The sequence below is a fragment of the Ranitomeya imitator genome, chromosome 7 (assembly GCF_032444005.1).
Source record: "Ranitomeya imitator isolate aRanImi1 chromosome 7, aRanImi1.pri, whole genome shotgun sequence".
Lineage (NCBI taxonomy): Eukaryota > Metazoa > Chordata > Amphibia > Anura > Dendrobatidae > Ranitomeya > Ranitomeya imitator.
This window is the reverse complement of record NC_091288.1, coordinates 30,692,510-30,836,688: the sequence shown is the minus strand read 5'-3', so window position 1 is coordinate 30,836,688 and position 144,179 is coordinate 30,692,510. Positions and strand designations below refer to the sequence as shown.

The following is a 144,179-nucleotide window of genomic DNA, read 5'->3' as shown; positions in this document are numbered from 1 at the left end:
ATGCTAGAATCAAAAATACTGAAAAAAATAACAATCATTCCTTACTAATAGGCAACATGATACAAGTGGAGGAGGCAGGGACAGAGTGATGGCGGCCCGGGGGCAATGGCCCCAATTTGTTCATGCTTTAATGCAAATTATCTGACAGTTATCATGCTCAAATCTGGGGATCATGAGTAGTCAGGTGCATATCTGTTTGGACAGCACGGCGGCTCAGTGGTTGACATCATAGCCTTGCAGTACTGGGATCCTGGATTCAAACCCCACCAAGAACAACTTCTGCAAGGAGTTTGTACGTCCTCCCCATTATTGTGTGGGTTCTCCGGTTTCCTCCCACACTCCAAAGACATTGGAATTTAGGTTGTGAGCCCCAAAGACACAGTGATGACACAGTCTGCAAAATGCAAAGGATCAGACAGGTTGAAATTCAAAGTGCGTGCACTCGTGAGAGGAGGAGGGCCACACGGGAAGTTGCAAAATTCTTAGGTGTGCAAGATTTCAAAAGAAAAAAATGAAAGTAGCAGTAGTATCGCTAGCACTGAAGATGCAGGGCAGTGCACATGCTCCGAACTTATCACTAGCACCGAAAATCCAGGACAGTGCACATGCTCCGAACTTCTCGCTAGGTGCCCTAGATATTTGGGGCACCTGCAGGACATGGATACTGCTGGACGTCAATGCAGTTGGATCTTGCGGTAGACAGAGAGAACCATACTCAAGCTGCCATAGGACATCAGCATCCTGGCACAGGCGGCACAATGACATCACCGCATTACGTCACGTGTGCCGACCCGTTCTGTATGGCGGGAAAAAAACTTGGTCACTTGGACTGAGTATAAACTTTACTTTTTTATGGTTGTTGGCATGAAGGGGGCATTATTAATTTTGTAGGGCACACTCTGGAAACATCACTATTTTAAGGGGGCATGAATACTTTTTAAAGGTTGGCCTTCAGAAGGCATTGTTTGTTTTAAGGAGGCACTTAGGGGTCTTTATTACTGGACTTGGAAGTGGAATACTTGCCTTCCTCCAGGCTCTGGCAACCCATGCGATACTACTGTATTCCGCTGCCCCTAAGCACATTGAATTGTTTGCCTTTTATCTAAATCAGCATCAATAATCGCATCAATTACTATCTATATAGATCTAACTTTTCGCTGCTCCATTTGGCATGTACTGGCATTGAGCCAGCCTCTGTGCCGTTTTACGTTTGCAAGTTCTTCTTCCACCAGGGTCTTTTTAGCAGCTCCCGAAGAGTTTAATCCCGTTTTACGAGTGTTTTCTTCCTCTATTAAATACATAAACTTTCAGGCTTGTCGGATGCATAATAAGTATTATTTCTGCACCATTTGAATTGTAATGGCTCACTCAGTTAGAAATTACCGTCACTCAGCGATGCGCAATATAATGAGTCATTTGGACTCCAAATTGTTGGTATGCATTTTCACAGCTCGGCTACGTGAATTTTCAAGACTCCTTCTTTTCTTCATCATCAGAAAAGACCAAACAAAGCATTACAAGGTAAATGAAAGATACTTGGGAGGCAGCCAGCATCCTTAATACAGGAGGGGAACATGAATTCAAAGTGTAGCCCAGAATGTGTACCCACCACCCATCCCATGTCGAAGACTGAATGAAGCAAGTCTATGCAAGTCAGCAACAAATCAAGAGCTAATGATATTCCAGCAGAAGGACAGGTACAATAACTAATAGCTACCAATCTGTCATTATATATTTAATTGTATATCTACCATAACATACATAAGCTGGGTGGTGGATGGGCTGAGCTTGTGCTTAGATCTGGCAGTAAAATTCTGTATTTTTATGAGATAGACAGAAGTGTAAAGACGTCAGCCTCTGTAGTTTCCATGAGACCAATGAAGAGGACAACGTTGGTCTCACACCTTCTTCAATATGGCTGGTATAAAATATTACATGGATTACCAGATCCATAGGCTTCTCCACATATCTATACATGGGGGGGGGGGGTAATTGGCCAGAGGGGTACACTTACTTTCTGCATGTTATTAGCAAAAAATAAATTCCTATAAATGTCGGGAACCCCATAGCTGGCAACTGTTCCAGATTTGCCAAAGGACAATCCTTGGAAAAAAAGTGGAGAGACTTGAATCATGCTGATGCTGCAGTGATCACAGGGCACTTCATCCAAAAAAGGAGGCAACACTCCACTGTAACATAAAATGCAAAAAATTAGAAGCTAAGATATGATGCTTCAGGTCGTCGAAACGTTCTCATGCTTGAGAAAAGCCTGTAAACACTAGAGTACATGATCACATTCTAAAGAACAAACAAAAGTCATAATTTTTTAATCTAAATCTAATGGAGCGCTGTCTCCTTTTGGGATGACGTGCCTTGTGATCACAGAAGCATCAGCATGATTCATATCTTGTAAACTTAACAACCGGTCAATTTGTTGTAGTTCCAATTAATTTTTTATATGGCAGACCATGAGGGGAGCTTCTTCGGCTGGTTTGAAGTTTGAACCCTGGGTGTAAAGCTAGCCATATACATGAGATGGCTGTCGGCCGACCGATGCTTTGCCTGAACTTTCGGATGGCAGCTATCTCAGCCAACTCTCACACACAAGAGTGCTTGGGCGGCTGAACACCCTGTGTTCTCTATAAGAAAGTATTTCCTGAAGAACAATGAAATCAGCAGCCCGAAATCCAATATGCATGATCGCCGATCAGTTGGCCAGCTCCCACATACAGATGAGACTGTCAGCTGAACCCACCGATATCGACAGGTTAGGCTGATATTAGTCTAACTAGATGGTGGCCCGATTCTAACACATCGGGTATTCTAGAATATGCATGTCCATGTAGTATACTGCCCAGCCACGTAGTATATTGCCCAGCCACGTAGTATATTGCCCAGCCACGTAGTATATTGCCCAGTCACATAGTATATTGCCCAGTGACGTGGTATATTGCCCAGCCACGTAGTATATTGCCCAGCCACGTAGTATATTGCCCAGCCACGTAGTATATTGCCCAGTCACATAGTATATTGCCCAGTGACGTAGTATATTGCCCAGCCACGTAGTATATTGCCCAGTCACGTAGTATATTGCCCAGTGATGTAGTATATTGCCCAGTGACGTAGTATACAGCACAGAGCCACGTAGTATATTGCACAGCGACGTAGTATACAGCACAGAGCCACGTAGTATATTGCCCAGCCACGTAGTATATTGGCCAGTCACGTTGTATATTGCCCAGCCACGTATGTCACGGGTTAAAAAATAAACATATACTCACCTTCCGAGGACCCCTTGTAGTTCGGTCACATGACCGTGACATCATGGCTGGTCCTTCTCGCGCAGGACATGTGATGACGTCGCGGTCACATGACCGTGACGTCATGGCAGGTCGTTCTCGCGCAGGCGCGCAGGACCTGTGATGACGTCGCGGTCACATGATCGTGACATCATGGCAGGTCCTTCTCGTGCAGGCGCGCAGGGCCTGTGATGACGTCGCGGTCACATGACCATGATGTCATGGCAGGTCCTTCTCCCATACCATCCTTGCCACCGGAACCTGGCGCTTGCATGGAGCGGTCACCGGAGCGTAGCCAGGAGCGGGAAAGGCGGGGGAAGATGAGTATATAATGATTTTTTATTTTTTTTATTATTTTTAACATTAGATGTTTTTACTATTGACGCTGCATAGGCAGCATCAATAGTAAAAACTTGGTCACACAGGGTTAATGCGGCGGTAACGGAGTGAGTTACCCGCGGCATAACGCGGGCCTTTACCGCTGGCATTAACCCTGTGTGAGCGGTGACTGCAGGGAGTATGGAGCGGGCGCCGGGCGCTGACTGCAGGGGAGTAGGGAGGGACTAATCGGACTGTGGCCGTCGCTGATTGGTCGCGGCAGCCATGACAGGCAGCTGGTGAGACCAATCAGCGACTTGGATTCCATGACAAACAGAGGCCGCGACCAAGGAATATCCGTGACAGAAAGAAGGCCAGACAGAAGGACAGAAAGACGGAAGTGACCCTTAGACAATTATATTAGATGTTCATGGTGGCCTTTAAACCAACTATTTGCTTGGACTTGTGCTGCTTTGTTAGTTTTTTATTTGTTTCTTTCATTCTATTCATCCAGCTATCTATTCCTCAGCAGCGAGGAAGTAAAAGGCGACAGTAATTCAAGTCTCCTCTTGCTGTGACCTAAATTTAAATGAAGTGTGCAGCCTGCAAGTTAGTAAAGCTAATAAATTACCACCATTATTTTTAAGTTAAAGGTTAGAAACTTGAATATGCACAGTGAGATGCATTTCATGAATAGTTGTAGAGGAGCATCTAAAAGTCTATTATAACTTACGTCACTTAATTTTTGCCTATAGATTTAATCAAACTTAAACTCCTATGCAAACAGATATATAACCCTAAAGGCCCCTTCACATTTAGCGACGCTGCAGCGATACCGACAACGATCCGAATCGCTGCAGCGTCGCTGTTTGGTCGCTGGAGAGCTGTCACACAGACCGCTCTCCAGCGACCAATGATGCCGGTAACCACGGTAAACATCTGGTTACTAAGCGCAGGACCGCGCTTAGTAACCCGATGTTTACCCTAGTTACCATGCTAACAGTAAAAAAAAAACAAACAGTACATACTTACCTACAGCCGTCTGTCCTCCAGCGCTGCGCTCTGCTTCTCTGCTCTCCTCCTGTACTGTCTGGGAGCCGGAAAGCAGAGCGGTGACGTCACCGCTCTGCTTTCCGGCTCACAGCCAGTACAGGAGGAGTGCAGAGCGCAGCGCTGGAGGACAGACGGCTGTAGGTAAGTATGTAGTGTTTGTTTTTTTTAACTTTTAGGATGGTAACCAGGGTAAACATCGGGTTACTAAGCGCGGCCCTGCGCTTAGTTACCCGATGTTTACCCTGGTTACCAGTGAAGACATCGCTGGATCGGTGTCACACACGCCGATCCAGCGATGTCTCCAGGGAGTCCAGCGACGAAATAAAGTTCTGGACTTTATTCAGCGACCAACGATCTCCCAGCAGGGGCCTGATCGTTGGTCGCTGTCACACATAACGATTTCATTAACGATATCGTTGCTACGTCACAAATAGCAACGATATCGTTAACAATATCGTTATGTGTGAAGGTACCTTAACCCTAAGTATCTAACCCTAACCATAATACAATAGGTCACAACTTCTTAGGCTAGGTTCACACTGCATTCTGTGCCTCCGTTAAACGGACTATGTTACACCGCGGCATAACACGGTGTAACATAGTCCGTTAATGCCGCCATTGAAAGCATTGTCAGACGCATCGCTAGCGCACGCCCACAATGGGCGTGCGCTAGCGATGTGCCGTCATTGAGTGACGGACCCTGAGACGCGGGCTGCAGCGTTTCCGGGTCCGTCACCACTAGCGCAGATAGAGCTAGCAGATGCTCTATCTGCGCTAGCGCGATGCAAACGGCGGCACTTGCGTTACAGCAGCCCGCTAGCGTATGTGCTGAATGGGCTTCTGCTAACGCAGTGTGAACTTAGCCTTACTCCATTCGTAAAATTGATTATATCTATTCTGCGATTTTGCATTCAGATTAAAGAAAAATAAATGGATTTTATTATTTCATAAAATGTATTTAACTGAAAAGTGCAATATCCAAAATAAAAGAGGAAAACGGAATTTAACGAATTGTCCTATTCTAAGCAAACACAAAGAGAAGAAAAGCACTACTGTATGATATGCACACTAGAAAATGAAGAACAGCGTAAGAAAAAACTTTATTGGCACACAAATACAAAAATTAAGACATACCGTAAGTAAAAACATGTGGGTCCAAGCTGTCAAGCCCTGTACTTCATGTATACGTTGAATACCGACACATAAATACACTGCTCAAAAAAATAAAGGGAACACTAAAATACCACATCATAGATAACTCTGAATGAAATATTCCAGTTGCAAATTTTTATTAATTGCATAGTGGAATGTGTTCAGAACTATAAAACATAATTATCAATGTAAATCAAAATGAATATCCCATGGAGGTCTGGATTTGGAATGATACTCAAAATCAAAGTGGAAAATCAAATTACAGGCTAATCCAACTTCAGTGGAATTGCCTCATGACAAGGAAAAGATGCTCAGTATTGTGTGTGACCTCCACGTGCCTGTATGACCTCCCTACTGTACAATGCCTGGGCATGCTCCTGATGAGGCAGCAGATGATCTCCTGAGGGATCTCCTCCCAGACCTGGACTAAAGCATCCACCAACTCCTGGACAGTCTGTGGTGCGACGTGATGTTGGTGGATGGAGCGAGACATGATGTCCCAGATGTGCTCAATCGGATTCAGGTCTGGGGAATGGGGGGGCCAGTCCATAGCTTCAATGCCTTCATCTTGCAGGAACTGCTGACACACTCCAGCCACATGAGGTCTGGCATTGTCCTGCATTAGGAGGAACTCAGGGCCAACCGCACCAGCATATGGTCTCACAAGGGGTCTGAGGATCTCATCCCGGTACCTAATAGCAGTCAAGCTACCTCTGACAAGCACATGGAGGACTGTGCGGCACTCCAAAGAAATGCCATCCCACACCATTACTGACCCACTGCCAAACTGGTCATGCTGAAGGATAGGATGACCTATCACTAACAACTGGTTTTCCCCTCAAGCTTTAAACATGCCTCCATCACACCTATCCTCAAAAAACCCTCTCTTGACCCATCCTCTCTATCTAGCTATCACCCTATATCACTTCTCCCCTATGTCTCCAAGCTACTGGAACAACACGTCTACCTTGAACTGTCCTCCCATCTCTCTTCTTGCTCCCTCTTCGACCGCTAACAATCTGGCTTCCGGTCACATCACTCCACTGAAACTGCCCTAACTAAGGTCACCAATGACCTCTAAACCGCCAAGAGCAAGCGAAACTATTCTGTCCTCCTCCTGCTGGACCTGTCGGCTGCCTTTGACACAGTGGACCATTCCCTATTATTACAGACCCTCTCATCCCTTGGCATCACAGACTTGGCCCTATCTTGGATCTCATCATACCTAACAGACCGGACATTCAGGGTCTCCCACTCACACACCACCTCCTCACCTCGCCCCCTATCTGTCGGAGTCCCACAAGGTTCAGTCCTAGGGCCCCTGCTCTTCTCCATTTACACCTTTGGCCTGGGACAGCTCATAGAATCTCATGGCTTTCAGTATCATCTCTATGCTGATGGCACACAGATCTACATATCTGGACCAGATATCACCTCCGTACTAACCAGAATCCCTCAATGTCTGTTGTCACGGATCCCTTCTCCGTGGTGTCACTTATTCGTCACGTGCCTGCTCTCACACATGACTTGGGGTTGTGCCTGCAAGGGTTAATCTATCTCCCCACTCTCAGTCCAGCATTCAACCTCTGTCCTATGCTGTAATGGGAGCATAAATCACACACCGACCCAGGCCACAGACTCGCTCATACACGCTGCCAGCACTCATCGAATACACGGGCGATGAGTCCCAAACTATTAATACTAGTAATGTCTATCACTCATAAGGCTCACACACCTTAGGCTATGGATTCTTTTAGAACATTCAAGGTTCAACTTGTTAAAGTTTTATACTTTAATAAAAAAAGGGTCAGTGCTTACAATAAGAAAAAGGTATAAAAATATGATAAAAATACATACAACTTATGCAAAGCAGTATAAAATAAAGAGAACTTACAGAAATTATCTAACTGGTAGTTGCTTTCTGATCCCTGAGGTTAGGACGAATGTAGATTGGATCACACCAGCTTCTCAGGCTGCTCCCATCATGTGAACACAATTCTCTGTCTGCAGCCTAAATTTATAACTTTGGTCTGAGGTCAGGTTTCTAGACCGGCCCCCCAGGTTATTATCATAATTGCTGTCTGTTTGATTGGGCACGTCCGCTCTACTAATAAATATATATTATTTTCCTCTGGAGACACTTGTGAGATGGTTCCCAGGAATAGCTAAGCCTCAGGCCGCAATTAGCACCTCCCCTCCAAGACCTAGGAGGTGCCAAATGTTAGCTTTCTTCTTGGCCCTAGCTAGACCTCCTGGTGAGATATGGAGACACAATTTCTACTAGTCCCAAGGAAGTACCTATTAACACCTAGGTGCGACTTGCCTTCAGGACAGATGTTACATTATCACTAGTCACACATATAACCCTAGACATATGTCACTACACACATATAGATATATATACACATATTTCACCACATCTGTCATCCTTCTCCGCTAGATTTCTGAAACTTAACATGGACAAAACAGAATTCATCATCTCACTTGACCCCCTCAACGAACCTATCCATTACAGTAAATGGCTGCCCACTCTCCCCAGTCCCACAAGCTCGCTGCCTCGGGGTAATCCTTGACGCTGATCTCTCTTTCAAACCACATATCCAAGCCTTTTCCACTTCCTGCCGACTTCAACTCAAAAATATTTCACGAATCCGTTCATTCCTCAACCAAGAATCTGCAAAAACCCTAGTCCATGCCCTCATCATCTCTCGCCTTGACTACTGCAACCTCCTGCTCTGTGGCCTCCCCTCGAACACTCTCGCACCCCTCCAATCTATTCTAAACTCTGCTGCCCGACTAATCCACCCATCCCCTCGCTATTTCCCAGCTTCTCCCCTCTGTCAATCCCTTCACTGGCTCCCCATTGCCCAGAGACTCCAGTACAAAACCCTAACCATGATATACAAAGCCATCCACAACCTGTCTCCTCCATACATCTGTGACCTCATCTCCCGGTACTTACCTACACGCAACCTCCGATCCTCACAAGATCTCCTTCTCTACTCCCCTCTTATCTCCTCTTCCAGAAAATCGTATACAAGATTTCTCTCGCATATCACCCCTACTCTGGAACCCTCTACCACAACACATCAGACTCTTGCCTACCATCGAAACCTTCAAAAAGAGTCTGAAGACCCACCTCTTCCGACAAGCCTATAACCTGCAGTAACCACCGATCGACCAAACCGCTGCATGACCAGCTCTACCCTCGCCTACTGTATTCTCACCCATCCCTTGTAGATTGTGAGCCTTCGCGGGCAGGGTCCTCACTCCTCCTGTACCAGTTATGATTTGTATTGTTCAAGATTATTGTACTCGTTTTTATTATGTATACCCCTCCTTACATGCAAAGCGCCATGGAATAAATGGCGCTATAACAATAAATAATAATAATAATAATGTTGCAGGCAGCAAATCTCTCTACACGGCATCTCCAGACTCTGTCACGTCTGTCACGTGTGCTCAGTGTGAACCTGCTTTCATCTCTGAAGAGCACAGGGTGCCAGTGGCGAATTTGCCAATCCTAGTGTTCTGTGGCAAATGCCAAGTGTCCTGCATGGTGTTGGGCTGTGAGCACAACCCCCATCTTTGGACGTTGGCACTCAGACCATCCTCATGAAGTTGGTTTCTAACTGTTTATGCAGACACATGCACATTTGTGGCCTGCTGGAGGTCATTTTTCAGGGCTCTGGCAGTGCTCCTCCTGTTCCTCCTTGCACAAAGGCTGAGGTAGTGATCCTGCTGCTAGGTTGTTGCACTCCTTTGGCCCCCTTCACATCTCCTGGTGTACTGGCCTGTGTCCTGGTAGCACTTCCAGCCTCTGGACACTACGCTGACAGAGACAGCAAACCTTCTTGCCACAGCTCGCATTGATGTGCCATCCTGGATGATCTTCACTACCTGAGCCACTTGTGTGGGTTGTAGAGTCTGTCTCATGCTACCACGAGTGTGAAAGCACAACCAACATTCAAAAGTAACCAAAACATCAGCCAGAAAGCATTGGTACGGAGATGTGGTCTGTGGTCCCCACCTGCAGAACCGCTCCTTTATTGAGGGTGTCTTGATAATTGCCAATAATTTCCATCTGTTGTCTATTCCATTTGCACACCAGCATGTAAAATTGATTGTCAATCAGTGTTGCTTCCTAAGTGGACAGTTTGATTTCACAGACGTTTGATTTACTTGGAATTACATTCTGTTGTTTAAGTGTTCCCTTTATTTTTTTGAGCAGTGTATATGGAGCTCTCTTCCTCCCAACAATCAATGCATTTATCTCTACAATAACTGAACAACTGACGCTCGCACAGGTCTATCAGACTTAAGACGCATGAGCAAATTAATGGACTAGCTCCCATATGAGGACCCTATAACCCAGAATGAGGGTCTAGAGCTACCTGAAATAAAATGCCGCAATCATAATGACAGGGCTCCGTGCTGATAAAACGGTGCAAGCAAAAATAGAGCAACCCAAGAAAAAAATGGCCCAAAATGGCCCAATAGAAAGGGGCTATTATATAGCCGGATTGCTTACATGGGTGAAGTGTAGCAAGAAAGACTTCAGTTTAATTGCTCAGGAAGAGGTTCCAAGTGGGTATTTGCCAGGAATTTGCGTACCCACATCCGCTTCCATCAGCTGATCACCGGCCGACACCGGAGTCGCATTTAGCATCGGCTCTTCAGGTATTTATACTGACTTGGCCACAGCTGCTTCACTTCCCCTGACAAAGACTTACTGGTTACGGTGATATGCGTGGGGCTACGGTTGGGTCCCCCAATGGTGTTCCTGCTCCCCTGGACGAGTTTTGTCTTTTCTCATGGAAGCATCATTTGCCAATAAAGTTGTGACATGACCCAAAGGGGGTCGATCAGCGGACAGCTAAACACACAAACACAACGGGATGGAAATGAGGAGAAGGCCCTACTGACAGGGTAATGGGGGTGTCATGGTCTGCCTGGAGTTTCTGTTACGTTCCTTCTAGGGTTAATTCTATGTGGCCTCTCTATGGTTTGGGGAGGGCTATACATAACCGAACTGGTGCTATGCTCGTTGTCAGTGATATGTCCGTTCCTGGCTGAGTAGCTGACCCTTGTATACCTGCTTTTTCACGATTGCTCTGTGTATGACCCGGTCTGTTTCCTGTTTGATATTCGTCTGCTGATTCTGTACTTTCTGTGTTACTCTTGGTTCTACCCCAGCTATGTCCCTGACTTCCCGTCTGCCTGTTCCCCTGGTACTGCGTTGCTTTCTCTGGCTTCTGAACTCAGCTCTATTGACTATTCTCCCAGCTCTGCTGGGTACCACTATCCCTGCTAGGAGTCCGGGACCTAGCTCTGCCTCAATCACTCCCCCAGTGCTCATGTGATTGCAGGTCATGTTCCTCCTGCAGCACACTTTCTGCTGTGTCCACATTCCACTGCAGGACTTCCCGGGTTCCCCAGCACGTCTTTGGACATGCGTACAGTCTCTGGTGGTGAGTCTGATACGGTGTCCATCACAGGGGAATGGTCACCACCTGAGCTCAAACCTGAGCCTGTCACTGCACTCCCCTAATGCCCTAAGTGGGTCCTTTCCCACACCGCTGTCAGGAACCTTGTCCCTCGCTGTCACCTAGCACTGCCATGGCTAGTACACTGGCTGGAAAGGGGCGCTAGCCTCACCACTGCAGATAGTACCACACAGGGGACAGTGACAAACATAAAAGGGACAAGGAATAAACACAACACTTAGCTTCCAGACACCGCTGCCAAGCTCCACACCGCAGATCATACAGAAACAGGACAGCACCAGAAGTAGCTGACACCAGAGAGCTGCAACTGCGTGGCTGGTCTTCATAGAGAAACTCTATCACCAACAGTCAGCTGATGCACCCAGTGACCATTTAAAGGATGGTGGGAGTGGTCTCCACCCACATCGCCTGACCCAGCAACTCTGCAGTTACAGCAGATTGCCAGTGGGGAAAAACTGACATTAACCCTCTCTGGTCCTGAAAGGAAAAAAAAGGTACATTTAAAACAGAGTGGATCCAGAGCTGTCACGAATCCCAAAATGGATCGTGACAAAAGTTTTTGGAACACTATTCTTGATTTTCTAGTGTGCATGTAATGCAGTAGTGCTTTTCTTCTCTTTGCATTCAATTTTGACTACTGGATATAGCAGCACATTATATTATTGTAGTGCGCCCTGGGTAAAAATTTGTGAATCGTCCTATTCTAAGATGCAAAATCATCAATCCAGCACCTGCAAATACCAATAAAATTGACAAAACTTCCAAGCACTTTCCAAAAACGACGGGTGCTGTTTAGCAAATTTCAGAAGCTACAGGGAAAATAAACTTTTTTTTGCATTACAGTAAATGAGCTCTAATATGCTTTTTTCCTGTTTTTCCTCTCCTGAAATGTTATATATAATTATTCCAATCAGAGAAACGAAAAGATTACACGAAAAGGACACAGGAAATAAAAGCTTTGTCTGAGCGATGTTCATAAAACCTCACGTCTATTTCTGTATTACTGAACAAAGCGAGGCAGCATCTAGAAATCACTCACTTTAAGATGTCGGCAATGGATGTTCTCCGCTATCACAGGCGCAGGATGGAGCCCGTAGCTATTTACATTCCCCAGCTACTAAGAAAGAACACCAGTAGAGAAAGTGCTGAGCGTCCACAGAGCAAAACGCCAGCATCTGCGCAATGATTACACTAGAGTGATCATTTTACCCATTGTCTGTCTGATTTTTCTTAGGTTCGCTACTTCCAACAGGTGGCGCTATAGAGTTTAAGTCCTCTTTTTCTCAGACGAGGCAATTTGCATATGATTTTTCTTAGTGTGACCTGTAAAGGAAATATGTGATTGGAAAAAAAAGCCGTCAATCAAATCAACAGTTTATGTTAAAACCTGCTTTAAAAAATATATATTTTTCTATTTTTCAGATCACTGCATTAAAAAAATTAAAAAATCTTACACTTTTCACACTAGACACAAGGCCTAATATTAGACTCCTACTTTCTGTTCTTCACATAGACATTAGCAGCAGTAGATAGTAGAAGTATAAACTGAACTTGATCTAATCTCTGCAAAGGTCAATGTGCATTATCTACTGTATACAGAGGTGTTATCAGTCATTGTACAGGAGGTGGTGAGCTGTGATATCACGTATTGTGAATGGTGGATCCTGTGTTATCTACTGTATATAGAGGTGTTATCAGTCATTGTACAGGAGGAGGAGGTGAGCTGTGACATCACATATTGTGTATGGTGGATCCTGTGTTATCTACTGTATATAGAGGTGTTATCAGTCATTGTACAGGAGGAGGTGAGCTGTGATATCACGTATTGTGAATTGTGGATCCTGTGTTATCTACTGTATATATAACAGTAGATAACAAAGGATCCACCATTGACAATAGGAGATGTCACAGCTCACCTTCTCCTCTCTTGTACAATGTCTGATAACACCTCTATATACAGTAGATAACACAGGATCCACCATTCACAATGGGTGATGTCACAGCTCACCTCCTCCTCCTGTACAATGACTAATACCTCTTTATACAGTAGATAACACAGGTTCCACCATTCACAATAGGTGATGTCACAGCTCACCTCCCCCTCCTGTACAATGACTAATACCTCTTTATACAGTAGATAACACAGGTTCCACCATTCACAATAGGTGATGTCACAGCTCACCTCCTCCTCCTGTACAATAACTGATAACACCTCTATATACAGTAGATAGCACAGGTTCCTCCATTCACAATAGGTGAGGTCACAGCTCTCCTCCTCCTCCTGTACAATGCCTGATAACACCTCTATATACAGTAGATAACACAGGATCAACTATTCACAATAGGTGATGTCACAGCTCACCTCCTCCTGTACAATGCCTGATAATACCTCTATATACAGTAGATAGCACAGGATCCACCATTCACAATAGGTGATGTCACAGCTCACCTCCCCCTCCTGTACAATGACTAATACCTCTTTATACAGTAGATAACACAGGTTCCACCACCCTCGACCCATCCTGCACAAACAACTACAGACCAGTCTCCAATCTCCCCTTCATCTCTAAACTCTTGGAGCGCCTGATATACTCCCGCCTTACCTGTTACCTCTCCACTCACTCCCCCCTAGACCCTTCACAGTCCGGTTTCCGCCCCCTACATTTGACAGAAACTGCACTCATCAAAGTGACTAATGACCTTCTGACAGCAAAACGTAATGGTGACCACTCTCTGCTCATTCTTCTCGATCTTTCTGCAGCTTTTGACACTGTTGACCACCCTCTCCTACTCTCTAGGCTCCAGTCACTAGGCATTAAGGACACTGCTCTCTCCTGGTTCTCCTCCTACCTATCTGATTGCTCCTTCAGTGTTCTGTTCTCTGGCTCCACTTCATCCCCTCTTCCTCTCACTGTTGGGGTACCTCAGGGCTCAGTCCTTGGCCCCCTTCTGTTCTCTCTCTACACGGCCCCAATTGGACAGACCATCAGCAGATTTGGCTTTCAGTACCATCTTTATGCCGACGACACACAACTATATACGTCATCCCCTGACCTTATCCCCGCTGTACTACAGAACGCCACTGACTGTCTGTCCGCAGTCTCCAACATCATGTCTGATCTCTATCTGAAACTCAACATCTCCAAAACTGAACTTATTCTGCTCCCTAAACCTGACATTTCCCTTTCCGTGGGTGGCACCATAATAACACCCCGGCAGCAGGCGCGCTGTCTGGGTGTTATGTTTGACTCCGATCTCTCCTTCACCTCCCACATACAATCTCTTGCCCGCTCGTGCCGCCTACACCTAAAGAACATCTCTAGAATCCGCCCTTTTCTCACCATGGAAACAACAAAATCCCTCACTGTCGCCTTGGTCCACTCCCACCTGGACTATTGCAACGCTCTATTAACCCTGCTGTTCTGTTGGTCAAAAATGACCGACTTTGAACTTCAGTATTCTTTAAAATATTCAAGATGCGGCTCTGAAACCCGTGGCCGACCGACCCATCCTCATTTAAGTGAATCAATCACAAGTTTCAGAACCGCATCTTGAACACCCCAAAAAATACCAAAGTTCAAAATAGGTCTCCCCAGACCGAACAGAACAGCAGGGTTAATTGGCCTCCCCCTCACTCGACTTTCCCCTCTCCAGTCCATCCTTAATGCAGCAGCCAGGGTCGTCCATCTGGCTAATCATTACTCAGATGCATCCGCTCTTCACCAGTCGTTACACTGGCTGCCCATTCATTACAGGATACAATTCAAAGTACTTGTTCTCACCCACAAAGCTCTCCACAGTGCGGCACCCCCTTACATATCCTCCCTCATTTCTGTCTATCGGCCTAACCGACCGCTGCGCTCTGCAAATGACTTTCGACTAACCTCTGCACTACTCCTTACCTCCCACTCCCGACTCCAAGACTTCTCCCGTGCTGCGCCAATCCTCTGGAATGCTCTACCCCAAGATATTAGGACCATCCATAATTTGCATAGTTTTAGGCGCTCGCTCAAAACACATTGGTTCAGAGCGGCCTATCACGTTCACTAATCAAAGTCATTTTATGTTTGTGTGTGTGTAGCCCATTCACTATCTCCATCTATCCCCCACCCCCTGAAGATGGCTGGACCATCATTGTAAATACATCATTGTAAATACACACCTGTACTTTGTACCTCCCGCACCTCATTGTAGATTGTAAGCTCTCACGAGCAGGGTCGTCTTATTTTGCTTTAATTATTGTATTGTTAACGTTGTTACTTATGACTGTTGTGTTTGAAACTGTTAAACTGTAAAGCACTGCGGAATATGTTGGCACTATATAAAGATTATTATTATTACTACATAAAACGTGATCCACCATTCACAATAAGTGATGTCACATCTCACCTCCTCCTCCTGTACAATGACTGATAATATCTCTATATACAGTAGATAACCCAAGATCCACTATTCAGAATAGGTGATGTCACAGCTCACCACCTCTTCCTCCTGTACAATGACTAATAACACCTCTATATACAGTAGATAACACAGGATCCACCATTCACAATAGGTGATGTCACAGCTCACCTCCTCCTCCTGTACAATGATTGATAACCCCTCTATATACAGTAGATAACAGAGGATCCACCATTCACAATAGTTAATGTCACAGCTCCCCTCCTCCTCCTGTACAATGACTGATAACACCTCTATATACAGTAGATAGCACAGGATCCACCATTCACAATAGGTGATGTCACAGCTCACCTCCTCTTCCTGTACAATGACTGATAATATCTCTATATACAGTAGATAACACAGGATCCACCATTCATAATAGGTGATGTCACAGCTCACTTCCCCCACTTGTACAATGACTGATAACACCTCTATATACAGTAGATAACACAGGATCCACCATTCACAATAGGTGATGTCACAGCTCACCTCCTCCTCCTGTACAATGACTGATAACACCTCTATATACAGTAGATAACACAGGATCCACCATTCACAATAGGTGATGTCACAGCTCACCTTGTCCTCCTGTAAAATGGCTGATAACACCTCTATATACGGTAGATAACACAGGATCCACCATTCAGAATAGGTAATGTTGATGTCACAGCTCACCTCTTCCTCCTTTCTTCACAATCACCTTTGCCATGATGAGATCACGCTCATTAAAAGCTTCAATACCGTTCTGTAGAGTCTAAATCAGTCTATTGCTGCTAATGTCCATGTGCCGAACAGGAAGTAGGAGTCTAATATTGGGTCTAGTAACCTGTGTGAAAATTGCTAAATTATAAAGCTAAACATAAAAAAAAGTTATAAAAAAAAAAAAAACCTGATTTAAACAATAGGTCATTTGATGACACAAAAAATTGTGTGCAATGCTAAGTAAAAAATATTAATGCACAATGCCAAATGATAAAACTAATGTGTAGTTGTAACCAGTCAAAATAGTACAAAAAAATAAAGAAAACTAGAAGAAACAGATTAACATTTACTGTAAACCACATGTATGGATGAAATACGTTACAGTGCCCCAGTATATGTAAAGTACACACAGTAATTATAATGATGAGAGGTTTCCTTTAAGGGTGTAAACTTGGTATTACCCTCAATCCTTTAAATATACAGTGTATAAAAAGAGACACAAGTGGTCCTGAGAGTAGACATGGTTTCCTAGTGAATAAATGGACCGAGCTCCAGAAATAACGTGTGTTTAGTGATTGGCCTGAAACGCGCCTGTCGACTGTAGTCCTGGTTAACGCTGTAAATCCCTATCTTCAGCACAGAGATGACTGACTGCATTATGAACACACCCAAATCTTCCATTATTTTTTACATGTGAATAGAACAACGCGCGTAGAGACAGAAGGGGCTCTGGCTTTGGAGTCTTAGGTGGGGCGCGTTTCCACCGACAAGATCATCTGCACAAATGGAACCCGAGTGATTGTGTCCCAGCAGCTTAGCGATAGCTGAATGATAGATGAAGTCAATGGCTTCAACATCAAAGCTTTCTGCTTATTATAAATACCCTCATGGAGGAATTCTGCTTTATGAAATTCTAGGTGATGGACTCCGTGTCCAAAGAAAGCATCCAATTAACTAACTTTGTGTGGGAATAATGATGAATGGGCCAAGATCTTTAACGAGGGGAACAAAGAGAATGTCCAAGAGAAGCGCGGCGCTCCTCAACATCACAGGAACGGGCAGACAAGACGATAAACATAAGTTTCCAGATATGATGAAGTTGGAAAAAGAACAATCCGGGTTTGCTTAATTTAAGATAACAATAAAAGCTCCTTAAAATATTCGTGCACTTATGAAAGTTCTTCTTAGTTGGGTTCTTCTCAACTTCTTAAATAAAGTAAAATTGCAAAATGCTCGAAAAAACAAACAACTTAACGATTTTTCTCTTGATTTTCAAGAACGGAGGGATATTTAATTTTATAGTTTATAGCTCATTGCCTAAATTATCGGCAAACTCTGCAGTTTATTGATTGTTCAATATGTCCAAAAAAGAATAGTTATTGTTTAGAGGCAGGGGAAAAGTGTCTGTCAGATATCTGCCTTTGTTTGTCATTGAGAAAACATTGGAACATGCAAACATTTCTGAGTTATTATTGGATTTCCAGTTGCCAGCCACTAATTATCATTATAGACTTCAAGGTGTTGTCAGGAACAAGTGATCACTATTGTAGTATTCATAAGAGTTCTATTTTAACCTCATCGGTCCCCAGGACTTGTTTCCAAAATGCATCAGACTTGTTTTGATGTTCTTTTGCATACTTCTTATGCTGAATTTTAGGGTGAGGACACAGGAGAGGTTTTCTTCTGATGAATCTTTCATGAAGGACATATTTGTGCAGGTGTCTCTGAACAGTAGAACAATGTACCACAACTTCAGAGTCTGCTAAATCTTTCTGAATGTCTTTGCATTCAAGCTGGGGTTCTGATTTCCCTCTCTAGCAATTCTACAAGCAGCTTTCATTGAAATTTTGCTTGGTCTTCCAGACCTTATCTTGACCTCCACTGTTCCTGTTTACTGCCATATCTTAATTACATTTAAAACTGAGGAATGGGCAGCTTGAAAACGCTTTTCTACCTTTTTATAGCCTTCTCCTGCTTCGTGGGACCCCACCATTTTCATTTTCAGAGTGCTAGGCAGCTGCTTAGAATAACCCATGGCTGCTGTTTTTAGGCACAAGGTTAGAGGAGGCTGGGTTTTTATGAAGCTGGGAAATTTGCATCACCTGGCCTTTCCTAACGACGATGGTGAACAAGCCATAACCCTAACAGGATAATTAAGGTCTGAAACCTTGGCCAAAGTTATCTGAGCACACAAATCTCCAAGGGTGTTCAATAACAGTAATTTTGACCAGGGGTACCCAAACTTTTACATGCCACTGTACTACTCCAAGGACTCAACCCAGGCTCCCTGTCTAAATCGACATCCTTTTACAAGGGTTAACAGGTAAAGGCCATGGCTTCCATGGGACTTGATAGTCAGAGTACCTAGCACAAAGCATGTCTGTGGAGGCCTTAATTAGAGCTGCCTGGAGATCATGGTCAAAGCCTCATCACATAATGCTTCATTTTCCTTATGGGGCGCTGCTGGAACTAAAACCTTGCTGCTAGGTTTCATCACAGATTTTACTTCTGGAGGTTGCTATAAATGAGCATTTTTTAACTATGTTTATTATTTCTAAATAGCACATATAATAATCATCAGTAAATGATGATACAATATTGGTTGGCCAACTTAGACTAGTTATTTAAGGACTTTAGTTCCACTATGAAGGACTGTATAATATAAAGGCATTTAAAATGTGCTGAGAGCCACAATTTTGGCCTTGGTTTTTACTTGGTTTTCTCACACTTTCACCGATGTTGTGCAATCCCATAACCTCTGGTATTTTATCTTAATGTTTTTATGAGCTCCTAATGTCTCCAAGTCATAGTTTTGGAGAACTTTGCTAGGACACGCACAAACGTGTTGTCGCTTTCATGTTAAGGCTTACAGTAGTTGGCTGCATAAAATGAAATTATTCTGATTACATGCCAGACATGTTTCCTTAAGGTGTAAATACGCCCAAAACAAGGAAGAAATGCTGATTCCATTATCATAAAGAAATGTAAAATAATTACATTGTGTTGTCTCATCATGAAGCTGGATCATCTGAGGTTTTGACCGCCCAAGCATTTCCCTCCTAGCGACCCCTATAGGGCAAAGGTAGTATTACACATAGAAGCTACTCCCTATATCATTCCAAGAGCCGCCATTTAGAATACTAATGTCTACCACGTGGCAGAGAGGCATCAGGGCCCCCCACAGTGACCAGGACCCATGATTGGCATGCTACTTATACAACCATATAGATTACATGGAGGTCTTTGAGATGAATGACCGTGTAACGAAAGGAAACGGAGGCACAGATGTAGAAGTTCACGTTCGTATTTATTGAGGTTAAATGTGGAACCACTAGGCCACGGTCCAGGGGGCTCTGAAGGGGGCATTACTGCGTGAGCCCCAGACACCCGTAGTAAGTCCCCTCGAACAGGGACAGAATGGAATGCCTGGGGGACACGGATGCTACCTTCAGTTAGACCCCGTACTTATGGCGGCTATCCCAGCGGAACAGACGGACCAGCAGGGTTAGCGGATGCTGCAAAGCTGACCGGAAGATACCGAGTGTTCGAGTAGAAGCTGGTACCGGAGTACTGGCGTAGTTCGAAAAAGTGGCAGGCAGACTGGTGGGACTAGACGGGTCCAGTGTAGATAGTGCGGATGCAGTCCAGAATAACCGGGTAACAGGTATCAAGAGTCTCTGTGGAGACAGTGTAAGCGGAGTACTTGGCAGATACTTCAGAAACAGAAGCGCATGTAAACAGGAACCGGAAGTTAGCAACAGTGGATGCTTGTTGCTCCGGCGCCCTCCCTATGGTGGAGGGGCTAGAAATAGTAGCCAACCACACGCTATTGGTTAGAGGCAACTTTTGGAAAATGCACAGTCTCTTTAAGAGACCGGGAGTGAGCACGTGTGCGACCTAAGAACCCTGCCTGGGAACCCGCTGGCCGCACGCCAGGAAGCAGGAGAGGAAGGAGGGGCAGAGGCTGCATCCAGACAGCGTGGAGCTGGCACAGAGCGGGAGTCCAGACGGAGACCCCTTGGAGGTACAGGAAACGGACCGGGTGTAACAGACTGTTCATGTATTTCAAGAGGTAATCAAGTATACACTCTTTAGGAGGTTTTCCTCATTGGAGGGTCCTGCGTTTGGGAACTTATGACATTCAAAAGGCATGCAGTGGCATAAAAATCTTATAAAGAGGACCTTTTGCTGAATATTTTAATTCAAACTGATTTTGGAATAGTTTTTCTTTTTTTCTTGCGCTCCATCATTCCAAAGTTATACCACATGGTTATATAAATTGAAACATTTTTCTTTAACAACTGGGCATAAACCACAGAAGTTCCCTGTGGGTGTGGCTGTCTTTTGATTGGCCAGTGTCTGGGATGACAAAGAAGACGCCCACAAGGAAATTCTGTGCTAAATGCTCATTGTGACTTTGCACCATAACTTTGGAACGAAGGGGCACATAAGAAAAATAAAAAATCTTCTACAATCAGTGGACCAGCAGCAAGTGGAAAAAGAACTCAATTTAAATCAAATTTATATAGGAAATTAAACTTGCTGATAGAGAAATCTGCCCTGGTCCCCGCCACCAACTTATATCAATCTGGCTTGTTTCATATTGTTGCCTCCTTTTTGCAATGCCATATCATTGGCCACGGCTGCTAAATAATGACAGTAACGATGATGCTTCCTCCATAGAATGTCAGGATCTAAAGAAAACATTTACAGGACATGTAATTTATTGGAAGTTGTTCTTTCCTTGCTGCTAATAGGGCTGGAGGTTGAAGTTCACAACCCTACACAATAGTCTGTACTGGACATCTAAACATTTTTTATTCAAATTAAAATTATTCACATATAGGTATAGATGAATTTGGCGCATGTTGCAAGAAGTCAGACACCTTCCTATTACTTTATTATCCAAAACTAATAACAAAAATCACTTTAAAGGGACTCTGTCACCTGAATTTGGAGGGAACAATCTTCAGCCATAGGGGCGGAGTTTTCGGGTGTTTGATTCACCCTTTCCTTACCTGCTGGCTGCATGCTGGCTGCAATATTGGATTGAAGTTCATTCTCTGTCCTCCATAGTACACGCCTGCGCAAGGCAATGAACTCTTTGGGTCTGATTCATTATTGCATTTGCAAGTTTGTCTAGTTTTGGGTGTTGTTCGTCTCTTTCATTTGCACCTTTTTTGTTAAAGATTTTAGTGTTTTCCATTTCTACCGTATTCTTCTTTTAATTTTTGCTCTTTTAAAGTCTATTTTATAGATGTTTGTTTTTTTATTTTTATGTTCTTCATTGAGGCCAGGATATGGGGTTTCATGATGTAATCAGGTGATTCATCAAATGTTTTTAAAAAGACACAAAATTCCTGCATACACACTGCTCAAAAAATAAAGGGAACACTTAAACAACAGAATGTAACTCCAAGTAAATCAAACTTCTGTGAAATCAAACTGTCCACTTAGAAAGCAACACTGTTTGTCAATCAATTTTACATGCTGTTGTGCAAATAGAATAGACAACAGATGGAAATTATTGGCAATTATCAAGACACCCTCAATAAAGGAGTGGTTCTGCAGGTGGGGACCACAGACCACATCTCAGTGCCAATGCTTTCTGGCTGATGTTTTGGTCACTTTTGAATGTTGGTTGTGCTTTCATACTCATGGTAGCATAAGACAGACTCTACAACCCACACAAGTGGCACAGGTAGTGCAGCTCATCCAGGATGACACATCAATGCGAGCTGTGGCAAAAAGGTTTGCGGTGTCTGTCAGCGTAGTGTCCAGAGGCGCTACCAGGAGACAGGCCAGTACACCAGGAGACATGGAGGGGGCCGTAGGAGGGCAACAACCCAGCAGCAGGACCGCTACCTCAGCCATTGAGCAAGGAGGAACAGGAGAAGCACTGCCAGAGCCCTGCAAAATGACCTCCAGCTGGCCAAAAATGTGCATGTGTCTGCACAAATGGTTAGAAACCAACTCCATGAGGATGGTTTTAGTGCCCGACATCCACAGATGGGGTTGTGCTCACAGCCCAACACCATGCAGTATGCTTGGCATTTGCCACAGAACACCAGGATTGGCAAATTCGCCTCTGGTGCCCTGTGCTCTTCACAGATGAAAGCAGGTTCACATTGAGCACAAGTGACAGAGTCTGGAGACGCCGTGGAGAGAGATCTGCTGCCTGCAACATCCTTCAGCATGATCGGATTGACAGTGGGTCAGTAATGGTGTGAGATGGCATTTCTTTGGAGGGCCGCACAGCCCTCCATGTGCTCGCTAGAGGTAGCCTGACTGCCATTAGGTACCGAGGTGAGATCCTCAGACCTCTTGTGAGACCATATGCTGGTGCGGTTGGCCCTGGGTTCCTCCTAATGCAGGACAATGCCAGACCTCATGTGGCTGAAGTGTGTCAGCAGTTCCTGCAAGCTGAAGGCATTGAAGCTATGGACTGGCCCGCCCATTCCCCAGACCTGAATCTGATTGAACACATCTGGGACATCATGTCTCGCACCATCCACCAACGTCACTTTGCACCACAGACTGTCCAGGAGATGGCGGATGCTTTAGTCCAGGTCTGGGAGGAGATCCCTCAGGAGACCATCTGCCGCCTCATCAGGAGCATGCCCAGGCCTTGTAGGGAGATCATACAAGCACGTGGAGGCCACGCACACTACTGAGCATCATTTCCTTGTATTGAGGCATTTCCACTGAAGTTGGATCAGCATGGAACTTCATTTTCCACTTTGATTTTAAGCATCATTCCAACTCCAGACCTCTTTGGGATATTAGTTGTGATTTACGTTGATCATTTTTAGGTTTTATTGTTCTCAACACATTCCACTATGTAATAAATAAAGATTTACAACTGGAATATTTCATTCAGAGATATCTAGGATGTGGGATTTTAGTGTTCCCTTTATTTTTTGAGCAGTGTATTTTCCAGCTCTATCTCTGAAATTCTGAAGATTTTGGAACATAAGATTGTTTTTGCTCTGAAAAGGTGGAAACAAAGATAAAAGAGAAAAATAAAAGATAATTATTTATTTTCGCAAAATTGATAAGTGTATTATTTTGAAAAAACGTCAACAAATACCACCAACACACACAAAAAAAATAGAAATGGGAAACCTGCAAATGATGAATCAGGCCCTAAGTTTGTTAACATTAGTCTATAAATTAGAGCCCCAAAAATTGGTACACATGTTTAATAAAATTGGTGCAAATTGCAAATTTGTTTAATAACACCACACTTCGCCGAGCTGGAAAAGAAAAATCCAAGAGTTCAACGTGTGCCATTATTTTTTTAGATTAATAAATCTATTAAAAAAAACTTTGTACAAAGATCTTAGTTAATGCTGATGATGATGGCCACCTGGAAGATGAGCTCCATTGTTTCCCCCTACTTTTTCCCATAGATATTACTATTTCTATTTCTGGTTCTGATAAAACGTGAGTAATATTTTCCATCTTGTCTTAGTTGTGCCTTTGTCTTTGGAAGGAGCTCATGTTGTGTCTGGCCCCAGTCATCTCATATTACACTTATCTACTTAAGGAAACATTGTGTAAATGTCTTTGTAACCTTACCTTCACACTAAACGACGCTGCAGCGATCCAGACAACGATCCGGATCGCTGCAGCGTCGCTGTTTGGTCGCTGGAGAGCTGTCACACAGACCGCTCTCCAGCGACCAACGATGCCGGTAACCAGGGTAAACATCGGGTTACTAAGCGCAGGGCCGCGCTTAGTAACCCGATGTTTTCCCTGGATACCATCCGAAAAGTAAAAAAAACAAACGCTTCATACTTACCTTCCCCTGTCTGTCCCTCGGCGCTGTGCTTCTCTGTACTGGCTGTGAGCACAGCGGCCGGAAAGCAGAGCGGTGACGTCACCGCTCTGCTTTCCGGCCGCTGTGCCCACAGTGAGTGCAGGAAAGCACAGCGCCGGGGACAGACAGCGGTAGGTAAGTATGAAGCGTTTGTTTTTTTAACTTTTAGGATGGTATCCAGGGTAAACATCGGGTTACTAAGCGCGGCCCTGCGCTTAGTAACCCAATGTTTACCCTGGTTACCAGCGAAGACATCGCTGAATCGGTGTCACACACGCCGATTCAGCGATGTCAGCGGGAGAGTCAGCGACCAAAGAAAGTGCTGGCCCTCTAGCCCCGACCAACGACATCACAGCAGGATTCTGATCGCTGCTGCGTGTCAAACTAAACGATATCGCTAGCGAGGACGCTGCAACGTCACGGATCGCTAGCGATATCGTTTAGTGTGAAGGTACCTTTAAGGTACCGTCACACATAACGATATCGTTGCTTTTTGTGACGTAGCAACGATATCGTTAAGGAAATCGTTATGTGTGACAGCGACCAACCATCAGGCCCCTGCTGGGAGATCGTTGGTCGCTGAGGAAAGTCCAGCACTTTATTTCGTCGCTGGATCTCCCGCTGACATCGCTGGATCGGCGTGTGTGACACCGATCCAGCGATGTCTTCACTGGTAACCAGGGTAAATATCGGGTTACTAAGCGCAGGGCCGCGCTTAGTAACCCGATGTTTACCCTGGTTACCAGCGTAAACGTTAAAAAAACAAACAGTACATACTTACCTTCCGCTGTCTGTCCCCGGCGCTCTGCTTCTCTGCACTCCTCCTGCATCCTGTGTCAGCGCCGGCCAGCCGGAAAGCACAGCGGTGACGTCACCGCTCTGCTTTCCGGCTGACCGGCGCTGACAGTGCAGAGGAAAGCACAGCGCCGGAGGATAGACAGCTGAAGGTAAGTATGTTGTGTTTGTTTTTTTAACGTTTACGCTGGTAACCAGGGTAAACATCGGGTTACTAAGCGCGGCCCTGCGCTTAGTAACCCGATGTTTACCCTGGTTACCGGGGACCTCGGGATCGTTGGTCGCTGGAGAGCTGTCTGTGTGACAGCTCTCCAGCGACCAAACAGCGACGCTGCAGCGATCGACATCGTTGTCGGTATCGCTGCAGCGTCGCTTAAGGTACCGTCACACTAAGCGACGCTGCAGCGTCGCTGTTTGGTCGCTGGAGAGCTGTCACACAGACAGCTCTCCAGCGACCAACGATCCCGAGGTCCCCGGTAACCAGGGTAAACATCGGGTTACTAAGCGCAGGGCCGCGCTTAGTAACCCGATGTTTACCCTGGTTACCAGCGTAAACGTTAAAAAAACAAACACTACATACTTACCTTCAGCTGTCTATCCTCCGGCGCTGTGCTTTCCTCTGCACTGTCAGCGCCGGTCAGCCGGAAAGCAGAGCGGTGACGTCACCGCTGTGCTTTCCGGCTGGCTGGCGCTGACACAGGATGCAGGACGAGTGCAGAGAAGCAGAGCGCCGGGGACAGACAGCGGAAGGTAAGTATGTACTGTTTGTTTTTTTAATGTTTACGCTGGTAACCAGGGTAAACATCGGGTTACTAAGCGCAGGGCCGCGCTTAGTAACTCGATGTTTACCCTGGTTACCAGCGTTAAAGTAAAAAAAAACCAAACACTACATACTTACCTTCTGCTGTCTGTCCCTCGGCGCTCTGCTTCTCTGCCCTGTGTAAGCCCAGCGGCCGGAAAGCAGAGCGGTGACGTCACCGCTGTGCTTTCCGGCTGGCCGGCGCTGACACAGGATGCAGGAGGAGTGCAGAGAAGCAGAGCGCCGGAGGACAGACAGCTGAAGGTAAGTATGTAGTGGGTTTTTTTTTTTAACGTTTACGCTGGTAACCAGGGTAAACATCGGGTTACTAAGCGCGGCCCTGCGCTTAGTAACCCGATGTTTACCCTGGTTACCAGTGAAGACATCGCTGGATCGGTGTCACACACGCTGATCCAGTGATGTCAGCGGGAAGTCCAGCGACTAAATAAAGTGCTGGACTTTCCTCGGCGACCAACGATCTCCCAGCATGGGCCTGATCATTGATCGCTGTCACACATAACGATTTCCTTAACGATATCGTTGCTAAGTCACAAAAAGCAACGATATCGTTAACGATATCGTTATGTGTGACGGTACCTTTAGGGTATGTGCACATGCTGCGGATTTCGCTGCGGATCCGCAGCTGCGGATCCGCAGCGGTTTCCCATGAGTTTACAGTATAATGTAAACCTATGGGAAATGAAATCCGCAGTGCCCATGCTGTGGAAAAAGCCGTGCGGAAACGCAGCGGTTTATTTTCCGCAGCATCTCAATTGTTTGTGCGGAATCCGCAGCGGATTTTCACCCGCAGCGGAAACCGCACTAAAAACCGCGATAAATCCGCAGTAAAAACCGCAGCGGTTTATCAAATCCACTGCGGAAAATTCCGCAATGGAATCCGCAGCGTGGGCACATACCCTTACACAGAAGTGAATGTTGCTGCTTACATACAGATACTATTTATGACCATTGCTAGCATTATTACCATCAGGTATATTATCATATTACCAGCATCATCTCAGTGGGTGCATGGAAGCAGATGCCCCGGGGCAATATAAAGTTGATTATTACTAGTGACTGTAGAAGGCAGGATTCAAACTACAGCTGAAAAGAATGAACTCAACTGAGGAAAAGGTGAATGGATTTGACAACAGTTGGTGCAAATCGTTAGTAATAGTTATTATTTATTTATATAGCACCATTAATTCCTTGTTGCTGTACATTAGTTATACCCACCTTACCAATCCCATTACCACCCAACCATTCTTTCAATCCCCCATTGGTCTCGGTTCTTCCTGCTCCAGCGAAGCGAAGACATGTCGGAACAACATTACCGCTGCAACCAATTACTACCTGCAACAGTGACTTCAATGGTGTAGACATGCCAGTACATGTCACATGTGTTGTGTTGGCACATCGTCATTGTTACAGCAGGAAGAATAGAGCCCTCTAAGGAATCAAAGAATTGTTGGTAATGGAATTGATGAGTGTTACTTTTTTTGTTTATCAAACAATGAAGTGTCCACACAAGATGTGACATGTAAGAGCCATTGAAGTCACCACTGCATCTGGACATGTCTTCCCTGGGGCAGGAATAACAGACATTTATGGGGGTTTGGAGAATCAATAATGTAGTGTAGGTGAGAAATTGGCGAGTATAAGGGCGCAGTCAGGCGCTGAGACCGACATTGGAACGCAGTGCACGGACTGATCAGCGACTCACCCTACCAGCTTCATGTATTTCTATGCAGCTGTCACTCTCGGGTCAGAAGAGCCGCCGTCACTGCGTTCCAGTCTTGGTCCAATTTATACGGCGTCTGACTTTGCCCTTATGTGACCCCACATTCATTAAAGTGGTTTTCCCAATCAAGGCATTTAGCATCTATCCACAGATTTCTTCGGGGACCTGCAAGATCACTAGAATTGAGATCCCAATCCTCATTCCTTCCGCATTTGAGACAGAATGGAGCGACATGTTTGTGCATGATCCATCTGCTGTTCCATCGATGTCTATGGGACGGACGATGATAACCGAGCGATGTACTTGGCTACCTCTGCTTGTCCCATAGACATGAAAGGAGTGGTAGTGCTCATGCAACATGCTCTATTCAATGACTGTAGTGAAGAAGATAAAGGAATTAGGATCCCATTTTCATGACTGGTAGGGAGTCAAAGTGGACAGATTGTTGTCACCTATCCCCAGGATAAATATCTTGCAATAGAAACCCCCTTTAATGGATTACTCCCATCTTCATAAGTGGGTATTGTTGGATACTGCTTGTAAATACATGCACTTTTCCAATATAATACTTATTAAAAATCTCAACTATTCTAAAGATAGTCACATTTTTCTTCTGTTTACAGCTTGTTGCCTTAGAGACCGACCACCGCTGCCAGACAGCATAATATGTGTAGTGTTTACAAGCTCTTTTATATTGAGCTTGTAAGCGCTGCTTTGAAGCTGGCAAGGATCGCTGTAGCACACTTTTACCTTGTAATCAGCGGCCATCTTCAGCAAAGTGCTTACAAGTTATACTGTAGCGGAGGTCGGTCTCCAAGACAACAAACAATAAACAAAGGATAAGCATTAGCATCCCAATAATGGCTGCACATTTTAATAAATGGCCTGCAGGAGGATTACAGGGGATTATCATAGACCACCAAGAAGGTGTTAAAAATATAGGTTTTTTTTATCATATATTAAAACATATAATTAAATAATATAGAAAGAGTGCGAATAATGAGGGAAATAATCACCACAATAGATCTCAAGTGAGAAGGGCACCGACATTAATGCATATACCGATCGTCACTCCGAAATTCACAATGTAAAGCGCAGATAGCAGTAAACATCAATATAAATGCTAAAATGTGATGTCAGCCATTGTGCTAATACTAAGTGCAGTGCAAACCACACTAAATTTTAACAAGCAGGATATTGCTAAAATGCTCGTTTTTACAAGCCCTATCCAACAATAACCATCTATGAGGGTGGGAATAACCTGTGAACCTCAATACACAGTAGATATAAAAAGTCTACACATCCCTGTTAAGATTCCAGGTTTTTGCCATTTATATCATACAAAGAAGAATCATTGCAGAACTTTTTCCACCTGTAATGTCAGAGATACAAATCCATTAAGAAACAAACTGGAATAATTTTAAGGGGGGAATAAATAAAACAAAAGTAAAATAATGCTGTTGCATAAGTGTGAACACCCTCTTATAATTGGGAATGTGGTTGTGTTCAGAATTAGCCAATCACATTTACACTCACATTACATGCCTGCAATCATTTACAGTGATTCTGATTAACCCCATATAAAGTTTTGCTGTTCTAAGAGGATCTTTCTGACATTTTCTTAGTTACAACAAAAGTCATGGTGTGTAAACAGTTTACAACACAGCAAAGGGATCTCATTGTTGAACGCTATCAGTCAGGAGAAGGATATCACATTTTTTCAAGGCACTAGATATATCTTGGAGCACTGTGAAGACGTCATCAAGACTTAAATCTGGCACAGCAGTGACACTATCTAAAACTATATGTCCTTCAACAATTATTAAAAAAAAGAAGAAAATAAGTCAGGGAGACTGCCAAAAAGCCTACAGCAACATTAAAGGAGCTGCAGGAATTTCTGTCAAGTACTGGTTGTGTACTGCATGAGACAACAATTTCCCTTATTCTTCATATGTCTGGCCTATCGGCTAGGGTGACAAGATAGAAGAATTTTTTCTACAAATACAACATCCAAACCCAGCTATGTTTTGCCAAAACTTACATCAAGTCTGCCAAAAGCATGTGGGAAAACATGTTATCATCTGATGACACTAAGGTTGAACTTTTTGGCCATAATTCCAAACGGTATGTTTGGTGAAAAAGTCAACACTGTGCAGCACTAAAAGAACACCATACCCACAGTGAAGCATGCTGGAGGCAGCATTATGCATTGGGGCTGTTCTTCAGCAGCTGGGATTAAGGCTTCAGTCAAACTGGAGTGAATTAGAACATCTCCAACAACAAGAGGAATTTAACTTTAGAACATGACAACGACCCTAAACACACTTCCAAATAAAGAAAAGAATGGCTTGGCCAGAAGATAATCAAAATGTTTGAATGGTGCAGCCAGAGGTTGGGCCTGAATCCATCCAGGGACTGTTTGGATGAAGTAGGGACACGTCATCCACACAAAGGGAGAAGGTGGTCGGCATCGCAAGAAGATGGGAGGCGCGTGACCAAGAACATCGACACCCCTTCCCGCAGGTGAGTATAATAAAAGGTCTTTTTCTTCTCTTTCAGGATGGGTTGGGGGCTTACATACAGCATTATACAGTAGGTTGCTCTATATCAGGCCTGAGAGGATGTGGCCGTATCTCATATAAGCCAAACCTGGTGACAGGTTCCTTTTTAACAAAATATGGGTTTAATGGTGTGTATATTTATGGAACCACATTATTTTATCTTCTGTATTTTTCTTTTTCCACCTGAAAAGATTTCAGTTTGCGTTTCGATTGAACTGTACAGATTACGGACAACATTAATGGTGAAAAAAGTTCTGAAAGGATTCTTCTTGGTATTATTTCTTTTACATGTAGTAGACTTTTCACATCCACTATTATATCATGTCTGCAGTAAAGCTCCCCCTAGTGGTAGGTGGAAACAGTCTGAATTTTTACATCCCTTGCATTCTCCCCAGCTGCTCCTGGCAGCCGTAGTATAGAAAACCAATCCTTACACGTGTGGATACTTAGTAGCGGAACGTGTTGTGCCGAGTTCTCTTGGTGCTTTTTACATTTATTCTTCTGCACACCAGACCTGTATATAAAGGATGTTATTTGTTTGCTCTGGCACGGGTTTGAGTTGTTGGCTTGGTTCAGCTGACTTTAGTCTGTTACTTTAACTTCCTGCCCCTGATTCCCTGCAGATACATTAAAGAAAACAGGACACAAAGAGAACTGAACGCAATTAACTCTTTCCTGGCAATAACAATGATTTGTGACCTATAAAGTAGAGTAAACACCATTGACTTATTACTTGATAGTTCTCCGGAAAGTTTAATCCATTAGACGTCACATAAATTCCGCTTTCACTGCGCTTCACTTCATGTCTGCTGCCGAAACATGAATCATTGCCAGTTATGCAAATGCAATTTATATATGCAGCTTTACGTGATGCGGTTGTATTTTATACATCTTCAAGAAAACGGGCTTTCAGGATTACCATCTCTTGCTGCCTCCGCTGATTGCATATCGGAACTAAAACATCCAAACACAGAGGGAGAAATTTACAAAGTGCAAACTGAAGGCAGTGCCAATATTTTGCTTATTTTAATTGGATTTTTTCAATCTGCAAGTTGCATTGAAAGAGGACCTGTCACTTGCCATAAATATATACGTTTTTACCTGGTGTTAATGCAGCAGTTCTCCTGAATCTGGCGATGTTTTCCTTTTCTTCCTGCACCTCTCCATTCCGGAGCTATGGCCCCATATTACATATACAGGTGCTTCTCACAAAGTTAGAATATTATCAAAATGTGAAACTTGTATATTACATAGAGTCATTACAAACAGAGTGATCCATTTCATGTGTTTATTTCTGTTAATGTTGATGATTGTGGCTTACAGCCAATGAAAACCCAAAAGTCATTATCTCAGTAAATCAGAATACTTTATAACACCAGCTTGAAAAAAATTATTTTAAAATCCGAAATGTTGTCCTACTGAAATGTATGTTCAGTAAATGCGCTCAATACTTGGTCGTGGCTACTTTTGCATCAATTACTGCATCAATGCGGTGTGGCATGGAGGCGATCAGCCTGTGGCACTGCTGAGGGGTTATGGAAGCCCAGGTTGCTTTGATAGCAGCCTTCAGCTCGTCTGCATTGTTGGGTCTGGTGTCTCTCATCTTCCTCTTGACAAAACTCCATAGATTCTCTATGGGGTTAAGGTCAGGAGAGTTTGCTGGCAATCAAGCCCAGTGATACTGTTGTTTTTACACCAGGTACTGGTGCTTTTGGCAGTGTGGACAGGGGACAAGTCCTGCTGGAGAATTACATTTCCATCTCCAAAAAGCTTGTCGGCAGAGGAAAGCATGAAGTGCTCTAAAATTTCATGGTAGACGGCTGCGCTGACTTTGGTCTTGATAAACCACAGTGGACCTACACCAGCAGATGACATGGCTCCCCAAACCATCACTGATTGTGGAAACTTCACACTAGACCTCCAGCAGCTTGGATTGTGGCCTCTCCACTCTTCCTCCAGACTCTGGGACCTTGATTTCCAAATGAAATGCAAAATTTACTTTCATCTGAAAACAACACCTTGGACCACTGACAACAGTCCAGCTCTTTTTCTCCTTGGCTCAGGTAAGACACTTCTGGAGGTGTCTATTGGTCATGAGTGGCTGACACAAGGAATGCGACACTTGTAGCCCATGTCCTGGATACATCTGTGTGTGGCGGCTCTTGAAGCAATGACTCCAGCAGAAGTCCACTCCTTGTAAATCTCTCCCAAATTTTTGAATGGCCTTATCTTAACAATCATTTCAAGGCTGTGGTTATACCGATTGCTTGTGCACCTTTTTCTACCACACTTTTTCTTTCCAATCAACTTTCCATTAATATGCTTGGATACAGCACTCTGTGAACAGCCGGCTTCTTCAGTAATGACCTTCTGTGGCTTCCCCTCCTTGTGGGGTGGTGTGTCAATGACTGCCTTCTGAACATCTAACAAACAGAAAAACACACCCAGCTAATGGAGTGCAGCATGATCAATCTAATATAAAAGATAATCAAAATATAGGGATGTAATCCATAGCCTTAGTATCGAACCAAATACGGACCCACTGAAGTCAATAAGAGAACCACCACAGGACAGCTCAGTGGAAAAAGTCCAGACTAATACATAACAATAATTGCAAGAATAAATTTATTGATACAAATAGGTCAATTGGCAGAAACATGGCTAAAAAGTGACAAACCGTGCCGCACATACAAAGGTGGTAAGAGGCAGCATGATATCCCCAAAAATATACAAAAAGTAAAGGCATATACATCCCCAAATTGTTAACAACACCAGTTAATACATAGACATTGCAATGGTAGCAACATACCTAATGGTATGTGACAGAGGTACATGCAATCTCCCGCCCTCCCTGACGCGCGTTTCGGAAGTTACCCTCCTTCCTCAAGGGGCGTGGACATCTGTCAAGTCAGCAGTCTTCCCCATGATTGTGGAGCTACTGAAACAGACTAAGGGACCTTTTTAAACGCTTAGGAAGCCTTTGCAGTTGTTTTTTGTTAATTATTCAAATTTACTGAGATAACGACTTTTGGACTTTCATTGGCTGTAAGCCATAATCATTAATAGTAACAGAAATAAACACTTGAAATAGATCACTCTGTCTCTTGAGGCATGGTCCTCAAGAAATCACTGGAAAGGAACAGTTAAGGAACACGTCCACTTGGTCAAAAGACTAGATTTCTTTGCAGGGGAGAAAGGCCACGTATCAGGATGGGAGAGGCCCAGGAACTAACAGATAAATAATGTTGTATTCATTAAAGCAGTGGCATTTAGAAATGTTAATTATATGCAAATGATCAAAAATGGAAACATAATGAAAAAAATTCACTATGGAATATGAGTGCCTCATACAGAAATCCCTGCACCTACAGCCTTAGCTACTATCAATGAAGCTTTTAATGGTTGATTGAGGAATGTTCTGCAGAATGCACTGAATGGACAAATAATAAAGTTCCACCGCTGGCAGCATCCCTTGCAATTGCCGACTAATAGTGTTCCCAAGTGTGCACTACGTAGACAAGTCCAGAGACGCTGCAGGCCATTGTAGCATCTTTAGGCCACGCATGCTGATCACAGCAGTACAAACGACATGTAGTCATGTATTATTGTGTTGAAAAATGTTTCTTGGGATCCTTTCGAGAAATGGCCGTACCACTGGTTCCTTGACCAACTCAATGCAATGCTGAGCTGTTAGTTTACTTTTAATGGAGACTAGAATGGTCTGGGTACTGTACATTTTGCCACCCCACACCATAATACTGGTAGTAGAATCATGTGATGTTTTCTCGTGAAGGCCACTTCATGGCGTTGCCCACATGGTTGCCAATCCAATCTCCAGCTATTATTGCTTCCAAGACAAAAGTGTGACTCATCCCTGAGAAGCCTCCAGTCTCCTACAGCCTAGGCCTACAGCCTCCAGTCTCCATCTAAAGACGAGGTGGACAATGACATGAAAAGGTCTCCATGAGGGAATGTCAAGCTTGTCCTACTTTCGAGATGATGGTGTTGGGTGCCATAATGTATGGTAGCTGGATTTCTCCAATCTTCATTCCAGGTATGCATGCTGCATGAGGGATCAGACCAAACTCATGCACTCATTGGTGGCTGTAGGAGATCATTGTTCTTGACTGCATGCTCCAGTGGCAGTGTGGGATGCCCGCCTACACATAAACCACTCTCACCTGTGATCAGATCTTGATGTGGATTTGTTGCAGACTTCGCTGACGATTTCGCTATATATGCAGATTTTGTCCCCATTCCTTCTCCAGGTCCAATATTTCAGCTACGGAGCTCCAAATTTTCCAACTTCATTCATATATTAGGTCATTGAGAACGGTAAAAAGCTGTATACAGTGAGCTGCCCCTAGCGGTAACTGCAGGGAATAGTCCTTAGTGTGTGATGGGGAGCAGGAGAATAAGAACCGCACGTATTCCACATTTACCAAAGGTCCCATAGCAGTTGCATGCCCTGCCCCTGTGTGGCATATGCCAGTGCGTGGGACTAAAGCGTGGACATTTCAGAGCTTTTACATCTAATGCACCATAATAATAGTATTATTTGGACGTTGGGACAGAAAGGGACCCTCGGTATTCTAATGCTCCTCAAAGGACCACCCAAAGCCTAAAATACAATTCTCCTATTCGACTGTATATAAAAACCATAGGATGGTGAAAATCGATTTTTGACCGAGAAACAGCTTCACAATTGCACAATTGTATGTAACCTCTTCTCATGGCAATGGTGCTATGTAAATAAATAATAATAATGAAATTACTGCGCAGGACCAGAGCTGCGGTTATTGAGCTTTATAAAATGAATGACCTATCATCAGGAGACGGGGGTCCGACTCTTCGCACCTTAGCCCATCAACAACTGTGTGAAGGAGACATGGCGCTCATTCGAGCTCTGAAGCGTCTTCGTTTTACAATGGCTTGCAGGATGGCTTTTACTAGCCTGTGCAGTTCGCATAGCAGCGGTGGCACAAGATATTCAATTAAAGGGACAAAGCTGCAATATCTTGCACCATCACTTTTCCCAAGTGTCTCTCTGCAGTCTTCCTCTCACACTGTACCTACCAGCTGCTTTTCATCCTGCCCGGAGAAGATCGAGTGGCATAATGCATATATGCACAGCCTGCAAATGGCTACTGAGATCACTGAAGCTTCTATGGTGGAATAAAAAGCAGCCAGGGGACCTCTTTTATCCAATTAGGGCTGATTAGCATGAAGAACTCTGAATGCAGAGCCCTGCAAAAGCGCAGACCTCAAGACCTCATGTGATCTGCTGGGTCAGAGCTGCTGTGCTAAGGACCGATCCAAAGCTCTGAGGACTTGCAGAGCTTTAATCGTGCTGAAGCATAGCACCCGAGATTGCTTTACTTCTCTGCCCGGTGCTTATGCCATGGTATCGATCTGACATTTGCGGGCAGGTGAGTGGGTATGCCCCAGAACGACCCGCACTCCTGACTATAATGCCCCTGCTTGGGGCCAAATGTCACCACTGCCCCCTACGCCTCTGAATCTTGAGGAATGGGCAGAGGTACAGTAAATATTTCAAAATCCTACAAACACATGGGAGTAAAAGCCTTATTATTAAACAATCACAACACAGATAAAAACATTACAAAGGAGAGTATCAGACATAGGCAAAGCACATACAGGGCCTGTAAACACAAATATCAATCGTCGCTTGAGCAATAATAGTAATCTTTATAGTCATATGCAGAAAGGAATTGTATATACACCTCAACAATGCAGGGTGGAACAAAAACAGCCCAGCCAAGCAGAAATACCTAAATGCACCAAATAATATACCACAAAGAGGCAAAGAGGATCCAAACTTATAAGGAAAAGTATCCCAGAAGCAGATGTCTGCTAAAAGTAGATGACATGTAGGCTATAAAATAACATAGGAAAAAATGTCAGACAAATCACATAGAACACCCCAAAAGAATAAGATCCACAAAATGGAAATAGGGAACCTTCCTGGACTGAACGACATATGAACCAAGAAGATCATGATTAAATTTCCATAATAAGGCATATGTGAAAATTAGCATAAACCTTTGTGGCAGCCAAAGTAGCACCCCGGCGCGCGTTTCGCATACAGCTTCCTCCGAGGGGTCTCTTATGTGCTACTGTGGGGAGGCTCCTGCTGCAGCCAGATGTCTTACAGCCACAAACAGGATATTGAGATGGACTGAGGAGACAGCTGAGATCTTCAGACACACGAGTAAGCTGTAAAGCCAATCTGTAACCAGGTTTTGGCTTTGTAATCTGAGAGCAGCATGATGTAGGGGCAGAGAGCCTGATTCCATCCATGTATCACTTACTGATCTGCATGCTGTCATTTTGAGAAAATTGCTGTTTTCTCTGCTGCTGATCTAGTAGTTCTCTGAATACTGAGCTCTATATTACTTCTCCCACGCTACTGATTGGCAGCTTTCTGCGTACACTGTGCATAGGCAGAAAGCGGACAATCATTGGTGGAGTGGGGTTACACAGAGCAATAGGACTACATGGCACGAGAAAACTAGTCATCTAGTGATAATGTCTTGCTGATAAAATACTGATTTTATAGAAACAACAACACACAGTCTAGTAATTAATACATGACTTGAATCGGGGTCTTTGCCCCTACATCATGCTGCTCTCAGATTACACAGCAAAAACCTACTGACAGATTCCTTTTACGGTAAGTGAAATATGAAACAAAATATTATCAAACAAAAAATGATTAAAGCATGAAGTACTGAGATTTTTTTTTTCTTCTGCATTTTGTTATTTTAGTTTAACTCCTAAAAGTCATCCAATGCATCTTATTTTAAAGGGACGAAGTAGCCCCATTGCCAAAAACACTAGGAGTTATGAGAAGATCTGACAATGGGCAAATAGCTCCTTGATCAAAATCTATGTGACCATATAGGGCTAAAAATACCAGATCTAGGTTGAGATCACAAAAGAAATAACCTCACGTTTTCAGTTTTCATACCTTTGCTGTCCTTGTCTGGTAACAGAGGAATTGACTTTTTGTAGGAGGTGAAGGAGTCTCCTGTGTAAACAGCTTTGTGTTATTTAATAGTTTATGAGCTTTTCACAGAACTTCTTGAGACTTTGTGAGATCCTGTCCGTGTGGCACCGGCACAGGAGAGCGAGCAGCATTCCGATCTAGAGGTAAAACACAAAAGATCATTATTCTTTATTAACAATGTATCTTTCTGGACTAAATCTCGTCTAAAATGGTCACTGTTTCAACAAACTTTGCATGAATAGCACAAGCGAAAATAAGAAACTTTGTAATATGTGTTATTAGAGTAATCTGCTTCTTTCTCCACTTATGAGCCACTTCTTTTCACCCCTGCAACCTGAACTCATCATCTCTATGAAACACAGCTGAAGCCCGGATTAGTCAAAAAAGACAGATTGCCAACACAGTAAAGTGTCAGATTATAGCTGCACATTGAAATTTATGAAGAGGGAAAAAGAGAGAAGAAAAGCACAGTGATAGGAAGAAGAAAAGAAGAACATTGCTTTCTAGCAAGGGTTTAATCTCAATCCAAAGCTGGATTCACAGCTGCTCTGCTCAATATTGCTGTATAATGCCATCCATGCTGAACACGTGCTACACAGACAGGAGAGCAGGAATCCTTCATGTCTCTCTGTACTGTGTAGATATCATAGCAGTGTGTCACCACCCACTAGCTTAGAGACAACTAAAAGTTTTAAAATGACCTTGTAGAGGTTGAAACAGGTGGAAACTGTAGGATGCAAGTCATGTAATGGCCATATATAGTGTTATTTCTCATGTACACACATTACAGCTTGTTCTGAAATGTCGGGTACACATTAATAAAACAAAGTGTGAACGGGAAAAAGGTACTAGACTTCACATTTGGTGGGAATGCAGTAGGATTGAACCTTTCTGGGAGAAGGTGTTCTCGGCCCATCATCTAATCACGGGAAGTAGGGTTGCAAACAGTCCTCAGATAGCTTTTCTCTCAATTTTACGCTATTCAATAAGCTACCAAAAGAAAGATATAGTTTGCTTTTGTTCAACGGTGGCCCGTTCTGTGATCCCACGACACTGGTGGTGGACTCAAGTACCCATCATGATCGAAAGGTACTCGGAAATTATCAATATTTACCGAAAAGAAGAGCTGTCTGCTGAATGTTTTGGGCATTCAGATACATTTAGGAAACTATGGAGTGTTTGGATTTTGTTCCGTGACTCTTAAGATTTCCATAGGATGCTTCAAGTAGGCTCTTTTTATCCCTTGGCCGGACCTGGGTTGGTGCTGAGTGATATAATCAGTGATACATTCTATGCTTCCTTCATATCTTACCTCCCTCTTTCCTTCTCCCTGCCTTACTTCCTTATTTTATTGTTTCTATGCACATTGAATAAAGTGAAAGTTCCTCTTATGGTTGATACCATCACAGCCTGAGATATTACCATTGCCTACTTTATCCTCTATAAGGCATCTACTTCTTTGTTGTATGTTGGTCCTGCGTGACCATTTTGTTTATTTTAATGCAATAAGTTCTCATTGTTAATTTCTTATTTGTAATATTTGTAAAAGTGGTCTGCCAGACTCTGTTGTCTGGTGTCCCATGACCGGGTGCTCCTCCCCTGTCTCTAATGATAGGGGCGTCCTAGCTCGCCCTGTTCCCCAGATTACTTCTGATGGTGAAGATGCCGGGGCCACGTATCTTGCCCTAGCTCCTGAATCCGCCCTCAGTCTGTACTCTTCTCCCACCCAGGGAAGAGGGGAGTAGTAGTGTATCATAATACACCAAGCAGAATAACAAGGTAATACGAACAGGGATAAAGGAAAATACCAATCATACAAATATACATTACTCACACAAACAACAGAGATAAACAGAGTGGTGGATGGGGTATTATCGCACACTCAAAACCTAGCAAAGGCAGTATCTTTATTTTCTTGTGTATTGGAGACTTCATAGCAGTTAGTTACCACCCACTAGCTCAGACACAACTAAAGTTTGAAAAGGATCTTGTAGAGGGGGAAATAGGTGGAAACTGCATGCTACATGTCAAATAATGGCCATAACTAATGTTATTTCTCATGTACTCATCATACAGCTTATTCTGCAATATCACCTGAAATGACAGGTACACATTCATAAAAAAATAAAGGCAGTAGCAGCATTAATTTATCTTTATCTTCTGAAATACATGCATAGGCTATGGGTTATTTATGGGATGATCAGAGAGATCGAGTGGAGAGCCACTGGTTTCTAGATCTTTGAGATATTCAGACATTTCAAATGTCAGATGAAATATGACAATATTCACATGATATTTAATTACCTTTGAAGAAGAGACAGAGGAATGTATCTATGATTTATGATGTACAATGGATCAACTTACAGGTTTTTTTTATCCTTCTGTAAATATATAAAGTCCTCACCCGCTATCATGACTTGATGAAAAAATATTACCATGATAGACCTCAAAGGTAAATATACGGTATATATATCCATACGGAACCGGACACGCGGTTTACACAGTTCTGAGGGCAGCCTCGTACAGGGCAGGAAGAGCAGAAAAGATTCATATATTGTTGTATAGAAGAATATTCAGTATAACTTATATTTTAATAATTTACAATGATGCCTTTTTTATGCCTAGTAGTTCGGGGGCGGTTTATAAATATGACCGCCCACTGGACTCCTAAGAATAGAAATAGTAGCAATCAATTTAAAGTAATAAAATATAAGTTATACAAGGAGAGACAGGTCTGGGGTATGTGATTAGTGATGACGAATATACTCCTTACTCGAGATTTCTCGAGCACGCTCGGGGGTCCTCCCGAGTATTTTTTAGTGCTCGGAGATTTAGTTTTCCTCACCGCAGCTGAATGATTTACATCTGTTAGCCAGCATAAGTACATGTGGGGATTCCCTAGCAACCAGGCAACCCCCACATGTACTTATGCTGGCTAACAGATGTAAATCATTCAGCTGCGGTGAGGAAAACTAAATCTCCGAGCACTAAAAAATACTCGGAGGACCCCCGAGCGTGCTCGAGAAATCTCGAGTAACGAGTATATTCGCTCATCAATATATGTGATATTTATGGGGTCCGATCTGTGTTTGCATTTTTAGGGGGTCTCATCTGGGGCTGTATTCACAAAGTGGGACTGTTCTGGGGTATATCACTTTGAGGGGGTCTGTGGAGTGGAGGACCGGTTTGAGCGGTTTAATTTTTATGAAGACTGATACAGAGTGTATTGTTTCTCGTACTAAGGGGGCAAGTATATACAAAGGGGGAAGTGGTTTGGGGTCTCAAATTTGTACATAGTTCGATCTCGGGTTTTTCATTTTTAAAGAGGAGTCGTATAGACAAATTGCGACTTGTCTGGCTTCTGTATACAGAAAGCTTGGTTGATCTGGGGTCTGCCATTTCAAGGGAGTCTCATCTGAAGTTTAGATTATCAAGGGGGCACATTTCTCGTATGAGGTCTGTAATTTTTAAGGATTCCTGTATACACAAGGGAGGATGGGTCTAGAGTCTTCAATTTTAAGCAAGTTCTGATCTGAGGTCTGTCATTTTAAGGGGTATAATCAGGAGTTTGACCTTTTTTAGTTGGAGTCTTCATATAAAAGATTCAAGAGGAGACTTGTCTGGGGTCTGTAATGTTTTAGGGGTCTGATATGGGGTCTGTAATTTTTTAGGGAATGGTTTGTAGTCAGTGGACATGGCCTTATTTTTTTTTTTTTATTTGCGACCGATCACTTCCTTGAGGGTGTAGGGATTTCACGCTCTTTGGCAGCCGCTAGCGCTCACACAAGCAATGAGGTTTGGTCCAAATGTGAAGTTTCATTAACTTCGTAAAAACTCCAGTTTTTTCACAATAAAACAGAAGCTTCTGGGCACAAAGGTATGACTTAAAATAAATGGTTCATATGCCAGGAGGTAACAAATGCCACAGTGGGCTCACCTGTCCAGATCTCTCTTTTCGGCTACTGGCTATAACGGCCAACACTACAGGTCTTTTCTACCTCCCACACCCACAGACAACCTCTGAGACAGCCTAACTGCTGTCTTGACTTGAGACATGGGAGCAGCCGGTCCCACCCTACTCTTCTAGCTGCTCCTAAAGCCCAGACCAGATTTGGAGCCCATTACAAAACCCTCTCAGCAGTAATGGTGCTGGAGCCTTCTTTTCCAGGCTTCATATCACCAAAGTTACCACCTGACACATATATCGACTACAGGACCTGTTCAGCTGCATCCTTACAGGGGTAATTGGCTGAAAATTATTGTTACTGGGGTACTTGGCTTGAAAAGATTGAGAAACACTGATGTAGATGACTTCTAGGGGTCTTCTCGTCGCCATGAAACCTCAGCCTGAATAGACCCTCTAGAGTAGACGATAAGCTAATCAGTTGGTTTTATAACCATACAACAAACAAGCAAAACACTAGGTTGTTGACAGATTGTATTATCTCCATGAGCCCTAAAATTATCATGGACGAGGCACATCTCCCCACGTAAATGGGATGCACTGTGAATAATATGCAAATTGTATGGGGACTGATTGTAATAATGATCATTTGGTCCCCATGCAGTTTGGATTGGGTGATGCAAAAAGTCCAATCAATTTATTATATTGTTGAATAGCAGATCATTTACTGCAAATCTTGGAAAATAGCCAGTCATGTGAGAAATTACAGTATTACTTAATACATTTTCCATTCTGGGCTCTAGGAGAGCTGGATAACAACCCCTGTATATCTGTCAGAATGGCCGTATTACACGTCACAAAACTTTTCCAGTAACAGATAAAAAATCTGTGAAGAAATGTCTGAAAAGGAAATTTGCGAGACAAAGACATTAGATAAAGGTCAGTATATCTACCATCTGATGTCTCTGGCGAGCTAATAGAGAAGTTGTCTATATACGTAATATAGGATATCATTTATATGTATGTGCAGGGTTTACATTCACAGATTTTTTTTACATTGTAATTTGATAACACTTCATTTGAATTTCACATCCTGCCCTGATCTGTAATAGTACGTGGCGGTGAGAGGTTCCTTATAATAAACTGCCATAATAATAAGGACCAGTAATGGTGCCGACACAGGAACTGTACTTGACCATCACTAGTGGATGATACAGCTAACACTCCACTATAATGGTGAAGATGAGTGATAACTCCAATCCTGGACTTTTAGCCCTAAAGTTGGCCATCCACATTAGACGTATGCCAATTTTGATGGGTTGACCCGATGGTCTAATGTGTAGAGGGGTGTTGGCTGACTGGTGGTGGAGAGAAATGTCAACACCGATTTCGGAATGCTGATCGTATTTTGCTACCCTAGATAGGCCGCCGGCCGACATGTCAGTTTCTCATGGAGAAGACAGGAGCTATTGACCAAACGAGCGCTCCAGTGTATGGGAGAGTCGGATGAGATGGCGGTCGCTTCACCAATCTATTGGACATCAGCCATCTAGTCACCGTGGCACCAAAATGATTTTTTTCAAAGGGGTGAAGATGGGAGGTAATGACAGCCAGGACCCAACAATGGCCTCCAAGTTTGCCATTTATAAGATTGTTAAGCACCGATACACCGTAGACTAATGTTGCCCAAATCCACCGATATCGGCAGGTTGGCCAACAATCTAATATATGTGGGGGGCCCTGACATATGATGTTGTGTTAGATGAGGACTTGGCATGCCTGATTTCAGGCTGTCGATCCTTTTTGTATCTAGAGATAAGATTCTGCCAAAGATGTCTGGAAGTGTCCCTCTCATAGAAAACACGGGAGCATTCGGTACCAGAGATGGATCAGCCAAACCATTGTTCGTCCATCAGCCATCTAAGGTGCATGGGGTGACTTTACACATGAAGATCTTGACCACTACTGGAGAACCCATTATTAATTGGTCCAAGGAGAGTAAAAAAAAATCTAAAACAAAAAAAGATCAAATGGATAATGAAGGTTGTAGCCACTGAATAGCTGCAGTACTCACGTGATAACCCAAGCAGATGCTGATCTCAGCAAATTGGAAGGTGCAGGGCTGAGCACAAAGGAACGTCATGGATCAGGGAGTCAAGCATTGACTCTTCTTTATTTTTTCACCTCTGTGGGCTCATAAATACAAGGTTGCTTAAAATGTACTACAGAGACATAGAGATAATGAAATGAAGGGAATGATGACGTTTCAGTCACAAAGAGGTACGAAAAAATGTGATGAACTTAGAAAAACAACACATTTTTTTTCCTTTTTTTAAAATGTCTTATTGTTGGACAAATAAAAAAAAACAATGCAAGCTATAAAGTTACATTTTGTTTAGCCTGCACAGTGAATAATGAAAAAATAAAGTCAGATATACAGTTTTCTGATCATCTCACCTTATAAAATAAAAAAATAAAAAAAATAAATATAAGGTCATCAAAAGTACCGTAAATTAGTAAGTAAAGTATAAAAAAATGTAAATTTGCCATTTCTGTATTTATAGAATACAGATAATGTCATTTATAGTGGACAGTAAAATGTTAATACTAAAGATATATCACAATGGACCAGATTTTGCTGCAGAGGGGTGAAAGCTGCAGTGAAAAGCCACAGTATAAACTGACATGCTGTGGATGAAAATTCTGCAGGCTGCTCAATGTCTGTAAAACCTCATCCATAGTGCTGCTACTGTAATATGTAGCTGATTGAGTATCCGACTCGTATGGTCTTATGTCTAAGCATAAAATTCATTCTGCAACAAACAATCTACCATACTACTCTGCTAACACAAAACATGTTTTGAAAGTTCCTGAAAGATTTAAATGACAACCAAAATAGCCACTTTAAGGGCTCATACTCACTTGCACGAAACTCGGATGAGTCTCGCACGGCAATACCCGGCACTGCACCCGGCACAGAGGAGCGGAGCGTGCGGCTGCATGTATTCCTATGCGGCTGCACGCTCCGATCTGAGTGACGGCAGCAGCGCCGGGTATTAACATGCGAGACTCATCTGAGTTTCGCGCATGCGAGTATGAGCCCTTATGGTAAACATGGTGCGAATTTGGTGTGGATTTTCCCTTCAGATTTCTGTGCGGAAAATTTGCAGCGTAATACAGTATCAGTGAATTAGATGACTGTTGTGAATTCTGTGGCTGAATTCACTCCTGTGGTCACAAGTGGTACTGCAGCTTCTGAGCTTCCTCCCTCAGGTGTTCTGGTGAGCTCGTTAACTGCTTCATTACTTAACTCCGCCTGATGCTGCTATCCTTGCTCCTTGTCAATGTTTCAGTGTTGGATCTGAGCTTCTCCTGATTGTTCCTGTGACCTGCTGCTCTGTATAGCTAAGTGCCTTTTGCTTTTTTGTTGCTTTTTTTCTGTCCAGCTTGTCTTTTGTTTTGCTGGTAGCTCTGAGACGCAAAGGGTGTACCGCCGTGCCGTTAGTTCGGCACGGTGGGTTTTTTTTGCCCCCTTTGCGTGGTTTTGCTTTAGGGTTTTTTGTAGACTGCAAAGTTCGCTTTACTGTCCTCGCTCTGTCCTAGAATATCGGGCCCCACTTTGCTGAATCTATTTCATCCCTACGTTTTGTCTTTTCATCTTACTCACAGTCATTATATGTGGGGGGCTGCCTTTTCCTTTGGGGAATTTCTCTGGGGCAAGTCAGGCCTATTTTTCTATCTTCAGGCTAGCTAGTTTCTTAGGCTGTGCCAAGTTGCCTAGGTAGTTGTTAGGCGCAATCCACAGCCGCTTTTAGTTGTGTTTAGGATAGGATCAGGTGTGCAGTCTACAGAGTTTCCACGTCTCAGAGCTCGTTCTTGTATTTTTGGGTATTTGTCAGATCACTGTGTGCGCTCTGATCGCTAAGCACACTGTGTTTCTGGATTGCCTTCATAACACCTGTCATTAGCAAACATAACAGTACAAGGAGCCAAACTAATGATTCTCAATAGAGGGAAAGAAAAAGTTCTGACATCATTTTTTTTTTTTTTTTTTTTTTCTGCTCTGTGTTCACTTTTTTTTTCCCCCTAGACATTTGGGTGATTCTGGACACAGGTGTGGACATGGATATTCAGGGTCTGTGCTCTTCAATGGATAATCTCGTTATAAATGTACAAAAAATTCAAGATACTATTGATCAGAAATCTATGTTAGAACCAAGAATTCCTATTCCTGATTTGTTTTTTGGAGATAGAACTAAGTTTCTAAGTTTCAAAAATAATTGTAAGCTATTTCTGGCCTTGAAACCTCATTCTTCTGGTAATCCTATTCAACAGGTTTTGATTATTATTTCTTTTTTGCGCGGCGACCCTCAAGACTGGGCATTTTCTCTTGCGCCAGGAGACCCTGCATTGAGTAGTGTCGATGCGTTTTTCCTGGCGCTCGGATTGCTGTACGATGAGCCTAATTCAGTGGATCAGGCTGAGAAAAATTTGCTGGCTTTGTGCCAGGGTCAGGATGATATAGAAGTATATTGTCAGAAATTTAGGAAATGGTCAGTACTCACTCAGTGGAATGAATCTGCGCTGGCAGCTTTGTTCAGAGAGGGTCTCTCTGAGGCTCTTAAGGATGTCATGGTGGGATTTCCTATGCCTGCTGGTTTGAATGAGTCTTTGTCTTTGGCCATTCAGATCGGTCGACGCTTGCGCGAGCGTAAATCTGTGCACCATTTGGCGGTACTGCCTGAGGTTAAACCTGAGCCTATGCAGTGCGATAGGACTATGACTAGAGTTGAACGGCAGGAATACAGACGTCTGAATGGTCTGTGTTTCTACTGTGGTGATTCCACTCATGCTATTTCTGATTGTCCTAAGCGCACTAAGCGGTCCGCTAGGTCTGCCGTCATTGGTACTGTACAGTCCAAATTCCTTCTGTCCATTACCTTGATATGCTCTTTGTCGTCGTTTTCTGTCATGGCGTTTGTGGATTCGGGCGCTGCCCTGAATCTGATGGATTTGGATTATGCTAAACGTTGTGGGTTTTTCTTGGAGCCTTTGCGGTGTCCTATTCCATTGAGAGGAATTGATGCTACACCTTTGGCCAAGAATAAACCTCAATACTGGGCCCAGCTGACCATGTGCATGGCTCCTGCACATCAGGAAGTTATTCGCTTTCTGGTGTTGCATAATCTGCATGATGTGGTCGTGTTGGGGTTGCCATGGCTACAAACCCATAATCCAGTATTGGATTGGAATTCCATGTCGGTATCCAGCTGGGGTTGTCAGGGGGTACATGGTGATGTTCCATTTTTGTCGATTTCGTCATCCACCCCTTCTGAGGTCCCAGAGTTCTTGTCTGATTATCAGGATGTATTTGAAGAGTCCAAGTCCGATGCTCTACCTCCGCATAGGGATTGTGATTGTGCTATCAATTTGATTCCTGGTAGTAAATTCCCTAAAGGTCGATTATTTAATTTATCCGTGCCCGAACACGCCGCTATGCGCAGTTATGTGAAGGAATCCCTGGAGAAGGGACATATTCGCCCATCGTCATCACCACTGGGAGCAGGGTTCTTCTTTGTAGCCAAGAAGGATGGTTCGCTGAGACCGTGTATTGATTACCGCCTTCTTAATAAGATCACTGTTAAATTTCAGTATCCCTTGCCATTGTTATCTGACTTGTTTGCTCGGATTAAGGGGGCTAGTTGGTTCACTAAGATAGATCTTCGTGGTGCGTATAATCTGGTGAGAATCAGGCAAGGAGATGAATGGAAAACTGCATTTAATACGCCCGAGGGTCATTTTGAGTATCTAGTGATGCCGTTCGGACTTGCCAATGCTCCATCTGTGTTTCAGTCTTTTATGCATGACATCTTCCGTGAGTATCTGGATAAATTCCTGATTGTTTACTTGGATGACATTTTGATCTTCTCAGATGATTGGGAGTCTCATGTGAAGCAGGTCAGAATGGTTTTTCAGATCCTGCGTGCTAACTCTTTGTTTGTGAAGGGATCAAAGTGTCTCTTCGGTGTGCAGAAAGTTTCATTTTTAGGGTTCATCTTTACCCCTTCTACTATCGAGATGGATCCAGTTAAGGTCCAAGCCATCCAGGATTGGATTCAGCCGACATCTCTGAAAAGTCTGCAAAAGTTCCTGGGCTTTGCTAATTTTTATCGTCGCTTCATCTGTAATTTTTCTAGCATTGCCAAACCATTGACCGATTTGACCAAGAAGGGTGCTGATTTGGTTAATTGGTCTTCTGCTGCTGTGGAAGCTTTTCAGGAGTTGAAGCGTCGTTTTTGTTCTGCCCCTGTGTTGTGTCAGCCAGATGTTTCTCTTCCGTTCCAGGTCGAGGTTGATGCTTCTGAGATTGGAGCAGGGGCGGTTTTGTCACAGAGAGGTTCTGATTGCTCAGTGATGAAACCATGTGCTTTCTTTTCCAGGAAGTTTTCACCCGCTGAGCGTAATTATGATGTGGGCAATCGAGAGTTGCTGGCCATGAAGTGGGCATTCGAGGAGTGGCGTCATTGGCTTGAAGGAGCTAAGCATCGCGTGGTGGTATTGACTGATCATAAGAACTTGACTTATCTCGAGTCTGCCAAGCGCTTGAATCCTAGACAGGCCCGTTGGTCGTTATTTTTTGCCCGCTTCGACTTTGTGATTTCGTACCTTCCGGGCTCTAAAAATGTGAAGGCGGATGCTCTGTCTAGGAGTTTTGTGCCCGACTCTCCGGGTTTATCTGAGCCAGCGGGTATCCTCAAGGAAGGAGTCATTGTGTCTGCCATCTCCCCTGATTTGCGGCGGGTGCTGCAAAAATTTCAGGCGAATAAACCTGATCGTTGTCCAGCAGAGAAACTGTTCGTCCCTGATAGGTGGACTAATAAGCTTATCTCTGAACTTCATTGTTCGGTGTTGGCTGGTCATCCTGGAATCTTTGGTACCAGAGAGTTAGTGGCTAGATCCTTCTGGTGGCCATCTCTGTCACGGGATGTACGTACTTTTGTGCAGTCCTGTGGGATTTGTGCTAGGGCTAAGCCCTGCTGTTCTCGTGCCAGTGGGTTGCTTTTGCCCTTGCCGGTCCCAAAGAGGCCTTGGACACATATTTCGATGGATTTCATTTCTGACCTTCCCGTTTCTCAAAAGATGTCAGTCATTTGGGTGGTCTGTGATCGCTTTTCTAAAATGGTCCATCTGGTGCCCTTGGCTAAATTGCCTTCCTCCTCTGATTTGGTACCTTTGTTCTTTCAGCATGTGGTTCGGTTGCATGGCATTCCTGAGAATATTGTTTCTGACAGAGGTTCCCAGTTTGTTTCAAGGTTTTGGCGAGCCTTTTGTGGTAGGATGGGCATTGACCTATCCTTTTCCTCGGCTTTCCATCCTCAGACTAATGGCCAGACCGAACGAACCAATCAGACCTTGGAAACATATCTGAGATGTTTTGTTTCTGCAGACCAGGATGATTGGGTGTCCTTTTTGCCGTTGGCTGAGTTCGCCCTTAATAATCGGGCCAGCTCGGCTACCTTGGTTTCTCCATTTTTTTGCAATTCTGGGTTCCATCCTCGTTTCTCTTCAGGACAGGTTGAGTCTTCGGACTGTCCTGGTGTGGATTCTGTGGTGGATAGGTTGCAGCAGATCTGGACTCAGGTAGTGGACAATTTGACCTTGTCCCAGGAGAAGGCTCAACGTTTCGCTAATCGCAGACGCCGTGTGGGTCCCCGACTTCGTGTTGGGGATCTGGTTTGGTTATCTTCTCGTCATATTCCTATGAAGGTTTCCTCTCCTAAATTTAAACCTCGTTTTATTGGTCCGTATGGGATTTCTGAGGTTCTCAATCCTGTGTCTTTTCGTTTGACCCTCCCAGACTCCTTTTCCATACATAATGTATTCCATAGGTCGTTGTTGCGGAGATACGTGGCACCTATGGTTCCATCTGTTGAGCCTCCTGCCCCGGTTTTGGTGGAGGGGGAATTGGAGTATATTGTGGAGAAGATTTTGGATTCTCGTGTTTCTAGACGGAAACTCCAGTATCTGGTTAAATGGAAGGGTTATGCTCAGGAAGATAATTCCTGGGTTTTTGCCTCTGATGTTCATGCATCCGATCTTGTTCGTGCCTTTCATGCGGCTCATCCTGGTCGGCCTGGGGGCTCTGGTGAGGGTTCGGTGACCCCTCCTCAAGGGGGGGGTACTGTTGTGAATTCTGTGGCTGAATTCACTCCTGTGGTCACAAGTGGTACTGCAGCTTCTGAGCTTCCTCCCTCAGGTGTTCTGGTGAGCTCGTTAACTGCTTCATTACTTAACTCCGCCTGATGCTGCTATCCTTGCTCCTTGTCAATGTTTCAGTGTTGGATCTGAGCTTCTCCTGATTGTTCCTGTGACCTGCTGCTCTGTATAGCTAAGTGCCTTTTGCTTTTTTGTTGCTTTTTTTCTGTCCAGCTTGTCTTTTGTTTTGCTGGTAGCTCTGAGACGCAAAGGGTGTACCGCCGTGCCGTTAGTTCGGCACGGTGGGTTTTTTTTGCCCCCTTTGCGTGGTTTTGCTTTAGGGTTTTTTGTAGACTGCAAAGTTCGCTTTACTGTCCTCGCTCTGTCCTAGAATATCGGGCCCCACTTTGCTGAATCTATTTCATCCCTACGTTTTGTCTTTTCATCTTACTCACAGTCATTATATGTGGGGGGCTGCCTTTTCCTTTGGGGAATTTCTCTGGGGCAAGTCAGGCCTATTTTTCTATCTTCAGGCTAGCTAGTTTCTTAGGCTGTGCCGAGTTGCCTAGGTAGTTGTTAGGCGCAATCCACAGCCGCTTTTAGTTGTGTTTAGGATAGGATCAGGTGTGCAGTCTACAGAGTTTCCACGTCTCAGAGCTCGTTCTTGTATTTTTGGGTATTTGTAAGATCACTGTGTGCGCTCTGATCGCTAAGCACACTGTGTTTCTGGATTGCCTTCATAACACCTGTCATTAGCAAACATAACAGATGACATTAAGAATCTTAATTACTTGTTGCAGAAATTATTTCCCTGTAGATTGACCTCCGATATGGATATTTAAATTGGAAGCATGTCAAGTAACTCTGTGGATTTTTATGACGGGTACATTTTTTTCAATGCACAGGGTGAAATTAGTGTCAAAATCTACACACAGCACGTGTGAAATATGTTGCAGAAACGCTATGGATAATCCGCTTCAAATTGGCTACATGTACAGGTATCCTCATAGATTCATTGAGATTGTCACAACCATAAAACTGGACTTAAAGGGAATCTGTCACCCCCGGGACGTATATGACCTATAATTATGGGCATACAGGTAATAGAAATGTTACACTAGTCCTACCTGTATGCTCATATTAATGGTCTTGTTGTGGAGAAATGTTATATTCGGTCTTTATGCTAATGATTACTTCCAGTCTTCGGGGTGTGTGGTGCCTGGAAGAAATCTCTGCCTCCTGTTCTCATTGTAATACTACTCCCATACCATCAACGTCAGTTACGGCCCCGGAATCCCGCCCTGCACTCCCTAAGAAATATAAACCTCATCCTCCCTTCTATGGGCACTGCATTCAGGGATCTTCTGCGCAGGCACACGCGACTTCCGCTATGGTGACCTCCGGTGTGCGCCGATATGGTGCTCTCCCCATTTCCTTCCTGCATAGTCATCACCATGTACACATGGTTCCTAGCGATGACTGTGCAGGGAGGAAGTGGGAAGAGCATATTATCGGTGCACACACTGGAGGTCACAGTGACTCGTCGGCACCTGTGCAGAAGATCCCTGAATGCAGCGCCCACAGGAGGGAGGATGAGGTATGTAGTTTTGAGGGAATGCAGGATTCTGGGGCCATAACTGATGCTGATGGGAGGGGGTAAGACAATGAAGATGGGAGGCAGGGATTTCTTCCAGGCACCGCACGCCCCGGAGCATGGAAGAAATCATTAACATAAAGAAAGAATATAACATTTCTCAGCAACAAGACCATTAATATGAGGCATACAGGTAGGTGTAACATTTCTATTACCTGTATGCCCATACTAATAGGTCATATACGCCTCGGAGAGTAACAGATTCCCTTTAAAGTCGAGAGAGTATTACTAGCAAGCTTTCAATTGGGAATTTCAGATTTTTTTTTTTACAGCAGACTTATAGTCTTCCTTCAACCTTAATAACTATGTAACTATCTTGTTCTGCAATACAATTATTGCCATAAAATAATATCAGAACCCCGGAGGAAGCGTAAAAACACAATTTTTAAGTCAATAGGAAACTTCAGAATTCATTGAGATCTGTTGAAAACAGCTTCTGGCATAGATGTCATTACAGATTACGCATTTTCCTACTCACTCAGCTTTCCTACTGTCCTGAAAAGCACAGTTATCTTTTTTTGTGCAGCATTCTTAGGACAGGTGCAGATAACTGTATGTTTTCTCATCTCAGAAAATCAGGTTGATTATGTAAATGACACTGTGATCAAAGCATGATCAAAGTTTGATCTGATTTACTCGGACGAGCAAAAGATGGAGAAAGAAAAATCCTCCATCTTTTCCATTCTGCCATTCCATGGAATTCGGACTGCACTCAGATGTCATTTCAGTGCAGTCCGATGGTTTCTATGCATGGCCAAGTGTGATCAGAAAATCGGATCAAACTCGAGCATACGACAATTTTTTCCTTATACAGACTCTGTCATGGGCACAGCCCCATAGACTAACATTGGTCCGAGTGAGATCCGAGGTTTTGTTGGATCCATTTGGACAGCAATATGAAATACTGCCTTATGATGTACAATAAAAAAAATAATATATTGTGGTACTGTGTTAGCTGGAAACTCTATGTAAATGCTTTTATGCCAAAAGTATTATTAGGGGTGATACTTTTATTGGCTAACCAATAATGATATAATTAACTCCTAGGATACTTTTGTCTTTACAATGCAGTATTCATGAAACACTAACTATGATCCTTGGAAAGCTGGGTGTCTGTACAATGGCAGCCATACTGGTTGCCAGAGCTGTAGCTATAGTGGGTGCAGAGTTTGCAGTTACACCCAGTCCCTGCCACATAAGAATACACTATTATTAAAAATCGCACGTCAGGTAGGAAATTGTGAAGAATTTACTTACATCTGTTCTAGTTGCCATCCAGCTTTCCCAAGTCCAGTAAGGCTACGTTCCCACAATGAGCTTTTTGTGAGTTTTTGAAGCTGCAGAATTTCTGACTTATTATTTAAATTCGGTTACTTGCGTTTTTTTAACATGCGTTTTTATCATGTTTTTTTTCCTCTGCGCTTTTCGTCTCTTTTTGGTGTGTCACACTTTAAATAAAGCTGTTTCTTATTTTATACTTCATGGTATTTGGCGTTGAGAAAACTTTATTGATATGCCTAGGTGCGGATTACATGCGTCTTTGATGCGTTTGTGCAGCGGAAGTGGTCAAAAACGTATGTGCGTTTTTTCACTTGTGAATTTTTTACATCTAATGCAAGTCTATGGGGAAAATCTGCACACAAAAAACTCAAGAAAAATAGACAAAAGCAGCGCAGGTCAGATTATGGTGAGTACAAAAAAAAAAGAAAAAAAAAAAAACCAAACAAGCACAGTGGGCAGGAGATTTCTATAGATCCCATCTACTTTGCTGGAACTGTATAAGGCTATGTGCACACGTTGCGGTTTTTTTCAGCGCAGAAGTGATTTACAGTACAATGTAAATCAGTGGGGAAAAAAAATCCTGTGCTAATGGTGCGGAAAAATCTGCACGGAAAACGCAGCAGATTCCAAAAAGGACCATGTCAATTCTTTTTGCGGATCTGCACCCATTCCATAATCGAAATCCGCAGGGGTAAAAAAAGGAAGAAATCCGCACAGAATCCGCAAAAAAAAAGCACAAAATCTGCCAAAAAAAAAAAAGTGCAGATTTTGACCGGTGTTTTCTGCTAAGAAATGGCAGAATCTGTACAGAAAATTCCACTGTTTAATCCGCAGCGTGTGCACATAGCCAAACACAGCAAAAATACGCAGGGTCAAAAACGCACCAAAAGCTCATTGTGGGAACGTAGCCAAACAATGGACAACTCGCTGACTTTACTAGTTTGATGAGGAGTGCTCCCCATTACCATGAGCCTTTCATCCCATTACACCCAGTCAGGATTGTCATGAGGGTCCTGTGAATGTGGCTGAACCTGTCCCCAGCCATGTCCCCCTCCCCTCCACTCACCTGCCCTCCTCCTCCAGCCCTGCCTGCCTCATTCATGGAGCCAATTCCCTTCCCCTGTGCCTGGTCCCTCCTCCTCCAGCCCTCCCTGTCCTCCTCCTCCTCCCTGTCCTCCTCCTCCAGCCCTCCCCTCCTCTGTGGAGGAGGAAATGATGTGTAATGCTGGTTAATTACAGCCCCAGACACCCATTGGAGCAGCCAGCCCCTTCCTCCTCTCTCAGACACAGTCCCAGGCTCTGGCTGCTCGCACACAACTTTTGCCCGGTCCTTTCCCCAGGACCCTCCGTGTGGCTGTAGCTGCCCCCTGGAGAGTGGAGGGGTCGGGGGAGGCGGGAGGTCTTCTCCTGGGTGCAGGGGGAGGGGTCCTGCCTGGAAGATGAGGATTGCTGCTGCTGCTGCTGCTGCTGCAGGGGAAAGCCTCCTTCCCATCCGCTCCTACCGCTGTGATTGCTCAGCCCCAGCTATGGCCGGTCTATGGGATCTCTAGGAGGACGGTGCTCCTGATTAGCTGCGGAACCGGCCACAACACCGAAAAGGCAACATTGTTGCAATCAGAGGTAAGAGATGACTCTGCGGTAAAGTGGAGGAAACCGACCTCCAGCAGCGGCTGCAACATTGTATCCAGTGTGTATACACAATAGGAGGGGGGTCATCTGCAGAACTGTGTCCACTGAGGTTCTGCAGCAGCTGTGGGATGCATGGCACTGTATTTACCCAGCTGGGTGGAATGTAAGTAGGATGGGCTTCTTTTTTAGAGTGGGGGGCTTCCAAAGTGGTTGGGTCACTTAGTGCAGTGCAAACCCTGGTGGCCTCTGGTGACATTAGGAGGTCTCTCCAAGTGGGGTCTAGGTGGTCTCCTACCTCCATATGAGTGGTGGTCTCCTTCCTCCATACGAGTGGTGGTCTCCTTCCTCCATACGAGTGGTGGTCTCCTTCCTCCATACGAGTGGTGGTCTCCTTCCTCCATACGAGTGGTGGTCTCCTTCCTCCATACGAGTGGTGGTCTCCTTCCTCCATACGAGTGGTGGTCTCCTTCCTCCATACGAGTGGTGGTCTCCTTCCTCCATACGAGTGGTGGTCTCCTTCCTCCATACGAGTGGTGGTCTCCTTCCTCCATACGAGTGGTGGTCTCCTTCCTCCATACGAGTGGTGGTCTCCTTCCTTCACTGGTGTGAGGAAACAAATTATGTAAATATTGAATATATAAATATGTAAACAATGAATCCATGAGGGCTTGTGCGCTCTGGCTCTTGTAGCTTTTGTTAGGGGGGCTTTCTAAGCTGTGGGGGTCCTATGTTACCTCTTTGAGGCCTACAACGCTTGCACTGTTTACTATAGTTTGGTGGTCTCCTGGGGTATTTGGTAGACTATAGAAGAGAATGCCAGATCCTGTGACAGACATGTGTAGGGCCCTCAGGTGTCGGTGCCATGGAATCTACATGGCCTGGGGTAGAAACCGACATTGCAATAGTTTTTTTTTTTTAACCCACTATGTGTTTATTATGGGCCTTGGATAGTTATTTTCTAATATGTTTTGGGGGTCTTTTTAGATATGAGCTCCCCCCAGTGCTTGGGACTGGGGTGAGACCCCGCACATGGTATCTTGCAGCACAGCAGAAGCCCCAGCTAGCTGCAATACTATACAAACATATTGTGGGAAGAGAGCCAGCGTTCCTCCAGGGAATTTCTTCGTCTGCTGCTTGCTATGTTTATCTGTGTGGGTGGATGGAGGTCTATGAACTACTAGGCAAATATATATTTGTGTTGCTGTCTTTTTATTTAAAGAGCTGGGATAGGGAGGGTGTGAAGGCTGGAGACAAACATCCATGAAATCTGATTCCCCCCAGACCTCATATATTACACTCTTCTAATGTCAGTCTACCCCATTGAGACTCCCATCTGTACAAGGCCTGTCCCTATCAGGCACTGGGAACTTGCAGGGTCCCATTTGTACAAGTTTGAGTGCTGCGATTGGGGGTCTTGTTTTTTTTATTTCTTATTTTATTGCTGCTGCGGAGCCACAAATTCACTTAGTATTATCCATAATAGACTGCAGTCTAGGCCTACATTGCAATGTGTACCTCCCTTTGTGAGATTTGATATCTGCCCATTGACTATACACCAGTGTATTTCCACCCGTTTATGGCCAACAAAACTGTTTGGGGCCAGAACGATCGTTTTATGCGATTGTTCTATGCCCATACAGCGCACATGCTTTCTGCAACATTCTCTGTAAGAACGGTGCAATTTGCTGCTGACAATGGATGAATTACGCTGTCCTAAAAATGATCAGATGATGTAGTAGTATTATTATTATAGCGCCATTTATTCCATGGCGCTTTACATGTTAGGAGGGGTATACATAATAAACTATGAACTAGTGTTTTTCCATGATTAACAGCTGATTGGTGACATGTATACAAGTACCCGGTTCTCAGTGTATAAATGGGCCTTAAACAATATTCATTATAAAGGGAGAGTCACACGGCCATGTAACTGGGATGAGGACCTCGACACCGTGCACGAATTGTCTGTCTGCCCTCCAAACCCGAGCGTGACAGCTGCATAGAAATACATGATGTCGCGCTCCTGTCTGAACATTGCATTGCGATCCTCGTCTGAGTTCTACGGCCGTGCGACTCTCCCCTAATGGAGATATTCTTCCTTGAATACGTGTTCTTCATGGGGATATGTTCAGAGTGTTCAAAGCTCTTTAGTAGGACCCTTCAAAATGATCTCTCGTGAGGTTTTTGCCACCTAATCTGAGGGTAGCACAATGTAGAGACAGAGACCCTGATTCAAGCGATATGTCACTTCCTTGGCTGCTTGCTGTAGTTTTCATAATATCAGTTTTCTCAGCAGGAGATTATCACTAAAGGACTAGTAATCCTCCATATTCATCTGCTCTGTGTGAACTCTTCCCTACCACTGATTGACAGCTTTCTGCCTATACATGGTGCACACAGAAAGCTGCCACGGTGCTGCAGGAGGGGTTATATAGGACTCTGCATTCAGAGAACTGGCAAATCTGCAGCAGAAAAAAATCATTTTATCAAAGCTGCCGCAAGCAATCCAGTAAGTGACACATTGCTGGAATCAGGCTCTCTGCCCCTACATCATGCATGTGTCTGATGGGATAGCAAAAACCTGGTGACAGATTCCCTTTAAGGATTCCGTGTGCCCCGGTATACAACTACTATGGGTGATATCAAGTATCAGAATGTTCCAATCTGAAACATGACATATGTTCCATAATCTGTGTTCAATTTTCTAGGAATCACAATGATTGAAATTAGATGGTGCGACTGAGCGCACCCCTGAAATCCTTCCCAGCAATGGGTTAGTAATGAGGTTTGGCCGACCGGATGTGTTCACTTGTGGCAGTGGTGTAAAGTGTTTTTCTGTGGTTTTCTGAAATTTTCAAAGGTGCAGCATTTTTGCTGCTGTTTTGGAAAACAGCTGTAAGAAAATGCATTGCGTGAATGTAACCTTATCCTGTAACTCGGGGCGGAAATACCATTGGTGCCTCCGCACAGGGCCCAAGTGGTAAGGGGGCTACTACCACCTCTTAAGGGTAAGCCGCAGCTCTGGTCACAAATGCAAAGAAGGAGCCATCTACTGCTCTTGCACAGGAGCTCTCTTCTGTTTATGTCCACCACCGCTATAGATAGATGCAGTGAAGGAAATAAGTATTTGATCCCCTGCTGATTTTTGTAAGTTTGCCCACTGACAAAGACATGAACAGTCTATAATTTTAAGAGTAGGTTAATTTTAACATTGAGAGATAGAATATCAAAAATAAAATCTAGAAAAATCACATAGTATAAATAAGTATTTGATTCCTCTGTCAAACCATACTTAATACTTGGTGGTAAAACCCTTGATGGCAAGCACAGCAGTCAGACATTTTTTTTGTAGTTGATGAGGTTTGTGCACATGTCAGGAGGAATTTTGGTCCACTCCTCTTTCCAGCCTTAAAGGGAACCTGTCACCTGAATTTGGCGGGACTGGTTTTGGGTCATATGGGTGGAGTTTTCGGGTGTTTGATTCACCCTTTCCTTACCCGCTGGCTGCATGCTGGCCGCAATATTGGATTTAAGTTCATTCTCTGTCTTCCGTAGTACACGCCTGTGCAAGGCAATCTTGCCTTGCGCACGCGCAGTATGCTTTGCCCAACTTCGGGCAAAGCCGAAAAGCATTAGTGCGCATGCGCACTATGTCCCGGAACACAGCAAAATACTTCCGGGACATAGTGCGCCGGCGCATGCGCACTAATGCTTTTCGGCTTTGCCCGCAGTTGGGCAAAGCATACTGCGCGTTCGCAAGGCAAGATTGCCTTGCACAGGCGTGTACTACGGAAGACAGAGAATTAACTTAAATCCAATATTGCGGCCAGCATGCAGCCAGCGGGTAAGGAAAGGGTGAATCAAACACCCAAAAACTCCGCCCATATGACTGAAAACCGGTCCCGCCAAATTCAGGTGACAGGTTCCCTTTAAGGTGACCATACACCTAATCTTGTATTGATATGTCCATGATTCACGGACTCTCCCGGTCTGCTGGTCTCCTTACAGAATTGACAGCCTCATATTTGCCTCTGAGGCTGTCAAGTTTGGTTAGGGAGATCTGCGACCTGTCTGTAAAACAAGGATGTATAGATATTGGCGTACGGCTATGTGCTCACAATGCCTTTTACAGGCGGATTCTGTTTGAAATCGGCTTGAAAAAGTACTGAAAATAAAAATCAACATGCGTCGTAATGTCGAAACCACTTGCAGTCATTTTCAGCTTTCATGCGTTTCAGGCTTTGACAGCTGTCGAGTGACCTGACCGAGGTGTCATCGATTTGGAAGTTGCGCACTAATTTCTATATAAAGTATATATATTGCAACAAAAACGGCCCCCCAAAAAGCTGTCAGATATGACACTTTAGGAAAGGCGGAGTTCCTGTGTACGGGAGAATTGGCCAAGATGGCGGTCAGCCAAAGTATCGTTTGGCCAACATCCATCTAATGTGTATGGCCGGCTTTAGGTGGCTTTTAGCCGCTCATTTGGCTGACAATTATTCCTTCCAACCTCCCCATACACACGTACAATTGGCTCAGCTTGTGCTCTTTGTAGGGAGAGAAGTGACTGCCAAACCTCTTTGATCACCTAAAATCCTACGTTCCCGATATGTATCTCTCTGGACATTAATTTGGGAAGAGTTGGAAAACCCCCAATACACATTTGATGGTCTGCTCGTCCTGCTAAAATTAGTTGATTCGCCTTTTCGTTTACAGATGGGTTCACATTTTTGTTTAGCCACTTGTTAGAGGCTCCATCAAGGGCTCCCTCCAAATTCTGTTTTTGAGGGTTTCAGACAGAAGTGCCGATGGACCCACAAACGAATGGTATGAACCAAATGTAAGCCCTGGCTGCTGAAGAAGACTCTAGATGTCTTGATTTGACATCCAGGAGGGCACGGAGGGGTTAAATCAATTAATGTATATAATTTGAAGACCACTTTGCAGCTGGCTGTTTGACAGAGCTCCCCCCTTCCCTGTATCCTCTGATGAGCTTTAGACATTTACATTTTAATTACTCTTGCAGCCATTTTCTGTGGATGAGCCTGTCCTTTTGGAAGCAGATTGGTTTCCCATGATAGGTGCTGGGCTCAGAGGTGATCAGTGTGCAGAATATTTCTTTGTCATGCAGAATGGGCTGTGAAGGTGATTTGCACTTTCCTGTTGATTTGAGCTCAGACATGCTGGAGATAAGCGCAGCACAATAGACAGTGTGTCTGGGTCTCTTCACTTCTCCTTTGAAGTCACCCACCGCTAACTGGTCTGAAACCAGGGCATTAATTGATTTCAGATAAAGTTTTGGCTCATGCTGTGCATTGTGAAGTTGAGAATGCAGCTATTGGAAGGTCACAGCACAGACGACCTTTATTTTATATCTATATATATTTTTTGCAGGCGCATTCATTGTCGCCTACAGAAATTCCTAAAAATAAAATATATATTTTATCTTATTCACAGTAGCTCAAATATTTGAAGATCTGTCTCACTTGAGTAACTGAACGATGCAAAATAATTTTGAAAAAAAATTAATTTTGCACAGATGCAAAATTAAAAAACTTTGCTAACAATCTAATGTGATTGGATACAGACAATTGTATTTTTTTGTGGATCCACAATGTAGCGCCTATACTTTGCTGGAGACTTCTTTACCCTTATGTGTGGCTGATTTTATATGAAATCCAGAAGTTAAAACGAAAAAAAAATTGCGTACTCACATGAGATTTTTATTTGTTATTTTTTTTTTATGACTCGCCTATATATTTCAATGCGCGTGCAATTGCGGTAATAAAAAACACACAAAAATGGATCAAATGCAAATGTTAGACTTTTTGTATGTGTGTATATGTATGTATGTATGTATGTATGTATGTATGTATGTATATATATATATATAAATTTTTTTTAAATTATTGATGTATGGTTTTCAAAAAATGGGTATGTGGATGAAAAATGGTGTTTTTTTATTTATTTTTTTATGTGGGCTTAACCTGACGGGAATGGAGTGTAGTCTTTCCTGTTCGTCAGTGGAAGGGTGTCTGAAAGTCACGTCTTCTAAAAAGCAGTTGTGTGATAAGTCCTACAGAAGTTGGTGACCTAAATGGGATAAGAACCCTCGGGCCTCAGGGTTGGTGGTGGGAGGAGGTCGGGCATTTTGTGCTGCTGCTAAAGTGTTGGTTTGACCCTTGCACTGGCGGCCTCCATAGTTCAGTTATGTCTCTACCACTAGTAGTTTTCCCACCAGTAGATGAGTATATATCTGTTTTGGCTAGGCAGATGCGCCACTCTCTAGTTTTGGAAAGTTGACGTTATGGGCTCTATCTGTAAGGCCCGACCATTCCAATAAGTGTGGTCATGCCCCAAGGAATGCATACATGTTGGTAATGGGACAGCAAAGTGCTAAAACCTTATATCTAAACTGGTCCCATCTACATGGGCTAAATAGCTTTTCAGACGGGGGGTCTATGGCGCATTGATGAACCAAACTTGTATCTCAAGAGTATAAGTCTGACATGTTGACCAATTTTATTTTTTTTTCGTAACCATGCTCCAAGTGCAAGCCAAAAAATTGGTGTGTCTAGTAATTTGTGAATTATTTCATGAGTGCAGGCCATATACACTAATATGGATGTATGAATGCTCCATTCCCATGTAATCTTAGCTGCGGGTACGAGTATCTACCCCCCCCATCCAGTTTGGGGACATTGGTCTTTGTATGGGATGACAAGCTGCTGCCCGGCACTTCATCTGTTTGGCATTTTATTCCATGGTCTGACCGTCTGTCCTGTGATGGTGGCATGTGTCTGGCTTCCCGTATATGAGGGCTTCATTCACAGGTCCTCGTTGAGGTGATCTTATGGTTTCTCCATTAACCGTCCTTTGTGGCACTTCATCTCAGAAATACCTTTTAGCACTCCGGGGGAAAAAAAAAAAAAAAAGGCAGTAAAAAATGGATTCATTCCACAACAGGAAAAGATGTGTGAACCCACTCGGCTCATAAAAGTGTATAGAAAGCTGCAGGATTTCTACATCAGAACATGTCAGCGTTCTGGAAAAGTGCCTGGAAAGTATTACAGATGGAGTTTTGTGTCCCCCTTCTCCTCCATTTATAAGGTAAGAGAGGAGCTGGAGGTGTTTGAAGTGCAACATTCCTGCACTAATGTCTTGGCTTAGACGCTGTAGTGTGTGAGCAGGAGACCAAGATGACTTTTCAATCCTTTCGTCTTGGCCAAGATATTAAAGATAACTTGTTATATGACTTAAAATTAAAAAGATGGATGAAGAATTTCTATGTCCAGTAATGATTCGTTAGAACGGATCCAGCAGCAATCCATTGGGAAAAAAGTTCTGCAGACACAACTTTTAAATTAACTGATCCCTGCTGAATTTGTTTATTTTATTTTTTTTTTTTTTTAAGTCTATAGAATCCAGACCAATTAATTAGCCTCTGTTTTTCTTTCATTTGTATCAGATCATTTCTTTTGCTTACTGGATCTAATTGGTTTGTCGCTGTAATATCAATGGACTAGAGGGGCGATCCGTCCAGCTTTAGGGCAGGTTCATATGCGAGTATTTTCGGTTCGAGAGCTATCTGACAAAACATCTGATCGCACCTGGTCCAGTATATTGGGCCTTGTACAACCGGTCCAAGAAAAAAGTAGTTGCATGTCCAAGTTTGATCCAATATTCCGATTACACTTGGCCATGCAAGTCAATAAATCTGTGGAAATCATCAGACTGCACTTGGATGACATCCGTGTGCAGTCCAAAATCCACAGACTGATAGAATGATGAAGATGGAGTAATATTTGTCTCCATCTTCTCTTTATGCGAGAAAATCAGATCACCTGCTGATGAGCATGTCCACCTATGGCCGCCTCCACCGGTCCTTAGTATGGGACTGTTGGAAATGGCTAAACTTGTTGGACCATCATCCCATTCAAACCGTGAACTTCAGAGCCCTGTTCTTCAGATCGGTGGGGTATCTAGCGATCGCCAAGCCGTCTCCTATCCTGTGGGTTACTGTTGCAGGGATGTAACCCCTCATTTCGATCAAAGTACTGGGGTCATGGCTGCTCACATCTTGACCCAGGTATATTATCAGTGAGATGTTTGTTTTTTTGCAGAGAAATTTAAAAGATTTTCAGGACGGCTTATTGATATAGTCTAAACAAAACTACATGGAATGCCGCACAGTTTTTTTCCAGAATGAAAATGGCCCCAAGCTACCGTAATCTGCCTTTGGTCGCATAGTTTCATCTGTAAATTTAAAGACTATCCGTTGTAATTTTTATATGGGAATGGGCAACCTTACATTCTGTGTTCACTGCTTTCATACATTGTGATGGTGAAGTAGGAGCAATAATTAAAAATTTTCTGCCAATATACGTATATTCGATAATAAAATATTAAATACAAATCCATAAATCGCTCAGAACTGCCCAATCTCCAAATGACAGTCCTGACTTTGTGCTACATTGAGGTCAAGTGTTTATTTGTATCAAAATTGCTTTGTGCAAATACTTATTCAGTTTTTTTTTTTTTTTTTCCCTTCCTAAACTCTGCTTGGGGGGGGGGGGGATGGAGGTAATTGCTGTCATATGATGCTTAGAATGCAAGAAATCTCCGACTGGAAAGTGGAATTAGATGCTATAATATCTGCAGTGGTTTCCTAGAATGTCTGGCTTGTGTCAGGATATGAAGACGGTTTCCAAATCAAATGGCAGGTTAGGCTGATTAAAAGAAATGCGGTCTTGCAGGGTTTTTTTTTTTTTTTTTTTTTACAAAGGGGAGCAGGAGAGGGCTAGGAATGTCATTTTCCCAATAAATATATTTTTTTTACTTTGAGCAATGTGCATACAATTTTTTATTTTTTAGACTATATGATGGTTTGTTCATTAATCTTGTGGAATTATAGAGGCACAGGGGGAGTTGCTTATTGTATGCCAGTAACTGTTATTTGTCCGCTTGGTTTCTGAACTAAGAAATTACAATTTACATGCGATTGTAGTCATCTGGGACCCTTCCTGTAGGGTCAGTTTCATGTAGAATCTGTGCATCACTCTTCACTTATTTAATATTTTTACAACTGTAAAGTTGAAAACCATGTGGCTTTTTTGCGAGGTATCCTGTGTATGGCTATATGCACACTTAAAGAATTGCTCCCTTCAAAATTATCCTCTCAATGCATTGCTATCATTATATTATATAGCACTGTGTACTTACAATTGCTCATTTTGCCTTTCGACCCTGATAATTCTTCTCTTTTTTTCCATTAGGTCTATGACATCATGTTATGAGTAACTCACCAGCTGAATCCTTCTAAGCTCTGTGTAGAAACATTATAACGCCATTAACCAGCAGATTGACCCCATATCTGCAGGTTATCAGCCTTTTTTTTTTTTTTTTCTCGTGACCCGTTCCCTTTGATTGCTTTTTAGGAGGTTTTGGTGCAAAAACTCTTTAAATCCTTTGCCAAAATGATGCAAAACTCAAAAACTTGGATCAACGCGACTCTTGTGTGCACATAACCAGTAAGGCTAGGTTCACATTGCGTTAGTGGCAGTCCGCTAACGGAATCCGTTACATAGCGCCACTAACGCAATGTAACGGGTCCGTTAGCGCTGCCATTGACCGCAATGTAACTAACGCATTGCTAACGTATGCCATTTTTGGCATGCGCTAGCGATGTCCCGTTAGTTTCTGACGGACCTCGAATGCTGCTTGCAGCGTTTTTGGGTCCGTTCTCGCTAGCGCAGATCGGGTATCTGCGCTAGCGGGTATCGCTAAACGCAATCCCTTTTTGTACATTGCGTTAGCGCATTCTGTTTAGCGCATAATGCAATGTCAACCTTGCCTGAATGATACAAGAGGTTGGTCATCTGCTGTTCTATCATATGTGTATGACCATTGACAAAACACATTTGCCTACTGGGGACATCAGAAAGTCAAACTGAACACAGTAGATAAGTAGCCGCTAGCTGGCGTTCGTTTTTTTTGACATGATCACAATTTACCCAAAAAAAAAAAAAGTTTTTAGTAAAACCAAATGTGGCCGTAACGTGTGAATGCAGCTTTAGTGTCTTCTTTAGCATTTTATTTATTTTGTTTATAGACCACTTTTTTTTTTTTTTTTTTCCCTGGATATTTTTTTTTTTTTTCTAATGTGATTTGAGTTCTGTGTCTGTGCACATGGACGGCCAATATGAAATAGTTTATTAATTTGCCTGGCGTTCAGGCTGATGGCCGCGGATGGAGTTGTCTAGACAGAAGTGGCCGTCGGTGATTAAGCGCTCGCCGTGTTTGCTCAGGTGAATTTTACAGTGTAATTATTTGCTCATATGGGAGGTGGACTATCAGAAAGCCATGGTTTCAGCTTGCATTTATCTGCCGGTGTCTGGGCGAGCTTTTCCTTCTATTGATTCTCATGATCTGTGGTGTATGATAAAAAGCTTTCTTCAATGACACCAGAGACAGCTGTCTATCTCGCCAGAACATATCCGTGCCTGGTTAATGGCGCCAGCATCCTCCCCCCTTTCCTCTTATTTCTCAATCTGTGTTACAAGAACTCAATAATATTTGTTTAAAGCAGAAAGAGCAACTAATTATTATAATATCTTGTAGCAAAAACTCCAGTTGACTTTTTTTTTTTTTTTTTTTTTGTTTCATATTCCTGCGATTTTTCGATGCCATCTACACTTTTCGATGAGCAGTGCTGTAATTTAAGGGAAATTATTTTATTTATTTTTTATTTCCAGCTCAGGAAATCCGTGCGTTACTTCAAGTCTGCCCTGTGGGTACGATCCCATGGGGCACATGCAGATTTTCTGCCCAGAATATCCACACTATTGGCACTCTTGATATCCAATTTATTCTGCGGCTGTGACGACGGATTTTATTCTTTGCAGAGCGTGAAGTGTGCGTCCTATCGCCACCATCTCTGCACCAAAATCCGTGCAGTTTTCCTGCTGCATTATTATGGGAAGCGCACACGCAGGACAAAGCCGCTCCAGGGATATCCTGCAGTTTCAAAGTTGTCACTCTCACAATTCCTGGGGATTACATGGATTAATTAGGCAGGGTATAGCCAGATCTGCATTTTCAGGTACATATAGACACATACATATAGATTTGTACATGCAAAGTACTGACCATGTGGATTAAATTTGAACAAATCTCATCCACGCGCTACGGAAAGCAAATCCACAGCATATTAATTTGTGTCCGATTTTTACCCCTCTAAATATAGAGAGCTGGTACCATCTGCAGTGGGTTTAGCAGGATATTTCTACGTGGCGCTCTAGTTCCGTGTAATTGGTCTAAAGTTGGCCACATTCAACATCCGATGAATGTTCATCCATCCTCTATCTCCCTATCCCCACCCCGCCCTCTAGAAAGCTGATACCAGACTGCCCTGGAAACAGTTTATCTGCCTAAAAAAATCAAAAAAATCATTGGGCTGTAGAAATTCCAACCGCTCGACCCTTCTGTCCGGAGAATTGGAAGGTCCTGATAAACATCAGATGCCAAAATTGGGTTTGGCCGACTTTGATCTAATGTGTATGAGAACCTTACTATATGTCTGGCTTTTTACTGACATGCCCTATAGATTCTGTCACCAATAGGGTGGCATTATATAAAAGAGTTTTCACATGATAGCCATTTAAAAAAAAAAAAAAAAAAAGTAAAAGCTACCGCCTCACCAACACCGGAGCTCCTGCAACCCTCAACCTATTGTCTCCTTCCTCACCATCCTGTAGAATGTAAGGGTATGTGCCCACGCTGCGGATTTTCCTGCAGATTTTTCCGCAGCGGATTTGGAAAATCCGCAGTGCAAAACCTCTGCGGATTATCTTGCGGTTTCTTCTGCGGTTTTTCACCAGCACTTTCCTATTGGTGCTGGTTGTAAACCGCTGCGGAATCCACACAAACAATTGACATGCTGCGGAAAATAATCCGCAGCGTTTCCGCGCAGCTTTTTCCGCAGCATGTGCACAGCGTTTTTTGTTTTTTTTTTCCCCATAGGTTTACATGGTACTGTAAACTTTGGGAAAACTGCTGTGGATCCGTTTGTTTACTGTAAGTGATATCTGTAACTTGTGTGTAACCCCTTCTCATGTACAGCACCATGGAATCAATGGTGCTATATACAGTGGGGCAAAAAAGTATTTAGTCAGTCAGCAATAGTGCAAGTTCCACCACTTAAAAAGATGAGAGGCGTCTGTAATTTACATCATAGGTAGACCTCAACTATGGGAGACAAACTGAGAAAAAAAAATCCAGAAAATCACATTGTCTGTTTTTTTAACATTTTATTTGCATATTATGGTGGAAAATAAGTATTTGGTCAGAAACAAACAATCAAGATTTCTGGCTCTCACAGACCTGTAACTTCTTCTTTGAGAGTCTCCTCTTTCCTCCACTCATTACCTGTAGTAATGGCACCTGTTTAAACTTGTTATCAGTATAAAAAGACACCTGTGCACACCCTCAAACAGTCTGACTCCAAACTCCACTATGGTGAAGACCAAAGAGCTGTCAAAGGACACCAGAAACCAAATTGTAGCCCTGCACCAGGCTGGGAAGACTGAATCTGCAATAGCCAACCAGCTTGGAGTGAAGAAATCAACAGTGGGAGCAATAATTAGAAAATGGAAGACATACAAGACCACTGATAATCTCCCTCGATCTGGGGCTCCACGCAAAATCCCACCCTGTGGGGTCAGAATGATCACAAGAACGGTGAGCAAAAATCCCAGAACCACGCGGGGGGACCTAGTGAATGAACTGCAGAGAGCTGGGACCAATGTAACAAGGCCTACCATAAGTAACACACTACGCCACCATGGACTCAGATCCTGCAGTGCCAGACGTGTCCCACTGCTTAAGCCAGTACATGTCCGGGCCCATCTGTAGTTTGCTAGAGAGCATTTGGATGATCCAAAGGAGTTTTGGGAGAATGTCCTATGGTCTGATGAAACCAAACTGGAACTGTTTGGTAGAAACACAACTTGTCGTGTTTGGAGGAAAAAGAATACTGAGTTGCATCCATCAAACACCATACCTACTGTAAAGCATGGTGGTGGAAACATCATGCTTTGGGGCTGTTTCTCTGCAAAGGGGCCAGGACGACTGATCCGGGTACATGAAAGAATGAATGGGACCATGTATCGTGAGATTTTGAGTGCAAACCTCCTTCCATCAGCAAGGGCATTGAATATGAAACATGGCTGGGTCTTTCAACATGACAATGATCCAAAGCACACCGCCAGGGCAACGAAGGAGTGGCTTCGTAAGAAGCATTTCAAGGTACTGGAGTGGCCTAGCCAGTCTCCAGATCTCAACCCTATAGAAAACCTTTGGAGGGAGTTGAAAGTCCGTGTTGCCAAGCGAAAACCCCAAAACATCACTGCTCTAGAGGAGATCTGCATGGAGGAATGGGCCAACATACCAACAACAGTGTGTGGCAACCTTGTGAAGACTTACAGAAAACGTTTGACCTCTGTCATTGCCAACAAAGGATATATTACAAAGTATTGAGATGAAATTTTGTTTCTGACCAAATACTTATTTTCCACCATAATATGCAAAAAAAATGATAAAAAAACAGACAATGTGATTTTCTGGATTTTTTTTTTCTCAGTTTGTCTCCCATAGTTGAGGTCTACCTATGATGTAAATTACAGACGCCTCTCATCTTTTTAAGTGGTGGAACTTGCACTATTGCTGACTGACTAAATACTTTTTTGCCCCACTGTAAATAATAATAATAGTATGTCTGTACATGAAAAGTGCAGTTGGTATTGCTTTTCTAAACTTGAGAAAATGTTACGCACACGTATAACATCCCCAGTGAGGCCAAAAGGACAGACTTTTGGCCTCTGCTTGGTGAATGGAGCTTTTTGGAAATGTTAATGTATGTGTTGGGAGTTTAGTTCATATTTTTTGTTTTTTCCTTCTCCATTTTTGCTGAACATACTTTACATTTGTATCTATCTGTTCTTTCTTTACTTAATTTAGCTATTTTTTTTTTTTTTTTTTTCATGCAGGATTCACATTTGTTTATGGAAATTGTAGATAAGAGTAGAGTCAGCAGGATTGGCTCGTCTTGGCGAAGAAACTCCAATAAAGACATCTAGTGACACTCGCCGGCCTTTAGAACGATATAGTATACATTAGCTATCTCGGTTTGTGCCACTGATGGGGGGAGGTGGGTGGCTGCAGGAGGCAGCAAGAAACCTACAGAAAAGAATTGAGTAGCGAAATTAATCAATATTCATTTTAATGGCTCATGTACATTGATATCTATATATCACATTTTTTTTTTTTCATTGGACAAAATCGCAGCGTGCCAGTTACATCCGATTATTGGATTGCGCTCAGCCATGCAAGGCAATGAGTCCGTGTTAAAACTCGGACTGCACTCAGATGACATCTGAGTGCAGTATAATTTTCATGGACATGGAGAAGATGAAGACTTTTCATATGATTCACGCTGCCCGAACCTCAGTCAGCAGGAATTTGACACTGGCTCTAGGTTCTACTCAATGCAGCGATATTTTAGAGAGAGCCTAGTCTGAAAAACCGACAGATTTGTAAGCATCTTGGTTGACTAGTCCATGAGGTAGGTAGTTCCTTGATGGGATTGCCTTTACTGATCTCTTCCTATGTGTGCATATAGAGAAAGATCTGTTAGAATGGGGCGGGGTGAAGCCGCTGCGGACTTGATTTTTGGACTTCTCCTCTGAGATGCTTCTATCTCAGCTGGAGTCTCCTTTCTCTGAAATAATGCTGCATTTTAGAATAAAACCTACAGACTCTGCACTGCACGTGTTATCCATCTGCCACATGGCCTTTAATACCTGTGTAAATGGAGGCTATATGATGGCTATGTTGGGAGTGCCACCGAAGCCATAGGGGGTGGCGCCATGTGTGAAGGGTGAGGAGCCTCCATGCCTTGATTTTTCACATAATACAGCGTAGAATAATATTCGGTGCCCTGTGAGAGTTTCTTTTCCTGCCTTGAGTTGTTGAATGCAGTATCCGAACAAGTTCCTATTTTGAAGTCCAGCACAGCTGTCTCCTGGAATTGGAAAGTTAATATTTGGAGTATATAAACCACCGAGCTATCTATGTCTCACCCGTTTGTGTGTTGCTACAAATATCCCCATTTTTAGACTTGCAGAATTGTCGCGGCTCCTGGTGCCGGCAGCCTCCAGCCTCTTGTATCCATGTTTTTTGGCCCATTTCATTTAAATGAGCAGCTGTGCATTTGTTCCCTCGCCAATTACTTTTTGATTCTGCTTCAACAAAACTCTCAAGAAAAACATGTAATACGCTGAGTAATAGTTTTTGCTTTTTTTCCTATTGAATGTATTCCAGATATCTTGGGGTGAGAGGCCCTCGTAGATTCGGATAATAGAATTGTACACTGTACTGTGCCAGGGGATCATGAAAATGTCGAGGTCCTGCCATTTGAGCATTTCTAACAATTGAACAGTGTCTATGGCATTAATAAATAAAACCTGACCCTGAGTAACGATGGAAATAAATGGCCACAGCAGCCATGATTGATTTTAAGTTTTGCTTATATTAATATTTTAATCATCATTTCTTTCCTGAGAAGATCCTGGAAGGCCCACCAAACCATGAGTAGACAAACTGCAACGCTTCCCAGTCTCTCCACTCCAGCTCAAGTTTGACATATTTTCATAGTACTGCCCACAAAACAATTTCTCTGGAACTCGCCAAACCTACTGATTAAGGGTCACCATAACTCCAATGTCTCCAAACCCCAGTTAACTAAGTCCTTGCCTGACCTTTTCACCTCCAGCTGCCATGACAATGTAAGGGTTAATCACAGTTTACTGTATTGGAGATTTTGTGATGTAATTTATGATGTGGCCTGTAAAGGGCAACGGATAGAGGCCAGACTTGGTGCGTGGGGCATTTATTCAGTTGGGAGGAGTCAAATGGTGGAAGTTAAGCTGTGGATCCTTGGAAAAAGTCTGGATCTGTCGTTGGTGAATCTGGGATGCATTGTTCGGCCTGACGTGAGCTGACTCAGTGATGACAATCTAGTACACAGCATCTTGGGCTGGGCCACGTTATGCCTTATCTCTAAAGACTTGGGTAATTATGCCTTATCTCTAAAGACTTGGGTAAGCTCTGTGTCTGAGAGATCGGCATTCCCCAAGAGCTTCAAGACGTTGTTTCTGCTTTATCGGGACTCAGCCCAGCAATGACCCTTCTACTTCAGTTTCAGGATGTATCTGTACCATCTTGCATCTGAATATAATATCTATCTATCTAATCTCTTTATAAACGTCCAGTTAGGAGAAAAGGCCACTTCTGTAAAAGACACTTTCGAGAACTGCTCCGAGGGGGAAATTACTAAAGTTCTGGCACAACACTGCCGTTTTATTGATTTATGCATAGAAAGGGTTAATCCCTTTGGTTGCTTGTATATAACTGTCAATTTGGTTTGTTTCTGCATATACTCTTAGTCGGTGTACTCGTTGCTTGGGTGATCTCGAGTATTTGTGTTCAGAGATTTAGTTTTCATCGCGGCAGCTGAATGATTTAAAGCTACTACCCAGCCTGAGTACATGTGGGGGTTGCTTGGTTGCTAGGGAATCCCCACATGTAATCAAACTGGCTAGTAGCTGTAAATCATTCAGCTGCAGCGATGAAAATTAAATCTCCAAGCAGTCACAAATACTCAGAGACCACCCGAGCGTGCTCAGGAAAACCCGAGCAACGAGTACACTCGCTCATCACTATAACCTACCATCCTTCCTTTTTGTTTTATAAACTAATCTTTGTGCGTATCTGCTGAATGTTGCAGTACCCCTCGTCCTCTGGCCGTCGATCATTCTTGTTTCAACAATGCCAACAAAATAAAAGAATCCCGCACACCACCACCAAAGTTTAGTTGTTGACCACCAACATAAAATTAGGGCGGGTGGGAGTGGTGTTCACTGGTCCTTTATCCTGGATAGAAGCAGTTGGTCCATGGGTCTTCCTCTTCTTATAAGGTACCCTAAGATGCCTACCCCCTTGCAACCAACTTTGCTGCAATACCATACACATTTTGTTTTGGTAACAATGCGGTCTTGTCTTTCTAATTCTTGATAATTTAACGGTTGTCTTAGGGGTCTTGCAGACGATCGTGTTAATCGGACAAGTGCTAGCTGTGGTTTTGACGGATAGCTCTCACCCCCATGTTATTCTATGGGGCTGTCCAGTCGGTCCAAGGAAAAAAATCACAGCAGGCACTGTGATTTTATATTATGTGTATATGGACGTGTCTCCCACCATGGTCTGTGGTTCCTCTAACTGTCATGCGATGGTTGACTAATTCTCCTCACACTGGAGGACTTTGGACAACCGTTCTTGTGATCAGTGGGCGTTCCAGCGATCATGTGTTCATCACGTGTCCTGTGGCTAGCAGATAAATGTCATGGCCTCAAAGTCTAAAGGAAATCATGATCGTACATGCTCTTAACGAGAGAATGGCATCATACGGTGAGAAGTCGCAAGGCAGTTTTTAGTTTTTGAAGGACATTGAAGATGTGACCCATTTTTGATACACCACTTTGTTTCTCCGGAAAGTGCTATTCACAATTTCGCTGTTAAGCCTTTAAAGGGAATCTGTCAGCAGGTTTTTGCTACCTCTTGATGGCAGCCTGATGTAGGCAAATGTAAGCTGAATGCATCGATGTATTAGTTAGATTACTGGGTGCAGCCGTTCTGACATAATCAGAGCTTTTAGATTTAGAATGAAGCAGAGCTGAGGAAGCGAACCCCGCCCACACCAGGCTCTACATGTGCAAAGTCCATAGGCAGTGTGCTGCTTATCACAGGAGAGGGCGTTGCCAGACTAGTCTGGCAATGTTAATCTCTTAGTGATAAATCCTTCGCAGTTAGTAAACTACAGCATGCGCTTTGACAAGTGACACATCCCTGAATTCTGTGTTTCAGCCTCTATCTCCTGCTGTCTTCAGATTACATCGTAAAAACCTTCTGACACATTCCCGCTAAGACACTTAAAGCAAAAAAACCCCAAAACATTTAGTCACTGAAACATGCCAATCTAAGTTCCTGTAAAACACTTGAAATATCAAGTTTTCGAGTCAGAATGCCCATTAGTTGTCTGAGTATAACCCCAAATGTCCAGATTGTGAGGGTACCGCCGCGGCCGAAGAGACGTTCATGCACTTTGCTGTCACCTTCCCTTCTGAGTGCAACGTGCAAACTGAAAACCTTCCCCGCTATATATAGACAGCGACATCTTCTAATTTAGACCTGGCCATAACTCTTGTGTTCTCGCTGGTGTGTCTACAGATTGTGAAACAGGACAACACATATCTAGTCGCTAGGAAATGGTTTAATGACAACTCAGGTGCCATGCATGACTAGACACATTGATCCCAGCTCATGTCAAAGACAACAAGGAATAGACGGAAGCCCCAAGATACCTTCAGGCTTGATATGACATGAATTATGGGTCCACGGTCTCTGGGTAATAGCCCGTAGGGTTAAAGGTAAATGGCCGCTACTTACGGTACATAGTAGTTTGCATCTACCGAATAGCACTGTTATATAATGTATTGAAGGGATCTATCACCATGAGAAGAGGCTTGTTGGTAAAGGAATTGTCTTGTGTGCTACATTGTGGATTTTCTGGTTTGACTTCCGAAATAACATCCTAGATATGCAGATTATTCGCATTAATTAACTGATAATCCAATAACGAAAGAGTGAGATGGCGGTATAACTCGGACGAGAATCGCAACACAATCCTCAGACTGGCCGGCAGCTTTCTCAACCCGACAGAAACGTCTGCATAGAAATGCATGCTGTCTCCCTATGGCCGGATGAGCCGCCGGCCAGTCCGAGAATGTCTGTTCCCGTCTGAGTTATATGGCCATCTGGCTCTTCCAAAAAACTACAAAATATTCTGGATACCTTTTACTATATGAAAGGGGATATAATCTTTATATAGCGCTAACCTATTCCGCAGCGCTTTACAGTTTTCACACATTGTCATCACTGTCCCTGATGGGGCTCACAATCTAAATTCCATATCTGTATGTCTTTGGAATGTGGGAGGAAACCAGAGAACCCGGAGGAAACCCATGGAAACACGGGGGGAACATGCAAACTCTTCGCAGATGTTGTCCTCGGTGGGATTTGGACCCAGGACTCCAGCGCTGCAAGGCTGCTGTTCTAACCACTGAGCCACCATGCTGCGTAAGTTGTCCCAAATCCAGAACCAAGCTCTTTAATGACCCCTTGAGTAACGTAATTCAGAGTGGAGGATCCACGTCTTGATAGGTCCGGTTATGTTTGTGGTATATATACATTAAAGGAAATCTGTCAGTGGGTTTTTGCTGTTCAGTCTGAGAGCAGAATAATCTAGCGCAAGATGGCCTGATTCTGATGTTGTCACTTATTAGGCTGTGTGCTGTATTTACAATGCAATCAGTGTTTGACTAGGTCTCACGTGCACAGCAGTCAGGCTAATCTGTGTAACCCCACCCCTTACTATTGATGGCCAGCTTATTGACTATGTACACAGGAAGCAGCCAATTGGTGGTGTGGGCGGGGTTATGCACAGCTTAGCATTCTGAGCACCGCTGAGAAAACGTATTCTATCAAAACTGAACCAAGCAGCACTGTAAGTGATACATCACTGGAATTAAGGTCTCTGTCCCAACATCATGCTGCCCTCAGATTACATAGCAAAAACCCGCTTACAGATTCCCTTTAATACTATTTATTGTGATTTACTTGTGATATCACTGGGCTTTTGTATTTTATGTTTGAGGCTCATTACCTTATGTCTTTTATATTACACCTAGACCCTGGACACTTTTTTTTTTTTTATCCTACTATATAGTGATTTTCTGTGTAACGCTTAGCACAATATCATATGCTTTGTACACTTGCCCCATGGTGCGGCCTGAAATCTGATGTAACCTTCCTGTCTTTATGTAGCTCCCAATTGATTTTATGATTTGTACCTTATTTTCATAAAAAAAATAGATTTAATATTAATGAGTGGTTAACTGTTATGTTTTGGGTTTTTGTTGTTTAATGCATCCACTCACTATACATATCATTGTTATTGTGTTTCATTTTGGAGGTTATTAATGTGGATAATTGGCCTAAAGCAAAATATTCTGTATATGTTTACCACACTAATTCACAGCACTCGTCTGATTATTCCGGTCATGTGCAGAGCCATAAGACTACTTACAAATTATAGCTACAAATGAGCGTCCATGGTTTTTTTTTTTTTTTTATTTGTTGGGTGATTACTGGCCTGTTTAAATTTGCCAGTTTTTGGGAAAAGAGGGGGTTCTATGAGTCCTTGATATCCAACCTATGCAAATTGGCCTTGAAGCTAATGGGGTTGTACAGGAATAGAATAAATAAATTGCTATTTTTTTTTTTTTGTTGCAGAAATGGCATCGCACGTGTAAACCGGTTGTGAGAGGTGTAACAGAATGGCCTCATTTACTTTTAATAGCGCTAAGCTGCAGTACCAGATACAACCTATAGACAGATGTGGCGCTGTTTCAGGAATTTCAGCCATGTTTTTTATTACAGTGGAAATGGTCTAAAATGTTTTATCACGACACACAAGCGGCATAAAAAATATTTGGATGGAGAAATCATTTTCCTGTTTTAATATGCAGAAGTCCTGGCGAAATCGCCTGCTTGATGATGGCTGCCTTTATTGAGGAGTGTATGTCGACCAAGGTCGAGTATGATGTGTATAAATAACCTATTGATATTTTTAGACCAAAACCTCTCTTTTATGGGGCTAAATATAACAAGAATGATACAAATGTATCTTCATTTCTCTTCCATTTTGGTTTTTCTAAGGTTACAGATTTATGTAACGAGGAAGATGAAGTATTGATCCAGAAGCCAAATGATGGTGGTTAAGTAGTCAGTTTGCAATATCAAAAATCAGTATGGACAAAAATATTTATAGAATTTCATCAAAATGATTAAAAGGAAAAAAAAAAACATCTGATGAAACACTGTATCAGAAACCTAATTGTATTGGATAGAATATCTGCCGAGACAAAATATTCCTGGTCCTGCAGCTAAGAAAATAATGGAATGGAAATCTTCTTGTTGCTTTTTGTGTAATTGTGATGTTTCACCTACACACTTTGGATGACTAAGATGGAGAACTTTTATTATGGGGAACTTTTCTTACTTTTGTTAGTAGAGCTCCAACTCCCACTGATCTAGGCAGATGTACAACCCCAGATAACTCATTCTGTGACTTCAAAGAGGAAAAAAGGTCCTGGAGCTCATTAATAAATTTCAGTTCCTGTAAGTTTGGTTTAAGGGTTGACTCCATCCGTAAAGAAGATGTTTTGATAAACGGGAACAAATGTTATGGATAAGTTGCCCAATTCCCTTTCTAAAAGTTTTTCTTCGTCCCTTTTAAAATGTCAGCGGGCAATCTTTCTCCTTCTGTAGACTATAGTGTGGGGAGGCTTCTAGGTCTGGTAATGTTCCCTAGGGGTATGCACACTGGCTCCCCACCCAGAGAGATTTTACGCTGTAGTGCCACCTATCAATGGTTTCAACATTTAATGAGCCTTGTACCCGCCATATACATTAGATTGCTGTTGGACAAGCAATAATTTGCCTGATTTTTCATTTAGTAGCCATCTCTGCCTTCTCTTCCGTACACAAGAGCCTTTGTTTGGCCGAATGTATAAGGGGCTGGACCCCTGTGGTCGCGTTCCTTTCCCTGAAAACACCAATCGCGTTGTGTGATGTAAATATTGTCATGTGAATTCTATGATATTGCGGTGGTTGCATGTGCAGTGTGTTTCCTTATAGCGTGAATAGTGTTATGCGTTAGTATTTGCAAATAGTTGACTATACGGTAAGTTAATAGTTGGGCCTAGTCCATGGTGGGAGGGGCTGGTGAAAGGAAAAGTTGCTGCTGCTTCCTGCTAAGAAGACAGTCTGGAGAACCGAGTGAGCAGTGCCGCTTAGGCTACTTTCACACTTCCGTCTTTTTAGATCCGTCACAATGCGTCGTTTTGGGAAAAAAAAACGCATTCTGCAAATGTGCCCCCAGGATGCGTTGTTTTTCCCATAGACTTGTATTGCTGACGGATCGCGACTTGTGGACACACGTCGTGCACTAGATGCGTCGGTATTTGGCGGACTGTCGCAGCGAAAAAAAAACATTCAAGGGAACGTTTTTTTGTACGTCGTGTCCTGCAATTTAAACTGCGCACGCCCGGCAGTAACTCCACCCCCTCCTCCCTGGGAGTTTACTATGGGAAGCGGACTCGTTAAAACACTGCGTCCGTTGCCCACGTTGTGCAGAAAATCACCACTGTCCGCCGGTACGTTGCACCGACGCTTTGTGACGGCCCAGTACCGACGGAAGTGTGACAGAAGCCTTATTAGGGTGATCCGAAATGAGAGAAGACTCAACAGTGGAGATAAGGAGATCTGGACGGTCATAAATTAGCTGAGACGCTCAGATAAGGGTTAGGCTAGGTTCACATTGCGTTAGTGGGTGTCCGCTAACGGACTCCGTTACATGGCGCAATTGTCGCAATTAACGCTATGTAATGGACCCGTTAGCGCACCCATTGACTGCAATGTGCTAACGCATCGCAAGCGTATGCCATTTTTGGCATGCGTCTGCGATGTGCCGTTAGTTTTGGATGGACCTCGAACGCTGCTTGCAGCGTTCAGGGCAGCGTTCAGGGTCCGTTCCTCGCTAGCGCAGTTCGGGCATCTGCGCTAGCGGGATTGCCGAACGCAATCCCTTTTTGGACATTGCGTTAGCGCAATCCGTTAGCGTATCCGCTAACCGGATTGCACCAACGCAATGTGAACCTAGCCTTACAAACTCCCCATCAAACGGAGTTTATTGACAGATTCTCAGTTAACTTGGTCTCCAGCCTGCGATGTGCAGGGAAGCAAAAATCAAATGTAAATTTAAAAATTAAAAAATGAAACCCAGTTGCAAAATTTTTAGCCCAAAACGCATGCATTTAGGGCTAAAAAAACAAAATGGTCTAAAACGGTTTTCACATCCTTTCAGTAAACTTATTAATTCCATTTGACAGACAGCAACCTCTTTTCTTTATATTAAAAAAAATTAAAGATTCAAAAACAAAATTCAAAAAAGTCTTGAGCTCTTTCATGCGCCATTTTCAGAGCTGAGCCGCCTAGTCGTTGTAGACATATTTTTAGCTGGTTCCGTACCTCTTCATACTTAAGGCGGTGCTTTTTCTTAACAAGTGTATCTCCTTGTGACGCATGGGCTGCATTGACTCCACATCCCAGACGTGTTTGAAATGGTCCTCTGTTTGTATTTACCGTATATACATCTCAAAAAAAATAAAAAGAAAAGACAATGGTCTGACATGTAATCCCTGCAGATGTACAGCCGTGGGAGTGAGCTGTGATTCATTCTCTTGGAGGGTGTAGTTTTTGTTTCCTAGAACCGCAGATGTGGAGTTAAACCACAAAAATGCCTAATCCTTCCAGGTGAGAAAACTAAAGTGCTTCTGCATCACCCCCTCCTCCCGTGTGCTTTCCCTCTTGCCAAAGTGCCAAAGACTTCCAAACTTTTAAACAAGTGGGTCTTTTGTGCCGGCTATCTAGCAGCAGGCAACGTGTAATCTTCAGGAGAAAGACGTCACTTGGAAACTTAAGTTAATGAAGAATAAAGCGTCCTGTGATAGGTGCTTATCAGTCGATGGGACTGACGTCTGAGATGATGTCAATGGAAAATCACGAGGGGCTAACTTTTCTTGGGCCTCATTTTTGGAATCGTGCCCTTTTTGTTGGTCTCTTAACTAGTGAGCCGATCTTTACAACAAGCTGTCATGGAGTCAGCCAGTCTGGGAGGATACGATTGGGACTTGTGGTTCCGGATTCTTTATTTTGTGAGGTCCATGTTGTCCACATCTACCCATCGCCGCTTGTCTTTCACAATGGTTATCTCTGTGTTTGCATGCCCGGAAAAAGACATCTTAGGAATGTTCCAAGCATGTTCTGAAATTCCTCAGTCATGTATGTAACCAAAGAGTCGTCTCGACATTGGAAGACACAGGAAATTGCACTTTAAACTACAAGTTGTTAGCAGATGAAAAGAAGCTATGGCCATCTGAAATATTTACAGGCAGATCTCCGCTCCAGGAATTTACAATTCTGCCATGGCGGAGGCACTCATTCATTTCAGTGGAATACTTTACGAGCAACTAGGGTAAAGTGCAGAGAATACATTTGTAATGGAAGGATTTGTATGAATTAGTGACTGAACTATTAGTATAGGAACTTCCCCAGGGGCAAGTAGATCTAGTGGATACAAAGATGGCAGTTTCAAATGGGATGCAATGCTGAATTTTGTTGTTCTCCGGGACATAAAGGCTTTTCTTTCCCAAATATTCAATTTGCATGGGTTCTGTGTAAGGAGGGAAAAAAAAGCGTTTTGGCATTGCATGCAAAAAAAACTTCGTGTAGGACTTATTTTAAAAGGCCTTGGCAGTGTCCGGGAGTTTTATTGACTCTTTCTGGAGTCCTGGAGTTCTCTCCTCCTTTTTATTTTTTTGGGTGTCTTCCGAATATTCCATCAAGCTGGCCATACAACTTTCTATAGCTGTTGGCTCAACCATTGTATGTCTGATCGCTATTTCTCCTGACTCTCCCCCTCCCACTACCCCCCCAAACACAAGAGAGCTGGTGTTGGCAAAGTGGTCCTATATTCTTTGAGAGTCACTGCCAGAATCATCAGGTAGCTGCTTACCCCTGCTGATTTAAAGGTTTCAACCATTTAAATTCGACAGATCGAACCTCCTCTCCCCCCAGCATCATTTGACGGTGGACAGTCTTGAGCCTCCCCATTTACATTAGATGGTCAACTGGTCCCTTCAAAATTTGTCACTTTTCAACTGTCTTTTATGCAGTGGCAAGTGGGTCCTTTAAGTTGGCAAGTATGGGTGAATGCACATGATGGCATTACAGATTTTGCATTGGGTTATTACATCTCGAAAACTTTTGTCTTTCACAGATGTTGGTGGAAAATGGGAGTGGATTTGTTGGATTTCAGAGTTCCAGATACATTGTTCACCTGAGAGACGCATCTGGCACAAGCCTATTTCCCGTCCAAAGATACATCCATAGTGGATCAAGCGAATTGCTATTGGATGAAGTGCTTTTAACTTTTTAACTCCCATACACCGTGCTTAGCTGAGCGAGCACTCATGCGCTCTCTGCAAGAAAGCCACCAGCTGACTTATCAGCCAGCAGCTGAACAATACAATGGGCAGGCTGAAAAAATAAATTATTCTACTCACCTTCCCTCCGCTCCCCCGAAGCCAGCAGCTGACTTCAGTGTGCAAGCAATGGGAGTGCATGATGTCATGTGCACGCCGACGTCATCTGGCCTCTGATTGGCCAGCTGTGTGTATTGTAGCGCACATTCCTGGTGGGTCTCTGTTCCGCAATATTTCAGCTGAATGTGCATCCAAGGACGCACATCTGGTTGAGGTTTTGGCTGGCATCAGCAGACCCGTTACCCACACGAGCCTGTTCGCGGTCGTGACCTCCCCAACATTGATTATTATGCCTCTGCCGCACATACCGGTAACACGGATGTGTGAAGGAGGGCTAATAGAAAGATTTAAATAAGCTGATGGTGGTGGGGACAGCTTTAAGTGTCAACTATTGAGGTGAAATTATTTTTCAGTTTCTGAAAAATGAAGTGTTTAAGCCAAATGGGCAAAATAAATCAACTAAATTTCCAGGTTAAACCTTCAGTGTTCAACCTTTAGTATTAATAGATCGAGACAATTAAAGCTATTATGACTTATCTACTGTTATGATAGTCTAGCACCTGTCCCTCATAGACCTGCCTGCACGTGTCCTGCAGCTGTTTAAGGAATTACTGCATGCCACAAGGATTTTTTTATTTTTTTTTATACTTTGATTTTCCAGAAATTGTATATATTTATTTATTTTGAACGATTCTGCAAGATGGCGGCCGCTGTACTGTTTTTGCAATCTTTAGGTTTCGTTCACTTGTGAATAAAAATCCACACAAATGTCTTATGTTGTATCACATCATTATTCTCCTCTGGAAACATGGGTGTAAGTGAGAATAAAATGCATCATAGAGCAGCGCCTGACACCGCATAGTGCCTTCTGCGCTGTATTTCTGATTTGGAGGAAACTCTGGGGCTGTACTGCAGCTTTTAGTCTAGTAGCACAGTGATACTGCGATATAAACTTTGCAAAGAGAACTTTTATAAAGAAAACAAAAATCAATAATTATGACTAATCCTAAATTTCAAAAAGCCAAAAAATAAAATCTGTAAACCCAGAACTGCGCTCCTACGAGCTGTCAGTTCGGCACTGAGCTGTTAAGTGGGATGTCGGTTATTGCAGTAGACAGCAGCGTTTTGTGGACTATCGTTATTTGCACATTAGAATGATTAAGGTTTATTTTTACCTCTGTGAATTACAGCAGGGCTCGAGGAAAATGGCGTCCGTCTGCAAAGGCAGACATCACTTAGAGCTTTCTTGGCAGGGATTCAGAGATATGAGCCGTTTGGTACACGCCTAGAATAGCAGAGCTGGAGGGAGAAATTGATTTGTATTTTCTTTCATTCTTCATTGCTATAGAGCATGAACGTAGAAGTGCTGAGTTTGTGTTTTTTTTTTTTCTTTTTTAACTGAATAAAATGGGTCTTCCACCTCCCCCTTTTTTTTTTTTTGGGGGGGGGGGTAGGAGTTGGATTTTTGGATGACAGGTGATTAATGCCTGTCTTGGTTTTCATACTCTCGTTGTTCATGTTACCATGTTTTGCATACTATTCTTTTGTAGCTGTATACTGTAAAGCTGTTATGTGTCATAAATATACAGCGGTTGAAATAAATATTGAACACGTCACCAATTTTCTTAATGTATTTATAAAGGTGCAATTGACATGAAATTCTCACCAGATGTGGGTAACAACTCATTCAATCCACACAGGTAAAAAAAAAAAATCAAACCATAGATGTCCATAAATTAAGTTATATGTAATAATGAGAAATGACACAGGAAAAACTATTGAACTCTCTTACTGAAACATATTTATGCTTCGTACAAAAGCCTTTGTTGGAGATGACAGCTTTAAGATACCTCCTGAATGGAGAAACTAGTTGCAGGCATTGCTCAGGTGTAATTTTTGGTCCATTCTTTCACACAAATGCTTTTCACATCCTGAAGGTCCCGTGTGCTCCTTCTATAAACTCTGAGCTTTAGTTCCTTCCATACATTTTCTGTTGGATACAGGTCAGGTGATTGGCTCAGCCATTCTAGCAGCTTTATTTCTTTTCTCTGAAACCAACTGAGAGTTTCCTTGGCTGTGTTTGGGATCATTTTCTTGCTGAAATGTTAACACTTTCTTCATCTTCATCATCCTGGTAGAGGGCAGCAGATTTTTATCAAGAATGTCTCGGTACATTTGTATATTCATTATTCCTTCAATCGTAAGAAGTTCACCAGTGTTGTATGCTGAAAAACTCCCACACCATGATGTTCCCACCTCCAAACTTCACTGTTGGCATAGTGTTTTTGGGGTGATATGGAGTACCTTTTGGCCTCCAAACATGGTGTGTATTAATGCATTCAAAGAGTTCAATTTTGTTCTCATCTGACCAGACTCTATTCTCACAGTATTTCACAGGCTTGTCTAAATGATGAGCAAACTTTACACACTTGAACATGCTATTTGTTCAGCAATGGAGTCTTGCCTGGTGAGTGTGCATACAGGCCATGGAGGTTGAGTGCATTACTTCTAGTTTCCTTTGAAACCTTTAGACCTGGAATCAGCAGGTACATCTGTAGCACTCCACAAGTGGTCATTGGCTTTCGTACAACTGTTCTTATAATTATTTTCACTCCCCTGTCTCAAATCTTGTAGGGAGCACCTGGCTGGGGACGGTTTATGGTGAAATTATGTTCTTTCCACTTCTGGAATATCTTCCATTAGTGTTTACTGTAATGTATCCTTCAGTATATTGGAAATGTTTCTATAACCAATGCCATCAGTATGTTTTGTAACAATAAGGTTGCAAAGGTCTTGAGATGGCTCACTGGTTTTACCCATCATGAGATCTTTGTTGTGTGGCAACTTGGTATTGAGACACTTATTTTTATCATCAGTTGAACCAGGTGTTTTTTTTTTTTTTTTTACACTATGTGGCAGGATTGCTTTCTAATTACTGATCAATTTCAGCTGGTGTCATAACTTTCCATTACTTTTTGCACCTTTCTTCATGTGTTCAATACTTTTTCCCAATGTTATTTTTCATTATTACACATAACTTAATTTATGGACATCTATGGTTTGATTTCTTTGCCTGTGTGGCTTGCATGGGTTGTTACCGACATCTGTTGAGAATTTCATGTCAGTAGCACCTTTAGAAATATATTTACTTAGAAAATTGGTGACATGTTCAATGCTAATTTCACCCGCTGTATATTTTTTTAGTTTTTTTTTAACTCCTTTAGATTTCCCTTTTAATTCCATTTGATTGTTAATATACATAATTTATTACATAAGTCAAAGTACCTGTGTCTGGATACTTCCGAGACTACTTATCAGGCCAAGCAATCTTGGAGATGATGATGAACACTCCAAACGATATTGGTTTCTTGCATACAGAGCGGGCCACCATTTCACTGGCTAAAGCCATACATATTTTTTTTTTCTTCAGTTTTTATTATTCAACAGGATTAATTACTGCATTAAAGCAATAGGGGACAGTTGTGGGGTCCGCATTAATGCAAGAAATGTGAAACATCGTATTTTGTCACAGCACGTCCATGAATGACTAGGAAAAATAAATGTTTCAGTCTGATTCCCCAAAATTAAGTGGATTTGTAAGGCATATTGAGTCTCCTGACTATTCAGTAGGGATGCTTTAACATTTGTGACAGTTTTACTCTGTCGACAAACGATTGGGCTGTTGGATTCGTACATGCCTCATCTTTCTTTTTGCCTACTCATAAAAGGTTCTGGTCCAATCTTGTTGCTATCTGGTTTTATCTAATCTGCATGGCCAGCAGGAGTCATGCACATGGAGACCTGCTGGGACTCCATGGGCCTCTGTACTGACCTCTATTAATGGCAATATGTCAGATATATTCTCCCATAGAATAAATGTTTTAGGTGAGCAAGGTTCCAGAATATTATATGGAACTCCCTTTGAAATCTGAAGCATACAACGATAAAACAGGACACCTTCTAGGGGTTCTCTACGATGTCTCTATACAAAGAGATCTAATAAGGCCTTTTACTTTTTTATAAAAGGAGATTTGGTGAGCTCTTTGGATTTCACGAGATCCTTAATTGCTGCAAAATTGTTCGATTTTTGGCACAGTTGCCAAAAATCTAAACCTAGGACAACATTGCCACTTAAAATTTGCACGTCGTGAATTGAATTCTGCGGTGGCAAATGAATATAAAGTTTGTATTTTTGGCAACTAATATGATCGAATTCCAGTCTTGATCATCACTTATCAGGACATATGACCAACGTTGCCATGTGGCCCCAGCCAAAATGTCATTTCTTTGAATTTCAAAATTTAATTGCAGAAAAAAAAATTTGGTCTAATAACATGCAGACAAATTTCCAAGTACATTTTCTTTTGTTCCATTAATATATATTTATCTTGATTTATGTTTGACTACCTTTAGCTTTGAAACCATATAATTATTAACACATTACATCCAAAGAAGCCTACAGGCCCTAACACATCTCTCCATTCCCTGTATTTACAGAGATGTCATTCGTATGAATGTTATGAAATGGCTCAGATGGTATTTATGATTAATATCCTCAATGGATAATGGGGCTCGGCATGGAACACTGGTTCGGTTTCACGTCTCGCAAAGGTCTTTTGTAATTAGTTAATGGTCAAAGCTGTGAAAAATCTAAATCCGTTCAGAGCGATATGATAAGTTGGCTATTATGTTCTTATTGGATGAACACGTGGTCTTGTGTGCCACAGTAGTCTGGTGACTCGTATCTAATTCTGAGATGCAGAGTTTGATCCTGGTGCCCAACAATGACATCTATGAACATTGGTGGTCCTAGTTTGCTGACTGTACGCGAAGCGAGACCATCGATCATGTGTGATTTTTCTAATTTGCTTTTTTTTACCATCTTTTGTACTCCTTCCACGGCAAATGGGTGTAAATCAATTGTTCAGCCATTTCCGACTGGGGAACTATTGACTGTAGTGTATCTAATTTGGAATACTGATGGCATTTTGAGAAGAAAAAAAATTGTACTCTCAAATGGTCCCTCTCCAATGTCGGTGCAGATAGAGGGAAGCCACCTTACGCTTTTTGGTCCCTTATCTATACGATTCTTTTTTTCGTGTTCTCGAAATTTTGGAAATATACAGGGTAAAAAAATTGCAGTGTCAATAATTGACTTTCTTGAGGTTCCTTAGATCAGGGGTGTCAAACTGCATTCCTCGAGGGCTGCAAACAGGTCATGTTTTCAGGATTTCCTTGTACTGCACAGGTGATAATTTAATCACCTACACACATAAGAACTTCTTGGTGCCTACACTTTTTGACGTAATTGTGTCTGTTTAACCTTGCTGAACCTCCTCTTCCCATCCCACATCATACCATGATGGTTCACCATGGCTCATCCTTATAAAGTAGTGACCCTTACAGCAAACATGTGGGTGATTTCATGTCCAGCATCGGCCCACACTTTTGTAACTAAATTACTGTATTTTTTTTTTTCATTACATTTTCTCTTTATGATCACTTATGACAAATACATTTTTTGTGTGCTTTGTAACTGAATACAACAGTTGTTAAAAATGGTAAATTTAATGTTTTAGGAAATGGCTCTCCCAAAATTTCACAGCGCCATGTCATACAGTACTACTTTTCAGAACACTTTGTCATTGAGCTTGGAACTACAGGCGGATTGTACACTGAGAGAGACCGATTTTCCTCAGCATTATCAGTGTAGTCCTAGGAAGGAGCATGTATGTTGTTCGAGGCTGCTATAGCCCAACACAACCCAAAACCTAAAAATTCACATACAATTGGGGTAAGGAGCAAATCTAGAAAAACAAGCTGGTTTTATGGTCTGAGTACAGATCATGATGTCCAGACTGGCCGTGGGTCTTCTGACCTAGCAGCTTCATATATGCCTATGAGCTGTTGAGTTTAGGTCAGGAGACTCACAGCCGATTTGGGCATTGTGGTCCATCTTCGGACGGTGAATGTCAGAAATGTCAAACCGGCTTTATTGGGTTCAGAAAGATAAGATATGGGAAGCTGTTTGCAGGAACCTGACAGACCTATTGCCAGGCAAATACTGGATAATTGAAGGTTCTTTTTGCATAGCTGACCAAATATATATATATATATATATATATATATATATATATATATATATATATATATATATATATATATATATATATATATATATATATATATATATATATATATATATATATATAATGTCCTGGAAATCCCACGTCTCTGATTGGTCGAGGCCGCCAGTCATAAAGGTTGCCTTGACCAATCAGCGACGGGCACAATCTGCCGCGAATTCTGGAATCATCATTGTCCATATAATACGGGGACATGCATATTCTAGAATACCCGATGCATTAGAGTCGGGCCACAATCTAGTATTCGATATAATTGTCTGAATATGGCAGATATAGAGCGAAAGAAGACATTGGGTATGTTGTATGTCCGCATGCAAAATCCTTTGCTAGCAGTGGGTTTGACAAAGGCTTATTTCCGGCTTCCCATGATAAAAAAAAAAAAATATCGCACAAGCTAGTCATTTATCTTCATGACAGAATTGGTACAGTTTCAAAAACCTCAATTTTTTTATTGTTAATTATGGTTTATGAATATCAGAGGCCACAAAGGCTGCATTCGCACATCCATGTGACACATGCTGTTTTTTTGTTTTTTATCTTGGACAGCATACAGAGCAATTAAGTTTCATTGATCTGTGCACAATTTTTTTTAAAAATGGATCCATCTGTCCGGTCCGTGAGACTTTGAGCAGGTCCTATCCTCATCTGTTTCGCTGATCACTCTGCCGTTAAAGTCTATGGGGCTCTGTATGAAAATAGATGAAATGTGTAAGACTGACTTTGTACTTCACCGTTTCTTCCGAGTTTCATCTGATCAATTGGATAAAAAAAAAAAAAAAAAGTTTTGACCTTCTACCTTAAGCGGAAAAAAAAAAATATGGATGCAGCTTGGATGACACCTTGGAACAAACTGGTCTGCCCAATTGTAACACACGAATGTGTGACTATAGGCAACAAAAAAGCAACGATAACTTTGGTATCTCCAGCTATTAAATTATCAGACATGAATTGACTGTCCACCGAGTAACACCACCTTTCCCTTGCAGCATGCCGTTAGAAGAAAACATGTGATCTGGTAGACCCAGTCTGTAGGATTTGAGTAAGGAGTCGTAGAGAAGATACAGACGCATTATTCTGACCAATATTTGTTGGTTCCCATTGTCTCATTTCCGTGCAAACACTGTCTCAGACCAGAGAAGGCATCTGATAACTGGAAAACAAAGGAATAAAATGGGAAAATGGTAATGTTTGACATTTGTCCTTCACTATAGACAATAAATTATTGATATTTCCCTTCCACTGAAAGGAAAGATGCCAGTCCTAATGCACAAGTTCTCCGAGGATGGTATTTCTCAACATTTATGAAAGCCAAGACATGTTGGCCGCTTCTGTAACTGGAGAAGCCTGCAGGACAGTGAGAGAGAGAGAGAGATCCTTTATATTATGCAGACGAGGGATGTTATGTTTTGTCTATGGAGCATACTTTAGTGCCATGAGATTAAGTACAGCCTGAGCCTTTGTCATCTTCACTGGAAGTGTGGTCTGTCTGTGAGTGTTTGCGTCTGCTGCACAAAAAAAGGGCCTCTTTGTAACGTGTGCCAAGCTTCCTTCAAAGGGAAAACCACAAACAAACGGTTCATTTATTCAGTGTCTCTGACCAGGTTGGCGGATTGTGAATGAGAAGGGCAGGATATGAGCACCATGTGAACATTGGGGAAATAATATTTTTGTGTTTTGCTTGACACCTATTTACGGTCTTTGCCATGGCAAATTTTTACTTCTGAAGCCGGAGAAGCTCAAACTACTTCCTATAATCGTGCAGTTAGGACTCTGCCAACCATTGCTCTCTTTATTTTTATCTTGTTTTTTTCCATTTACAACAGAAGCCATGACTCCTTTCTGGATACCATCGGTGCCCAACACAATCCTATTGACAGTGGGGTTCATCAGGCTTCCGTGTTTTTTTTTTGTTTTTTTTCCATGAAGAGCGTCACCGGTGCATCACTATTCTTCCCGTCTAATCAAAAAGTCACTGTGGCACCTGGAGTTTTCTAGGGCTCTTCTATGTCTGACATTTGCATCGCTCTATGGACTCGTGACAATCGTGGATCCTTTTGGGTTTTCATCACTGTGTCCTTCATTTTACCAGAAATAGTGCAATTTCTTGTATACTTTGTTTTGGCACAAATGACAAAATCTACAGAGGTGGCTCCTAATGGGAGAACTTTATTCAATTAGTTTAGTGCTTTTATGGAGTAGGAGCTGCTATTTGTGTTTTTTAGTTTTTTTTTGTGGGGGGTTGGCATCTGTGATATCGAAGGTTCTCGATTAGTGTATGGATTGTGCCGCGAGTCTCCTGACCCAAACTAATCTTCTTCATGAGCATGTATGAGGCTTTTGAGATTGGGTCTGGAGACCCACTAGTCCAGAAATTGCTTACCTATCATACTGGGGATCATGTCAATAAGATAAATTTGGGAGAAATGTGACAGCTGACTCGGATCATAGCAGCAAAATAGTTCTATGCTTTTTAAGGTGCCCATATACATAAGACTATGGATGAAGGTGGATGATTTGTACCATATGGAGCATTCTTCGATAAAACTGTGCAAAACAATCCTGTTTTCCTTGGACCCATTTTATATTTATATATTTATCCTTATACCATACTCCTCTCTCACCAGTATTCCGAAGTTGCTTTTTGTTAGTGATTTTTGTTTTGGTTTTTTTGCACGCATTCTTGTTACTTTGCTGTCTTTTTTTTGCCTTGTTTTTGTGTAATTGTTTGTGGTGTTCTATTGTTGACCTCGTAGCGTTTTTATGGATCTCTTACGAAGATGAATTTTCATGAATCTGTTTCTGTAGGAGGGTTACTTAGCAATGTCATCTTTATTGGCGGATCTACAGGGGAAGGATGTTGGCGATTGTATGAGATAGTGTATCATTGTGAGGGAGACAAGGGAGTTATTGGGGAAAAATGTGTCATGAGCAGGCGAGGGAGAAGGGTGGAAAATTGTGCAGGCTGACGGGAAAAGCTTTCTAGATAAATCGTTATCTGTGGGCAGCAGAGCTTGCAATTAAAGACTCGGCATTTATGTTGAATGCTTATTTCTGCTTGTCTAGGACAATTTTCAAGTTTAGAGAAGAGGAAAGTTGAGTTACAGCTCCCCTCTAAGGCTACATACCCACGATGAGTTTTTGGTGAGTTTTTTTTTTTATGCTGCATATTTCTGAAAAAGTGCAAGTAACCTATTTTACTCAAAGAAGCTGTCCGCTGCTTGGACACCCTCTCATACACCTCGCTTGGCCCCGATAAAGTAATAAAGCCTGTACTCCCCTCCTGTGCTGGCGCCTTTGATGTGTTGTCAGAACTCCCATCTTCTGAGGCTCCTGTGCGGTTGTGATGCCGGTGCCGAATCAGTGCCGGTGTCACTGTCCCCGCCTCCCATCGAATTGAGCATGAGGAGGAAGTCCTAGATCAGCTGCAGCCCAGATATCCTCTTCATGTTCACTTTGTCCGAAGGCGACGGTGACTCCAGCGCCGATTGAGGGCCGGTGTCATGTGGCACAACAACCGTATTCGAGCCCCGGGCCCACGAATGGCAACAATGCTGGAACGGCACCAGCACGGGAGGGGAGTCTAGGCTTTATTATTTTATGCAGGCCAAAAATTTGTTTAAAGAAGGGGTTGTCCTAGTAGTGGACAACCCCTTTTATTGGGTGCAGAAAATCTGCAACATCAAACACTCGCCAAAAAGCTCATTGTGGGAACATAGCCTTACCCTGATGACAATTATGGTGGTCATATTGACTTTCATCTTTTACCATCAATAGTCATTTTAATGTGTTTTTTTTTTTTTACTTTGTAGTTTGGTGTTATAGCTCTTCTATGTATTTTTCTTCAAATTTTTTTTTTTTGCCAAATCTACCTAGTGATATAGCAATAAAGGCTGTATTGGTTTCCTTGCACAAACCTAGTTATAAAAAAAGCTTGTTCTAATGGCTCGCTCACACTAGTGTATAAATCGGACAAGTACAATGCGACAAAAAAGGTATTGCGCTCAGACCAATGTTATCCAATGGGGCCATGCAGATTTGCATTGTTTTTTTTTTTTTTTCTATTCTCCGCTATATCCTGCGTGCTGTGATTTATATCCAAATTCTAATGGGTTGAGATAACAATTGGTCATACAGATATCATTATGGAATCCAAGGTTTATGAATTCATTGCAGTTCTGTAAGATGCTAAACCAATTGTTCCTGTAAGATTTAATAGCTGAGTAAAAAACGGATTGCATACGGATGACAAGTGATAAAATCATCCCTCTCTCCTGGATGAGAATAGGACCGATCATTTTTTTTCTATTAAAGTGTGAGCGAACCCTAATAGAAAGGAATTGTCCATGGTTTTAGTACTTAAAGGACGTGTCCTTCTGCTGCAAACGTGTAAAGCAAGTTGTTCATCTTAGGCAATGCTCACATGGAGTTTTTGGAAAAACGTAATGATTGAAGCAAAACCTGAAGAAGACTGGATCAAAAAAACCTGGTCGGGGGGGGGGGGGGGAGGGGGGTAGGGGGAAAAATAGAAAAGAAAAACATGGGGAAAAAAAAAACACCTCCCTACAGCAAAGTAGATTTCACACAGAAATGAATAGGAGGACATTTCCAAGCCTTTTTAGCATTGACATTGTTTGGCGAATGTTTCGTCTTCATGTCAATTCTTTTAACAGTTTTAGGGTTCGGAAACCTTGAGGAATTAAAAGTAGTAGCACAAACATTCTTCTATGTGCATGAAAGTATAGAGAAAAAGGCAAGGACGGCGGAGACACTTCATAAACTATGGCAAAACAGTCAGTGAAGACCCTTCGGGAAACCGACTGCCGGTGTTTTCCTGATGCTTTTTTGCCTTAAAATCCTTGAGAGTATTTTGGAAAAAGCTCATCTAAAAAAACCTTTGCAAAACCAAGTTGGTAAATGTTTTGGATTATTGGAAACTTAACTATTCTAGATGTAAGATCAATTGTTCTATTCTCTACCATCATTCAACATTCCTAAACGTTAGAGAAGTTTGGCTGTCATGTTGTCATAATGAAGGACTGTGCCTTCCCTCCAGTTTGTTGATGCGGTGGTTACGATAACATACATCACGTGGGATGTAATATCCCCGGAGAGTGGGAAGGGTGAATTGTAATTATTACATTATGTAAGATGGATATATAGAGAGGAATAAAGATATGTATCGAAATATTGTATCAGCCGGGCATGGAATCTGAATAATGAATACGTATCACTTAAGCCGTGCTACATTTCTAAAAGATTTTAAATACTTTTATTTTGTTTTTGTTTCTTTTTTTTTTTTTTACCTTGGAAACCATAAAGACCTGTTTTGTATAGAAATTTTCTTGTAATTTTGTGATCGTTTGAGATAAACTGCTTTTGTAAGAGTAGAAGTTATGCTCCATTGTGTCTGCAGAAGTGAATAGACTTGAATGTAAGAGTGTTTTTTCTTTTCTTTCTTTATTTCATTTTTCTTTTTGTTTCGCAGCTGCAAAGTGTGTTCACACCGTTTTTCTTAAGTATATTTATTTTGTTTTCTCCAGGGCTGTACAATGGTGGATGGTGGTATAATTATCCCCATACTCATAATGGTCGCCTTTTCATCTCCTAGCATGGAAGGTGAGTATAAAAACTGTATTGTTAACGTTGCCTAATAATTTTCTGTGCTATTTCACAATTGAACATTACGTTACATAGAGCTTTGCCGTCAGGAAGATTTATTAGGCAGTGCTCAAAGTATTCCATCTTATTTCCATGCAGCAGCCTTAAAGGAGTCGTCCATGATTTATATATTGATGACTTATTCTTAGGCTAGCTCATCAATATTAGTTTAATGGGGGTCCGACCTCTGGCACCTCCACCGATCAGCTGTGAGTAGCCTCCATGGCCAGATCCTCTTGGCTCCATGCACTATGCAGTGGCCATTCTCTGTTGCAGCAGTTCATCTCCCATTGCAGTGAGCGGCTAATATAGTTCTGGTTCTGTAAACCAGGTTGGGTTTACAGATGTCAGACCTCCACAGATCCACTGATAATGATGACCTATTCCTAAGGATAAATCTTTAACCTATAAATCCTGGAAATCCCATACAGCGGCATCATCTAATAGCCAGATAAATACACTGCAATTGTTTGGTGATTGATATACCGTATATTGTGTGATTTAAAAGAAACCATTCTCTTCGCTTCACCTGTTACAAAGCTATCCAGTCCGCTGCCGGTCTTTAATTCCAGCTGATGTTATGAAGCGACGCGTTTCGATCTATAGAGATCTTAATCCTGGCTATAGATCGAAACGCGTCGCTTTAACCTGTTATGTCCACATGTTTGCATCTTGTATGTGCAAGGATTTTTTGCTCATTTTTAAATTTTATATGGATTAAGACGTACCAATTTTAAGGAGCTGGAACACGAACGTTTTCTCTTTATCTTTTGCTGCTTCACGTCTGGGGGTCAGGATGAAGTTCCGTGCTCCGCTGGCTGAGGCTTTTGTAGCCTACTTTTTTCTTATTATGCGATGTTATGAAGTCCTGACTGCTGGAGCTCTTTAACAATACATGGAACAAGGTGCATTAAAGAGGTTCTCCGTCGCCATCCAGAGCTTTACACTTGTCCATCAGAGGTGAACAGTTCATGTGATGTTATGACCTGCATACTGGCCAAGCCGTGAGAACCATTGGCATTAGGACACATGAACATTATATGCCGATCGTGCACTTTTTGGGTCGTAACTAGTGATGAGCGAACGTGCTCGGATAACGTCTTATCAGAGCATGCTCGGGTGGTGTTCAAGTATTTTGGGCATGCTCATATATTCGAGTTGCCGCAGCTGCATGATTTACTGCTGTTAGACAGCATGAATACATGCAGGGATTGCCGGTTTGCTGGGGAATCCCCACATGTGTTCATGCTGTCTAACAACCACAAAAGATGCAGCCGCGGGGCCTCAAACATAATATAAGAGCACGCCCAAGATATTGGGATAACACCCAAGAAGTTATCGAAGCAGGTCAACCCATCACTAGTCGGAACGTCATCGGCACTGCTTACTTCCGATTGCAAAGTAAGCTGTTCTGGACAATGGTGGATAAATCCTCGAAGACCATGTTCAGCTTTAGTGTTCGGACCTACAAATAACACTGGGTTAAACCGGTGATCGTTTAGCTTTTATTCTTGGTATATGTCGGGTAAAGTGAAAATTTCTACCCATAACAAAAGCTGATTGACTAGTTGTAAAGTCCTTTAACAATGGCCAATGCAAACTGTGTGGGGACAGAACAATTGTCCATCTCCATACAGTATGCATATTGGTAGGACATTGTCCACCAATTGGATTGTTTCTGCCAAATGTAAGTTGTTTTTATTCTTCTTGTTCGTTCTACAATTGGTGGCATGTTTACAGGAGCCGATGATTGGGCCCAAGCATTCTTATAAACACTCATTTGGCCAATTTTGCTAACCCGATTGTTCTTTGGGACTTTCTACTTGCTCTGTAGCTGTGTGTGGATACTATAAGCACAGACGCCTTGGTGTTGCCTGTACTTAAGGGTGGCTTGGGGAAAAAAAAATATAGAAAGAAGGCGATAACCTGAAATGAAGCCTCAGCTCGGTAAAGCAACGCTCCCAACCAGTCTGGCACCATGTCTGACACTCCGCTCACTAATGTTTTTGGCAGCCCTGCTTTGGAAATAATGCAGAATGATCCATAATTCACTTGTCTTTACAGAAACTAGTCTAAACATCTGAAAACTCCTCACGCCCTTGTTATACGACAGCTTTTTGCCAACCTCCTAATAATGGTCTGCGGCTCGTACAAAATGACATCTGAAACAGCTTTATCTTTTACGAACTCCCTTACAGATAGTTGGTGGCAATCTTGTAAATGCTTGGCCTCCTCTTGGTGCTTTTGCATATTTTAAATTCCACAGTTATAAAGGTTTTTTTTTCATGCCGGGTGTAAGACGAGGGGGAAAACGCTGGTGTTTTTATGAATAAGGATTGATAACAAGGTGAGGAATCTGCAGTGAGCGCTCTCCGCCCGCCTTCCCCCGAGGCGTGTTATGCACCGCTCGCTCTGCTGGCACTGTTGTGTCTGGCCTATCTTGCCTGGAGAAAATAAGGGCTATTTACATTGATGAAAATACCTTTGTCATGTTTGAAAGCGTTTTCTTACATAAAGCAAATAAAATTGTGAGAACAAACTTTAAGGTAAATGACAGCTAATCCATAAATGCAAAAAAAAAAGGTTCATTCTATAACAGGATCAATGACAAATATACTTGTATCGTGCACCATCTTAAAAGTTCCCTTTTTAGATTTGGGCATCTGTTTTAATAAGTATGCTACGTTCCAAATTAGTCTGAAAATTTGGATTTGTTTCATAGAGATGTAATGTTTTGCTTTTCAACTAAACTCATGGATGTTATTGTGTCTTAAGATCTTTTGGATCACTGAAATCGGTCTCAAACACTTGTGATAATTAGTTTGCCAGGTGCCTAATTAAAGTTAATTACTTATGAAGGACATTCCTTAATACTGAGCAGCCACAGGTTTCAATCAATATGGGAAAAAGAAAAAGGATCTGTCCTTTTCGAGAAGTGTCAAATAGTGCAAAGTCTTGGTCGAGGTATGAAACTATATCAATATTTCACAAAAACTTAGTGCGATCATTGTACTGTGAAGAGATTTGTGGCTGATAACAGAGTTCAGACGGGTTCGGGCAGATAAAGGCATAATGAGGAAGGGTTCTGCCAGATAAATTCATTGAGAACCTTTGCTAAAATACCGTTACAAAGCAGCAAACGGGTATTTGATACTGCTGGTGCATCTGTAGTCCCGTGAACCTCAAGTTGTGATTCTCGAGAGGCTGCAGTTGTGCATAAACCTACTATTTGGCTACCAATAATAAGTGCTCAAGAGCAGAAATGGTTGCACTGACTCAGACATACGTGAAGACTATTTTTAAAACTGTGTTGTTTAGTGATGATTGTCGTGCAACCCTGGATGGTCCAGATGAAGGGAGTAGTGGATGCTTGGTGGATGACAACCATGTCGTGTGAAAAGGACCTCAGCGAAGTATATAGCATTTCTTACTGTCACTTTCTTCCATGGTACAAAAAGAAGAACCGTGCCATCCGTAGCCAAATTATCTTTATACCGATAATGCATCATCTCTTGCTGCAACCAAACCTCCAAGTCATTGACTGCTATGGTCGTAAAAGGAGAGAAACTCATGGTGCGGTCGCCATCCTCCCCTGAACTCAACCCTATTGAGAACCTTTGGAGAATCCACAACCAGATCTAGGAGGTTAGAAGGCAATTCACATCAAAACAGCAGCTCTGGGAGGCTATCCTGACATCCTGCAAAGAAATTCAAACAGAAACTATCCAAAAAAAACACAAGTTCAATGGATGCAATTGATATCAAAGAATGTTAACATATAACTTGGTCTGTTAAGATGCTTTTGATTGAAAAAGCTGTTGATTTCAGTAAATGTGACCTGTTTAATGCTACAAATTCAACAAATGGCCATTTTTAGTTCGGTACAACCTATAAAACATTTGGAAACTCTTGGGCATAATAATTTGTAAATCTTTGGAACAGTACATTTTGAGTTTTTTTTTTTTTTTTTTTAGTTTTGAAAAAAACTTTATCGTTGGGAGATTTGTCCAATAAAATGTGAAATATAATCTTACGGTTGATTTTAAACATGTGGAAGTAGAGTTGTACTTGTTGTTTGACACTGCAGAGAAGGATCACTTGTCACCTTCATGTTCTGAATATGGCCTCAGTCAGGCGTCTTGTTTTTTTTCACGTACATGTTCATCTATGTTTTTCATGCATAGAACATAACCAGATGCATAGACTATCTGGTTATCGCAACTGAGAGTCCGCAAAAAAAACTCAAAAACCTTAATTCTGTTCCCTCTCTCTCTGCCTTCCCCCTCTTTGTTTGACAGCTATGGCCGAGATAGATGGAAACCAAGCAGGAGAGAAGGAGTCTTAAATGTTTGACCACGCCATGGTGCACGGAGCCCCTCGGCTCAGTTTGAACAGTCATTCTGACAGTCCCTTTAAACTAGGGCAGTTGTAGCCCGTGTGTGTGCTAATAGGCATAAAAAAGATGTTACGTTTCTGTCTGGAAATTACAACATGGAGCATGGAACTCTGACATGAAGCCAGACTTACAATATTTCTTCCTGCTGATCTACTTCTGGGTTTGCATTAAAAAAAAAAAAAAAAAAATAAAAAAAAAATTCCAAGACTACAAACAGGAGTCTTATCAGTAACAGCGCCACATCGGTCCATGGGTTGGGTCTGGTACTGCAGCTCTTTCTCATTAAGATAATAGAGCTGTAGCGTAATGTCATACACCGCCCATGAACAGCTGGTGAGCGATTCCTGGAAAGACGGCAAATGTTTTATTATTTTTTTACTAGTCCTGGGCAGCTCCGTTAAGTTAAACTTGCTCTCGCGCCTATTTCTCAAGCAGCAGTGCGGCTCATGTTAGTCTTTAAACCCCCTACGGGGCTTGAATATAAATTTCCATCTCCAGCATAATACTTCTGGCCATTGTTACCGTTGAAAAGAAAAGAATGATACAAAGTACCTATAATAATAACAACCGCTTAATAGAACCCTCGCCCAGGTGCAAAGCATATCCCGCTACAAATGGGAGAGCAGAAATAAAATTATAGACTGCTAATATTATCACTGCAAACTCGGGGAATGCGCGGATGAATCAGAATTCATAAATCCTTGTAAATATTCTCCAGATGGATGAGGCCTCCTGCTGTTAGGCGCTTCAGAATGCGGCTTGGAAAACAAAATTGAAAATAAAATATTGCTGACGGCTTAGAAATGGGAAATTCAAAGTCTGATTTTATTACTGTTATCTGCCCGGTCCAAGCTCTGGACCTTCACGGTGTCCGCTACAGCACAGCAGGGTATACATTTAGATTTTTAACATCTAAGGGACATTACAAAGTCTATTGTCTCCTCAGCTATGTCTGCAATGTCCTTCATGGGCTTACCACTTTAACTTGCCTATTTCGAAAACATCAGAATGCATTGACGATGTTACTTATTATTTAACTAGGTTTGCGGATGATTCATATATATATATATATATATATATATATATATAGACACACACACACACACACACACACACACACACACACACACACACACACACACACACACACACACACACACACTAACTATATATATATTTTTAGCTGCAAGTATTTGGGTGCTAAAAAACACTTTTGCAATTTTGGTTACATTAAAATTTTTGCAATGTTTGTCTTTTTTGTCCCCGCAATGACTGTTTGGTGCGGTTTTAATACAGATTCGTTTGCGGCATTTTTGCATCAATTAGGTTTTTTTATTTGCCTTTCTTTACTGCCTCTTTTTAACACGTTCTTCTTCTGCAAGTTTTTAATTTGTCATGTTGTAAATAGAGTATCTTTTGGTTTTGGGAGCTTCCTGTTACTTCACTTTCTTAATAAGGTCTTATTAAAGCTATTTGCCGATCACATGCCTTTTTTATTGGGTTTCTGCTCCTTGGAAAAAGCAGTGGGCATGGAGATTTATATAAATCACATACACTTTGCATGAATTCATGTGTTTTGCGTGCACGAAAATACAATACAGCCTTACAAGCTCTGTTTTCCTGCATGTTAAGCTTTGATGTGGTGAGCTGGATAGAACTCAGAAAAAAGACAGTGTTACAAACTTCCTGTCACAATCAGAGCGGACTGACTAATTCTCAGTTGACTCATTCTGCAGCTAGCAATAGGCATTGCAACAAACGGTGCAAAACTTTGAATGAAACCCAATTGCAAAAATCATTGATGTGATATGCATCACTTAAGTAAAAAAAAAGTGTTCTCTAAAGCAGACCACTCGTTTAAGTATAGTTTTTTTTCCTTTTGAGGATTTATTTACTTTACTATACATCAAACAACTATCCTTAATATTTAGACTCCAACTCTTTGTTCCGTACATCAACCACATGAGCAGCAAAAGGTGGGCTCTGACTTTTTTTTTTTTTCCTGGACATACTCTGATCTAGACGAAAGGTCGTTATAAGGGGAGTCAGAAGGTGAACTCTGGCATCGCGTATTGTGAATGATGGATTCTGTGTTATTTTTGGTGTTTGTAATCCAACCTGTAATGATAAAGACTGCCAAAAAGTGATCTCTATGGAACTGGAAGTATGAGTTTAGTATTTAGCTTAGTGGCCAGTGTGAAAATTAATAATTTTTTCTTCAATTTACCAGATTAATTAAAAAAAAAAAAAAAAAAAAATCTGAAATCTGCAAACTTGTATACAGTACCTTATTTTCTGATAACATTTTCACTAAAACGGAGAGTTTCCCAACCCCAAATTGAAAGGGTTGTTTACTAACTGGATTACCTTACTGAATGTAGTCTTCCCCCTTTGTAAAATAAAATGTAGTCGTCCCCTCCCGCAACTGCACCGTTCCATTGTCTCAACCACAGTTTGTGTCACATTGTTATGCCATTTGAGCCCTGCAAAAAAATCAGTACCTGCTGCGCTTTTACTTCCTTTGGACGAACCGCAGACAAACTGAGCAGCGGCGCAGCCCAATATTGGGCACTGATTAATTGCAGGGCTCAAGTGGCATTGCAAAGTCATGCTAGCACTTGGAGACCTGGTAACAACATCGCTGTAATGGGGGAGGGGAGTCTTGAGAATTAAGTCTGGGCTCCATACATTGTGCACTAGCTATAGATGATACTACACGCTCCCTCGCGTTGACTTTGAGACATTGATTGCAATATTTTTACATGATGTATAGAGCGGTGAAACTTCGAGCACTCCATTTCCTTCAACCATCATATCGGTGGTCTGCTGGGAGTTGCTTCTCCCACCTCTTCACCCCCAAATGTGATATTGCTTATCTTTCCTAAGAACAAATAATGAGTCTTAATCACCTGAATAACCTCCTATAAACATGCAACATTTATTAGATTCTGTTTTTTTTTTAATTAGTTTAGGACATCCTGTCTGTCAAAACAATGCTGCAGCTTGGAAGTTTGTGGGCACAATGCAAAATTTCCAGCAGGCCCCCTCAACTATCACGGCTCTGTCTTTAATAGTATTAGTTGTCTCTTATATTGGCTAAAAGGACCTTTTTGGGCCACCCTAGGTTACTGGGTAATGGTGGGTTCGACTGCACCCACTATCGTTCTGTCCGTGATCGTATCATTCATGACGCTACTAATACTCTGGTTTCTATCTACAGATGAGGAGGTAAAGGTGACTTCTGCCCAATATCGATGTGTGTGCGAGGGGGTCTCCTGCGGCAGTGGAGACCACTGTTACGGACAGCAATGCTTCGCCTCCCTCAGTATAAACGACGGTCTACTGGTTTCTCAGAAAGGCTGCTTTCAAGTCTACGAGCAAGGCCGAATGACCTGCAAGACCCCTCCGTCCCCTGACCAGGCGGTGGAGTGCTGTCAGAGTGACCTCTGTAACATGAACATTACAGCGTACTTGCCAAGTAAAGGTTATATTTTCTCTCTTTACTATATGCACGTTGTGCTGTAATAATCTTGTCATAAAATATACATGGCTGCCTGAAAAATGTCTAGAGTCCACCATAAATATGTATGATCAAATGAGCATGGGAATGGTATGGGGAAAGGGAAAATGGCAGCCTCTTATGCCACTTATCTCTAGGCACAATAGAGGCTCGTCAAATCTTTGCTTTATGTCAGTGCTGATGTCAGGAGAACGTCCACCCATAAACATTTAGGAAAGCGATTCCCTTAGCGGGGGTAAAAGGCCCCAGTAGGCCTTGATTCGCCACTACACGTGTTTGACCTACTGTTGCCATGGAGTCATAGCTCCATTTCTTTCTTACTCATCACATTTGCAGGCTATGTGTGTGTGGTATATACGGTATATTTATATATTGACTTTATTGCCCACAGCAACCAATCACAGAGCAGCTTTCACTTTACGAAGGCTGATTTGAAAGCATGCCGGGCTCTGGTTGCTATGGGCAACAGACAGTGTTCCTCTGAGAACTGGCCCTTTCTAATGCGACAAAAGCCTATCCTAAAGATGTTGGCTCTAATATCTCAAAAATTGCATAATTTGTGCAAAGCTAGTGTACTTATAAATTCTGCCACTCTATATATTTCTGAAAAATCACCCAAATTTTCGTGCCACTTTGCGCCGTCACAGCTTTGTAATTACGGTGGTACATGTTCGTTTTGATACCTGTGTCGAATGTCATTAAAATTATATAGCTTTTAATGCATTTTGATTGGTACATTACCAATGTTAGGAAACAGTAGACCAAGATGTCAAATGTCGCACAGAATCGTAAGATTTCTATGCATGTTAAATATAGCTGCAACATTAATGTATTTGCTCCACTTTTTTTTTTTTTTTTTAAATGGCTGATTGTAATCGAAATTTCAACATTTGTTTATGCAGTCATAAATATATCGTGCTTTACGCCACAATGTTTTTAAGTTTTGGCTCATTTTGACATGGGCAAATACAACCGTGTCAAGCAAAAAATTGTCGCCAGCGCAAATATAAATGCTCCAGAGTTATCTGCATTTATTAAAAGGAAAAAAAACCCACTGTTCTACAACATTTTCGGACACCACTCCCCCACATTATGTGGCCATTTTCTTCCTGTATGTGGCCGTTGCTCGCTGAAGACGCAGAGGTTTCAGAAGTCTGTATCCTGTTTCTTAGTAAGATGATTATAGTTATCGTATATACTCGAATATAAGCCGACCCCCCTAATTTTGCCACAAAAAACTGGGAAAACTTAATGACTCTAGTATAAGCCTAGGGTGGAAAATGCAGCAGCTACCGGTAAATTTCAAAAGTAAAAATAGATACCAATAAAAGTAAAATTAATTGAGACATCAGTAGGTTAAGTGTTTTTGAATGTCCATAGTGAATCAGGAGCCCCATATAATGCTCCATAAAGTTTGATGGGCCCCATTAGATGCTCCATATTAAAATATGCCCCATATTAAAATATGCCCCATATAATCCTGCTTAAAGGGTAATAAGGGCCTCATAGGATGCTCCATAGAGATATTTGCCCCATATAGTGCTGCACAAGTGTTATGGCCCCATAAGATGCTCCATACAGTCACTTGCCCCATTATAGTGCTGCACAAGTGTTATGGCCCCATAAGATGCTCCATACAGCCACTTGCCCCATTATAGTGCTGCACAAGTGTTATGGCCCCATAAGATGCTCCATACAGCCACTTGCCCCATTATAGTGCTGCACAAGTGTTATGGCCCCATAAGATGCTCCATACAGCCACTTGCCCCATTATAGTGCTGCACAAGTGTTATGGCCCCATAAGATGCTCCATATAGTCACTTGCCCCATTATAGTGCTGCACAAGTGTTATGGCCCCATAAGATGCTCCATACAGCCACTTGCCCCATTATAGTGCTGCACAAGTGTTATGGCCCCATAAGATGCTCCATATAGTCACTTGCCCCATTATAGTGCTGCACAAGTGTTATGGCCCCATAAGATGCTCCTTACAGCCACTTGCCCCATTATAGTGCTGCACAAGTGTTAAGGTCCCATAAGATGCTCCGTACAGTCACTTGCTCCATATAATGCTGCACAAGAGTTATGGCCCCATAAGATGCTCCGCACAGCCACATGCCCCATATAGTGCTGCACAAGTGTTATGGCCCCATAAGATGCTCCATATAGTCACTTGCCCCATTATAGTGCTGCACAAGTGTTATGGCCCCATAAGATGCTCCATACAGCCACTTGCCCCATTATAGTGCTGCACAAGTGTTAAGGTCCCATAAGATGCTCCGTACAGTCACTTGCTCCATATAATGCTGCACAAGTGTTATGGCCCCATAAGATGCTCCATACAGTCACTTGCCCCATATAATGCTGCATAAGTGTTATGGCCCAATAAGATGCTCCGTACAGCCACTTGCCCCTTATAATGCTGCACAAGTGTTATGGCCCCATAAGATGCTCCATACAGCCACTTGACCCATATGCTTTTGCTGCGATAAAAAAAAATCACATACTCCCCTCTCTTTGCTCAGGACCCCGGCACTTTCAATATTTACCTGCTCCTCGTGTGGCTCAGTCTTCGGCACTGACGTTCAGCAGAGGGCGCGCACTGACTACGTCATCGCGCCCTCTGACCTGAGCGTTACAGCCAGAGGACGCTGAAGACCGAGCCGCACTGGAACGAGGAGCGGTAAATATCGCGCAGCGCTGCACTCCCCTCCCCGTATACTCACCTACTGCTGGCGCTGCGTCCCTGCTTCGTCCACCGCTGCATCTTCTTCCTGTATTGAGTGGTCACAGTTACCGCTCATTACAGTAATGAATATGCGGCTCCACCTCTATCGGAGGTGGAGCCGCATATTCATTACTGTAATGAGCGGTACCATGTGACTGCTCAGTACAGGAAGAATCTGCAGCGCTGGAAGAAGCAGGGACATCCAGGGACCGCGCCAGCAGTAGGTGAGTATAATTACACGGCCCCCGCTCCCCCTCCCCTGCCGACCCCCGGGTATGACTCGAGCATAAGCCGAGAGGGGGACTTTCAGCCCAAAAAAATGGGCTGAAAATCTCGGCTTATACTCTAGTATATACGGTAGTTATTTACATCCTTCGGCGCTAAATTATTTCCATAATTTGCTTTCTGCGTTGACAACCCAGGAGGTAGCACAAGTATATAATCTACTTCAAGGAATAAAACATTCCTCAATTACTCTTCAATATAAAACTGTCACTTCTTGTTACCTACATTTTCCTCCCAAGTAAAGAAAAAAAAATCAAAACCCGATTAACCTCTATCGCTGTTGTGTTATTTATGCTTCGTAAATGGAGGCATTGACGCATCCAGAAGGAATATCTTCTTTCTTTTCATTTTAAGGACCCTTTCCCCTGAATTGTTTCTCGAATGTCTTAATTTTTCCAGTTTTCGGACCATGGTGTCTAGATTGCCCGTTAGGTTGTCGAGACTCACGGACGAATACAAGGCTGCCGAGGTCCGATCAGGAGACCCGCGGCCAGTCCAGGCATCGCAAACCGTACTTGGACTGTGTTTCACGAATGCTTAGATGTGGCCTTCAAACCTCAACATAGCCAGTTTAGGTCTTTGAATTGTCATCTTCAGACCGGTTCGGAGAGAATTATTGCTATAAGCTCATGCATATGTGACCTGGGGGAAAGTTGTGTGTTGACCAATGTGGCAGTCTTTATCATCCACCTTTTCTGGACTTTTAATGACAAATTATGTGTCTCCGCTGCTTATGCAGCGCTATATCTCCTACTCCATTATTAGTCCATGTCTAAGTTACCGTAAATTTGCTGTTGAGACCACTTGATGGCAACCAACATGCCATTAAAGCCCCAATATGTTACGTTAGATGGTTGTCAGAAAAATGATAATTCGGCTTACAATAGCTGGCTAACCCCTTAGTATATGCCCTATCAGGGCTCCGTCACCTCTTTTTATGAATTGAAGCACAAAGATTCTGCAGACTGCGACTCCTGCTTTGTTGCGTTCCACTTTGATTATGTATTACATGTGCAAATATATTTTGATATTTGCATTTTTAATTTCCCAGTGGAGCATTGCATGTCCTAGAAGTCTCCTTTCAGCAGATTGGCACATTCTACAAGGAAAACCATTCCTCCTTTTGAGACCCCATGTATTACATAGTCACCCATTCATTTTATTGGGCTCTAGTTACGAGCTCAGAATTGATTATTTAGCATTAGTGATGAGTAAACGTGCTGGGATAAGGTGTTTAATTGGAACTTAATAGCAAAGCCGCTAAAAGAGGACTACAAATCCTCCAACAATTCAAGAATTAATGTAGCAGAAAAGGGGCCGCAGTGTTTACCTGCCCAGGTCTCCGAAGGAATGCTGAAACCCATGTAGTAAAGATGGTGGCAACACATGTGCAAAATACTAAGAAGACCTGTGTTGCCGCCATCTTTACTACATGGGTTTGCTGCATACTGACCTCCTCGGACATATTTTTCGAGCACACCAAAGACGCTCTAACCACACATGAGCATGCTCCAATAACCTCTCGTCCGAGCACGTTCGCTCATCACTCTTTATCATCTTTCTCAACTTATTATAGGGGTATCTCTTATGCCAGCTTGACACATCCGGCATTCTTGGTCCGAGTATGGACCGCTATGTACTAACCGGCCGGGGATAATCTAACTTGAACTCGACACCCTCATATATGCCTCTTCTTTTGTGGAGGTGGTGTTTTGAGTATAAAAAGATGAGGTTGAAGCACTGGACTCGTTTCTCTATAGGATTAGCTTGGCCTGCGGATCCGACTTATTAAATATTTGAATTGACCATAAAAGCCAGCGTCACAGCAATTTTAATGGATAATTGCATTAATGTAACAGAGGTGAAAGCGCGATCTTTCAAGGACTCTTCACTGCTATGTAGAACTGTGTGAAATCGAAGTTATTGCGCTCTGTGCCACACGACCTTATCATACAAAGTCACTGAATATTATATTCTATCTTATCTAGGGAAGTCGCTGCATGGCGAGGCGTTAAACTACAGCATGGAGACCCTAGCGATATTTGTCCTGGCTCCTGTCATTGTTCTGGTGGTGCTTTCTGTTGTGGCCATGCTGGTCTTCCGAAAAATTCAGCAACGTCACATGGAACGATTGAGCACTCGAGACGCAGAGTACGGGACTATAGACGGGCTGATCGCATCCAATGTGGGGGATAGCACGCTTGCCGTAAGTTGTTTTTTTTTTTTTTTTTTTTTTCCTGGACTTCTAAACTCTGAATTTTCACTTTTGAGAAAAGATACTTGAGCTCATTAGTGGTTGGGTAAAACGCTTCTCCGTGGATGCTGCTAAGAATAGCTGGGGAAGGAAAACTACAACTGCTGTAAGGATGTTTTGGATTTCAAAAAGTGGTTGTTGCTTTCCGACTCGTTTTACCTATTTATTTAAAAAAAAAAATTTCTCTATTTTTTCCTAGAAGCAACTCTGCTCTTACACATTTTCCGTGTAAAAGATAAATGGATTGTTTTGGTAGATAAACTTTGGCACTGATGATTTGTAAAGTATGTTTTAACCAAAAATGGAACAAGGTTCATCCAAAGATAAAATGAGAATATTCACACACCGTTTCGGCTTAGCAAGGCCTTTTTCAAGAATTCTGTGTACACAATAGATACAAAAAAAGACATACATTAACATAGTAGATCAAAAGAATGTATAAAGACTAGAAGTACTTCTAGTGTTTGTTCATTCTTTTGATCTACTATGTTAATGTGTCAATTTTTTTGTATCCATTATGTACACAGAAATTTCTTGAAAAAGGCCTTGCTAGGCCAAATTGTGCTATGAATATTATCTATTTTTTTTCTTTGGATGAACTTTTTGTTCCTTTTTTGGGTCTTTTCGATTAAAATATTCTTTACGAATCATATTCTTTGAGTGCCGAAGTTTATCTACCAAAGTATTCTATTATTTACTTCTGAGCACCTTAAATATTTATGATTCAGAACCCATTCTGCACCAAAAAAATAAGTGGAGCGTTTCAGAACAAAATGACTGTTCAAACCAAGCACAGTTGGACAGCGCACCCTTGGTGTGGCCAAACAGATGTCAATCTTTCTACCTTACCACACCTTTTCTATCCATCTCCCTCCTGTGCTTCTCATAAGGCCAGATCTAGGAAGAGAAGGGTGTAGATAGATGTAAGATAGATACAAGTAGGTGGGAAGTTGAAATGAGCCATTAGGCCATGACAAGGGTGCCCATGAGCGTCTGTGCTTGCTTTGAATGGTCATTTTGTGCTGAAAGACTCCTTTTAACGCTCAGACCTATTCTAGTGAAGGAGGATGTGCTGCAGTATCAGAAGTAGCCCAATGATGGGAGGCAATTCTTCTAGACCAAATAAAAGCACTCTGGACTAACCCCATAAAGGGATAATTCGTATACAGCTGTGTGGAAGTGTTTGCCCCTATTCTTATTTACTATTCTTTTGCAGGTTTCTCACACTTTAAATGTTTCAGATCAGCAAACAAATTTTATTAGACAAACATAACATAAGTAAACACAAAATGCAATTAAATGAATGTCTTTATTAAGGGAAAAATAAATACAAATCTACGGGGCCCTGTGTGAAGAAATGATTGCACACCTCCCATCAATTAACTGTGTTTTATCATATCTTTGGTAAGCTGAGTTCAACTTCCCTAGCTACACTCAGGCCTGATTACTGCCACACCTGTTTTCAAACAAGAAATCACTTAAATAGGACCCGCCTGACGAAGTGAAGTAGACCAAAAGTTCCACAAAAGCTAGACGACATGCCGCAATCCAAAGAAATTCTGGAAGAAATGAGAAACCAAGTACTCTAGATCTATGAGTCTGGAAAATGGTATAAAGTAATTTCTAAAGATTTGGGACTCCAGCGAACCACAGCGAGAGCCATTATCCATAAATGGTAAAATATGAAAGTGGTGAATCTTCCCAAGAGTCACCGGCCAACCAAAATTACCCGATGACTCATCCAAGAGGTCACAAAAGACCCCACAACAACATCAAAAGAACTGCAGGCCTCACTTGCTTCAGTTAAGGTCAGTGTTTGTTCAAGACTTCACCATAAGAAAGAGACTGGGCAAAATAGCCTGCATGGCAGAGTTCCAAGACGATAACCACTCAATAAGAACATAAAGGCTTGTCTCAGTTTTACTAGAAAACATCTTGACAATCCCCCAACACTTTTGGGAGAATGCTCTGTGGACTGACATGACAAAAGTTGAACTTTTTGGAAGGTGTATGTCCCATTACATCTGGCGTAGAAATAACACAGCATTTCAGAAAAGGAACATCATACCAACAGTAAAATATGGTGGTGGTAGTTTGATGGTCTCAGACTGTTTTGCTACTCCAGGACCTGGAAGACTTGCTCTGGTAAATGGAACCATGAACTTTGCTGTCTACCAAAAAACCCTGAGGTAGAATGTCCGGCCATGTGTTGGTAACCTCAAGCTGAAGCGCACTTGGATTATGCAGCAGGATAATGATCCAAAACACACCAGCAATTCCACCTCGGAATGGCTTAAGAAAAACAAAATTAAGACTTTGGAGTGGCCTAGTCAAAGTTCTGACCATAATCTGATTGAGATGCTGTGGCATGACCTTAAAGGTGATTCATGCTTGGATACCTCCAATGTGGCTAAATTACAACAATTCTGCAAAAGATGAGTGGCCAAAATTCCTCGAGTGTTCTAAAAGACTCATTGCCAGTGATCGCAAATGCTTGATTGCAGTTGTTGCTGTTAACGTCGGCCCAACCAGTTATTAGGTTTAGGGGCCAAACCCTTTTTTTCGCACAGGGCCCTGTAGGTTTGGATTTCTTTTTCCCTTAACAATTAAGACCTTCATATAAAATTTACATTTTATGTTTACTTGTTATCTTTGTGTGATATTTAAATTTGTTTGGTGATCCGAAACATTTGTGATAAATATGCAATAGAATAGGAAATCAGGAAGGGGGCAAACACTTTTTCACGCAACTGTATTGGAGATTTATGGCTCCTTGCTCAACGCTTTCCATTCCATACCTCCCATAACTTATAATGCATGCATTCAATTCTCCCTTGAAGTTTATGGAAATTGTTCCAACGGGTCTGTATACCGTGTTCTACCGATAGATAAGACCAGAGCCCCACTAATGGGACCTCTGTGGATATGCAATAAATATTTGAAATGGTAAAATCCCTTAAGTATTTCTACTTCCTGCTGTAATACCTCCCCCTATGGACAAGAATACGTGCCCGAATGGGTAGAAGAATGCTCATATATAACTGGATTAACTTGTTTAAATAAGCGATCCATCCTCAATCTAAACATAACACACTTATATGATGGGTAAAGTTTCATCTCTGTAACTTTGTTGTTTATGTAGAGAACGGTAAAATAAACTCTCATGAAACTGAAAAACATTTTTTTCTGTTCTTTCTAGTAAAATAAAAAAGTTAATTCCTACAAGCCACGCTAGATGAATTATGTGCTAGTAAAATGAAGGAAAAGACGTCCTATCGTTTCTGTCTAATCCTCATCGTTTCTAGCAGTTTATTGAAATATTTATGTTTTTAAGAGTAGAATGCACAGTGCTGCCGCCTAGTGGCAAGAAAGAATGATCACTTAGTTTGTCCTGTTTCTTGCAGTTCCATTTGATAGTCACTTTTGTGCATTTTTCTTACTCATCAAATGCAGAAAGCAAAATTTGTCATCTGTAATATTTCTCTAGGATCTGCTGGATCACTCGTGCACGTCTGGCAGCGGGTCTGGGCTTCCGTTCCTGGTCCAGAGAACAGTGGCTCGCCAGATTACCCTTGCGGAATGTGTTGGTTAGTACTTTTTTTTTTTTTTTTGGAAATGTTATGGATGAGAATGACCAAGGTCCTCTTATTTTCTATATTCATTTTTTTTCCTGTATGTTAAATGTGAGACTTTAAAGCTATACATTGGGTGTCCTAATTAAAAAAAAAAAAAAAAAAAAAACCCTTCGATTTGCAGGAAAACCCAGCAACGTGTGTAATATTCCTATACAGCTGGACGTGCGCTAGCTGAAATGTATTGCGCCAGCTCCCTGCCCTGCGATGCACCCTGCCGCCCGATCAGAGGCGGCACGTACCGATATGTCATGCGTCGCCCATAGCAGGCATGCGTGTAGAATGCAGGTGCCGGCTATAGAAGAGAACGCTGCACGTTGTGGAAGAAGTTACAAAGATTTTTTTATTATTTATTTTATCTTTTTAAATGTGTTACAAACTGTTGCAGAACAGGGAACATTATTACAGGATAGGCCTGGGTGATGGACGTTATTACTGGAAGGGGCACAGGATGGGGTCATTATTACATTGTAGGGGAGGGCAACATTTGTGTATTTATAGGGTTTAGAATGCTACAAGGGCTAATACATCTGACGAGCATGTAGATGGGGGCCAGAATCCATCTTGGTTGTTTTTTTTTTTTGCATCAGGGTCCATAAAACTCTAGCTACACCACTGGGGTTTGGAGACTGATGGCTGGTCCATACACGGACTGTAAAACTAGTGGGGTAATATGGCCTAATGCATGGATATATTGGTTTCAGCAGAAAGATACTATTCGTAGTTGTTTTACTTATAAATGGGGTCCTGAATGCTGGTTTATCCTCTATGCCTTACTATCGTTAATCACAAAGATTCACTGGACTCTGGTCCTCCGGCTACTTTGGTAGTCTGTGACCACTGAACCATAGTCCTGCGAACCTCCTTCTATCTGTTGGCATGCCCGGCGCCTCTTCTCATTAGTGAGCCTGATATCATACATGGGTCACGTCTAGTGATGAGCGAATATACTCGTTACTCGAGATTTCCCGAGCACGCTCGGGGGTCCTCGGAGTATTTTTTAGTGCTCGGAAATTTAGTTTTCCTCGCTGCAGCTGAATGATTTACATCTGTTAGCCAGCATAAGTACATGTGGGGATTCCCTAGCAGCCAGGCAACCCCCACATGTACTTATGCTGGCTAACAGATGTAAATCATTCAGCTGCGGTGAGGAAAACTAAATCTCCGAGCACTAAAAAATACTTGGAGGACCCCCGAGCGTGCTCAGGAAATCTCAAGTAACGAGTATATTCGCTCATCTAGTCACGTCACAGCAATGGGGTTGGTCCAGACCGACTAATCGGAAGAGGCATCGGGGATACCAGTAGGTAGGCTGGGGTCACGCGTGCAAGAAACTCGCACGATTCTCGCATCTCAATACCCGGCACTGCCGCCGACACTCGGGAGTGGAGTGTGCGGCTGCATGTATTTCTATGCAGCTGAGCGCTCCAGTCCCGAGTGCCGGCGGCAGTGTCGGGTATTGATGCGAGAGACTTGTGCTAGTTTCTCGCACGTGTGATCCCGGCCGTAGGAAGAGATTGGCGGCACTCTGGGTACAATGTTCTTGAGCCATGACAAAAAAAAAAAAATTGCATTTCTATTAAAAGATTCCAAATTTCTTGCATGTAGATTTGCATAATTTCCAAATTATTGCAAGTTGTGGCTCAGGCAGAATAAATATGGAAGCATGCACTGCTATTTACATACTTCACAGATCTGAATTATCTAAATAGCATTTGGCCTGATTATATATATTTTTTTGTCTTATTTTAAAGTAAAGAACTTTTAAAATAGTTGGTTTTTAATAGGATAACTTTTACGTGTTCTGGATTTCTGCACGTTGCACCTGAACGTCCTGATTCTTCATGACGCCAGCCCTAGTTTTAAGTAGATAACAAGCACCTTCCTTGGGCTAAATGTATCTGCTAGACTGGTAAAGTCAGAACAAGCGCTGACACAAAAGCTGCATTCTATTCCACCGCTTTATGAAGGACGCGCCGAGCAGCCAAGTCCCGTAACAAAGCGCTGGCACGGTCCAGGCTTCTTTCACTACTGTAGACCTGCAAGGATTTTTCTATTGTGCAAAGCTCCAACATTTTAACGAGTGTCAGTTTATAAAATTCTTGTCAGGAGGGTTCAGGGTTTGCTGACACGGAGTGATAATGTAAGACGTATTACCATTCATTACCTTTTTGAAATATGTGACAGTGCCAAGAGGTTCAGGTTACAATGCTGGAGCGCCATTACTGAGTAATCCACTGTTCATAGGAGGTTGAGTTTTTTTAATTTCGTGTGTCGCCCTGCAGATCATGGCAGAGATAAACATTTGTTTTAGTGTCACCTAATGCACAAAATGGGGGGTGAAGAAGCTCTGACTTTAACTGGCTCTTTCTGCCTTGTCAATGTGTGGCTACTATTGATGAGCGAATGTGCTAAGATAATGTTAGCCGAACATTCTCGTGTGCTAGCCGAGTGACTTCGTCGTGCTCGAAAAATATGTTCGAGTCCCGATGGCTGTTCGACAGCGCGACACATGCACTCGAAAATGTTCTTCAAGCACGTCAAAGTCACTTTGCTAGCACACGAGCATGCTCGGCTAACACTATCTTGGCACATTCGCTCATCACTAATGACAACCCCTTTTAAGTCCCATAAAACCAACGTCCAATCCACTCAGTCTCCATATATGAATGACAAGTCTGATTGACGATTCATTGACCCTTTTTATGGAAATGGCTTTATTTGCCATATTTGAAAGATAAAAATGCAAAGCGTCAACTAGATTTAATTTTATGTCCATGGCATTAAATGTGAACCCATTAGGATGGCTCAGTGAGTTGCAAAAAAAATTAATTTTTTATTTTCTCTCCAGGTAAAGGTCGTTACGGAGAAGTATGGCGAGGCCATTGGCAAGGAGAAAGCGTTGCGGTAAAGATCTTCTCATCACGAGACGAGAAGTCCTGGTTCAGGGAGACTGAATTGTACAACACGGTGCTGTTAAGACATGAAAACATTCTAGGTAAGCGTTCCCCGGCGTGGTAACACATACGCTCGTACACAAGTTCGCTGTCTGCTGCAGACTAAAGGTTTTGCTGCATTAAGTCCATGACATCCGGAATTTTGGACGCGTCCTACCGCCAACTGTAGATGGGTTATTGCGAGTGTCTCGGGATTCTTGGCCTGCCCTTTTGGGAAGATGGTTGAGCGTTCAGTTTGGGAGAGTGAGGATTTAATTAGCAGAAGCCCGTCCTGCGTTCTCGCCAGATGGCTATAGCTGATGGGAATGCGAGGCAGCTACTTGTTTTAGTAACTGTTTAATAGCAACTACTGTTAATGGAAAAGTACCAATCTACAGCTCCCCGAGCCTTGGCTCTGTCAATCTGGTGAGCATTCCGTTTTTTTTTAATTGATATGCATGGGCATTGCCAGCTGGAAGCCTCATATTTCTTGAAATAATTTCAGTGAAAAGTAAAAATTTTGATTTTAGAGCGTTTTTGAAAAAAAAAAAATATATATATATTTTACGGCTTTTGTGAACTGGGTGTGAGCTACGTTTGCCACTTGGTGAACTCAATCCTGCTGCGTTATTCTAAGATGCGGTACTCCCTACTTCTTGTGCTGCACATCATGACCAGAGAGAACATGAAAATGATAGTAAAAAGTATTTTTAGGTGTCAAAACCCCCTGCGGTTTATTTAAAAATGGCACCCGTCTTTTCACGGCTTCCCTAGGTCTGTCAGTGAGCGGCTGCTGATGTAATGACAGACACCAGGAGCAGCAGCGGGAGCAAACACTGCCTTAGGTATCTTTCACACGTCCTGATATTTCCGTTACTGAAAGAAAACAGTACCGGAGATATCCGTGTACGTGTGTTTTAATACATCAGTATCACACGTACCATCGCCTGGGAATCAGCGGTACTGTTCACACTGATCCCCCAGCGCTGGATGCTGAAGACAGCTCACATCATTGTTCCCTGCACACATTGCGATCAGCAATAGCAGGGGAGAATGTTGAGAGTTCTGTTCAACTGAACACTTTGAGAGCAGCCAGGGACTGATGAGAATATTCATCAGCCGCCACCTGAGCTATGAATAAATAAAAAATGATGTTGATTAATTTGTATTTTTGATAACCAGCCTGGCAAAACTGACAGCTTTAGCAAAGCTGGTTAACAAGAATAGAGGTGTCCCCATTCTGTATTTATTAATTATTTGAATGAATAATTAAAAAAATAATGGCGTGGGGTCCCTTCTATTTTTGACAGCCAACCAAGCTAAAGAAGACATCTGGGGGCTCGGGAGCACCATAACCACAACCATTTTCTCCTTTCTCCAGACTTCAGGGAACCAACATTCCCTCGTCAAGGGTCTCAAAAAAACACCAGTCACATTTTTCAACAAATGAAGGGAGACATAACTCGGATGAGTGACCTGGAGCAATTTAGAGAAGACTTCAAGGACATCCAATCTCCCCAGGCCACCATAACCCAATAAAACCATCCTTTATTTAAAAGAAATTATTGAGGGCGAGCGGAACTGTAAAACTGGTTCCTATGAGCGGGATTGACAAATGCCCTCCCCTAACCTATCTTTTTATACCCCTTAACTGACCTGCCCCACTTTTCCCTCTAACCCAAGGTCATGTCATCCTCCGCCCATTATCTGGGCCAAGACTCCAGGCTTGTGTTTACTGAACAGACTTCACGCCTAAAAAAAAAAAAAAAATTCTGTTTTCCTTCATCCTTTTGTTTAACCCATCCCAGCATTCCAGACATTTTTGTTTTCTTCTCCTTCTCATTAGATTTTCCTTTTTTCCCTATAAATATCCTTGCATGTTCAGACAGCAGAGCAGCAAAGCAAGAAATCGCTGCCTGCACTGAGGTTCCGGAAACGTATTATCACCACCCTCCAAAGAAAATCTGCAGACTCGAGTGTCTCCGCAGTGCCCTGGGCTCAGATCTCGCGTTCAGTATAATCTCCGCTCCACTTTGTCGCCCTGTTTTACAAGCAGGATCTTACTGTCTGGGCATGATTGTGTACTGCTGCTGGTTCTCACTTTTTAATAGTGGGATTTAGGTTTTAACACCAAGCGTTCCAGGAACCGGGAGGCGAGGTGCAGAATGAGTCTGTACTTGAGATTCCGCTCTTAAATATGCCACACTTGGTTACTGAGATCACCTCTGGGATTAGACGTCTATGGAATAAAATGCTGCTTCTCTTAGGGTTTGTCTTACTTATTTTTTTTCTTGTATTTTTGCACTTTTATGGTTGGTTCTGTACATAGATATCCTCTGTTTATGCATTTGCATTATTTTTAGCACCCTGACACTCAATTTGCTTCCTCGTCTGAGAGCAACATGATGTAGGGGCAGATACCCTGATTCCAGCGGTTACACTTACTGGGCTGCTTGCTGCGGTTATGATAAAATCCACTGTTTTATCTGCTGCAGATCTATCAGTACTTGGGATTCTGCCCTCTGGATTACCACGTCCCAAACCATTGCTTGGTGGAGTCATAATACAGAGCCCATGAATGAATCTGGAGGACTACCTGGCTGCAGGGTTACCAGTCCTAGTCATCTCCTGCTGATAATGGAATAGATGTGATGTTTATCATCATTTCTTCAGTTTTTTTTTTTAGGTGGAATTCAGCCCCACCTCCCAAAAAAGGAAAAAGAAATAGTGCATTTTATATTGCAATAGATCTGACTTTTTTGGGATGCACTGATACAGAATTTGTTAGAATTTTTTTATACTTGTAATGGAGGGAAAGGTGGTGGGTTTTGATTATTTTTTAATTAAATTTTTTTTTAAATATTTAAAACCATGTTTATTTATTTCACTTTTGTTAGTCTCTTAGGAAACACAGTTTCTGTATATTACCGGGGTGCCACAGGGACCCATTGGTACTTTTGTAATTGCACCACAGCTCACGGTCATGTTGAACGGTGCATCTCCATGATGGCGCTGTGAATGATGCCATCACTGATTGTGCTCCACCCGTGGCCGTTGGAGGCAGCGATTATCTGCCTGGTATGGAGTGGCCTCCTCTCTGAGCCCACCTCATACGCCCACTCCCAGCCTTATTAATGGGAACACTCATCTGTATTCGTTGCTGTGTCCACCGCCGGTCATCAACATCCGGCATCATGTGAGTGGCCGCTGATCAGCTGCCGTATTCACTTTTCACCTGATTGAAATAAATCTTCTCATCATTCGTGGAATGTGAACCCCGCGGCTGATCAGAGGATGCTGATTGGCTGCATTGCTCACGTGATGTCACTGCCTGATGTCAGGAGACTGCGGGGAAAAATGGCGCTGAGCACAGAGGAGCGGTGCCATTCCGAGAGGCGAGTATCAATTTTAAACTTTTTTTTTCCCCGCCTCTTTGGGTCATTATTCGGAGCTTGACCAGTGACGGATTAGCCTGTTTGGCTTCTCAGGCATGCAATAAGCTTAAATCATATTAGTAGTATAAATGGGGCTCTTTACATTTTGGAGAATTTTGCGAAGCCCCACAAATGCAAAAATGAATCTCTACATAGAGCTCTATGAATTTGACTCTCTACGATGTCTGTCGAGTTCCGCAATGGAAATCCATTTAGTTTTAGCGACGTTTTGAAATGTCAGTAACGGCGCCACCCTTTATACATGGGCTGCTTTAGGTATTGCAGCCTAGTTAGTCGCATTATCAAACACAACCCATGGATACAAGTGTAATTGGATGTTTGTTTTTTTTTCCCCAGTAAACTCGTCATACGTGTTGTGAAATGGGATCCCGTGGAATCGTCTGATTCTCGCTGCTTTTCTCTTACCAGGTTTCATTGCCTCAGATATGACTTCCAGAAACTCCAGCACGCAGTTGTGGCTAATTACGCACTACCATGAAATGGGATCCCTCTACGATTACTTGCAAGTAACCACATTGGACACGGTGACCTGTCTCCGAGTCGTCCTTTCCATAGCCAGCGGATTAGCACATTTACACGTGGAAATATTCGGTACACAGGGGAAGCCTGCCATCGCTCACCGGGATTTAAAAAGCAAGAATATTCTAGTGAAGAAGAACGGACAGTGCTGCATAGCCGATCTAGGTAACCTTCCCAGGAGTGTGACCAAAATATTCTTCAAAGTGTGTTTTATCCATTCTGCTATATGAAGACCAGCTCCATAATTTGCTTCGGATTGTCCCCACAATAGTTTAGCTCAGTTATGCGGATCAAGATGCCATCATATTGTCAATTAAGCGATAAACAGCAGCTGGGATTTTTTTTTTCTTTATTATTTTCATATATATTATCTAGTTTTAATACTCTGGATGGCCACTAGATGGCAGTACTTATTCCTGTTATTATGGTTCCTTGGGTTTTGATAATAATAATTTTATTTCTATAGCGCCAACATATTCCGCAGCACTTTATATTTTAGATATAGAAGACAAAAAAAAAACTAAATTAAAAAACAAGACCGTGGGTTCAAACTGACCCTCATCCATCAACAGCAGCTATTTAAGTCTATTTTGTGTGCGCTTTAACTAGTTTGCGCCATAATAATCAAAATTGCGCACATTTTTTGTAATGAATTTGGCATAAAAGAAAGTTCTTTTTATTTTTTATTTTTGTAAATGTTCACAATACATTCAACGAGATGTTCCAAGTATTCCACTGCGCAAATAAAAAGCAAAAACTACTTTGCAAAAAAGTTTCAATATTAGTCGAAAACATCTGTATTATGAAAACCACTGTCTAAGGCTGTTTTCACATTGGCGTTTTTTGGGGTGCGTTTTTGCGGTAAAAAACGCAAAAACCGCATGGTGAAAAAACGCGTGTAAACGCTGCGTTTTTTTGACGCATGCGTTTTTGCATGTGGTGAAAAAAACGCGGTGTTTTGACGCGTTTACATGCGTTTTTACATGCGTTTGCGTTTTTTGAATGCATGCTGAGAAATGTGTGACAGCTGCCAATCACCAAAATAAAGTAAAAAACCCACTATAAACAGAAATAGTTAGGGGTAGGGATCATAACCCTAACCCTAAAGGGATCCTACCCCTAACCCTACCCCTAACCCTAAGGGATCCTAACCCTAAGGGATCCTAACCCTACCCCTAACCCTACCCCTAACCCTAAAGGATCCTAACCCTAACCATAAAGGGATTAGGGTTAGGATACCTTAGGGGTAGGGTTACGGTTAGGGGTAGGGTCCCTTAGGGTTAGGGGTAGGGGTAGGGTTAGGGGTAGGATCCCTTAGGGTTAGGGGTAGGGTTAGGTTCCCTTTATCACCTTTATGTTGGGGGGTGGCATATCAGTGTGTTTTCTGTTTTTTTTTATTAAAAAACGCATGCGGTTTTTACCGCAAAAAACGCATGCACCAAAAAACGCATGCGTCCCCATTGACTCCAATGTATTTTTTGACCCAAAAAAACCCGCATAAAAACGCATGCATTTTTTTGGTCCAAAAAACGCTTCTAAAAATACTACTAGTAGCATTTCAGAAAATGAACGCATGCAGTAAAAAAACGCATGCGTCACAAAACGCGACCAAACGCGTACACAAAAAACGCATGCGTTTTCAATGTTAAATATAGGGAAAAAAAACGCATGCGTTTTTTGGAAAAAAAACCGCTGCAGACAAAAACGCAAGTGTGAAACCACCCTAAACCTAATTGATGGGGATTAAAAAAAAAAAAAAAAAAAAAGACAAAAAAATGTTGTAAAAATGGTGCATAATGAATTCGTTGCAAAAAATAAAAAGTGCTTGAAATCAACATTTTTAAAACCCTCCCCCAATTAAAGGCACAAAAAGAATCTTGGGGCTGTAAGGTTACCGCAGAGTCATTCCTCTTCTGATGTCTTAAAGGATATAAAAATTGAGATCTATATTAGAGCACATCTGAAAAGAAAAAAAAGGACAGGAGGCAATTTTACATCACTCAATTAGCAAATTTTGCTCAAAAAATTCCATTGTTTTTCTTTTATGCAGTTCTTAAAGGGGTTGTCCAGACTTTGGACACATACGTTCTATGTGACTGCAGACTTGTGAATCCTGCCTCGCATGCAATACCCACTGTTAGGATTTTCCGGCGCTGGGAGCAGCGGGCACATGACTGCAAGTATGCGATTTGCACACGTGGTCACGTACAGACTAGACTTGTGAGCTCGGACACGTCTTGTAGATATATATATGGCCGGATGCATGCAAGTCGCATACTTTCGGTGACACGATTGTCTGCTCCTGGCGGCGGATCCTCATAGTGCGTGTGATGTGAGGATTCACAAGTCTGCAGTCACATAAGCTACAAGTCTGCAGTCAGTTTTAGGCCAGACAACCCCTTTTAATATTTTAGTTATTTTTTAAAGTAACGCTCGTTACCCCCAACATTATCTGTTGGAGGACAGGTGAGATGCCCCCCCATGAATTTTAAATGTCGGACGATCCCGCTGTTGTTGGAGAGTTTGTTCGACTTTAGTCAAAAGTGGCCTTTAATATGTCCCTTACCTTGTTTGTGTATCCAGCGTTCAGTAGTTTTTTAATTTTATTTTTGTCATTTACATTAATTTCGATCTCATTTTATTATACCTTGAAAATTCCTTTAATTCAGCATAAAATAATTTAGTGACTAATAGTCCGGAGCTTGTTTCCAGCAAAGACCTGCAATATAAAAATGTAATGTGAAATCTCTGAAAACAATCAGTTTATCGAATAAAATTCTGTTCTCTTCCTCTGTTTCATGTAATCCAGATTTTTGCTAATCCGCGCCTACCGTATCCTTGCCTTCCATTGGCGCGGCTCTGACTCCGGGCTCTTCTCTTTCAGGATTGGCTGTGATTCACTCGCAATCAACCAATCAGCTGGACGTCGGGAATAACCCCCGAGTAGGAACCAAGCGGTACATGGCTCCTGAAGTCCTAGATGAGACCATCCAAGTGGATTGTTTTGACTCTTACAAAAGAGTTGATATTTGGGCTTTTGGCTTGGTCCTGTGGGAAGTTGCCAGACGCATGGTTAGCAACGGTAAGCTGTTTCTGTTTTCGGTCTCGTACCACGTGTTGACACTTATTTATTTATTCCCCCCCCCCCCCACTCTGCTGGCTCAGACATTCTCAGAAGCGTTGGCTCAGACGGCTATTTTGAACTCTTATAAAATGTTCCTTGTGTTTAATTCGGGGTCGAACTGTCACCCAGTTTTAGGGATTGTGTTACTGTTTGTGTTTTGTTGTTTGTCTGGCGTCTTGATCGTGCCAACTTGTAGAAGGTAGGAACGAAATTGTTGTTTTAGATGTAGCTGGCATGCATTATACCAAGTGAGCACAGAAAATGTGGTTCTTAAAGGGAAGTGATAATCAGAAAACGACTTAAGGTACCTTCACACTCAGCGACGCTGCCGCGATACCGACAACTATGTCGATCGCTGCAGCGTCGTTGTGTGGTCGCTGGAGAGCTGTCACATAGACAGCTCTTCAGCGACCAACGATGCCGAAGTCCCCGGGTAACCAGGGTAAACATCGGGTTACTAAGCGCAGGGCCGCGCTTAGTAACCCAATGTTTACCATGGTTACCAGCGTAAACGTTAAAAAAAACAAACACTACATACTTACCTTCAGCTGTCTGTCCTCCGGCGCTCTGCTTTCCTCTGCACTGTCAGCGCCAGTCAGCCGGAAAGCAGAGCGGTGACGTCACCGCTGTGCTTTCCGGCTGGCCGGCGCTGACACAGGATGCAGGAGGAGTGCAGAGAAGCACAGCGCCGGGGACAGACAGCAGAAGGTAAGTATGTAGTGTTTGTTTTTTTTAACGTTTACGCTGGTAACCATGGTAAACATCGGGTTACTAAGCGCGGCCCTGCGCTTAGTAACCCGATGTTTACCCTGGTTACCAGTGAAGACATCGCTGAATCGGCGTCACACATGCCGATCCAGCGATGTCAGCGGGAGATCCAGCGACGAAATGGGCAGCACGGTGGCGCAGTGGTTAGCACAGCAGCCTTGCAGCGCTGGAGTCCTGGGTTCAAGCCCCCACTAAGGACAACATCTGCAAAGAGTTTGTATGTTCTCTCCGTGTTTGCGTGGGTTTCCTCCGGGCACTCCGGTTTCCTCCCACATTCCAAAGACATACTGACAGGGAATTTAGATTGTGAGCCCCAATGGGGACAGCAATGATAATGTGTGTAAAGCGCTGCGGAATATGTTAGCGCTATATAAAGATTATTTGGCAGCAGCTGCCAAGGCAAACAGGATCATGGGGTGCATTAAAAGAAGTCTGGATACACATGATGAGAGCATTATACTGCCTCTGTACAAATCCCTAGTTAGACCGCACATGGAGTACTGTGTCCAGTTTTGGGCACCGGTGCTCAGGAAGGATATAATGGAACTAGAGAGAGTACAAAGGAGGGCAACAAAATTAATAAAGGGGATGGGAGAACTACAATACCCAGATAGATTAGCGAAATTAGGATTATTTAGTCTAGAAAAAAGACGACTGAGGGGCGATCTAATAACCATGTATAAGTATATAAGGGGACAATACAAATATCTCGCTGAGGATCTGTTTATACCAAGGAAGGTGAGGGGCACAAGGGGGCATTCTTTGCGTCTGGAGGAGAGAAGGTTTTTCCACCAACATAGAAGAGGATTCTTTACTGTTAGGGCAGTGAGAATCTGGAATTGCTTGCCTGAGGAGGTGGTGATGGCGAACTCAGTCGAGGGGTTCAAGAGAGGCCTGGATGTCTTCCTGGAGCAGAACAATATTGTATCATACAATTATTAGGTTCTGTAGAAGGACGTAGATCTGGGTATTTATTATGATGGAATATAGGCTGAACTGGATGGACAAATGTCTTTTATCGGCCTTACTACTAACTATGAAATAAAGTTCTGGACTTTCCTCAGCGACCAACGATCTCCCAGCAGGGGCCTGATCGTTGGTCGCTGTCACACATAACGATTTCCTTAAGGATATCGTTGCTACGTCACAAAAAGCAACGATATCGTTATGTGTGACGGTACCTTTATTGTTTAAATCGGGCTTTTGATTTACATGTATATTTAAAAAAATTGGCGGCTGTCGGTCTCGCGGTCCCAGCCCCAGTGTGAAAATTGCAAGATTTAACGTTATTTTTGATAATTGTGACCTGAACATAAAATGACAACATGAAGAGCAGACTCGCCAAAACTTTGTCAAATGACAAATGCACTCGCAGGGTGCAGCAGGCCCCCGGTAATAAATGCTAAAGCAGCACAGGTGCAAGCTACTGATGAGAGCAACCACCCACTCGCCCAAACATTAGAGGGGTTCGCTGCCTAGTCGCAACAATGCACACAGGTAAGGCTTGCATAAGACACTATTCACACAGATAAATGTGATGCACAGTGTCTGGACAACCTATTGATCACGCCCATAGTATTAGCATGCGGGCCGTCCAGCACTATATATATACATGCAACACACAAGAAACAACATAAAGGTGCCCTGCCACACCCTATAAAAAAAAAATGATAAAAAGCGCAAAAAAGATGAAAAATTAAATAATGTAAATAATACATTTGATGAGGTATTAGTTACAATTTTGGCCAAAATGGATAAGCTTGCAATCCAACGTCAAGGGTCCTCATCAACTTGCAAGTCGTACTCTAATACATTATTTAATTTTTCATCTTTTTTGCACCTTTTTATCATTTTGCAGGGTGCGGCACGGCCCCTTTATTTAGGGCGACATTGCATAAAAATGCAATAACGAGCAATCAAAATAAAGTATCTGAACCAAAATGGTATCATTAAAAACGTCAGCTTGGCACGCAAAAAATAAGCCCTCACCCAACCCCTGATCACGAAAAATGGAGACGCTACGGGTATTGGAAAATAGCGCAATTTTTTTATTTTTTTTTAGCAAAGTTTGGAATTTTTTTTACCACTTAGATAAAACGTAACCTAGACATGTTTGGTGTCTATGAACTCTTAATGACCTGGAGAATAAAACAGTTCATTGTTAGGATTTAGTGAACCTAGCAAAAAAGCCAAACAAAAAACAAGTGTGGGATTGCACTTTTTTTGCAATTTCACCGCACTTGGAATTTTTTTTCTGTTTTCTAGTACATGACATGGTAAAACCAATGATGCCGTTCAAAAGTGCAACTTGTCCCGCAAAAAACAAGCCCTCACATGGCCATATTGACGGAAAAATAAAAAGTTATGGCTCTAAGAGCGAAAAACAAGAACGCAAAAACGGAAAAGGGCAAGGTCTTGAAGGGGTTAAGCACCATCGGTCTCTACTGACCGAATACCACAGGTGGCGTCATGAACAAACTTTTATTCTTAACTCCCTTTAAAGCTTTAAAGACCTTTCCCTTTACTTACCGTAACGTCCCCGTCAAGTACCGCACCCGGTACCGAGTACCCCACTGCCCTGGTGGGCGACTCAACTTTGCGTCATGAACAGGATGTGCCCGGGGCGAACTGCTGGGGGCGAAACATCCTATAACCACAGTGAACACCATCAACACAAAAAAAAAACAAAAATAGTGGAATTAGGTTTGTTGTTTTCTTTTTTTTTTTCATTTCACAGCCTTAGAAATATTCAGTTGGTTATTTATTTTGCATCTTGCAATTTTCACACTGGCAACTTTGCCTCATTTTAATCTCGTGCTTCCTGTCCTGTAGAAATGACTTTTCAGCAGTCCCATTACCATCACAGACAGACAGCACTGCAATGACTGATCACACCTCTGTATAAAGTTGGTAACACGGGACCTACAGTTCACAATAAATGACTTCGTCCCCCCTCACTGCATGATGCACTTTTCCCCGATTAGCCTGCTCATTAATTACTTCCAAGACAATTCCCTTGAGTAAAGGTACCGTCACATTTAGCGATGCTGCAGCGATATAGACAACGATGCCGATCGCTGCAGCGTCGCTGTTTAGTCGTTGTGTGGTCGCTGGGGAGCTGTCACACAGACAGCTCTCCAGCGACCAACGATGCCGAGGTCCCCGGGTAACCAGGGTAAACATCGGGTTACTAAGCGCAGGGCCGCGCTTAGTAACCCGATGTTTACCCTGGTTACCATTGTAAAAGTTAAAAAAAACAAACAGTACATACTTACATTCCGGTGTCTGTCCCCCGGCCTCAGCTTCCCTGCACTGTGTCAGCGCCGGCCGGCCGTAAAGCAGAGCACAGCGGTGACGTCACCGCTGTGCTCTGCTTTACGGCCGGCCGGCGCTGACACAGTGCAGGGAAGCTGAGGCCGGGGGACAGACACCGGAATGTAAGTATGTACTGTTTTTTTTTTTTTTTAACTTTTACAATGGTAACCAGGGTAAACATCGGGTTACTAAAAGCAGCCCTGCGCTTAGTAACCCGATGTTTACCCTGTTTACCAGTGAACCAACGATCTCCCAGCAGGGGCCTGATCGTTGGTCGCTGTCACGCATAACGATTTCGTTAACGATATCGTTGCTACATCACAAAAAGCAACGATATCGTTAACGAAATCGTTGTGTGAAGGTACCTTAAGTTTAATGCTGCCAAGATTCATGTCCTCAACAGGAGCGAGGAGTCTAATATTTGACCCAATTTGAAAATTGCAAATTTTTTTTTTTTAAATCTAAATAGCGATATGAAGCACTAAAAGAAGAAACATTGAATATTTTTGTAAAGATGCATTAAATGTACCCCCTCCCATAATTTTAAACATTAGGTTATAGAATTAGTATTTTAATTTCCTTGTTTTCCCGTTGTGATTTGTCCTATCTTTACAATGTTCTGGCTCAGTGATGGCCTGTCATTGGGAACGTGCGGATTCTATTGTAAATCAATAGTGTTATCTATATCGAATGGTTTTTTCACACACTTGATAGTAGAGATGAACTTTGTCTTTGGTATAGGATAGGAATGATCTATTATATAGCTTTGTAGAACTAAAAAAACAACTAGTTTTCTAAGTTTTTGCTTTGAGTGACTTTTTTAGGGTTCTTTTTAACCCCTCTGGTTTCTGGAAATGTATATTTTTCCTCTTGCTGTGCTTCTAGAGTGGGCGGGCACTTCCTGGTGTGCTGTATGCTCTGAGCCAATCAGATCTTTAGCCTTTTCTCCCCTCCCCTCTTATTGCATCTCACTCTTATGGAAGCAATACTGCAGCAGCATCCCCCTCCTATCCCTCCTATCCATGTCTACTATGTATTGGAGCACATAGGGTGGGTTTTTTAGGTGACTAAGGAGGTTTTTTAAATGTTTACAAAGAGTGCAGGCAGGTAAATAGACTTAAAAAAAAAAAATGCCCTTCTTCGATGGACCGGTGGGTATCTGTAAAAAAAACGTGTGCTCAGGAGACAAAAAATAAGCCCTCACCCAGCCCCATATCCCGGAAAATGAAAACGTTACCGTACTCTGAAAATGGTGACACAAGGGAAATGTATTTTTGCTTGCAAATTTTCTATTTGATTTTTTCACCACTTAAATAAAAAAAACAAAAACAAAACTAACAAAAAAACCAACAAACTATACATGTTTCGTATCCGTGTACTCATATGGACCTAGAGAATCCAATCGCCAGGTCAGTTTTACCATATAGCAAATATAAATTACGGTAAGTGAATTAAAAAAAAAATAAATAAACAATTGTAAAATTGCATTTTTTGCAATTTCATCACCCTTTGATTTCCTTTTTTCTGCCTTCCAGTGAATCGCATGATAAAGTGAATGGTGCCATTTAAAAGTACAACTTATCTTGCAAAAAAATTAAGCCCTCACACGGCTATGTGGACGGAAAAATAAAAGTTATGACTCATGGAATAAGAGGAGGAAAAATTAAAAAAATTGCAAGTTTGCGAAAGGGTTAAATGGAAAAAATAATGAAGAAAAAAATTAATAATAAAAATCCCTGAATATGTCTATCTTTTAATTCAGTTAGACTGCATTCACCTGTGTTTTGCGTTTTTTAAGTATGGACTGGCCCCTGAGGCTGCGGAGTTTGGATCAGGAGATTCGCCGCCGGTCCTCACGGACCCCGGCATATAAATCCGACTTTCTGAAATAAGTGACATATACCCAGAGTTTCTATGTTGTTCTGTGCCCCCAGGGAAAAAAAATACAAATATTTTGTCTATAGCCAAGTGATTGATTTCCTCTCTGGTGAGAACATGTTGTGCTGATTTCCTTCCTCCTACGTAAGAACTGCTTATAAGGATTATGACCACGGCTGAGGAGTATGGTGATCCCATATGGCTTCCTATACAAGTTCTTTAGACTTTTACATAATCCAGTAATTTTGATATTTTATATTCTCTGAACTTAACCTTATAATTGCCAGATCCGCTTTGTATGCGCATGCGGTATTACGGAGCGGTAATACAGCTGGAACGGACTTCATATTTTACATGGATTTCATCTAGTAATGTACCATGTAAGAAACTCTTCTCGTTCTTACTACTTCAAAGGACTCTAGCTAATAAGTAACAGTAAATCCACAATGTGTAATCCCTGGGCTGTCTCATTAATGAGAATCCTCCATATCGCTGATAGGACTCCTGCTTATCTGCCTCACATTATGGATGTCCTTGAGAAGTCACATTTTTAAATTAAAGGGGTCATTCTCTGTGGCAGCTAATGTAAAACTATCCGGTCTTAAAGGGGCGGTCCTATTAGGGCATATGGACATCCCAAAAGGAGGTCTCCTGCTAAGGACCCTCTTGTATAAGCATGAATATAATGCTGGCTCGTCTCGCCCTATTGCATTAGTCCTTCGTCTGAGATCCCTGGCTAAATCTGCTTTTTCCAGACCTGGTGATGGTGACACCATGATCTATACCTGTGCAAGAAAGTGTCGGTGCGTTTAGTCACTGCCCGATATGATCTCCAGGAAGAATGAGGCCGCATTCACACGCAACATTTTTTTTTAAAGAGCAAATAGCTGCATGTTTTTCAGAAATCTCATTTACTTTTTTTTTCCCCCTGTCTGAATGTGAAAATTGCATTGTTTCTTACTTTTTTTTTTTTTAGTCTGCAGTATGTCAATTTCTTTACCGTTTTTTTTTCTGCGTTTTTTTTACTCAAAGAAAGCAATGAGAGATTTTGATGCGTTTTCGATAACTAAAACCAATTTTATTGAACGTGGACTGTAGATAAATCACATGTCATCCTCGCCAATACAGTTTTTACGTAGAGTTTTGGCTGCTGAAAAACAAAAACCTTTAGGCTTACGCATGCTATGACACCCAATTCACGTTGGCTGGTCCTACTGAAATCGGCAATTTTCGCCAACAGTCAACTAATGTGTTTGTCCAGCGTTCTAGAGCCGGTGTCCACTTTTCCTGATGTGATGGTCCCCCATTAATCACTGATCAGCTACTGAGATCTCCAACAATCGGCAGAGATGGCGTTCGGTCTCTCTGCTGCGCCACCACCGTTATACAGTCTGTGATTATTTTATTAACCCAACATGTCTCCTAATTTCCAGGTATCGTCGAAGATTACAAACCTCCTTTTTATGACGTTGTTCCTAATGATCCAAGCTTTGAGGATATGAAGAAAGTTGTCTGCGTGGATCAACAAAGACCAAACATTCCCAATAGATGGTTTTCTGACCCAGTAAGTATTCTCTCCCCCCCCCCCCCCTTTTTGTTGTTTTTGTATATTATGAGTAATTTAGACACCTTTATATACCATGATTGATAAAATGAGCACATTTACAGGTATTTTTTTGTACACACTGGGGGCACTTCTGGGTCATCTTAGATGCATGGCAACTTTATTGCATTGCTTGAGAACAGATTGGAAGGACGTGCAATATTTCTTTCCATAGTCGAAGCAAATGTTATTTATTTTAAATTTGTACATTTTATTTAATGTAATGTAAGGTCTATTACAGAGTAATTTTTTAAAAATTTTTATTACCTTTTTAGGTGCATTTGGATAAAATCCCCTGTAGCCAAGTTAGGAATTTCTATTCATCTATGGCATATCTGTTAGATATAAGTATCTGTAGGTGAGGGTCTCGGAGGTCGGATCGGTAGCTCTCTTGTGAGTGATGCCACTGGCAATGGAGAGGCTCCAAAGGCCACACATGAGTTCTGTGGAAGTTCACAAAATTTGAGCATGCTTGCACAAAATTTTTCAGTAAATGGAGAGAAGTGCACATGCATGGCTAGTCTAGTGATAAGCGAGCGTGCTCAGATAAGGTGTTATCTGAGCATGCTCGTGTCCTAACAGTGTATTCAGCATGCTCAAAAAAAAAATGCTCGAGTCGCCGCGCCCACATGTCTCACGGCTGTTCAACAGCCGAAACACATGCAGGGATTGTCTAACAGGAAATCCCTGTATGTGTTGCAGCTGTTGAACGGCCACGGGACATGTAGGCACGGCGGCTCGAGCATTTTTTTTTTTTTTTTTTTTTTAACATGCCGAAAATACTCAATTAGGACACAAGCATGCTCGGATAACCTCTTTTCTGAGTACGCTCGCTCATCACTAGTGGCCACCTCTCTTCCAGGTATCCCCAGATATGGGGCCCTATTGTTGAGATGGAAGTGGAACCCACCACTAGGACCCTCACCTCTCTAATCCCTCTGGTTTTCCCCAAAGGATCTGCATCTACCCCGAAAACATTCTATAATGTAATGTGGTAAAGTGCAATATCATATTTTACACAGGTTTGTAAGAATGTACTATTACTAAATGGCTATATATTTTTTTTCTCCACTCAGACGCTAACATCGCTGGCTAAATTGATGAAGGAGTGCTGGTATCAAAACCCATCGGCCAGACTCACAGCCTTGCGCATCAAAAAGACTTTAACCAAAATTGACAATTCCCTAGATAAATTGAAATCGGACTGCTGAATGCCAGTATAAAAGATTTAAAAAAAAAAAAAAACAGATTCGGATACAGTGCTTGCTTGCCGAGGTGTAGACTTTTTTTTTCATTTTTTCCAAATTGCAAAAGTCGAACTTCTACCGCCTTTTAAAGACAATCCTGCTATTGCCCTTTGGGATACGACTTAAGGTTCCTCTACCGGTGACCTGGCAGGATCTTGGCTATCAAGTTCTTTACAACAAAAAAAAATCCCTTAAAAACACTTGGAAAGATTTACACCCTTATAAATGAGCATGAGGAGTAGGTGGGGGGGCTACGTTTTTTTTTTTTGTTTTTTTTATTTGGACCGATCTGGGCATTAAAAGCTACATTTTTGGAAGTGGAAGAAACTGTTTTTACCGTGACTGCCCTCTCCGTTCCCAAGGATTTCACATGGATCTTGGCAGATTTTACTTAGCAATATTTCGTGTGCGTCTCCGTTCTATTGCACTAGAAATTCTTTGCATTCCTTGCTTGCACTGTTACGGTTTAATTTAATGACAGATGCCAAATATATGGTTGGCCGTGTACGGATCTGTGTTCTGACTTACACCAATTTATTTCTGGGGAATGTGTTTTTTTTTTTTTTTTTTTTCTAAAGCCTGATATACAAGTCGTCAGCATTAGCTGGATTTTACACGTGTACCGATGTTTACAATAATGCTGAACATAAGAATTTTTTTTTTGTAAACTATATAAAAAAAAAATAACTAAATTTATTTATTATTGGCGCACTTAAGTTTCCAAAAGCAAAACTGAACAGTGCAAATGGTTAGCGCTATATTATATTTTCTTCCAGCTTTTCACAACTCCTTTTGTATCACTTTGATGATGAGGAAAAGACTTTTGTTTCCCGTATGATCACGTTGCGATTTCACACTATTATTATTATTTCTTCTCCATCCCGAGAAGCGCGTGCTCTTGAGTTTAGAACTCTATATTTGGAATCCGCTGTCGCTCTCCTCATTCCCGCTCATATTTTACTGACATAGGAAATAAGACATTTATGTTTCCAAGTTTTCCATAGCGAAATTCTGGAGACGGGAATAGGAGGGGAGGAAGGTGAGATGCCTTTTTGTTTTAAGCGATATAATATGTTGCATTGTAAACTCTGCCAGAAAATAACTATTTTGTTTTAATCTACTTTTTGTATTTAGTAGTTATTTGTATAAATTAAATAGAATGTTTTGAAAACTAAATAAGATTTTTTTTTTTTTTTTAATTTTGCTGTATTAAATAAGAATATTATATACGGTATACATTTATTCAATTGCTTTTGTTTCACCACAATAATAATGTTTTTGTTGGTTTCCAAATCGAGCAGTTTCTGAAATCCCTTCGATTGTCCAGCTAAGGCAAGGTTCATATCAGCATTACGGCCAGCTGGACTGTGACATGCTGTACGTCTATTAAAATGTATGCCTCATCACATACAGGCTATAGAAAAGCGTGGGCCTACTTGCCTCATTCCCCACAATAAGTAAAAACTGCTTTTGATGCTCATACAGATCCATCAACTGCCTCAATTATCATACTTTGTAACTTACGACTAACTTTTTTTTTTTTTCTCGTAATCAGTGTGTTGCCAGCACTACATGAACTGGAACTTCCTTTCTCTTACTGCCCAGCATGCATTGCTCTTGCCATTATCCATTGGCTGCCAGCCCTAAATGGAAAGCCTGCCACTGTTATGACTGTAAGATGTTCCCCTGTTTGTCTGACAGACACTAAATCTGTTTCTATGCCGTTTGAGACTAATTACACCCAAAGGCTTTGTTCAGACAGTTTTCTAGAGTGAATCCTTCTCAAAACACACTTTAAAAATAATTTAAAAACTTCCCATTCATTTTTTATTGAAAATCCACTTTGCTATTCATATCAGTTTTTGAGGATTTTTTTTCTTCTAGGTTTGCAAAACGCGTGGTGGAAAAATAAATTGCATATCCAGTAGGATCCACTTCAAACTAGACACTGTCAAATCCAAAGGCTGGAAAAGAAAACACTGGGGGGTGGACTTTCCAAACATCTTTAGAGAGGTTATCCACTACTTTAGCATTGATGACCTGTCCTTAGGTTAGGTCAATAGTGCCTGATCAGTTGGGGTCTAAAGGTACCGTCACACTGAACGATATCGTTGCTTTTTGTGACGTAGCAACGATATCTTTAACTAAATCGTTATGTGTGACAGCGACCAACGATCAGGCCCCTGCTGGGAGATCGTTGGTCGCTGGGGAAAGTCCAGAACTTTATTTTGTCGCTGGATCTCCCACTGACATCGCTGAATCGGCGTGTGTGATGCCGATTCAGCGATGTCGTCACTGGTAACCAGGGTAAACATCGGGTTACTAAGCGCAGGGCCGCGCTTAGTAACCCGATGTTTACCCTGGTTACCGTTGTAAATGTAAAAAAACAAACATTACATACTTACATTCCGGTGTCTGGTCATGTCCCTCGCCTTCAGCTTCCCGCACTGACTGGTTACATTTACAACGGTAACCAGGGTAAACATCGGGTTACTAAGCGCGGCCCTGCGCTTAGTAACCCGATGTTTACCCTGGTTACCCGGGGACTTCAGGATCGTTGGTCGCTGGAGAGCTGTCTGTGTGACAGCTCTCCAGCGACCAAACAGCGACGCTGCAGCGATCGACATCGTTGTCGGTATCGCTGCAGCATCGCTTAGTGTGACGGTAACTTAACACCCGGCATCCTCACCTGTCAACTGTTATCAGTGGCGGTGGCTGCCGGTTGAAAATACGCAGAGCTGCTCTGTCTTCTGATAAAGGCCGAGGCCGGGTGCTGCACATCTGCCTCTTATTCAAATCAATAGTAGGCAAATGTGTAGCACCATGCGGCGGCCACTATCAGAAGACGATCAGCTCTGCAAGTGAGTATTGCCGGCAGCCACTGCCAACACCAATAATAACTGATCGGCAGGGGTACCCAGTGTCTGATCCTGATCAATCAGACACTAATGACCTCTCCTAAGGAAAAGTCATCAATACTAACATAGTGGACAACCTCTTCAAGGGAAAAACTCCTCAAAAATAGAGCGATTCCAAGCTGTTTCCACTTGAAAAACTCTTCTTGATTTGTCCAACCTCAAGAAAAAAAAAAAGCTGTGTGAACATAGCCAACCAGATTTTATGGTCTGTAAGTGATGCAGACTTTTGTGTTGAACAATAATATTGGAGATCTTGACTTTTGCCGGAGATCCTACCTGCGCCAGTGGAGCTGTTATCCTACTTTGCCATTGTAGGTTCCTAAGATGTTGTTTACTTCCACAGCCTGGCCATCTTTATGTAGCTAGCCACTTAGTGCTGCCCAGAGCTTGGTGGGTTACCTTTCATGGAACGCTTTCTACCCTCAGCTGCAGACACGCACCTTACATAAATCTGCATAAAACAGGGGTAGAGGCAAACCGTTTCAGTCCGAAAATGCAGCAGCGTTCCTTCATTCCGTTTGCTTTTGGCCTACTGGGTTATCCCACAATGATGGCACATGAGCCTGCTGCCTTACGGCACTCACATCAGGACTTTCAGGCATTACATATGGTCAGTAATCTAGAGAAAACCAGCTCTCCGTTGTTGAGGCAAGAGTTTTGACACGGAGCAAACCATTCTTGCCCGCTATGCTACAGTGAAGATCCAAAGAAGAAAAGTCCTCAAACCGTGTTCCAAGTAAGAAGGTAAACTTTATTCCAACATGTTAAAAGGCTGAGACATCTTTAAGTATATATTCCAGTGTAATAATAATTGCCTTTTTCCTATGTGTTTGACTGTAACGCTGTCCTTATCCATGAATAAGAAATGGTTTACCGTCTGAAATGCGTAGGGAAAGGAAGGAGTTATTACACTGGAATATTCGTAAAGATGTTTCATCCTTTAAACATGTTAGAATGAAGTTTACCTTTTTTTTCTTGGAACACGGCTGGAGGACTCTTCTTCGGAACTACATGTGGTCTCGGTGTGCTACATATTTCTCCAGCACCAGACCTTTCAAGATCTCTTCTTCCCCCTTCTCTCAATATCACAATCATGTTTTCCCTTTAGAATCTGATTCTGCGGGGGGGCAGTGCTGACATTCTGCAACTGTCTCCTACAAGATACCAGCCATTGTTTCCTGATGATTGGACATCTACTCGATGCAAAGCAGAACAGTACGAAAATTATTGTATACAAGGCAGCAGTGGGGCTGAATCAATATGGGCAACAAAAAATCCAAGGAGAACACAAGAATGGCTGGAACGAGGATATTCATATTTACACACCATTTTTTACACGGAAGTGGAATTAATACATCATTATTTTTTTTACTTTTATGCATACAAAAGTTTGAGGTAATGAATGGTACTTTGGCTACTACCCTCTCAAATCTGTGTACTGAAGGAGCGATAAAAACGAGAAGAGAAGAAAATGGCAGTGGGGAGTATTAGGATCGGGCATGTTAAAATATGACATGTCAATACTGGCTATACTAATCAACCCTGCAACGCAAACCACCTTCACTTATATTTCAATTGCAAAAAAATAAAAATGTGCAGAATATTTTTACTAATAAGATATATTTTTAAACTTGGCTTCCTTTTTAAAGTCAACATTAGTGTTGAGCCACCTCCCTAGTGTTCGGGTTCGGTTCGTCGAGAAGGGACGTGTTCAAAGAACACCGTCGAACCCCATTAAAACCAATGGCAGGCAAACACAAACACATACAAACACATGAAAAACACAGAAAACACCTTAAAAGGTGTCCAAAAGCTGACAAACTACTCAGAAGACACAAACACATGGAAAAGTCACAACTACATATAGTCATGCGAAAAGAAAAGAGGTGGAGGAGTAAAAGGAGGAGACACAGATATAGGCATGTCATGCCCTTCTAAAATCAAGAAAGGCTGGAGTAAAAATGTAAACTCACTCTACCAACACTCAGACGTCTTGACAAAAAAAATAAAAATACATCTTTAGGTAGAATGGCGGCGGGTCCATTCAGAACACGTTCCTTAGAAAACGTAGTGGTACCCCTGTTTGGCGTTGTGCCAAAAAATGAAGCCAATACATTCAGACTAATCCACCATTTGTCATATCCAAGGGGCAGGCCAGTAAATGACAACATCGACGCGGAACCAAGTACAGTACTATGTACTGTACCTCCTTTGACGAGGCAATCAGGCGGGTCAAGAAGTTGGTAAGGGGCACCCTAATGGCCAAAACAGACATTGAGGGGGCGTTCCGGTTACTACCTGTGCCTCCGAATAGTGTCCTCCCATTGGGCTGCTTCTGTGAAGGAGCATACTACATAGATCGCTGTTTGCCCATGGGGTGCTCCATATCCTGCTCACTATTTTGAGGCGTTTAGTTGCTTCCTCGAATGTGTCGTCATGGACGTTTGTAAGGCGGCATATATTATCCATTACCTCGACGACTTCTTATGCCTGGGCCCAAAAGATTCGCCACAGGGTGAAAACACGCGGTTGTCCACCTGTGAGAAGGAGAGAACTGGAGGGAGAGTGGACACCCCAGAGCCGAGGGGTTAGATTGAGAAAGAAAGAAGGCGGTGTAGCTTGCTTCATGGGTGGGGTACTCTGCTGAGTAGCAGAAATTGCTACTAGGCCCAAAAGGATTTCCTGGGCCAAATGCCGTTAAAAAATAGTACTTAGGTAAACAGGCGGTGTAGCTTCCTTCATGGGTGGGGTACGCTGCTGAGTTGCACCAAATTCTACTAGGCCCAAAATGATTTCCTGGGCTAGATGCCGTTAAAAAATAGTACTTAGTTAAACAGGCGGTGTAGCTTCCTTCATGGGTGGGGTACGCTGCTGAGTTGCACCAAATTCAACTAGGCCCAAAATGATTTCCTGGGCTAGATGCCGTTAAAAAATAGTACTTGGGTAAACAGGCGGTGTAGCTTGCTTCATGGGTGGGGTACTGTGCTGAGTAGCACAAAATGCTATTAGGTACAAAACGATTTCCTGGGCTAGATGAGGTTACAAATTGGTAATTAGATCAACAGGCGGTGTAGATTGCTTCATGGGTGAAGTGCGCTGCTGAGTAACACCAAATTCTACTAGGCCCAAAAGGATTTCCTGGGCCAGATGCCGTTAAAAATAGTACTTAGGTAAACAGGTGGTGGGTGGCTGGGCTACTCTGTTGACTAGCAGACACTGAAGCTTTGGAGCAGACCTCTGAATCCCAGGCCATAGTATGAGGAAACCACTCTGCAGATGACCCCACCCACCTGGAATTGACGATGGCAACGTCATGTAAAACTCAGCAAGGGGACTAAATAAGAGTCTCCATTTTTTCCAAAATTTCGGCCACAGACGCCACGTTTTTTTTAAACGGTTGGTGAGGTGATTTTCAAAAATCATCAAGCTTTTAGTCTCCCTAAGATGACACGGGTAGAAAAATCCTTGTGGATTTAGGATTTGTTCATCTTGATGAACGTTAGTCTGTCTACATTGTCACTGGACAGCCGCGTGCGCTTCTGTCAGCACACCACAAACAGCGCTGAACACACGTTCAGAGAGAACGCTGGCTGCGGGGCACGACAAGATCTCCAAGGCGTGAGTGGGGAGCTCAGGCCATTTTTCAAAATGAGCAAGAGTTCAATTCCACAGTCATGGCATCGATGTTAACTTGGAGATACTCTTGTACCTTCCCCTCTAGGTGTTGGCTGTGCGTCAGACTTCTTGTCTCCTGTGGCCTTGCAAAGGATGGTCTAAAAAAATCTTGAAACGATTAGAAAAAATTGCTGTTACCACCAGATACGATGTTACTGGTACGGTTTGAGTGATGACTCGATAGTCCCACGGTTGGCAAGTTAGAACTCAGAGATTCACTACGTGCACCATTGGTGTTTTGTGGAAAAGCAGATGTTAGATTCTGTAACAGTCTCTGCTGATACTCCTGCATGCGTTAATCCCTTTCTATGGCAGATCCCCGGTACAAAAGCAAATTTGGCAAAATAATTCTTAAGTGTGTGGCAACCTAGTAGTCGGCATTACTTCGGATTCTGACAATCCGAGGGTCATATTGCAGGTAGTGCATCAAGAAGGCACTCGTGTCTTGCGCATCCAGGAGAACCAAGTCTTTGTTGTCATGGTGGTGGCGAGGTCAGAATCATGCTTCCTTCGTCAGCCCTCTCCCCCCAACCTCGCACAACAGAAATTTGATCAAGGTCTCCCTCATCTGATGAGTCTTCCATGCCCAGCGCCAGTTCGTCCTTCACTTCTTCCTCACCTCCTGCACCTTCCTCAACAGTTGGCTGCTACCATGCGCCCTCGGTAATCCCTCTCCCCCAGCCTCCAATGCCAGCCGCCTTGGTGCTGCCAACCTTCTTGACCTTTGAGATATGATCCCTTCCACATACGACTCCTGTTCCTCCTCCTCTTGTTCCACTACCTGACTCCGAACACTGTGTAAGGTGTGCTCCAGCATGTAAATCACCGGAATGGTCATGCTGATAATGGCATCGTCAGCACTAAACATCTTCGTCGTTATTTCAAACCTGTGCAGAAGGGTGCATAGGTCCCTGATCTGATACCACTCCTGCAGCGTGATTTGCCCCACCTCTTGATCTCGTTGGCCCAGGCTATATGTCATAACGTATTGCACCAGGGCTCATCGGTGCTGCCACAGTCGCTGCAACATGTGCGAGTTGAATTCCATCATGTGGGCACATCGCATTTAAGCCAGTGAACTGGCAGGTCCAACGACTTCTGTAGAGATGCAAGTCGTCGAGCTGCGGAATGCGAACGGCGGAAGTGAGCACACAGCGACCAGGCCCTCTGCAGAAGCCCATCTAGGCCGGGATAGTGGGATAAAAATTGCTGGACAACCAGGTTCAAAACGTGAGCCATACAAGGCACTTGTGTGACATTGCCCCGGTGAAGGGCCGCACCCAGGTTTACAGCATTGTCGCACACAGCCTTCCCTGGCTGCAGGTTGAGTGGAGACAACCATTGATGGAACTCGGTCTCCAGAGCTGACCACAACTCCTCAGCTGTGTGACTCACATTTCCCGGACATTTCAATGTAAACACTGCCTGATGCCGTTGAGCCCTGGTGACAGCATAGTGTGACGCCCAGGAGACTGGGGTACCCAGCACTGGACCAATGGGGTCTGTCTCTTAAGCGGGATGTCACGGGTGGCTTGACCCGGTGCTGTGGCCTCAGGCAATGCACAGTGTAAGGGGTATCATGAGGGAACAGGCACTTACTTGATCAGCAGCAGGTTCTCCCAGCGGCGATGATCCCAATCCTGGATAGATGGCTATTGTCCAAATGAAAGTCTGAGGCACTGAAACGTTTAACCAGTTTACTTTAACATAAAAGGATTTACAACCAGTCCTGTCACCGGAGTCTGTATGGGAACTCTGAGTTACTTTGACCCTGCCGGGGTCTTCGCCTCTTATTGTACGCAATTTCTGTGTGGCCCTGCTGCTGTATGTGAACTGGCTGCCGGCCCAATCTGTCCCCTCCGGGTCCTGGTTCGACGGGCAACCCGAGTCCTTTTATCGGCTTACCCCCTCCAGGAGTACCGCTGAACTCTGTGTCTGTTGCTGCGTCCGGCCCTAGTGAAGCTGATATCACCTCACGTTTTTCAGGTTGCTGTATTATATATAATGAATACAGCCACGGATCCGGTATCCATCTTTGCGCCTGTTCTGGGTAGTGATTAATGCTACCCGATTCTCACCATGTCCTTTTTCTCTGTCCCTTTTCTCCTCAGGCCAGTGATTTGGGCCTGGAAACCGTCATAGGGCTGTTAGAAATTCAGCTGTATGACCTCTCACTTTCAGCTCCTTAGCCCAACTGCCATTTCTTCTCTCAGACCAGAATGGATCAAGGGGAGTCTCTGGAGCTCCCCCTTCTGGCCGGAGGTGGTAGTGCAGTCTTGCTATTTTAGTATTTGTATTTACTGTCAGTAACTATTTTTGTGGCAAATACCCCTAGGGGTGCCACATTCCCCCTTAGTTAAGAACAGTACTCCGGGACTGTGGGACGATAACATTTTGAAATAACAATTAATATGTACAGAGTCTTAAAAATGAAAAGTTACAAAAACCACTCAAGGAAACAAAAATAGAGTTCTGTAAAAAGTCACTTCAAATAGCGTCCATTAATACAGTTCTATCCTTGAAGGTACTAGGAAAGGCACTGCACTTTGTGTCCAGGAATTTAGTTCCATTTTTCCAACGGAGTTACCAATATAAAGTCTAAAGAAAGTTCAAAAAGAGCAAAAAGCAAAGTTCAAAAAGCAGTCTTTCCGGAGCTTTGATTTAGTGCCTCCGGGCTGATAAAAAGTTCAAGAATATGCAAGAAGTTCATACAGACAAGTCTCTGTAGGTACTGGGCTTAAACGTTGCAGAATGATAACAATGACTATAGTTTTATAGTTGGTAGTCTGCATACCTGGCCGGTAATTGACCCTGGGTACTACGCTGTGATCTACGTAATAGCGGTATCTCTCCATGTGGTGTACTACTGTCTACTGCGGATGTAGTATCTGCCCTCTCTGCTAAAGATAATTCCACGACTATGGAGTTGGCAAGTCCACCGTGAATGGGATTACTCTGATCAGGAATCTGTTCTTCCTGGCCTGGAACCTCCCGTATTACGGGGTCAGCCTCTTCCTGTCTTGGGACTTCTGGTATTGGGTTCGGTGTTGGGTAAAAGGCCACCATGGGAACCACTACTGCACCATGGTATGTTAGTAGGGTTTTGGGAAAGTCTCCTATACAGGTGTGATACACTTCCTCTTCTTTTTCCTTTACTGGTTGAACCTGTATGGGTTGAATAACTTCTGGTTCTGGCTGGACAACTTCTGGCTCTTTCAATGCTTCCGGACATAATTTAAGATTGTCTCTTGACACTAGTACAGATGTTAAGCCTCCGTTTTTGCTAATGAGACACATTTTAGGATTATCCATTCTTGTTGGTAAAACTGTGTAGGGTACGGCTTCCCACTGATTGTCTAGTTTATTGGTTCGACGATTTCTCTTGAGCACTTGGTCACCCGGTCTTAATGGGGTCGCTAGAGCATTCTGGTTGAAAGATCGCTCTTGTCTTTCTCTAGTTTGCTGAAGGCTTCTTTCCACACTCTCTTGCACTTGGCGATACTGCTTTTGCCGTATGATATCCCAATTGGAGTCTTGAACTTCTGCGTCTGGTTTCAGAATTCCCATTTCTAGATCGATTGGTAATTGGCCGGGTCTTGCACGCATAAGGTAAGCTGGGGTGCAGTTGGTGGAGCTCACTGGGACATGATTATACAGATCCACCAAGTCAGGCAATTTCTCTGGCCATTGATTCCTTTCTGTCTCAGGTAAAGTCTTTAGTAGGTCTATTACAATATGGTTCATCTTCTCGCATAAACCGTTTGTTTGTGGATGATAGGCCGTCGTCCGGATCTTTTTGCAACCATACATATTACAGAATTCTCTGAAGATCTCTGATTCAAAGGCTGTACCTTGGTCGGTGAGAACCTGTTCTGGATATCCATGGGGTCTACAAAAGTACATTTGGAATGCTTTGGCTGCTGTTTTTGCTGTCAGATCTTTTACGGGTACTACTACCAAGAAGCGTGAATAATGGTCCACGATGGTCAAGGCATAGACATAGCCGGACCGGCTTGGTGTCAACTTCACGTGGTCCATGGCTACAAGTTCAAGTGGTTGTTTGGTGATTATGGGCTGCAGTGGTGCTCTTTGGTTCTTTTGATCGTTTCTTCTGAGGTTGCACGGGCCACAATTTCTGCACCACTGTTCGATTGATTTTCTCATCCCGACCCAATAAAATCTTTCTCTTAGAAGTACTTCTAACTTTTTCCAACCGAAGTGACCAGCACCATTATGGTAAGCTTCGAGGACCATCTTCACATCTTGTTTAGGCACGATAATCTGCCAAACCAATTCATGTGTTTTCGGATTGGTGTACCTTCTACAGAGCTTCCCTTGATACAGGAACATTTTGCCTCTCTCTTTCCAGAGTTGATGCGTCTCTTCTGGGGCATCCTCATCGGGATATGCACTTTGCTCAGTCAGCAGTTCCTTCACCAACTTCACAGCCGGATTGCTGTCTTGGGTGTCAGCCCATCTATGGTGTGCTAACGGATTAAAATTCACCTCTTGTTGTTTCTGAAAGGTACTTGACTGATGATGTTTTGCCTTGGGATGATGGAAGGCTGGTAGTTCAATTTCTTCAAGCTCCCCCGTTTCTTCTTCTACATCTCTCAAGTGTGGCATCTGGGATAGGGCATCGGCATTTCCATTCTTGCGACCTGCTCGATACTTGATTATGAAGTTGTAATTAGATAACCGGGCTATCCATCGCTGTTCTAACGCACCTAATTTGGCAGTGTCCAGGTGGGTCAACGGATTGTTGTCAGTATAGACAATAAATTCTGCAGCGGCCAGATAGTGTTTGAAATGTTCAGTCACAGCCCAAACTACTGCCAGTAGTTCCAATTTGAAGGAGCTGTAATTTTCTGAATTTCTTTCAGTAGGCCGGAGCTTTCTACTTGCAAAGGCGATGACTTTCTCCCGACCTTCTTGCTTTTGTGACAGCACCGCTCCTAGTCCCACATTACTGGCATCAGTGTAGAGGATGAAAGGTTGATGGTAATCTGGGTATGCCAGAACCTCTTCTCCGGTTAGTGCCTTCTTTAGTTGTTCAAAGGAGTCTTCCCTTTCGTCGTTCCACTGAAAAGGAGGGTTTCGGTTTGAAGGTTTCTTCGTCTGCCCTACCAAGGTGTCTTGCAAGGGTGCTGCCAACTTGGTAAATCCTTTTATAAATCTGCGATAGTAACCCACCAATCCCAGGAATTGTCTCACTTCTTTTGCGCTGGTAGGTCTTGGCCAATCCCTTATGGCGCTTATTTTCTCGGGATCTGGTGCTACTCCCTCCGAACTCACGATGTGTCCCAGGTACTGTACCTTTGGCTTGAGAAGGTGACATTTGGATGGCTTGACTTTCATGCCATACCTGGATAAGGCTTCGAACACTTCTGCCAGGTCTATTAAGTGTTGTTCGTAAGTCTTTGAGTAGACGATCACATCATCTAGGTACAGGAGGACGGTCTCGAAGTTCTTGTGTCCGAGGCAGCATTCCATCAGCCGCTGGAAGGTACCGGATGCGTTGCAGAGTCCGAACGGCATGCGATTAAATTCACATAGACCCATTGGTGTGGTGAATTCCGTCTTTTCCTTATCTCTCTCAGCCACAGGGACTTGCCAATACCCGCTTGTTAAGTCTAAGGTGGAAAAATAATTAGCAGATTTCAAAGCAGTTAAGGACTCTTCTATCCTAGGCAAGGGGTAGGCGTCTTTATGGGTGATGTTATTAATCTTCCGGTAGTCTACGCACATTCTCATGGTTCCGTCCTTTTTTTTGACAATCACTAGAGGGGCCGCCCAGGGGCTACAGCTGTCTCTTATTACCCCGGCCTGTTTCATCTCCCGCAGCATATCTTTTGCACACTGATAGTGAGCGGGCGGTATGGGTCTATAGCTTTCTTTTATTGGGGGATGGTCACCGGTGGGGATTGTGTGTTCTACCCCTTCTATCCGTCCGAAGTCCAATGGGTGTTTACTGAAGACTTGTTCATATTCCGTCACTAGCCTATACACCCCTTGTTTTTGATGGGTAGGCGTTGAATTTATGCCCACGTGTAGCTGTTGGCACCAATCCTCCAATTCTCCATCTGAGCCGTTGACTTCCACCTGACAGGTTGGTTCTAAGGGCTCAATGGTTGTGATGGCATTGTTGTCAACAGTATATAGCTTTGCCACTGTAGCATACCTTGGCAAAGTGACCTCTTCCTCTCCACAGTTCAAAAGTCGTACCGGCACTTGTCCCCGGTGTACTTCGACTACCCCTCGTGCTGTGAGTATAGTGGGCCTGCTGTCGGTGTGCACTGGTTCTATTAAGGCTTGATAATCTCGTCCCTTAGTACCAATGGCTGCTCTACACCATACCAGCATTTCTGTTTTTGGTGGGATTACAATAGATGTCGGATCACTTACCCTCACACTGCCGATTTCTCCACCTGCAACTTCTACCTGTTGCCTTAACATCAATACTTTTATTTCCCTCCGGAGAACTCTCTGCTGGTAGGATTGGGCAGTTTCAGCAATTTGCTGTAAGACAGAAATAACTTCGGCAAAGCAGTTCTCTAACACATTCATTCCTATCAATACAGTTGGTTCACAGTTCCGCCGGTCAACAGCAACAACAATTATACCCTGTTTCTTCAATTCTACTTTACCAATCTTTATGGTCATCTCCCTGAATCCTAGTTTCGGTACCAACTTACCATTACTGGCCCATATATCTAGTTCAACATCAGAGGGCCCTTTATCAATATCTGCATCAGCCCAGTACCTCTTATAAAGGATATACGGTATAGATGAAATCTGGGAACCTGTGTCCAGCAAAGCGTTGAGGGGAATTCCGTCCAGCACGATAGGGATAATGGGTCGTCCTCCGATGTACCTGTCGTGCCAGGGTGTTGGGCCTTGAAAGTTAATTCCTGCGAAGCGGCCCGCATTTCCAGGGGATTCCCGTTTAAATCACAATCTCGTGCAAAGTGGCCTGGCTGCTGGCAACGGCGGCAAATGGGCTGTCCATCCGGTTGGTAGCGGTCGCGGGGTCGTCCTCTCCATGTCGGGCATCTCCGGGGTCTCATCCATGGAACATCTTCTCTACGGTTTGCCAACTCCATCTTGGGTCCTCTCATCTCCTGCATGATTTTAGCCATTGAAGCAACATCATCAGTTAAAGAGTCAAGCTTTTGTTGAAGAGCCTCATTAGTACTGCGCTCCAGGGGCTTAGCAATGGCCCCGGACATAGCTGATGTCACTGGCACTCCCTGTTGTTGAGGAACCTCTGCCATGGGTTGCACAGGCTCCTGATCCCGAGGTGCCTCTGCCAGCTGGAGACGTATAGCGCTCTCCTTTAATTGGGCAAATGTCAATTCAGGGTTCTTAAAAACAAGCATGCTCACATGCCCCCGGTGAGAAGGGGTGTAGAGTCCCTCAATAAATTGATCTCTTAGCAGTTTATCCGCTCCGGTGTTAAAAATGGGTTCAGCCAGTGTAAGTGATTTAAGGGCTTCCTGCAGGTTTAAGGCAAAGTCTCTCACGCCCTCATTAACTTTTTGTTTGCAATTAAAGAATCGTATTTTAGCTTTGCTGCTGGCCGTGGTTTCAAATGTAGCTTTTAATCCAGCAAATATGCGTTCAACAGTGCCTTTTAGATCAGCTGCCCATGCTGTGACTTCTCGCTTAGCATGGCCACTTAACTGCATCATCAGGAGACTAACACGCTGAACTTCACCCACAGGGAACATGTCAAAATGGGCCAGCATCTTTTCTCTGAAATCGTCAAGGGTATTAGGCTCACCTTCATACATTGGAAGCCATGGGCCACCCGGGGTATATGGCATCAGCACCGGCATGATGGGCGCCACTCCTTGCACCGCTGCGCTACCGGACTCTCTATCGACACTCTGTCTTTCAGCTGCATTAGCGTCGCCGGGTGCTGCGGCGTCTCCGTGCTGCGACATACTGTGCCCCCTTAGTTAATCCGGACCCTTCCGGTTCTCCGCTTCCGTCGGGATAGTGTAGATTCGTTCCGCTGTGCAGCAGGATTGGTTTGCCCCTTGCTCTGACGTCAGAGCGCTCAGCTTGGTGCCGCCCACAATGACGCCCCCTGCTGCTCCCGCCCGCCGCGCGCTCTGTAATGGCGGATTCTGAAGCTTTTCAGTCAGACTGGGGCTCAGGTAATGGCGTAGCTCAATTAACAGTCTCGTGCCTAACGGTTATGAGGTGATGGCGGCCATCTTTACTCCATTATAACCAATGGGGAAAAGTCACTTTCAATAGTTTTTAATGGGAAATGGAATTTTCTTTAATAAAGTCAATTTTCAAGATTTTTCATCCAAGTTTTCACAGTTTTGGGCTCCAATCACGGCACACAATACCCGGTATACGGGCTGGCTGAATCCTGTTCGTGACGCCAATTGTGACGCCCAGGAGACCGGGATACCCAGCACCGGACCAATGGGGTCTGTCTCTTAAGCGGGATGTCACGGGTGGCTTGACCCGGTGCTGTGGCCTCAGGCAATGCACAGTGTAAGGGGTATCATGAGGGAACAGGCACTTACTTGATCAGCAGCAGGTTCTCCCAGCGGCGATGATCCCAATCCTGGATAGATGGCTATTGTCCAAATGAAAGTCTGAGGCACTGAAACGTTTAACCAGTTTACTTTAACATAAAAGGATTTACAACCAGTCCTGTCACCGGAGTCTGTATGGGAACTCTGAGTTACTTTGACCCTGCCGGGGTCTTCGCCTCTTATTGTACGCAATTTCTGTGTGGCCCTGCTGCTGTATGTGAACTGGCTGCCGGCCCAATCTGTCCCCTCCGGGTCCTGGTTCGACGGGCAACCCGAGTCCTTTTATCGGCTTACCCCCTCCAGGAGTACCGCTGAACTCTGTGTCTGTTGCTGCGTCCGGCCCTAGTGAAGCTGATATCACCTCACGTTTTTCAGGTTGCTGTATTATATATAATGAATACAGCCACGGATCCGGTATCCATCTTTGCGCCTGTTCTGGGTAGTGATTAATGCTACCCGATTCTCACCATGTCCTTTTTCTCTGTCCCTTTTCTCCTCAGGCCGGTGATTTGGGCCTGGAAACCGTCATAGGGCTGTTAGAAATTCAGCTGTATGACCTCTCACTATCAGCTCCTTAGCCCAACTGCCATTTCTTCTCTCAGACCAGAATGGATCAAGGGGAGTCTCTGGAGCTCCCGCTTCTGGCCGGAGGTGGTAGTGCAGTCTTGCTATTTTAGTATTTGTATTTACTGTCAGTAACTATTTTTGTGGCAAATACCCCTAGGGGTGCCACAATAGTGAGGAGGTGTGCAGGATTCCTTCTGTGCAGTTACAACGCGGGTGACATTACCAGACAGGCTTTGGGTGCAGGTGGAGGACCGAGAGGAGGTTGAGGAGGCAGAAGCAGTGGAGTAACTTCTAGATACAGAGGATCGACGAACAACTCGTGGCGACGGCAAGACTTGGACAGCAGCCCCTTCTCCTGATGTCGCCGTAGTTACCCAGTGCCCAGTCACCGACCTGTAACGCCCCTGTCCATGTCTACTCGTCCAAGTGTCTGTGGTGAAATGCACCCTGTCACACACAGAGTTTCTCAAGGAAGCAGTGATGTTGTGTGCGATATGCTGGTGTAGCGCAGGTACAGCTTTCTTTGAGAAGTAGTGGTGACTTGGCATCTGGTACTGGGGCACTGTGACGGACATAAGGTCTCGAAAATCCTCTGTGTCCACCAGGCGGAAAGGCAGCATTTCTGTAGCCAACAGCTTGCTGATGGAGAAATTCAACCTCTTAGCTTTGTCATGGCTAGGAGGAAATGGTCTTTTACTCGTCCACATCTGAGGGTTGGCTGCCGTGCTTAGATGGAGTTGAGTAGGGTGTCCCCGGCAAACTGCTGGTCTGTGAAGAAGGTGCAGGCGGAGATGTTATGTTGCCTTGATCAAAATGTCGATGTCGGAGAGCGCTTAACACCAGCAGGTGTTTCCACTTGCAAATGTCCTGACGACCTGCCAATCACACTGGCTGTTGCGGGTAAAGAGGTGGAAGGTCTGCATCCAAAACTATGTGCGACTGCTGTACCCACAGTCACAGAGGATGAAGAGGATGCGGATGCACTTGATGGGGCAGACGGTGGTTGACCTGGCCCACTAGGCCGCATTGTAGCACAGTGAGCTTCCCACTGCAACTTGTGCCTCATATCCATGTGACGGTTCATGCATGAAGTACTCAAGTGTTGTGAATTCTGTGGCTGAATTCACTCCTGTGGTCACAAGTGGTATTGCAGCCTCTGGGCTTCCTCCCTCAGGTGTTTTGGTGAGCTCGTTGGCTGCCTTGCTATTTAACTCCACCTGAGTCTGTCTTCCTTGCTCCTTGTCAATGTTCCAGTGTTGGATCTGAGCTACTGCATCTTTCCTGTGGCCTGCTGCTCTGCTAGATAAGTGTTACTTTGTTTTTGTTTCCGTTTTTTCTGTCCAGCTGTGCTATTCTCTTTTGCTGGAAGCTCTGAGACGCAAAGGGTGCACCGCCGTGCCGTTAGTTCGGCACGGTGGGTCTTTTTGCCTCCCTTTGCGTGGTTTTGCTTTAGGGTTTTTGGTAGACTGCATAGTTCTCTTTGCTATCCTCGCTCTGTCTAGAATATCGGGCCTCACTTTGCTGAATCTATTTCATTCCTACGTTTTGTCTTTTCATCTTGCTAACAGTCATTATATGTGGGGGGCTGCCTATTCCTTTGGGGTATTTCTCTGAGGCAAGTCAGGCTTGTATTTCTATCTTCAGGCTAGTCAGCTCCTCAGGCAGTGCCGAGTTGCATAGGTAGTGTTAGGCGCAATCCACTGCTGCTTTTAGTTGTGTGAGGATAGGTTCAGGTATTGCAGTCTACAGAGATTCCACGTCTCAGAGCTTG

The 144,179-nt window shown here is 43.0% G+C and overlaps 1 protein-coding gene and 1 long non-coding RNA gene across 5 annotated transcripts; one reads left to right on the top strand and one right to left on the bottom strand.

Moving 5' to 3' along the window:
* Positions 1–30,807: 30,807 nt before the first annotated feature.
* Positions 30,808–53,368, bottom strand: LOC138645835 (uncharacterized). The gene is made up of 3 exons (XR_011314773.1): positions 53,324–53,368; positions 37,184–37,359; positions 30,808–31,146 (listed from the first exon to the last, which is right to left on the bottom strand). It is a non-coding gene; the product is annotated as an uncharacterized lncRNA (long non-coding RNA).
* Positions 53,369–53,516: 148 nt separating this feature from the next.
* ACVR1 (activin A receptor type 1) lies at positions 53,517–128,180 on the top strand. Of its 4 annotated transcripts, none has more exons than XM_069732970.1 (10): positions 53,517–53,877; positions 90,913–90,988; positions 98,647–98,910; positions 103,948–104,165; positions 107,701–107,800; positions 110,697–110,843; positions 114,645–114,920; positions 117,640–117,837; positions 125,274–125,404; positions 126,520–128,180. In XM_069732970.1, exons 2-10 carry the CDS (start codon positions 90,922–90,924, stop codon positions 126,652–126,654), a joined length of 1,536 nt encoding a protein of 511 aa, XP_069589071.1. In that variant the 5' UTR covers positions 53,517–53,877; positions 90,913–90,921; the 3' UTR covers positions 126,655–128,180. The 4 variants fall into 4 exon arrangements, with proteins under 4 accessions (XP_069589071.1, XP_069589072.1, XP_069589073.1 ...); XM_069732971.1 differs by having other exon boundaries at positions 53,521–53,877; positions 98,647–98,904; positions 126,520–127,924; XM_069732972.1 differs by lacking the exon at positions 53,517–53,877 and adding an exon at positions 88,436–88,513 and having other exon boundaries at positions 98,647–98,904; positions 126,520–127,924.
* The last annotated feature ends 15,999 nt before the right edge of the window (positions 128,181–144,179 follow it).

Coding starts and splice junctions, on each gene's coding strand:
- ACVR1 (XM_069732970.1), top strand. CDS start 90,922: ATGGTGGATGGTGGTATAATTATCCCCATACTCATAATGGTCGCCTTT. Junction 104,166..107,700: donor TGGGGGATAGCACGCTTGCC/GTAAGTTGTTTT, acceptor ATATTTCTCTAG/GATCTGCTGGATCACTCGTG. Junction 117,838..125,273: donor CAGACGCATGGTTAGCAACG/GTAAGCTGTTTC, acceptor CCTAATTTCCAG/GTATCGTCGAAGATTACAAA.